This window comes from Hevea brasiliensis, chromosome 10, assembly GCF_030052815.1.
Source record: "Hevea brasiliensis isolate MT/VB/25A 57/8 chromosome 10, ASM3005281v1, whole genome shotgun sequence".
Lineage (NCBI taxonomy): Eukaryota > Viridiplantae > Streptophyta > Magnoliopsida > Malpighiales > Euphorbiaceae > Hevea > Hevea brasiliensis.
Window position 1 is genome coordinate 71,921,825 of NC_079502.1, and position 144,179 is coordinate 72,066,003.

A 144,179-nucleotide genomic window follows, 5' to 3' on the forward strand; every position below is an offset into this window, starting at 1 on the left:
AATTCGAGCTTCTTCTTTTTGTTTTCTTGCTTATACTCTTTGATGAGTATCTCTTGGTATTTCATCTTTTCCTGAAGCTTACTATTCTGCACTTTTGTTTCTTTGGTCTCAGCTTGAAGAAAGTCTTTTTCCTTTTCCCACTGCACCTCTTGCTCCTCGAATCCCATCCTTTCGGCCCTTACCTCTTCCTTAAGTCTTCTTACTCTCCTTTTAAGTTTCTGCTGTTGGCCCTTCAGCTGTTTTATTTGTTCCTGCAGTTGTGAGTTCTCAGTATTAGCCTCTCGTAGTGAGTCATCCAGATGGCCATTCGTTTCTTCTAATGGGACATCTCGGAGCGGGTTACTGTCTTCGAATTTCACAGTTGAATGTTCTCGGTCCCTGTCAGCTCTCCATTTAAGATAATCGCCCGAGGTGCTTGGGCCCTTAGGCGATCTCTCCATCAGAGTGACGTTCTCCCACGACTTGCGAGCCTTTTTTAACCCTTCTTCTCCTTTGAGTTCGTGGTAGAAGCGACCTTGGTGGTATTCTTCAATGTTGATCACAGACTGTGTTGAGCCGAACTGCTTCATTACCAATGCCGGAGTGTAACTTGTGTATCCGGTTACTCCGATCAGGGAAACCGACTGAATACCCCTTCGCATCGATCAAACGGGTTGGCTTGACGTCCACAGCTTCCTCCAACAGTAATCATGGCTATTGAAACTCAAAATCCGTTCCCACCATTGTTTTTCATTCTTCGGGCTGATCACTAACCGGATCATCTTCTCAATGGGAGGCTGGTCAAGGTACCAAGTCAATCCTTTTGTCTCCACAGGACACATGTGACTGATAATCCAGAGGTATAACAGTTGAGAACAACACTTAAGGGATCCTCTGCCCTGTTGTCTGCAGTAGGTAAGGGTTAATAAAGTCTCCGCAAGGATTGCAGGTATTGGATTAATCGCCTTTCCACCGCCCGAACACTTCCACCGCGTTGCAAGTTATGATTCCCAATGGTCCCGAATGTAATCGCACCGTAGATTCCCAAAGCGAGCCATCAAGCCCGATCCCACTGTTTCTCTTGGAGGCATTGATCTAAACATTTCTGGAGATATGTCCAATACCAACCATGTGTTTTTCCCTTGGCAGTTTCTTTGGACTTTACTTCCTCTGGGGGAGAACCCAACATATGAGCCAACCGTTTCCAGGTTTGCCTATGCTCGAGGTGTAAGTAGATCCGGTTCTGTAATGAGTATGGGATCCCCAGCAATGCCTGATATTCTTCCATAGTGGGGACCGTATCAATGTCATTGAAAGAGAATACCCCATATTTAGGATTCCAAACCGACAACATGGCTTTTAATGCCGGGATTCGGACCTTGACTTGCATTAAGGTTGCAATCTTCCCGTACTTCTCTTCAAAACGTACCTTGGCCTGATCGGGAAGCTACCTCCATCCGTTAGACATACCCTCTAGGCTGTTCATTCTGACCTCTATTTTATTCAGATCTAGCGAAGGTAGCGAGCTAGCAGATGCCTCGGAAGCATCATTTTGTGAGGGTACCGGACTATGAGCTGATTTGGACCAAAGTTTAGCATTCTGAACCTTTTCTGCCGACTGACTCGAGGATGCCATGATAAAAATGATGCCTATCCTTTTACAGACTCTTGGCTTGGTAATGCCTGCAAGAAAATTCGTTAGTAAGACAAATTAGGGTAACTTTGAATCATACTGTTGACAGAGTGACACGTACACATTTATCAAAGTAGAAAAATATGTAGGTGTTCTAGTAGGATTCAAGATTACCCTCAAAAGAAATGAACAAAAGGAAATTAAAGCAGAATAGGGTAAGAGAAAGTATGCCCCTTTTGTCCTATAGTAGGGAGACTCCTAACACCGGGTGAGCGCTACCTACCTGGATAGTTCTATCTTATGAGGTAGTTACGGCCTTCAAGTATTGTGATAGTTTAGCTCAGGAGCTAATTTTCTAAAAGCCACAGGTTCCCAAATTGCCCCCATCAGAAACAAGAGAGCCCCATTCTACCCCCATGATGTTATCGGAAAATTCCACGAATATCACAAAGGATAGAGCGAGTTTCAATTTGAGCGAAGCCTTCACGGATACTAACGGGTAAAACCCACTGCACCGCTACATGACTCCTCCTACTTTCCTAAAAGGGTAAGAAAGCCCTGTTAGGACCATAGTGTGTGACGACATTGTGTAAGAGTTCAGTGTGTGAAGGGAAACCTTAACCTCATCCCAATTTAGGGGGATTTTATTTTTCCATTTTTTTCCATATTTTCCTTTTGAAATGAAGAGCACTGTAAGAGATAGAACAGGCAAAACAAAATAGTTAGCAGTAATAATAATTAACATATAAGACATCGCCGAGTGAACCCATCTAACTATAATTTGATCAGACAAGATTAAATCTACTTTTGGACCACTAGACCGGGTATGTCCCCAGCCGAGTCGCCAAGCTGTCGCAATGGATTTTGCGGTCGCCTGGACGATCACTCACCGAAGTGGGAAAGAGTGAGGAGTCGCCACCTTAGTTTTGAGGGAAACTAAAGAAAACCATTTGAGAAGTTAAATTAAAAATGAAACCACTTCAAAACAGAGATTCTAAGTTCGGGTCCGTAACGGGTGGGGAAGGTGTTAGGCACCCCACCTCGTCCCTTAATAAGGGTAAGTAGATTTAATTGCAAGGCCTTTATAAATTAGTTAGGGAGGCTTAGACGGCAATGTTAATCCTTTTGGTAGAAGGAATATTTGATTTTTCACTAAATTTGGATCACCCAGATACATAAGTAAATGAGACAACCTTAGTGAACGGGTGTGAGAATCGGATAAGAACCCTCCTCCGATCTCTTTTAAGTTATTTATTAAAATTTTGAGGGGAGACCGGATAAGAACCCTCCTCCGATCTCCTTTAGAGTTATTTATTAAAATTTTGGGGGGAGACCAGATAAGAACCCTCCTCCGATCTCCTTTAGAGTTATTTATTAAAATTTTGGGGGGAGACCAGATAAGAACCCTCCTCCGATCTCCTTTAGAGTTATTTATTAAAATTTTGGGGGGAGACCGGATAAGAACCCTCCTCCGATCTCTTTTAAGTTATTTATTAAAATTTTGAGGGGAGACCGGATAAGAACCCTCCTCCGATCTCCTTTAGAGTTATTTATTAATGTTTTGAGTTGAGACCGGATAAGAACTCTCCTCCGATCCCTATTTAATGTTTATTAAAATTTTGAAGGGAGACCGGATAAGAACACTCCTCCGATCTCCTTTAAGAGTTGATTTAAAACTTTTAGGCAAGGATAGGATAAGGACTCTTCCGAATTTCTTCTATTTTGACGGGACTCTGACAAAGACTTTTCCGACCTTTAAAAATTTAACTACGCCTGAGTCCTAAGAACCTAAAACTAAGAATTCTGACATTCAAAAATGCCGGGGATAAGGTTCCTGGATATCCTGTGGCTGAACGGGGAACACTAGACTTGATTCACTGACCTTTTCATGTAGTCATTTTACCAATATCTATTAACATCCGATCTATTCTGTTATGTTTACTTTGGTTCTATTTCGCTTTATGACATCTTGCCGAATTGTCGCTGTTACGCCACCTAATAGTTTGGCTATCTTCCCGACGTGTTATTCATGTTCTCTCTTTAAAAGAGACCCTAAGTTGCAGCTTACTCACGTTTACCCAACCACTTACATACTACTAGGAGTTAGAAAACTTACTTTCAAAAAGGATGAAGATTAATAAAAATGAACTGATCACTAAATAGATGATTTGAGAGTGTCATTCTTTGGGGATCGTTGGTGCAAACGTAGAAAGTCACAGATGTGAGAAGAACAAAGAAAATGCAGAAAGTAAATGTAGACACTCGATAAAATAGTGATATGAGCTCTTACAGTAACATTCTTTGGGGATCGTTTGTGCAAAAGTAGAAAGTCACAGATGTGAGAAGAACAAAGAAAATACAGAAAGTAAATGTAAGCATTTAATAAAACAGTAGTATGAGCTCTTACCTGTGAGGAGCCAAAGCTACTAAAATAACTATGGGGTGCCAAATAGTGATAAGACAAGGATTGATTGGCCTGAGGGTGGTGTTCTCGTGAACTGGAGGGTGATTAGCTAAAATGCAATCAGATCAAGATGAAAAGAACCGAATAGAATGAAGTTGAGCTTGGACAGAAATGATAAAAGGCAGAAAGTGAGAGTGTGACCAGATAATGAACAAACTGGAAATGTAGAGTTCCAAAGATTCGAATCTTTTCAAGAAAAACACTTCAGAAAACTTGTTTCTAAAGTCTTTTTGATTGACACTTCTAAGTAGCAGAGTAGTAAACTAAATGAAATTTCAGAGTTCCTCTGCTATAATAACAGCCTCTTGTCTATTTTTCTTGCCCGTCCTTTGAACAGTTTTTATGCAGGTATTTATAGGAATCGGGTGCTCTTCGTGAAGGGTCAGGATTTATTTTGAGGGAGATGGAGGGTCAAGATTTCGAAGGACATGATCGGAGGTTCAGGAATTAAAGAGAATCAAAATGAATGGTTGAGATCACTCTTCATAATATTTGTCCTTTTCTTCTTTCCATCTGACGGTCCCAAATTTCCTTGTCCGGAACGATCCGAGGGTTAAGAGCGAAAGACGCTGGTATTGTCGTCTTCTCTCTTGATATAAGGGTTCCGGGTTTGTCCTTACAAGTGGGATCAACGGTGGAGATTAGGATGTACAGGATCACCATGACATACCACGACATTTGTCAAAGATTATGGCGATTCTTAGGCGCGGTGAGATCTCGCTCGCAACGCCTTAACTACCTCTACCGATTCTCGACGATGGTTATTGGAATTTGTCTTATTCTTTTTGCTACCGATCCCTCCTCTTTCTGATCTCTTTCACATGTTCTTTCCGACCTTTCATGCTGGTCTCCCACCTTCCGATCTATTATTCCGATCTCTCCTTTCTCTCGTCCGTTCGGTCATAGCATTAATTGTCCTCGATTCCCAAGCGCCCGCTGTCGCTTAGCAATAAATGCTCATTTTCCCTATATATACCCCGTCGACGAGACATTTTCTTCATCCGACTTTCCTCTCTTCCTTTCTTACTTAACCTGCTTTCTAGCCGCTCCTGGAAGTTCGCTATAATCGTGGCTTTGATCTTTTCCGATGGGCTCCTTTACTCACCGATCAAAATTTACGATCCTTGATCGCATGACCTTAACTTACGATGGTGAGAGAACTGGATTTGACCGATCTGTATTGCGGACCTCGGTTGTACCGATCTCGAGTCGCTCAACTGAGTTCATTCGGCTTCTCATCACATTGGGTGTTCCGACAGTGTCTTTCCTCCACATTGGGTGTTCCGACAGCGGGTCGGTTTCGGGTGGTAACATCGGTGACGATGTCTCTCATCTTCATGGGAGTCATAGTCACCCCATCTAAGCTGCACATCTATCCGATGTCAACAGCCGGTCTCCTGGTCAAACACGTCTTTTGATTCAGCCACGAGACTAGGCTTTGACATAGGCCTTTTAGATAGGATGTTGCACCAGTTTCTAGAGATCGCCCAAATGATGTAATCCTTCAATGTAATCAGATCTCTAGAGATCGCCCAAATGATGTAATTAGACCTTTATCATAATCCGATCCCTAGAGATCGCCCAAATGATGTATTTTATTTTCAATGCAATCCGATCTCTAGAGATCACAGAAATGATGTGATCCAATGTTAGTGTAATCCGATCCCAAGAGATCGCCCAAATGATGTATTCCGATCTTTTGAAAATAAAGACTTTATTTTATCGGTTATCATCTTATTATTTTTGCATTGATTATTTTTTCGATCTCTAATGTGGTTATCCGATCTGGTTCTTTACCTGAATGACACTTAACTGATCTTATTATGCCGATCTCCGATTAACCGATCTCTGAACATCCGGATATTTGAGAGAAGTGTCAGAACAGCTGTCGAGTCCCACCAATCGATGCGCTGCCTAGAACCTCGCGAGCATTAAATGCTCGGACTAGTATAAATAGGGGTGGGAGGGTTAGCCAGTTGTTCTCTCATTCCATTTTCAATCCCCTGCTCACAAGTTCTCTCGCTTTCTCAAGTTCTTCCGACGCCGATCAGACTCCGGTAAGGGCTTTGATCCTTTTTTAGTTTAAATTGCTTTCTTTTGAAAATGAGCGTGCCGAAGGTCGAGAGCGGCGAGCCCCCTTCCATTCAGTTCTCATGGTCTTCCGATGAAGAAGAGGTAGTCGGGCCAAGCACGCAACCTAAACCCCTAGGTCTCTCGCTCCAGTCGGGCGGGTCATACCATCAAGGCTTGCACCTACTTCAAGGAGAGAGACCTTCCTATAGACGAAGCTTCCGTCGGTTCTTCCGTAATCCGATCTGCAATCATTTGTTCAAGAATACAATATTTGTCCCGATTCATATGAGTCGATCAAGTGCCATGGCGATCTTCGTGTCGATCATTCTTTTGAAGAGGATGACATGGTTATGGTGTACGAGGAACGCTAAAAGCCGGCCCGAGGTTCCTCTAGACGATTTCTATAAGGAGGTCCTAAAACTTCACCGAGCATCCATTGTTCAAATTCACCCCAACTCGTGGCGATCTTGGTAGCTTTCCGAGGTCTATGCCGAGCTAAGGGAATCAGACCTACGGCTAAGGTGTTCGCCGAGCTGCATGCACTAACTCACCGAAAGGATGATTTAACATCGGTTCTTTCAGCGAAGCCTCATTATGGCTCTTTTCCGACCGCCTCATCCCTTAAGAATTGGAAGAACCGGTTCTTCATTCCGAGGAGTAAAACTGAGCCGCTTTGAGGACTTTCCTCAGAGCCGGTGGTACCAGGGCCCTCGCTCAAGCACATTACCCGAGTCAAGAGGAAAGCTTAATAGTGATGGAGTCAAGAGTCAGCCGCCACTCTAAAATATTCTGTCCCAAATGCGGTGATCGCGAATCGCACCATTGACCATGCAATAATCACCGGCCGAGATCGCGAACTTCCGCTCTCGACTCGGCATTGGTATTTTCTATATCTCGCTCGTGACCTTAGCGATCTCACTAACCTCTTTTCTGCAGGTGTATGGCGGGTGGTGAAGGTTCTAGGAAACGAAGGAAAGAAAGAGAGATCTCCTAAGATAAAGGAGATGAAGCGTTCGAACGACTTCAAACACCCTGGCCACGAACACGGGGAGATACAAAGAGACCCACCTCAACATTTGATCTCGCGATCAAGCCGTCCGATCACCTCCTAGATCGGAAGAGCAGCCTCCACCTCTCCCAATTGTTCCAAGTACGTAAGGGTCCTTCTCAATCTTCTCGAGGACCTCTTCTCGTGGCGCCAAATACCGATCGACTCCTTGAAGAATAACCGATCGTTAGGGAGAACCCCGATTTTGCCAAAGTCCCGGGTCTACCATCTTCTTTCAGAGGATCGGACAGTTATCCCGAATGGTCTCGATGATATCTTGACTCGATCCATGAGCTTGAATGTGGAGTGTCCGTGAACCGGACCATGGTTCGGGAAAAGATTCAGCTGCCGGGTAAGGAGATCGGAAGAAAATCAGAATTGGCTTCCTTCCGATCCCAACTCTCATCCGCCGGATTATATATCTCAAGTCGAGGGACGGGCGAAGTACCATGAAGACAGGCTGGCCGAACATAATCATATTTTGGCTGAGAGGGAACGTGCTCTTGGGGAAGTCCAGGCACTTCATGCCAACGGTCGCCAGTCGCCCAACTCATCGAAGAGCTTAAGGAGAAAGACGAGGAGCTTAAGGCGAAGGATGTGGAGCTTAAGGAGAAAGATGAAGAGATGGTGACAGGGATAGCCGGAGCCTATGTGAATGCTCACAAGGACCTCTTGGCCGAACTCCAAAAGCGCTACCCTGAAGAGGACTTCTCCTGGATGGACGACCTGGCTCCCGAGGGCGACGGCGAAGATAGTGAGGAGGAAGCTGAACCAGAGGGAGAGAGAGTGAGTGAGCCAAATGTAGATCAGGCTGGGGGTGATCCCCCAGCCGAATAACTTGTACAAATTATGATATAAAATGAAATGCCTCTTTGTTCAATGAATGGTTGTGATCGGAAAATTTTAAACCATTGATTGTCTGAGTATTTGATTGTATGAGCACAGCAAATCGAAAACTAAATGCGATTATTATTCTAAGTATAAGAGATCGGAAAGTACTTTAAGCACGAGATCGGTAGGGAAGAAATGCTGAACGGAACTTGATTGAAAATTTAACTCGAACACTTAAGACCTGAATCCTCATTAAATCGAACCAAAACTTTAGCTCTTAAACATTTGGAAAGGAGGTCGGTAATAAAACAGGTAGGAAAAGATCTATTGTCAGTTCATTTTATCAACAGAGATCAGGAATATACTCGACAGGTCCGGAAATTCGACAACGGGTTTGAGAGGTCGGTAAATGATTTGAGAGATCGACGAGGCTTTAATGAATGTGAGGACTTAGCATTGATTCAATTCTTTGTGAGGAGAGATCGGAAATGTGACCGCCTATCAAAGAGGGATCGGAAACGTGATTAGCTGTTCAAAGAAGAATTTTTATTGATTCTAGGGGTCGGCCAAAATATGGTATCGACAGAAGTGTTGTTGATTGAATATTGTAGTAATGAGGAGGAGAAGGAACATCAAATTGGGAGTGTATGCGCTTTGTCCAGGTTGTGTATTGGAGGCAGCACCTAATTTAGGCCATAAGTGCCAAACTATGAACCTAATTGGTATGAGGCCAATATAGGGTGAAACTAGACACCAAATAGGCCAACTTTCATGTAGAAATGTTGCCAAAATTCTGCCTAGAAACTGACCTTAAAAAGTGACCAAATCGGGATTAGTGCATTTAAGGCCTGAAAAATGACCATTTGGCAGGTAGTTAGTTTTTAGGCCATAACTCACTCAAAACAGGTCCAATTGACCTGAAATTTTGACCATGAATAGTTAAGACCTATATCTATAAGTCTTATGAAGACACCAAAGCCCAGAAATGACCAGAACCAAGTCAAATGGCTTGCACAAGTTCGGGCACAAAAACTGCCGAACCAAAAGTGACCCAAAAATTGACCAAATTGTGCACTAAAAGTGCAATCTGTCCAGCTTTAGCAAATTGACCATATCTTGGTCTACACAACTCGGAATGACCTGAAATTTTGCCCCGCGTGCAATAAGACATAGAGCTACAATTTTGCTTCTTTGACCAGAAGCTAAAAACCAAGGGAAATACGACTTTAAGCTAGACTAATCTAGCCCACAAAAATTGAGAATTTGACATTTTGCATACAATGATGCTTGAAGTATTTTGGCAATGAATGCCAACTTGTAAAAATGGTAAATTGCACTATATTGGCAGCATATTGAGATATAAATTGTAACATATTGATGCTAGAAACAACTTATCCATATTACCTAAAAAGGTCAACATATGCATTGACTTGTGAATTATATAATAGTTAGTAAACTCCAAAAATTGAAGAATTAAACAATTAATTTATAATGTGCCCTAGTTTTCCTAGTTGACTAGTATGGATAGGTTGTCATGCCAATAGGATTCTGACGGCTGTTCTGTAAATGGCTTTATGCCATACTGTGTTTTTACGACTTATTATGTCAGATCAGGATTTTAACTTTCTACGGCTATACATATTGTGTATTTATTTTTGGCTTATCACCAGATTGACTATATGGCTTTTTAGCCACGCTATTTGCACATCGGGAGACACTTCGTGACCGATGGTGTGACGGCCTGAGGTACTAGGTACCCAGTGCCAGTATATCCGTTTATCCAGTCTGGTCAGTATATAGGCTACACGGGTAGTAATTCAAGTACTCTTAAATTCAAATACATAAATCCAGTATACTGACATACAGCACCACCAAAAATTCGTAAACACTTTATTTACTTTATTTTAGTGTATATTTCTTTATATTTGGAACCACTAAGCAAAATTGCTTAGCGCGTTGCTTTTGTAACGCGTAGGTATTGGAGATACAGCTGGGGAGCCCAGTAGACCTACGACCGGGTGAGACATCAGATCTGCACAGGAGTCCAAAGTCATCTGCACTGCATTGCATACACGGTAGGACTTAGGATATCTTGTATTTTGTACTTTTGTTATATATTTGAAATTCGGCCCTGTATTTTGTAATGTTATGAAAGCTCTAAAGTTTGTAATATTTTGTACATATTAAATAACATGTAGATTTTCTGTATATATTTAAATTATTATGGACTGTATTATGGACCTGTTTAATGACTATAAAAGTCTATTGACTTTACTGAGAAATAGAGACTGTGAAATATTTGAGATTTTGATATCATCATATTAAACTGTTTTCAACAGGTTTGGAAGGACAGTTTGTCCTAAATATAGACAGCATCTTGCCAAATTTTTATTACCAGTCTTGAAACACTGATTTTATCAAAGTATGAAAATAGTATCAGCATGATATGAGTATTACATAAAAGACTTCTTAAAATCAAATTGAGTTCAGTAAATAAAATAATCACAGACTAGGTGTTCTGGCACGCCGTGTAGTACGCCTTGCTCGGTTATTCTGTAGACGGGTGAGGGGTGTTACACTAAGGACCGCAGCGTTACATTTTACGGTTCGAAATTTGAGTTTAAATCGACTTCGCAGTCGTTCCTGAGGAGGTCACCCATCGCTGTGACTCTCAGCTCGTTTAACTTCTTATATTCTGTTTTTCTTATTTATACTTAACTAATTGGCAATTACTAATTATTTGTGTTTATAGCTTCTCTAGTTGTCTTAAGTGTGGTTCTAATCCCCTTAATTGTCCGGACCGACACCGGTCACCGGAATAGTAAAATATACCAGGCTATACAAATGGGGGTGTTACAATTCTCCCCCCCTTAAATAAATTTCGTCTCCAAATTTTACCTAGTATCAATCTCTGAACAGCTGTGGGTGTTGTCTCCTCATGTCCTCCTCTCGTTCCCAAGTAGCCTCTTGGCCTGAATGATGGTTCCACAACACTTTGACCAACGGTATCTGCTTGTTCCGTAGCTGCTTCACCTCATAAGCCAGAATTTGTATGGGTTCTTCTTCATATGTGAGGTCTGGATTCACTTCAATTTCCTCTACTGGTAGTACATGAGATGGGTCTGATCGATACCTCCTCAACATAGACACATGGAAGACATTATGTATCTTCTCCAACTCTGGAGGTAGTGCCAAACGATATGCCAAAGGACCCACTCTTTCCAAAACCTCATATGGCCCAATAAAACGAGGACTCAGTTTCCCCTTCCTGCTGAATCTCATAACTCTCTTCCAAGGAGAAACTTTGAGGAAAACTTTCTCACCCACTGCATACTCAATATCCCTTCTTTTTAAATCAATGTAGGACTTCTGACGATCTGATGCAGTCTTAAGTCGATCTCGGATCACCCTGATTTTCTCTTCAGTTTGCTGAACAATTTCGGGTCCAATCATCTTTCTTTCACCCACGTCATCCCAACACAACGGGGTTCTACATTTTCTGCCATACAAAGCTTCATATGGAGGCATTCCAATGCTTGATTGGTAGCTGTTGTTGTAAGGAAACTCAATCAAAGGCAAGTGTGTATCCCAACTGCCTTCAAATTCAATCACACAAACCCGTAGCATGTCCTCCAAGATCTGAATTACCCTCTCGCATCGCCATCCGTCTGCGTGGGTGGAATGCGATCAAGTTTAATCTAGTTCCTAAGGCTCTCTGAAGACTACCCTAGAATCTAGAAGTGAACCTAGGATCTCTGTCTGATATGATGGATACTGGCACTCCATGCAGTCTCACAACCTCATTAATGTACAACTTGGCCAATCTTTCTAAACCGTAGTCCATCCGAACTGGTAAAAAATGAGCAGACTTGGTTAGTCTGTCAACAATGACCCAAACTGCATCATGACTCTTCTGTGTCCTCGGAAGTCCCATTACAAAATCCATCGCTATTCTTTCCCATTTCCATTCTGGTACTGGTAGTGGATGTAACAACCCAGTGGGTACTTGATGCTCTGCCTTTACTTGCTGACAAGTTAGGCATTTGGAAACAAACTCTGCTACATCTCTTTTCATACCCATCCACCAGTAATGCTCCTTTAGCCCTTTATACATTTTTGTGCCACCAGGATGCATGGCAAAAGTAGACTCATGTGCTTCCTTCAAAATGATCTTCCTCAATTCAACATCATTAAGAACACACATTCTACCCTGGTATAGCAATAGACCATCATCTCTTATTGAGAATTCTAGTTTCTTGCCCTACCGGACTTCTTCCAATAGCTTCTGATACCTTTCATCATTCTAAGCAGCCATTCTGATCTGATCAATCAACACTGGCTGTACATGCCATGCAACTGCTGTCTACCCCTCATCATTAATCTCTAAGCTGGCATGCAATGTTTTTAACTCATGTACCAAAGACAAAGGAGTAACTCGTTGACTTGCCATAGTCTTGTGACTTAAGGGGTCAGCCACCACATTAGCTTTCCCTGGCTGATAGTCTATCAGACAATCATAGTCTTTTATCAACTCTAACCATCTCCTTTGTCTTAAATTCAACTCTTTCTGGGTACCCAAATACTTCAAACTCTTATGATCTGTGTAGATATAACACTTTTCCCCATACAAATAGTGTCTCCAGATCTTAAGAGCAAACACTATAGCTGCAAGCTCCAAGTCATGCATTGGATAATTCCTCTTATGCGGTTTCAGCTGGCGTGATGCATAGGCAATGACATTTCGACCTTGCATCAATACACAGCCTAACCCATTGTGAGAAGCATCACTGTAAACGGTGTATTCTTTACCCGGTGTAGGTAAAGTCAGGACTGGAGCTTCAGTCAAACATTTCTTCAATTCATCAAAACTCTATTGGCATTTATCCGTCCACTGAAATTTCACATCTTTTCTAAGCAGCTTGGTCAATGGAGATGCCAACATGGAGAATCCCTTCACAAATCTACGGTAGTATCCAGCTAAACCTAGAAAACTGCGAATCTCTGTGACATTTCTGGGTGGCCTCCAATTAAGGACAGCTTCAATCTTACTTAGATCTACCTTAATGCCCTCTTTTGATACTATATGCCCCAAGAAAGATATTTCCTTCAGCGAAAATTCACACTTCGATAATTTGGCATATAGCTGTTTCTCTCTCAGAGTTTGTAGTACAATCCGCAGATGTCTATTATGCTCTTCTGCATTCCTCGAATAGACCAATATATCATCTATAAATACCACAATAAACTGGTCGAGGTATGGTCTGAAGATAGTGTTCATCAGATCCATAAAAGCAGCCGGAGCATTAGTTAACCAGAATGGCATAACCAAAAACTCATAATGGCCATAGCGGGTTCTAAAGGCAGTTTTAGGAATACTCTGCTCTTGTACTTTTAGCTGATAATAACCTGATCTCAGGTCAATTTTGGTGAACACAATTGCACCCCTTAACTGATCAAACAAGTCATCAATGCGGGGCAATGGATATCTATTCTTTATAGTCACCTTAATCAACTGTCGATAATCAATACACAAGCGGAGAGTCCCATCCTTCTTCTTAACAAACAACACTGGTGCTCCCCAAGGTGACACACTAGGGTGAATAAAGCCCTTGTCAAGCAATTCTTGCAACTGCACTTTCAACTCTTTCAATTCTGCAGGTGCCATTCTATATGGCATTATGGTTATTGGGTCTACACCAGTTATAACATCAATCTCAAACTGCACCTCTCTTTCTGGAGGTAATCCTGGCAATTCATCAGGAAATACATCCAGAAAGTCACATACAGTAGGGATGTCCCTTAATGCTGGGCTCCCCACTTGGGTGTCTATCACATGTGCCAAGTATGCTTCACACCCCTTTCTTATCATTCTTCTGGCAAGTGCAGTCGAAATGATGTTTGATGGAAGTAAATGCCTCTCCCCGTGTATTACCACATCACCGTACAGAGGGAGACCAAAAGTGACTGTCTTCAATCTACAGTCAATCATGGCGTGATGCCTGGCTAACCAATCCATGCCCAAGATAATATCATACTCTCCGAAGGGCATTTCAATCAAGTCTGACAGGAAAACATGTCCTTGGATCACCAAAGGACAGTCTCTATAAATTCTGTTGATCCGAACCTCTTGTCCTAACGGACTAGTTACTAGCACTTCAAAACCCATTTGCACACATGGAACAGCAAGTGAACTGACTATGCTAGCACTAATATATGGATGGGTTGAACCCGGATCAAACAACACAAATACATCTTGCTCAGAGATAGAGAATGTCCCAGCTACAACATCAGAAGTCTCAGCCTCTTCTCGCTGTCTCATTAAATAAACCCTGACTGAAGCACTCCCTTGTGCCGATTGACCAATCGTGCTCGATCGTGGCAAAGGTTTCTACCTCTGCCTCTTCCTCTGCCAACAGACTATTAACCTCTGGGAGCAGGACTCTGAATAGATCCCTCGGCAGTAGTAGGAGCTGGACCATATCTCGAAGATGGAGCACTAGTGCAGTCTCTTGCTAAATGACCCTTGCCTCCGCAGTTAAAATAGGCTCCAGTAGCCCAATAGCATTCCCCCCCATGAATCTTGCCGCAAGTCTCACAGGGTTGGGCAGAATGTGAACCCCTGCTCGACTGCTGACTAGACCTAGGGGGTCTCTGTCCAGAAAATCGGCCCCTACCAATTCTTCCACCTCGACCCCTGCTGGGTCCACTAAACTTCTTTTTTCTTTCCAGAGGTACTACCAGAACTCGGCTCTACTTACTTTTCCCCCTTGTCTTTTTTTGATTTCTCAGCTTTTTCTGATTTTTCTTTCACTGGGGTTGCTTCTAATTCAATTCTCTCCAGTTCAAGTGCTTGAGACATAAGCTCTGAGAAGTTGTTGTGTCGAAATCCCATAACTTACATCCTTATGCTAGGCTTCAAACCCATATCAAATCTCTTGCACCTAGCCTTGCTGGTAGTAAGGAGACTTCCCGCATAGTGACTCAGGCGGGAGAACTCCCTCTCATTCTCTGCCACTGATCGGTTCCCTTGTTTTAGACTCAGAAACTCTTGTAACTTCTGATCAACATATGCATCTGGGATGTATTTCTGTCTGAACTCTCTGAGGAAGTCATCCCAGGTTAGCACTGGTGGTTCAGCTAAGCTATGGGGGATGGTCTTCCACCAATCATATGCATCCCCTTGCAGTAGCGACACAGAATACTCAAACTTTAGTTCATCTTGGCAGTGCAGCTTCTTAAATACTATGTCCATTCTTTCAAGCCATTGCTCTACCTCTAAAGGGTCCACTGTACCCTTAAATTCAGTAGCCCTATACTTCAATAATTTATCATACTGTCTGCCTGGAGGCAGTGGTTGTGCCACAGGTGGTTGGGTGGAGCTTGAACAGCCATACCCCAGCCATTTGTTGAAACATTGCCGCCATCTGCTGTGCGAACTGTGCAGGAAATTGCGGCATTTGCGGGGCTAGTGCTACAGATCCACTGACATTTGGTAAAGCTGGGGCTTCCCCTTGTGCCTCAGCTTCAACAGACTGCTCAACTGAGCGATCCCCTTCTTCCATTTCAGTCTGAAATTAGGGTATCTCCTAAACAAGTAACACATGGAGATTTCCCTCCGTTAGTTCATATTCATGATGTAATGCACTGTATGTAACAAATATGGACATTGAGCAGTTGTACTTAACAAGGAAAGACATAAATTCTTAAGTTAAAACATACTTCAAAAAAATTTGCTCTGATACCACTAAAATATGTCACACCTTACCCCTCTGTAAGGCATAACATGATCCCGTAGAATACCTAATGAACTACCGAACTTCACCTACCGATAATTCATTAAGTACCCTACAAGGGATTTTAAAACAATTTTCTTACTTTTGATAAGTGTTGAGCATTTTCTAATAAGTACTTAAAACATTTAGTTAAAATTAAAACTAATTAATATTTTTGGCCCATTTTATTTTTACGCAAATTTTATAAAAATTTTGACAGAGTTCACTCTGTATTTTGAGAAAACAGTTCTTCAAATACCTGTAAAAAGCACTTCTAAAAATTTTTCTCAACAACTGCTTCAATTTCATACTCAATCTCAATCAATTTCTCAACACATTTATCAACTTTCAAATTTCAAATCCACTATCCAATGATCATCAAAATACTAGCAATCCATTTCATTCAAATTAAATAAAATAGTTCCATTCATAATTCATTAGAAACAAAACAATTTAGATACATCATTATAAAATTTACATTAAGAGAATTTCAAACTACAATATATATTATAACTTTATACAAATTTTATACAAACTGCTCAAGACCCATTTTTACATGTCCATACATTTATGTGCAATATATACATCAAAAGAAATATTTACAATTAGGGTATAAATTATACCCGATAACTTCAAGCAGAATGATCTTTAATCCTTAGCAGCTCAGCCTGCTACTCTTCTAGTCTCTGTATCTGCGACAGCAATAAAAGCTATCGCTGAGTACTAGGACTCAGTGGTGCACAACATACTAAATTAATCTTTATGCAAAACTTAAATCACATTTATTCAAAATTTGAACTGAGCATGCGAGTTAAATACAAAACATAATTTATGAGGTTTTAATCCCAAACAATTTCATTTTGAAGTATCAAATCACATTTCATAAAACCCACAGTTAGATCATGCCATTCGAAACAAATAGAATCTCAATAGCCAGAGGCTAAAAAGATATCACATCACAAGGCTAGCTAGCTCAAATATATGGATATCCATTCACATCCTCTTCTACTAGCACACCTCAACACTTCTCCAGAGAAGGAATCAAAATTCGAAACTAATTACCCCCACTAGTCGTGCTAGTGAGGTGTTCAAATGTATGGTCATGACACTGTGGTGTCAAAACTTATCTTATCAATTTGCTAAACATTGTCATTTCAAATATACACAATAACTTTCACAATTTAAATCAAACATCATAAGAATGCCATAATTCAATATTTCACATTATTCAAAACAGTATGCAGAAGATGATTATAAAAAGTATACGTTGTGCACAAACCTCAAACGAGTCGCCTGTTGGCCTTGATTCGACTCCTTGGGTTCTATCCCGGTATTCTTTTCCACTGAAACACACAATTTTACAGTGTTTCAGTACCATAACTTAGCATAAATCCAATAATAAATTTAACTTCACTTTTACTTAGCTCTAACGTGCTAAATTCGATGTTCTTGAAATTTTTGTGTTTCGGGTTACTATTCACTGTACTATTCAAGTCAAATTATTGACTTTCTAAGGCTTAATAGGTATGGGAACTCCAACTTCACTCACATACCACATTTTGGTCACCAAACTTGTTGGTTTTGGTCACTTTCTCAAAACTTAGGTCTTTTAGACAAAATTGCCAAATTTTTAATTTTGGTGTCCCTAATTGTACTGTTTCATTGGTCAGTTTACTGTTGGAATTCAGCAAAACTTTCTTCATAGAAAATGTTCCTTATTGTCTTAAGTTTATTCTTCTTTTTGAATCACTCCAATTGGAGCTTTGTAGCTCAAGTTATAAGCAAATTACGTTTACTGTTCATGCTGCAGAATTTTGGTTCTGCAGATTTGTTGATCCAACTTCATTCAGTAATTTGATCAAGTTAGGTCCATAATTTGTTCTAATTTTCTTCATATGAAATGTTTTACTATGTCTTAGGTTTCCATCGGTTCAAGAATCGCCTAAATCGGAGTTTTCTAGAGAGAGTTATAGCTATTGAAACTTTACTGTTCATATGGCAATCTGCAATTCTGCAGATTCAGGTCACCAACTTTGCTTAGTAATTTGATTGGGTTAATGGCATAATTTGGGTTGGTGTTCTTCATGAAAATTTTAGGTCTATATCTCATCTAACCACTGGTAAAATTTCAGGTCATTTAGACCTTCCTAGCTCGAGTTATGACCAAATGAATAAATATTGTTCATTTGGTCAGTTTATGCAGTGGCAGCCTGCGATTTCTTAACTTCGGTCACTTTGTTCACTAGGTTTTAGTCACTTTTTGGGCAGGCTTCCTAAATGAAAATTGTGTCATTTAGTGCCTATTTTCATCCTCAATTGGTCCCATATCCATTGGATTTGTAAAATTTCATTTTTGGTCCCTCAAAGGGAATTTTGGTCATCTCACAAAGACATGACCTTATCCAATCCGAATTGGCTTTTAATTCCAACACTTCTAACACACCTCATTTGGTCACAAATGACCATTTTTCACTTCACATTAGGTCAAAGATACCATTTAAAAGTTTTTCACATTTTTGGTCTCTAACCCTAACTGTCCCAAAACCCTAACTTACTAACTTGTTGCATTTAACTAATTCAAAACATTTAATCATGATCATTCAACACCAATAAGCTCACATACACCTTTAAATTCACTAAGTTCATGCATACACATCCTCAAACCCTAGTTGAATAAAATTTAGGTTTGGTCCTTCAACAATTTATTTCATTTCATATTTCCACAATTTCTAGTGTAATTCAACTACTTAATTATGAATTTAAACATTATATTAAAAACTAACCACTAACCTCTTTTGTTGAATTTCTCCCTCTTCAAATCTTCTTTCTTTCCTCTTCTTTTTACTGTCAAGATGCTTGTCAAAGTCCAAGAACAAGATTTACTTAAAGGAGTTAGGGAGTTTATAAATTAAAATCAAGCTTTTGAAAGCTTGAGATGGGTGTTAATGGAGGAAAGAAAATGAGAGAAATGAGAGAGAAAGGGGTGACGGGAATGGAGGAGAAGTAATTAATTTTTTTTTTCCTTTTCTTTTCTTTTAAGTATTTTGTCTTTAGGAAGACCATAAATCCAATTTAATTAATTATATTAATTATGACTTTTGGCATCATGCATGATATCATGCATGATGTCATCTTCCTACACCTTTTTAACTTTTTAATTTTCTCTTCTTCTTTTTTTCTATTAGTTCTTTAATTTAATTTTTGATTCCAAGATTTTCTTTTTTCCGATTTTATTTGACAGTTAGGTCAGGAGTCAGCTCTTGGGGTCAATTGACCAAATTGCCCCTCGTCGGTTTAACCCGGTTTGCAAATAATTCAATATTTCTTTTGGCTCCCTGACCTAATTATTTGACTGGTTTAACAGTTCGTTTTCGTGATTTTCTCTTTTCCACTGTGTTCGTAAGGGTCCTAAGGACCGCAGCGTCACATTTTAAGGTTCGAAATTTGAGTTTAAATCGACTTCGCAGTCATTTCCGAGAAGGTCACCCATTGCTGTGACTCTCGGCTCGTTTAACTTCTTATGTTCTGTTTTTCTTATTTATACTTAACTAATTGGCAATTACTAATTATTTGTGTTTATAGCTTCTCTAGTTGTCTTAAGTGTGATTCTAATCCCCTTAATTATCCGGACCGACACCGATCACCGGAATAGTAAAATATACCAGGCTATACAAATGGGGGTGTTACATTAAGAGTTGATATCATGTCTTATTGCCAATTAGTGATGAGCCTAGTAAGTCACACACATACATAAGTAATTTCCAAATTAAATATGATTTAATAAATTAATTAAAGATAGGGATCATTTTATACATGTTATGTATGTTATTCATTCTAAGTATATTGTAAATTATTTGTATATTCTGTACTTGACAAACTTATGTAATTTAGTTGACAAATTATATAAGCTAATGAAATATAAGAATTCTGATATTTGAGTTGATTGTCTAATCATAATGATTCTGAATGAGATTGAGTTTGAGAAATTTTGATACTGAATCTGAGTTTGAGAAAATGTTGAGAATGCTTTGAGATAATCTGAGTTATGAATTTGAGTATATATTGAATTTTTTTTTTAGCAGGTTCAGAAGAACTGTTAGTCCAAATTACAGCCAGCACTCTGCTGGATTGTCATTAAAATTTTTGAAATTTCCAAATTTGTCAGATTTTGATAAACAGTAAAAATAGCCTAAACCTCAGATAAAGTTTTTAAACAATTAAATCAAGAACTATAATGAAATCAGATAAGATTAGGTGCTCCGGCACTCCGTGTGACACACCTTGCTTGGCTATACTGTAGACGAGTAAGGGGTGTTACATTTAGTGGTATCAGAGTATGATTTAGGCATTCCTAGGCAAAGATAAGTAGAAAGACAGTGTGCATATATGCATTGCATTCATATAGTTGAGGTGACACTATGCAGATCTATTTATTTTTGATTATTCAAAGTTAAGATATGGACTCAGAGTCGCAGAGGGCATTAGAAAAAGAAGTAGAAAACCTAGTTCATGAGGTTATAACATAGTGACTATGTAATGTTCTCGATGTTTGTATTGTAAGTTGTAGATTATAGTACCGACATGGGATTATTATGTAGAGCTACGTGTTTCCTCATGGTACAATAAACTAAGAATATTTGTAAGTAATCTATAATTTGATATAGTTACGCCCGAATAGAGTACTATTACGAGAAATAAATGTGAAATATTTGGTCAGAAATTTAAAACTTCAAAACTAGCCTATCAAAAAACTACACTTCTAAGGTAGCTAGAGTCAGTGACTCGGTTACATTAATGTGAACTACCTATACCATAGTAATTGATATAAGCTTAGAGATATCAGTATGACTTATCATCCTCAGACGGATAGATAGTCAAAACGAGTAGTTTAGGTAAATTCTGAAACTCATTGAGTTCCTATAAATAATGAAATGAAATGATAATAATAACCTGTAATATATGATAAGCCCTCAAGAATATACTGAGAACTTGTGCCATTGAATTCGAGGGGAGATGGGATAGATACCTCCCACTAACAGAATTTGTATACAATAATAAGTGCCAAGCTAGCATACAAACGGCACCTTAAGAAACACTGTAAGGGAAAAAGTGCAGAACACCAGTACGTTGAACTGAGTTGGGAAAAGATATCTAGACATTGATATAGAGTCTTATAATTATTTTGATATTTTTGTCAAAAAAGAATGATTTATGTATGTAACACCCTAGGCAAATCCCACATCGGCAAAACACGGGAGAGATGCTGGGTTTATAAGTTGGTGGTTCGTAACTCCTAGTGACGCGTTTTAAAACCGTGAGGGTTTCGGCCCAGAGCGGACAATATCACTAGTGGGCCGGGCCATTACATTAATAAATTAGCTTTTTCATATGTAATTAATCAAATGTAATGGCTCGGCCCACTAGTGATATTGTCCGCTCTAGGTCGAAGCCCTCACGGTTTTAAAACGCGTCACTAGGGGTTACGAACCACCAACTTATAAACCCAGCATCTCTCCCGTGTTTTGTCGATGTGGAATTTGCCTAGGGTGTTACAATGTATTTGAAAATATATTTAGAAGTTGTAGTGCTACTCCCTCTGGAAGCAAGAATTGATACCTTCCATTGATGGAGTTTGTGTATAGTGATATTTATTAAATAAGCAAGATGATATCAAGATATAACTTTTGTAGGAGGTAAATGCAGAATACCTAGACAATGGCAAGTTAACAGAATTAGAATTGATAAAAGAGACTGAAGGACTAGTAAAGAATCCCAGTATGAGAAATCAAGAAACTAATGAATAATAGAATTTCATGAGTACGAATACTAAAGGCAGAGGAAAACAATAATTGGAAAGTGAATAGAATTATGAGATAACGATAAGCTCAGTTGTTTAAATTCGATGAATTTCGAGGATGAAATTCCTTTTTAGAGGGGAAGAGTTGTAACACCCTCATTTTCGTAGTCCATACATCCTACTGTTTCGATAGCTAATGTCTGCCCTGGAAAGTCAGAATGTCTGGAACTACACTATAATGACAATGAGAAAGTATAAAATAATGAAATATGTGATGAGAAAAATTAAGAAAAAATAAAAGAGATAAAATGTGACTAAGTTAAACGAGCTGAACCTGTAGCAATGGGTGATCGCACCGGAAAGTTACAGCGATGACCGTTGACTAGCCCTGGACTGCGGGGAACCCTGAGAAATATTTTCAGGACATAATTAAAGGTTTATTGAGGTGTAATTGATATTGGAAATGTCAATGAAAAATTAGTAAGTCAGTATAAATAAAAACGAAAATTTAAGAATATCTGCGAGACAATGATTAAATCAGTGTTACCGAAAAAGTCTGAATTTGACTCGAAGAGGGGCATTTTAGTCATTTGACACCTAGAGTTGACTTTTGACCTAAATTTCCATCAAAAATAAGTGGTATTATATTTTGAAAATTTAATGAAAAATGAAATTCAAGATAACGTGTAATTTAAGGAAATTAGAGGGCATAATTGTAATTAAAGGAAATCTTGAATTAATCTAATTTTTAATTGTGATTAGTGGCGCATTAGTGGAGTATATAAGGACCACTAGGACAGATTTTTCCACTAAAAGATTCATCTTCTTCTTCATTCTTCTTCTTTGCCAAATTGAAAATCCTCCAAGCTTCATCCATGGCCGCCCCATATACAAGCCTTCATCTACCCATCTTCAAGCCTTTATTTTCATAAGTTCCTTCATTAAACTTAGTCTATAAATCATGGGCAGTATATTGGAAGCGAAAATAAGAGGATTTGATAAAGTTTTGGTCAAGATCAAAAAAGGTTAGAGCTAGTTTTTCATTCCTTGCTTCATAAAAGTTTGTATTAAGGTGGAGATGAGTTGAATGGTGAAGAAATTTGAAGGTTTTGATGAGTTATTGATGTGTACAATTTTTGGCAGCCATGGGAGCTCATGTTCTTTGAATTTTTCTTACATTAAATTGATGGGAATTAGTGTTGATGGAGTTAAATTGAAGTGCTAGCCAATTAATTCCCATGTGTGTGTAAGTAAGTATTGAATTTAGGGGTTTTGAAAAGAAATTTGGAGACCTTAGCAAACTGCCATTTTTGGGAGCCTTGAAGTGCATGGATTGATGCTTAATTTCATGAATTAAATTGATGAATTATGGTAATTATGGTTTAAGGGCAATATATGTGAAGTAGTGGTGGAATTGTATGTAGTAAAAATTAAGTGAATACATGTATATATTGTGTTGAATTTTATTTTGAGAATTAGGGTAGTAATATGTGTATTAAACACTTGTGTATTTTGCCCAAATTGACCAACTTGAGACTTGATGAATGAGATTAGAAGTATTATGAATATGGTATTGTAGTTTGGGAGAAGGATGATTAAACATTGGAAGTGCAATTTGTGTGCAGGTTGTGTGATTGATGAAGGCAGTGTATATATTAGGCCATAACTGACCTTGTGTAACCCCAATTGGTATGAGGCCAATTGGAGGTAAAACTAGACCTAAATTGGACCAACTTTCATGTGGAAGCCTTACCAAAAATCTGTCCAGAAAGTGACTCAAAAAGTGACCTAATCCAGAATAGGTAACTTGGCAAATCCAGAATTTAACCATATGAACAGTAGTCAGTATTTTGGCCATAACTCAATCAAAACAAGTTCAAATGACCTGCAATTTATACCATTAGAAAACTTAGACATAGAGCTACAACTTTGGTGAAGATCACAGAACCCAGAAATGTAATTTGCTAAGTCAAATTGCTTGCACAAGTGGAGGTATCAAAACTGTCCAGAACCATTGCAACTCAGAATTTGACCATATGAATAATAGCCAGTATTTTAGCCATAACTCACTCAAAACAAGTCCAAATGACCTGCAATTTATACCGTTGAAAAGCTTAGACATAGAGCTACAACTTTGGTGAAGATCACAGAACCCAGAAATATCATTTACTAAGTCAAATTGCTTGCATAATTTGAGGTATCAAAACTGTCCAGAACCATTGCAACCCAGAATTTGACTATATGAACAGTAGTCAGTATTTTGGCCATAACTCACTCAAAACAAGTCCAAATGACCTGGAATTTATACCGTTGGAAAGCTTAGACATAGAGCTACAACTTTGGTGAAGATCATAGAACCCAGAAATGTCATTTACTAAGTCAAATTGCTTGCACAATTGGAGGTATCAAAACTGTCCAAAACCATTGTAACCCAGAATTTGACCATATGAACAGTAGCCAGTGTTTTGGCCATAAATCACTCAAAACAAGTCCAAATGACCTGAAATTTATACCGTTGGAAAGCTTAGACATAGAGCTACAACTTTGGTGAAGATCACAGAACCCATAAATGTCATTTACTAAGTCAAATTGCTTGCACAATTTGAGGTATCAAAACTGTCAGAACCATTATAACCCAGAATTAGACCATATGAACAGTAGTCACTAAAATGACCATAACTCACTCAAAACAAGTCCAAATGACCTAAAATTTATACCATTGAAATCTTAGACATAGAGCTACAATTCTTATGAAGACACCAAAGCCCAGAAATGACCAGAACCAAGTCAAATCGCTTGTCCAAGTTGGGGTATCAAAACTGTCAGAACTGAATTTGACCTAAAATTGATCAAATTTTGCACTAAAGATGTAATCTGTCCAGCTTTAGTAAATTGACCATATCTTGGTCTATACAACTTAGAATGACCTGAAATCTGTGCCAAAAGTTCAATAAGACATAGAGCTACAAATTTACTTCTTTGACCAAAAGCTAAAAACCAATGAGAACATAATATTTAGCTAGATCAATCTGGCACACTAAAACTGAAAAATTAACAATAATATACAATGAAGCCTAGAAATAATTTGGCAATAAATGCCAACTTGTAACACCCTCTCGGTAGCAACTCCGTACATTCTACTGTTCCCGTGACCGGTGTCGGTCCGGACAGTTAGAACGTTCGGAAAAATATTTAAATTAAAGTGAGGGACCATAATTAACTCAAATATTAATAAGAAAAATTTAGTAAAAATTTTAGAAATAAAATACAACCAAGTTAAATGAGCCGGTGCCCAAGCGATGGGTAACCCAGAGGGAAGTTGCGGTTCTCGCAACTAGGAGCCCTAGACCTGAGAGAAAATTCATAAAATAATTTTTGGGACTCCAGAGAAGGGTCATTGAGGTTCCTATGGCATTAGAATGCCAAGAAAATATTTAGAAAAAATTTTCAATCGGTACAGACAATTTTGACCCGTTAAGCCAAACGGAGGGCATTTTGGTCATTTCGCCTTCAGAGGTGATTTTTGACCTACTTGTCCAGTTGAGTAAATAATTAATATGACATAAAATATGAATAAACATTACTAGAAATTAAATTGAAAATGAGTAGTGAAGAAAAGAAAAGAAAATGAGGAAAAAGGCTTATTTATGACATTATGATGATGTCATTTAAAAGCTATAACCAATCATATTTAAACAATCTATTAACTAACAAATAAAAGAGATAAACAAGACCAAAAAAAAAGACCAAAAGCTAGCAGCCTTCTTCCTCCCCAAAAACCAGCCGAAACCCTTGCATGCCCAAAACCTCCATTGACAACTTCAAGCAAGCTCCATTTCCCTCTTCATTTCACCATAAACCCTAGACACCTTTCACTAAAATTTATCCTTGCACCTTGCATAACCTTTTGGCAGCCAAGAAAAGGAAAGGAAGTGAATTTTGAGCTTGGGAAAAATCTGCCTACAAGAGGTTAGTGCATCTATCTACTTAAAACTTTTAATTTCCATGTTAGTAACTTGAATTGAGTAAGAATTTGTAACTTAAATGAACAAAAATTATGTGTATACATACCATGGATTTCGGCAGCCCTATTGAAGGAATAGGAATGAGTATTTTTGATGAACTTGGAGTGAACTAGAATCATGTTTGAAGTTTATAAACATAAGAATAATGAATTAGTAGCTAACTAAGGTAAATTGTGTAAACCATGAATTTGAACTAGGGTTTTGGGAGTAAAATGTGGACTTGGCTTATGAAATGGTTAAATAACATTCTAATGGTCAATTAGTGACCATTTGAGGTAAGTTAACCATAAATTGGACTGAAATATGGCATGGCAAAGTGGAATGGTAGGCTGCCTAGGGACAGCAGTAATGGTGGCTGTGATTCTAGCCCACTTAGACAGCCATAACCTTGGCTGTGTTGGTCCAATTGGTGTTTGGCAAATTGGACATGAAACTAGGCTTATAATGGCACATTTTTGCTGAAGAAACCATGCCCAAAAGACCAAAGCAAGTGGACCAAAAGTTAGCCCCAATCCATATACCCTGCAACAGCACCTGCAGAAATGACCAAATGAACAGAAACTGTTTATTTGGCTATAACTCACTGTAGAAATGGTCAATTGACCTAAAATTTTTACAGCAACAATTTAAGACATAGACAAACAACTTTTATGAAGAAACCTACCCTAAATTATGACCAGAACCTAACCAAAATGGCAGTCACAGTCACTGTTCATGGTACTGTAGATTTGGTAATATTGCAGTTTTGGCAATCCGGCCAGCTGTGGTTTTTGGACCATATCTGGACCTACAAAACTCCAAATGGAGTGATTCAAAAAAGGAAATTCAACTAGACAAAATAAGGAAAAACTTTCATGTTTACCATTTCCTCAAATTCCCACTGCAACAGGGCCCAATGGAACAGTAAATTTGGGTCACAAAAATTGAAAATTCTGCTCTCTAGGTTTTAGGTTTGGAAATGGATTTAGGGGTTAATTCCAACAAGTTTTAAATGCAAAATGTGATATGTTGGGAGTGTCAAAACCAATATACCTATTTTCTATCCAAAAGTCAACATTTTTGTTGACCAATGGGGTGAATAGTGACACCAAAACTTGAAATTCACAAATTGAAGAATTTAAAAGTTTCAAATGCCCTAGTATACCTAACAAGATTGGTTTGGATAGTTTGGCATGCCAATAGGGTTCAGTTAGCAGTACTGCGCATGGCAATAAACCATTATGTGATTTTATGGCTTTTAGCCATTCTGACCTTGCATTGAGATTTGGCCTTGTATCTGATATTATTTACAGCTTGTTAGCTGTTCTGTTGCACACCGGGAGATGCATATGTGACCGATGGTGTGACGGCCCGAGGTACTTGATACCCAGTGCCAGTTTACCCGTTTATCCAGTCCAGTCGTCTAGTGTAGGTTACTTGGGCAACCAAATGAATGAAAGTGGACAAAGTTAATGATATACAAATTCAAAACAAATGAAACATATACATTCACTACATATTTATTTTCTTGCTATTTCTTTTATTTTATTATTGCACCACTAAGCATTATTGCTTAGCGCGTTGCTTTTTCTACGCGTAGGTTCTAGAGATACAGATCGTGAGCTCAGTAGACCGCAGACTGAGTGAGTCTATCCTGCAGTTCTGCACAGTGTCCGTGTCACCTCAACTTCTGTAGTGCATTGGTAGGGCACTAGGTGTCATTTTGTCATTTTGTAACTAAATTTTTATTTTCTCATATGTAGTTGAACTTATGAAATGTATTTTGATGATCATGTAAATAATAAGAATTGTGTTTGTGAATGGAAAAGAGAATGTTTATTTGTGATTTATACTTGATTATCACATGTGATGGATGATTGAGAACTTAAATTGAAAATTGTTGAGATTATGATATTGAAGTTTGAGAATGATTGAATATGAATATTGGAAGTGTTTTTCACAGGTTCCGAAGAACTGTTTTCTCCATTTTTAGCCGGTACTCTGCCGGATTTTCTACAAAATTTTCAGAACCTCAAATAAATAATAATTTTGATAAATGGCTTAAATAAACTAAATTTCATAAATTATATTCAAATTACGACAAAAAAAAATAATTAAGGTAAAATAGAGTGTGCCGGTACACCGTGTGATATATCTTACCCGGATATACTGTAGACGGGTAAGGGGTGTCACATTTAGTGGTATCAGAGCACGGTTTAGGCGTTTCTGGGCCTAGATTGAGTCCATACCATGCATTGCATTTGTAAGAGTCGAGGTGATACTAATGCAGATCTGTTTGTCTTTCTTATTTTGAATAGGATATGGACCCTTCATCACAGAGAGCAGTCGAGGAGGAAGTGGAGAGTCATGCTCCACCTGCAGCAGCTGAGACTGGGGGTAGGGGAGAACCTACTCCACCAGCTCAAGCAGAGCTCGCCACCTCCACAGCCATGTTCCAAAGAAATGGCCGACTTCTTTAGACAAATGGCCGGGGTAATGCCAGCACCACCACCACCACCACCAGCTCCACAGCAGAAATCACACCTGGAAAGGCTAAGAAAGTTTGGAGCAGTGGATTTCTTTGGCAAGAGAGAAGATGATTCTGTTGCAGCCGAAAATTGGTTGAACAGAACAGGCAGAGTTTTAAAACAACTCCACTGCACTCCTGAACAAAACCTAGAGGCTGCCATATCTCTATTGTAAGATGATGCCTATGAATGGTGGGACACGGTATCCAGTGAAGTGCAGCCAGAAGCTATAACTTGGGACTTCTTTCTCTCAGAATTCAAGAAGAAATATGTGGGTACTGTATACCTGGAAGAGAGAAGAAGAGAGTTTATTAATCTGAGGCAGAGACAGTTGTCAGTGGCCGAGTATGAGAAGGAATTCGTCCGATTAAGCCGCTACGGAAGGGAGATAGTCCCTAATGAAGCTGAAAGGTGTAAGAGATTTGAAGAGGGACTAAATGACAACATAAAGATCCAGCTCACTGCCTTGGGAATCACAGAATTTACCAAGTTAGTGGAAGCTGCAATAAAGGTTGAAAAAGTAAGAATCAGTGAGCAGACCAGAAGGGATAGACAGCAGAAGAGGGGCCTAGGTCAGTCTAGTTCATCTCCTGCACCTGGGAAGAGGTTCAAGGGTCTACACGCATGCAGTTCCAGTCACCACACGATCGTGGTCACCTCGAGGGCCAGAGCCACGCTTACCCCTAGGAGAGGCCAGTCCACACCATCAGTGGGTAGCTCTCCAGGGATGGGGTTCAGGGGACCAGCCCCAGCATCTTCTGCATGTCCACACTGTTTGAAATGGCACAAGGGGGAGTGTTGGAGAGTAACTGGTGCCTGCTTAAGGTGTGGGTCGACAGAGCATCAGTTGAAGAACTGTCCACGCAGAACTACTACAGCTGCTCCAACACAAGCAGACAGACCTACTCCTGCACCATAGAGGGGTAGAAAATCTGGCAAATCTGAGGCTGTGGGACCATCACAGAGGCCTGCGTCTGAGCCAGCAGAGAGGCCTGACAGCAGACCACCTGCAAGAGCTTATACTATTAGAGCTCAGGAGGAGCAAGATGCCCCGGATGTCATCAGGGGTACGTTCTCCCTCTACAATACACCTGTGCATGCATTGGTGGATCCAGGATCCATTCATTCATGCATCTGCATGAACCTACCCGTAGAAAGGGGGATACTAGTAGGGGAGAGTGACCAAGACATTCTGGTCACTAATCCATTGGGCCACAGTGTGGTAGTGAATAAAGTATACAAGGGTTGCCCATTAAGGATTCAGGGGTATGAATTCATGGCAGACCTGATTGAGTTGCCCTTCCATGAATTTGATGTGATTTTGTGAATGGACTGGTTGTCACGTCATCAGGCAATAGTTGATTGCAAATTGAAGAGAATTTCTCTGAAAACTTCTGAGGGTAATGAGATCACAGTTGTGGGGGAAAGGACAGATTTCTTGTCCAATGTCATCTCAGCCACAGTTGCAAGAAGAATGATGAGAAAAGGCTGTGAAGCCTACCTAGCACATGTGGTGGATACTAGGCAGGCTAAGCCAAACCTGAGTGATATACCCACAGTAAGAGACTTCCCAGATGTATTTCCTGAAGAGTTGCCTGGTTTACCACCAGAAAGGGAAGTTGAATTTGCTATTGAGACATCGCTGCACAAAGACCCATTTCCATTGCTCCTTATAGGATGGCACCCACGGAATTGAGGAGTTGAAAACTTCGATTGCAAGAGTTACTTGATAAGGGGTTCATACGCCCGATGTGTCACCATGGGGAGCTCCAAGGTCGTTTGTGAAAAAGAAGGATGGGACTTTGAGGCTATGCATTGCTGACCTGCAGTTGAATAAACTGCCTATGAAGATCAAATCTCCGTTGCCTAGAATTGATGATCTGTTTGATCAGTTGAAGGGAGCAGGAGTATTTTCTAAGATTGATCTCGGATCGTGGTATCATCGATTGACGGTGAAGGATGCGAGATGTGCCAAAGCGCATTCAGGACCCGATATGGGCATTATGAGTTCCTAGTGATGCCCTTTGGCCTAACAAATGCACCAGCGCATTCATGGACCTTATGAACCGTATCTTCCATCCATACCTAGATCGGTTTGTAGTGGTCTTTATTGATGATATTCGGTGTATTCCAAGACCAGGAAGAACATGATGAGCATTTGAGGATTGTTACGCAAACCACGAGAGAAAAAGAAGTCTGTATGCTAAGTTGTCCAAGTGTGACTTTTGGTTGAATGAGATTGCATTCCTTGGACACATAGTGTCGGTGATGGGATTAGGTGGATCCCAAGAAAATAGAAGCGATGATGGAATGGAAGCCTCCCGAAATACAACCGAGGTCGAAGCTTCTTGGGGCTAGCTTGGGTATTACAGAGATTTGTGAAGGATTTTCTTTAATAGTTGCTCCAATGACCAAGTTGTTACACAAGAATGTCAGATTTGATTGGAATGATAAATGTCAGACCAGTTTTGAGAAGTTGAAGGCTATGTTGACAGAGGCACCGGTGTTAACACAGCCAGTGTCAGGAAAGGACTTCGTGGTCTCTGATGATGCCTCTCATAATGGGTTAGGGTGTGTATTGATGCAAGAGGGAAGGTGGTCGCTTATGCTTCCAGCACTAAGGCCACATGAGCAATTACCCTACCCATGATCTAGAGCTTGCAGCAATTATCTTTGCTTGAAGATATGGAGGCATTACTTGTATGGTGAAAAGTGCTACATTTACACAGCACCACAAAAGCACGAAATATTTGCCAACTCGAAGGAGCTCAACCTTAGACAGAGGCGATGGATTGAGTTCCTGAAGGACTATGATTGTATAATTGACTACCATCCTGGGAAGGCAAATGTAGTTGCTGATGCTTTGAGCAGAAAGTCCATCACAGCTTTGAGATCATTGAATGCCCGTCTAACTTTGATTCGAGATGGAGCTATTTTGGCTGAGTTGCAAGTGAGGCCAAACCTGCTACAGCAGATTTTAGATGGGCAAAAGGCAGATGAGAAGCTAATGGCTATTATGAGCAAAATCTCAGAGGGAAAAGCAACTGACTATGAGGTGAAAGCCGATGGGTGTCTGTATTACAAAGGAAGACTGTGTGTACCAGATGATGGGGAATTGAAGGCTAGTATTCTAAAAGAGGCACACACCAGTGTACATGCTATGCACCCAGGAAGTACAAAGATGTATCATGATCTGAAGCTTCAGTATGGGTGGCCTGGTATGAAGAAGGACATAGCTGACTATGTGACCAAATGCTTGACATGTCAGCAAGTTAAGGCAGAACATCAAGTCCCATCAGGTTTGCTACAGTCGATACGCATACCTGAATGGAAATGGGATCGGGTCACCATGGATTTTGTAAGTGGTCTACCTCTCACCCGGAAGAAACATGATGCAGTATGGGTGATAGTTGATAGATTGACTAAGTCAGCACACTTTCTGCCAGTTAGGACTGACTACTCACTGGAAAAGTTAGCAGAATTATATATCAGTGAGATAGTTAGACTGCATGGAATCCCACTTTCCATCATATCTGATCGAGACCCAAGGTTCACATCGAGATTTTGGAAGAAGTTGCATGAATCGTTGGGTACACAACTCCACTTCAGCACAGCTTTCCATCCTCAGACGGATGGGCAATCAGAAAGAGTAATCCAGGTAAACAATTGAAACCAATGGAATTGATACAAATATTGAACTGAAATGATAATAATAACATGAAATATATGTTAGGTCCTTGAGGATATGCTGAGGAGTTGTATCATTGAGTTTGAGGGAAGTTGGGATAGATACCTCCCACTGGCAGAATTTGCATACAACAATAGCTACCAAGCTAGCATCCAAATGGCCCCATATGAAGCACTGTATGGGAGGAAATGTAGAACTCGGTGTCTTTGGGTGAATTGGCGAAGACAAGCGGGTGGGGCAGGCTGGTGCAACAGACTAAGGAGAAAGTGAAACTAATCAAAGCCAATCTGAAGGTTGCCTCAGACAGACAGAAATCTTATGCCGACCTGAAGAGAAAAGAAATAGAATATGCGGTTGGCAATAAAGTGTTCCTCAAGGTGTCACAGTGGAAGAAGGTATTGAGGTTTGGAAAAAAAGGTAAGTTAAGCCCTAGGTTCATTGGCCCATATGAAGTCATTGAGCGTGTGGGTCCAGTGGCCTATAGGCTAGCTTTACCACCTGAGCTGGACAAGATCCACAATGTGTTCCACGTGTCTATGCTAAGGAGATACCGCTCAGATCCTTCACATGTCATCTCCAAGGAAGAAATTGAAATACAGCCGGATTTGACATATGAAGAAGAACCTCTACGGATCCTGGCTCGGGAAGTAAAAGAATTGAGGAACAAGCAGATTCCACTGGTGAAAGTGCTTTGGAGGCACCACAACACCGAAGAGGCAACTTGGGAAAGTGAAGAGACAATGAGGCAACAGTTCCCTCAACTGTTTGCATCAGGTAAATTTCGAGGATGAAATTTAAATTAGAGGGGAAGAGTTGTAACACCCTCCCGGTAGCAACTCCGTACATTCTACTGTTCCCGTGACCGATGTCGGTCCGGACAGTTAGAACGTTCGAAAAAATATTTAAATTAAAGTGAGAGACCATAATTAACTCAAATATTAATAAGAAAAATTTAGTAAAAATTTTAGAAATAAAATACAACCAAGTTAAATGAGCCGGTGCCCAAGCGATGGGTAACCCAGAGGGAAGTTGCGGTTCTCGCAACTAGGAGCCCTAGACCCGAGAGAAAATTCATAAAATAATTATTGGGACTCCAGAGAAGGGTCATTGAGGTTCCTATGGCATTAGAATGCCAAGAAAATATTTAGAAAAAATTTTCAATCGGTACAAACAGTTTTGACCCGTTAAGCCAAACGGAGGGCATTTTGGTCATTTCGCCTTCAGAGGTGATTTTTGACCGACTTGTCCAGTTGAGTAAATAATTAATATGACATAAAATATGAATAAACATTACTAGAAATTAAATTAAAAATGAGTAGTGAAGAAAAGAAAAGAAAATAAGGAAAAAGGCTTATTTATGACATCATGATGATGTCATTTAAAAGCTATAACCAATCATATTTAAACAACCTATTAACTAACAAATAAAAGAGATAAACAAGACCAAAAAAAAGACCAAAAGCTAGCAGCCTTCTTCCTCCCCAAAAACCAGCCGAAACCCTTGCATGCCCAAAACCTCCATTGACAACTTCAAGCAAGCTCCATTTCCCTCTTCATTTCACCATAAACCCTAGGCACCTTTCACTAAAATTTATCCTTGCACCTTGCATAACCTTTTGGCAGCCAAGAAAAGGAAAGGAAGTGAAGTTTTGAGCTTGGGAAAAATCTGCCTACAAGAGGTTAGTGCACCTATCTACTTAAAACTTTTAATTTCCATGTTAGTAACTTGAATTGAGTAAGAATTTGTAACTTAAATGAACAAAAATTATGTGTATACATACTATGGATTTCGGCAGCCCTATTGAAGGAATAGGAATGAGTATTTTTGATGAACTTGGAGTGAACTAGAAATCATGTTTGAAGTTTATAAACATAAGAATAATGAATTAGTAGCTAACTAAGGTAAATTGTGTAAACCATGAATTTGAACTAGGGTTTTGGGAGTAAAATGTGGACTTGGCTTATGAAATGGTTAAAGAACATTCTAATGGTCAATTAGTGACCATTTGAGGTAAGTTAACCATAAATTGGACTGAAATATGCCATGGCAAAGTGGAATGGTAGGCTGCCTAGGGACAGCAGTAATGGTGGCTATGATTCTAGCCCACTTAGACAGCCATAACCTTGGTTGTGTTGGTCCAACTGGTGTTTGGCCAATTGGACATGAAACTAGGCTTATAATAGCACATTTTTTCTGAAGAAACCATGCCCAAAAGACCAAAGAAAGTGGACCAAAAGTTGGCCCCAATCCGTATACCCTGCAACAGCACCTGCAAAAATGGCCAAATGAACAGTAACTGTTCATTTGGCCATAACTCACTGTAGAAATGGTCAATTGACCTGAAATATTTACAGCAACAAGTTAAGACATAGAAAAACAACTTTCATGAAGAAACCTACCCTAAATTATGACCATAACCTAACCAAAATGGCAGTCACAGTCACTGTTCATGGTACTGTAGATTTGGTAATTCTGTAGTTTTGGCAATCCGGCCAGCTGTGGTTTTTGGACCATATCTGGACCTACAAAACTCCAAATGGAGTGATTCAAAAAAGGAAATTCAACTAGACAAAATAAGGAACAACTTTCATGTTTACCATTTCCTCAAATTCCCACTGCAACAGGGCCCAATGGAACAGTAAATTTGGGTCACAAAAACTGAAAATTCTGCTCTCTAGGTTTTAGGTTTGGAAATGGATTTAGGGGTTAATTCCAACAAGTTTTAAATGCAAAATGTGGTATGTTGGGAGTGTCAAAACCAATATACCTATTTTCTATCCAAAAGTCAACATTTTTGTTGACCAATGGGGTGAATAGTGACACCAAAACTTGAAATTCACAAATTGAAGAATTTAAAAGTTTCAAATGCCCTAGTATACCTAACAAGATTGGTTTGGATAGTTTGGCATGCCAATAGGGTTCAGTTAGCAGTACTGCGCATGGCAATAAACCATTCTGTACTTTTATGGCTTTTAGCCATTCTGACCTTGCATTGAGATTTGGCCTTGTATCTGATATTATTTACAGCTTGTTAGTTACATTGCACACCGGAGATGCATATGTGACCGATGGTGTGACGGCCCGAGGTACTTGATACCCAGTGCCAGTTTACCCGTTTATCCAGTCCAGTCGTCTAGTGTAGGTTACTTGGGCAACCAAATGAATGAAAGTGGACAAAGTTAATGATATACAAATTCAAAACAAATGAAACATATACATTCACTACATATTTATTTTCTTGCTATTTCTTTTATTTTATTATTGCACCACTAAGCATTATTGCTTAGCGCGTTGCTTTTGCCACGCGTAGGTTCTGGAGATACAGATCGTGAGCCCAGTAGATCGCAGACTGGGTGAGTCCATCCTGCAGTTCTGCACAGTGTCCGTGTCACCTCAACTTCTACAGTGCATTGGTAGGGCACTAGGTGTCATTTTGTCATTTTGTAACTAAATTTTTATTTTCTCATATGTAGTTGAACTTATGAAATGTATTTTGATGATCATGTAAATAATAAGAATTATGTTTGTGAATGGAAAAGAGAATGTTTATTTGTGATTTATACTTGATTATCACATGTGATGGATGATTGAGAACTTAAATTGAAAATTGTTGAGATTATGATATTGAAGTTTGAGAATGATTGAATATGAATATTGGAAGTGTTTTTCACAGGTTCCGAAGAACTGTTTTCTCCATTTTTAGCCGGTACTCTGCCGGATTTTCTACAAAATTTTCAGAACCTCAAATAAATAATAATTTTGATAAATGGCTTAAATAAACTATATTTCATAAATTATATTCAAATTACGACAAAAAAAAAATAATTAAGGTAAAATAGAGTGTGCCGGTACACCGTGTGACATATCTTACCCGGATATACTGTAGACGAGTAAGGGGTGTCACACAACTTGTTAGAATTGTAAATTGCACTATACTGGCAGCATATTGAAATGCGAATTGTGACATATTGATACTAGAATCAACTTATCCATGATGTGTAAAAAGGTCAACATTTTCATTGACCAGTGAATTGTATAATGACCAATAAACCCTAAAAATAAAAAAATAAATATTTAATCTTGTAATATGCTCTAGTTTGCCTAGTTGACTAGTTTGAATAGGTTGGCATGCCAATAGGATTCTAACAGCTTTTCTGTAAATGGCTCTACGCCATATTATGTTTTCTGGCTTATTATGCCATACTATGATTTTAATAGCCTATGGCTATATGGATTGTGTTATTATATTTGACTTAATGCCTGATTAAGTATATGGCTTTTTAGCCACACTGTTTGCATACCGGGAGATACTTTGTGACCGATGGTGTGATGGCACGAGATACTAGGTACCCAATGCTAGTATATACGTTTATCCAGTCTAGTCAGTATATAAGCTACAAGGGTAGTCAATTAAAACATTATTCAATTCAGGCATTTAAGTTAAGTATGCAGAAATTTCAGTACAATTAAATTAAGCATTGAATGAAATGAGTAAAAGAGATTAGCAATAGAAACATAACAAAAATATAATCAACAGAACCATATAGACTTAAAATACAATACAGTTAGAATAATTGATTCCTGGATATCCAAATTATGATTTATTTCTTTCTTTATTTGTATATATTATTTCTTATTATATTATTGCACTATTAAGCAGAAATGCTTAGTGTGATGGAATTGTTTCCTCGCGCAGATACTGAAGGTAAAACCAGTAGACTGTCTACTAAGATTTTTGGAGTCTTAGATCTGCAGAAGTGTTAAAAGAGTACAAGGTTTTCACCTCCTCAGCAATGCATGTAGATAGGGCTCATTTTATACATGTTTTGTATTTTGTTCATTCTAAGTATATTGTAAATTATTTGTATATCCTGTACTTGACAAACTTATGTAATTTAGTTGACAAATTATATAAGTTAACGAAATATAAGAATTCTGATATTTGAGTTGATTATCTAATCATAATGATTCTGAATGAGATTGAGTTTGAGAAATTTTAATACTGAATCTGAGTTTGAGAAAATATTGAGAACGCTTTGAGATAATCTGAGTTATGAATTTGAGTATATATTGAATTTGGTTTTAGCAACTTCAGAAGAACTGTTAGTCTAAATTACAGTCGGTACTCTACTGGATTGTCATTAAAATTTTTGAAATTTCCAAATTTTTCAGATTTTGATAAACAGTAAAAATAGCCTAAACCTCAAATAAAGTTTTTGAACAAGTAAATCAAGAACTATAATGAAATCAGATAAGATTAGGTGCTCTGACACTTCGTGTAACACGCCTTGCTCGGCTACACTGTAGACGGGTAAGGGGTGTTACAGATATAATTTTGTTAGAAAATTATTACAATAACTAAATTATCATATATCACTACAAAAAATAATCAGTGTTGTAATCTTTTTTTGCAACCAACTAAAATTAGATACTATTAGTAATCAGTTTTGCAACTGATTTGTGATTTTGGTTTTCTTTTTAGTAAAATGATTAATTTTTAAAAATTTAATAATCAATTCAAGAATCGGTTGCTATTAGCAACAGATTTATAATTAGTTGCTAAAATCGATTATTACTGGCAATCGATTTATAATTGGTTGCTAATCAATATTAATAAAAAATTAAATATGCGATTAGCAACAAATTTCAAAATCAGTTGATAAAATAAAGAATTATTTTAATTTGCTTCAAAGTTAGCGACCGATTGCAATCGGTTGCAAAAATCGATTGCTAATAAAAATCGATTTGTAATCAGTTGCTAAAATCGATTGTTATTTACAATCGATTTTTTGTCGGTTGCTATTAGCAATTGATTTTTGCAACCAATTGCAAATCTATTGCTAAATTTTTCTCCTAAAAAATTTTCACCTAATTTTTGTTTTCTTTTTTTATTTGCAATTAATTTGCAAATCGGTTGCTAACAGCAACCGATTTTTTCCCCCCAAAAAAATTCTAGTCCAATTTTTTATTTTCTTTTTTTATTTGCAACCAATTTTTTCTCTCTAAAAATTTTCGCCCATTTTTTTTATTTTGATTTGCAATCGATTGTGAATCGATCGTAAGATTTTTTTTTTTCCCCCAAATATTCCTACTTAATTTTTAAAAGAGATCAGCAACCGACAATCGGTTGCTAATTCACTTATATAATCCATTACTCATTTTATTTTCCCACTAATATTTTTTTTTCTTTCTTTATTCTCTTTTCTCTCATTTTTTATCATATTTTTCATTATCATTTATTTTATTCATCATCCTTTCCTTTCTAGACACATTTTCTTCATCATCTTTTTCTTTCTCATCTATTTTCTTCTTCATCTCTTCTTTCTCATCTTTTTTCTTCTTCATCATCTTTTTCTTTCTTATTTTTTTATTTTATTTATTTTTCTTTCATATAAAATTAAAATTTTTGTACAAATATATTTTTTGTCGGTAAATTATTTGTAATATTAATTTTTAGTATTTTTTTTTGTTATAATATATATATGTGTGGTAATTTTTTTTAGTAATTTGTCTTATAAATATCTTTTTATATTTAATTTTTTATTAATATTTTTTATAATAGTATTATTAGTACTAATTTTTCATTAATACTTTATTATTTTAGTAATTTTTTGAAAAGTTTATTTATTCAAATTTTTATTTGTTATTTGGAAAATTTAATATTTTTTGTAATTTTTTTTTAAATTAGCAACCAACTTTTAAGTTGCTAAATTAATTGCAAACAGTAATTGATTTATAAAATGATTACAAAATTATAAAATTAAGAAATCAAATTTTTTGCAACTGATTATATTTCGGTTGCTAAATCGATTGCAACTAACAATCAATAGTTTTTTACCAAAAATTTTATATTTTAAAATTTAATTAATTTAGTAACCAATTTGATTATCAGTTACTATTTGCAACTAGTCTCATTGCAATTTACTGAATCAATTGCTAATATATTAATTTTACTTTTATGATAAAAAAATTAATTAACTATTTCTTATATTACACTTACAAATAGTCTGCTTATAAAATTTATTTTATTTTAATAGAAATTTATATTTTCTACTAGAATTATCTATTATATGTTAAATAACATATTTAATTTAATTTTGATTGAACCTTAAAGTCCTTACCCTCTATCTATTTAAAGATCAAATGGAGTCTTTTGAATATTGATGCCTTCTTATATCTAAATTTTGGCCAGCTGTTAAGATTGGAAAAATTTTTACATTTGAAGTATGGTAGCAATGATGGAGGTTTCAAGACTCATTGTATGAACTCCAAAATTTCCCTTCTATTGTTCCCACATACGAAGAACCAATTCTCGTGGATGCTTCATGACTGGTTGGGGAGGAGTCTAGTGAATTTGCTGCTGCTTGAGTAAGTGATGGAGCACCTAAAATAAAACATGCCAAATTTAATGAGTAACGAGTTGGGCTTCATTTGCATTGGGTATCGTGCCTTTGCCTCTTATTCATTGGGCTATATTTTTTAGTATATGTTTTTGAAAAGGCGAGGCCTACAAGCCCATTTCAATGAGATGAGGTAGTGTTTTACAAAATTGAAATTTTCATGGCCAAATTTTAGCACTAGAGAATGGAGAATAAAATAAGATTTTTTAAAGTGAAATTTTTCATAATTTTAAATTTTTTATAATTTTTTATTATTTAAAAAAATAAAGATTTATTTAAACAATTTAAAGGTTTTAAAGAGAATTTTTTTTAATTTGTCAATTTAGTGAATTTGAAAATAGAGATTTTCAAAAACTTATTAGTTTTTGTACAGTATTTTACATAGAATTATTAATTTTGTGAAAAATATAATATAAACAATAATAAAAATTTAATATATATATATAACACCTCGAACCTCCGAGTTATGAATAGTACTATTTTTGGTCCGTGACTAGTACTATTCAAAGACACCTTGAAGACAAAAAATAAATAGAAAATTAATTGAGATAGACACAATAAAAATTCAAGTGACCCAAAAATATAAAGATTCACCAGGTATATTGTAAAAGAGAGATTATGATCCGATAAGGGGCATTTTGGTCAATTCACTTTAAGAGTTAATTTTTTTTTTACCAAAAGGTCAATTTAATTAAATAAAAATAAATTATTGAATTATGAAGAAATATTGAGGAAAATTTGGTGTAAATATAAAAAGAAAAGAAAGAAAATAAAATTGTAAGTTTTGTGACATTTTTGACACAATTAAAATTTGTAATTGAAATAAACTAATTTTTTGAATAAATATATATAAAAGATAAGACAAATTAAAAAGTCATTTCTTCCCTTTCTTTCCCATTTAGTTACCACCCTCTCTCTCCTTCTCTCTTTCTTTCTTTCTTCTTCTTCCTTCTTTCTCCATTGACACCCATTCTCAAAACTTAATTCCTTGCTTTTCCTCCATGGGTTTTCCATCTAATTGGTAGAGAGAATCAAATTAATCTTTGATTTAGAAATTAAAAACAAGGGAAAACAAGAGATTAGAAGAAAATTGAAGATTTTGGGAGTTTGAAGGAAGTCATCAAGAGGTGAGTTCTTTAATGCTCATTTAGTTATACAAACCTTAAATTAAGTTAGATTATGATGAAATTTCATAAAAAAAAAAATGAAAGGAAACATGCATGGAACCTAAACTAGGGTTTTAGCCAAATTGGAGAAAAATTAGGGTTTGATGTATTTCAATGAAAATGATGATGAAATTAAGCTTAGTTGAAGTAGTATGTATGATTAGAGTAAAGAAATTGCATGAAATGTGTATAAATGTAATTATGGGAGGTTAGGGTTCATGGGAAAATTGGAGCTTTGGTGCTAGAGAGTGAAATTGGAGTGTGTAGTGTTAAATTATGATCATTTGAGGTTTATTTAGTTTGAATTGACATTGGGTTGATGAATAGAGGTAATGAAATAATAGGATTAGGAAAAATTACAAACTTTAGTGTTTGAAAATTGTGGGGTTTATGCTAGGAAGTTCCATTGATGTGTCAATGCTAAATTATAGTCATTTTGGGTGAATTAAAAGTGAATTGAGGTTGGTTAATGGAAGTAATTGAAGAAATGAAAAATTTGAACCTAGGGCAGAATTTGCACACTGAGTTCAGTGTGTTCGACAGCCCATAAATTGAGCTACACAACTCCAATTTGTGTGAAACCAATTGAAAATGAAACTTAAGATATAGGGCTAGAATTTTTGTGAAGATATCCTGCCCTGAAAATGACCTTAAGCTATCTGAAATGTGCTTTGAAGTTAGAGACAAAATTCTGGAACCTGCAAAATTTGACCATATGAACTGTAAATTTTGCATGGCCATAACTCTCTAGAAAACTCCAATTTAGGAAATTATTGAACCCATGGAAATCTAAGACATAGTAGAACATTTCATATGAAGAACTTGAGGCCAAATTATGGACTTAACCCAATCAAATTGCTGAGCAAAGTTGAATCACTGAATCTACAAAATTGCAGATTTACTATATGAACAGTAAATTTTGCATGGCCATAACTCTCACTAGAAAACTCCGATTTAGGCGATTCTTAAACTAATGGAAACCTAAGACATAGTAGAACATTTCGTATGAAGAACATTAGACCAAATCATAGACTTAACTTGATCAAATTGTTGAATGAAGTTGGATCGATAAATTTGCCAAAACTGAATCTGCATGATGAACAGTAACATGAACAGTAACCGTATTTTGGTCATAACTTGAGTTACACAGCTCTGAATTAGCCGATTCAAAAAGGAAATAAAGTTAAGACCTAAATGAACAATTTTCGTGAAGAACACCTCATCAAATTATGATCGAAACTAGGTAAAAATTGGGTTGAAAAATTGGGGCACCAAGCTATCCTAAAACCAAAATATTCTAAAATTTTCAAAGCTAACTTGGGATGCGTTAGACATGCATGTAATGAGTTCTTGGCAGAAATTGAGATTGGTATTGAGGTATTCTATTTGTGTATTTTCAGTAGAAAAAGAAGTTAGAATGGACAAGGAGAAGTAGGTAACAAGGAAGGAGAATTATTAAAGATTTGTGCACAACTAACTTTTTCTTCGTTTTTAAACTTGTAAATTGCTTGGAATGTGTTAAATTGAATGAGTTTTCTTTGAACAAGTTTACTTTGACTGAAACATGGTTTTTCTCTTACATTTAAGAAATTTGGGTGTTGCCACCTTTATATGGATATTATGATAAATTTAAATGTGTTTATTGGTTTATAAATGTGATTGTTGAGTGAGAAATTTTTGGAAACTATTTTGAAACCACAGTTAGCATGATAGTCCCTTTCGAAACTCCCTAGTAGTAACGGCTACTTGGGGTTGATAATTGATATTGATTATGTCTCCCATTAATAACGGTTAGTGGGGTAAGACTACATGAGTACTCATTAGCTAGCTAGCCCTTCCCTCATTAATAACGGTTAGTGAGGTTGAGATTGCTTTGTCGTGGTGTATAACACGGCACTGATCATGAAATTTTGTGTCATGGCCTAAACTGTGTGTTGATGTTGGCAACACTAATGCTTTGTGAATTGTGATTTATAAAGTGTGATTTCTCTTTTGAAAGGTTATTCTAATAAATGGCTCTTATGGACTTAGAACTATTGTGAAGTTTTCATGCTTAAGAAAAATTTGATTTATTATGCTTTGAGAAATTGTGTTTTACCTTAAGTTTTAAAGCTTTTAGTTGTGCACCACTGAGTGATATGCTCAGCAATAGCTTCTTTATGCTATCGTAGGAAAGGGAAAGGAGAAGGCTGCCGAGTGAGAGACTTAAAGGCAGCATTTTGGTATTGATTGTGGGTATTTACGTTAGGTATACCCTTGTGATTCCTTTAGATGTATTTTGTACCTATATGTATGAATATATGGACTTTGAGCAGTTTGTATTAAAAAGTACTGCATTACTAGTGTATTTTGAGTTTGTATTTAAAAGCATTGCATTGCTATCACATTTTGAGTTTGTAACTATTTTGTATTTTACTTTGAGACTTATGAAAATGTAACTTTTGCAATATTAAGTCTATCATTTTTTCCAATGAATGTTTACATAGAATTTTAACTATTCTCATGTAGTTTTCCGCGAAAGAATTGATAAGTTAAAAAGCTATGGTTTGTTTTAAAATCCTTTGTAGCATAACTAATGGGTTATCGGTAGATGGAATTCGGTAATTCATTAGGTATGCTACGGGAACATGTCGTGGGATAAGGTGTGACATGTTTTAGTGGTATTAGAGCTTTGGTTTTTATACAAGTTTTGAAATTGCATGTTTGAAAATTTTTTATAAGTATAACTGCTCAACTGTCATTAATTGATACATATAGTGCATTACATCATAAATATGGACTAATGGAGGGAAATCTCCTTTTGTTGGTTGTCCAGGGAGTAGAATTCTTTATGATTCAGTATGGAAGAGGGGGATCACACAATAAAGAAATCAGTAGCAGTTGAGGTACAGGGGGAAGCCCTAGCTCCTCATAATGCCAGTGAATCTGCTGCACCCGTCCCACCCATGCAGTTTCCTGCTCAGTTCGCTCAGCAGATAGCTGCACTATTTCAGCAAATAGCTGGCAATATACCAGTCCAAGCTCCTGTGCAAGCACCTCCATTGCAACCACCATCCCCAGCCAGACAATATGACAAGTTAATGAAGTATGGGGCAACAGAGTTCAAGGGTACAGTGGACCCATTGGAAGCTGAGCAATGGTTAGAACGGATGGAGAGAGTATTCAAGAAACTGCATTGCATCGATGATTTGAAGTTTGAATACTCGGTCTCTCTACTGCATGGAGATGCATATGAGTGGTGGAAGACCATTCCTCACAGTTTGGTTTAGCCCCCTGTATTGACATGGGATGACTTTCTCAGAGAATTTAGACAGAAGTATGTTCCCGACACATACGTAGATATGAAGCTACAGGAGTTTCTCAGTTTGAAGCAAGGGAACAGGACTGTAGCTGAGTATGAGAGAGACTTTTTCCGCCTCAGCCACTATGCTGGAAGCCTATTCACTACCAGTAGAGACAGATGCAAACAGTTTGAGGCCAGTTTGAGGCCTAGTTTGAGATTACAAGTGGTTGGGTTTTGACATGACAACTTCTCTGGGTTGATATACAGGCCCTTGAATTGGAAAGGATAGAACTGGAAGGGGCATCTGAGAAGGTAACCACTGAAAAAGAGAAGAGCAGTAAGCCTACAGGTCAGAGTCCAAGTAACAATTCAGGTAAGAGGAAGAGCTTTGGGGGACTAAGTAACAGAGGATCTAGTAGGGGAATATTCTCAGGGCAGAGGCCACCTAGATCCGGACAGCAGACATCTAGGGGTTCCTTTCCTACCCATGCTTGTGAGACTTGTGGCAGGACTCATGGAGGAGTATGTTATAAGGCCATAGGAGCCTGTTACAACTGTGGTGGAAGTGGGCATTTTGATAAAGATTGCACTAGTGCCCGCAGATCTGGGCCCCCTACTACCACTGAGGGATCTGTTCAAGGTTCTTCTTCTAGAGGACAATAGACAACTAGTAGAGGCAGAGGCAGGGGTAGAGGTAACACTTTTGGCAGCCGAGCACGATGAGCCAACGAGGCAGTGATGCACGGTCGAGTGTACACCATGCACCAGAGGGATGAAGCTGAGACATCAGATGTTGTGGCTGGTACTTTCTCCATCTTTGATAGAGATGTATATGTGCTGTTTGACCTTTGTTCTACACATTCTTATGCTAGTGCCAGTATTGCATATTCTGTTGCCATTCCTTGCTTGAAAATGGATTATGATGTGCTAGTGACTAGTCCCTTAAGGCAAGAGGTTAGGGTGAACAAATTGTATAACGATTGTCCTTTAGTGATCCAAGGACATACATTACTGTCAGACTTAATTGACATGGCCTTCCGAGATTATGATATTATCTTGGGCATGGATTGGTTAGCCAGGCATCACGCCATGATCAACTGTAGACTAAAGACAGTCACTTTTGGTCTTCCCGAGTATGTAGATATAGTGATACACGGGGAGAGGCAGTTATTGCCATCCCACATCATTTCAGCTGCACTTGCTAGAAAGATGATTAGAAAGGGATGTGAAGCTTATATGGCTCATGTGATAGACACCCAGGTGGGGAGTCTAGATCTTAAAAAATATTCCTATGGTATGAGATTTTTCGGATGTCTTTCGAGAAGAATTACCGGGATTGCCTCTGAAAAGAGAGGTGCAGTTTGAAATTGAGACTATGCCTGCTATGGAGCCAATCTCCATCACTCCTTATAGGATGGCACCTGCTGAGTTGAAAGAGTTGAAGGTGCAGTTGCAGGAATTGTTAGATAAGAGTTTCAGCCATCCTAGCGTGTTACCTTGGGGAGCACCAGTATTATTTGTGAAGAGAAGGATGGTACTCTCCTCCTATGCATAGACTACAGATAGTTGAATAAGGTGACCATAAAGAATAGATATCCTCTGCCACGAATCGATGATTTGTTTTATCAGTTGAAGGATGCAATTGTATTTTCCAAAATTGACTTGAGATCGGGCTACTACCAGTTGAGGGTGCAAGAGCAAAGTATTCCTAAAATTGCTTTTAGGACTCGGTATGGCCAATATGAGTTTTTGGTAATGCCATTCGGGTTGACTAATACTCCAGCTGCTTTTATGGGCCTAATGAACACTATCTTCGGGCCATATTTGGACTAGTTTGTTGTGGTGTTCATTAATGATATTTTGGTGTACTCAAAGAATGCAAAGGAACACGATCAACATTTGAGGATCGTATTACAGACTTTAAGGGAGAAGCAGTTGTATGCCAAACTATCGAAATGTGAGTTTGGGCTAAAGGAGATTACATTTTTGGGGAATATTGTATCTACAGAAGGTGTCCAGGTGGATCCTAGCAAAGTAGAAGCCATTCTTAATTGGAAGCCATCTAGAAATGTCACAGAAGTTCAGAGTTTCCTTGGTTTAGCCGGGTATTACTGAAGGTTTGTGAAGGGATTCTCGATGCTAGCATCTCCACTGACCAAGCTACTTAGGAAGGATGTAAAATTTCAGTGGACTGATCGGTGCCTGGAAAGTTTTGATGAGTTAAAGAGGCATTTAACTGAAGCTCCAGTCTTAAACTTACCCACTTTGGGTAAGGAGTATACCATATACAATGATGCTTTTCATAACGGATTGAGCTGTGTGTTGATGCAAGATAGGAATGTCATTGCCTATGCTTCACGCCAGCTTAAACCGCATAAGAGGAATTATCCTACGCATGACTTGGAGCTAGCAGCCATTGTCTTTGCCTTGAAGATCTGGAGACATTACTTGTATGGGGAGAGATGTTATATATACACAGATCATAAAAGTTTGAAGTACTTGGGCACATAAAAGGAGTTAAATTTGAGGCAGAGGCGATGGTTAGAGCTGATAAAAGATTATGATTGTTTGATAGACTATCAGCCTGGAAAAGCTAATGTTGTAGCTGATGCTTTAAGTCACAAGACTATGGCTGGTTTAAGGGTTTCTCCACTATCCATGGTGCATGAGTTAAGGGCATTGCATGCTAATTTGGAGATTAATGAAGATGGGCAGATGGCAGCTACTTAGCAAGTGAAGCCAATGCTGGCAGAACAAATTAAAGCAGTTGCACAGAAGGATGATAAGTATGTTAAGTTAATTGAAGAGGCTCGGGATGGCAAAAAACTAAAATTATCAGTAAATGATGAGGGCTTGTTGTTATATAAGGGCAGAATGTGCATTCCTGAGAATGTTGAACTGAGGCAGACCATTTTAAAGGAAGTACATGATTCACCTTTTACAATGCACCCTGGTGGAATCAAAATGTACAGAAGTGTGAAAGAGCACTATTGGTGGAGAGGAATGAAGAAAGACATTGCAGAATATGTTGCCAAATGCCTAACTTGTCAGCAAGTAAAGGCAGAACACCAAGTGCCTGTAGGGTTGCTACAGCCATTGCCAATTCATGAATGGAAATGGGAAAGAATCTCTATGGACTTCGTGACAAGACTTCCACGTACTCAAAAGAATCATGATGCATTTTGGGTTATTGTTGATAGATTGACCAAGTCTGCACACTTCTTGCCAGTGAGGATGGATTACAGCCTGGAAAGATTGGCCAAACTGTACATTGATGATGTGATGAGGTTATATGGAGTGCCAGTGTCTATTGTGTCGAACAAAGACCCAAAGATCACTTCTAGATTCTAGGGTAGTCTCCAAAAAGCCCTAGAAACTAGATTGAATATCAGTACAGCATTCCATCCCAGACAGACGGCCTATCTGAAAGGATCATTCAGATTTTGGAGGATATGCTTCGGGCTTGTGTGATTGAGTTTGAAGGTAGTTGGTACACACACTTGCCTTTAATTGAATTTGCCTACAACAACAGTTATCAGTCAAGCATCGGGATGCCTCCATACGAAGCACTTTATGGCAGAAAGTGTAGAACTCCCTTGTGTTGGGATGAAGTGGGTGAGAGGAAGTTGATTGGCCCATAATTAGTGCAGCAGACAAAAGAAAAGGTTAAGCTCATTAGAGACAGACTCAAAGTTGCAACGGATAGATAGAAGTCCTACATTGACCTAAAGAGAAGAGATATTCGGTACAGTGTGGGTGACAAGGTGTTCTTGAAAGTTTCCCCATGGAAGAGGATCATGAGGTTTGGTAGAAAGGGGAAACTAAGTCCTTGCTTCATTAGGTCGTATGAGGTTCTGAAAAGAGTGGGTCCATTGGCATATAAACTTGCATTGCCTCCAGAGTTGGAAAAGATTCACAATGTCTTCCATGTCTCCATGTTGAGGAGGTACAGATCAGACCCCTCTCACATTTTGTCAGTAGAGGAGATTGAGGTGAATCCAAACCTGACATATGATGAAGAGCCCATAAAGATCTTGGCACATGAGGTGAAGCAGCTGAGGAATAAATAAATACCTCTAGTGAAAGCGCTGTGGAACCATCATTCAGGCTAGGAGGCTACATGGAAGCGTGAGGAGGACATGAGGAGACAGCACCCACAGCTATTCAGAGACTGAGACCAGGTAAATTTCGAGGACGAAATTATTTTTAAGGAGGGGAGAATTGTAACACCCCTAACCTCCGAGTTATGAATAGTACCTTTTTTGGTCCGTGACTAGTACTATTCAAAGACACCTTGAGGACTAAAAATAAATAGAAAATTAATTGAGATAGACACAACAAAAATTCAAGTGACCCAAAAATATAAGGATTCACCAGGTATATTGTAAAAGAGGGATTATGACCTGATAAGGGGCATTTTGGCCAATTCACTTTAAGAGTTGATTTTTTTTACCAAAAGGTCAATTTAATTAAATAAAAATAAATTATTGAATTTGTAACATCCCCATTGTACGTGTTTTGTACGTTCTGTTGCTCCAGTGGCCAAATATCAGTCCAGGCAAGTCAAGATGTCTAGAACTACACTTTGGTGATAGTGAACAGACATATAATGATGAAATAAATAAAAAGACAATACAAGAAAAATCAAAGAAAAATGAAAGAGAGAAGGTGACCGCACCTGAAAGGCCATTGCTGACCCCAGGACCGCAGGGAACCCTCGAAATTTAATTTTGAGACATAAATAAAGGTTTATTGAAATGTAATTAACACCAGAAATATCAAAGAAAAATTAATAAATTAGTACAAAGAAAAACGAAAAATCGAGAAACAGACAAAAATCAGTGTTACCAAAAAATCGGGAATATAACCCAAAGTGGGGCATTTTGGTCATTTGACACCAAGAGCTGCCTTTTGACCTCAATGTCCATTAAGAATAAATGATATTGCACTTAGGAAATGTCATGAAAATTTAAAATAGGATACAATGTATAAATAGTAAAAGAATGGAGCTAAATGAGCAAATAAGGAAACTTTAACTAATTAAACATTAAAATGAACTTAGTGCTCCACTAACTTGAATATTGAGACACTAAAATAAGCTTTGGGATAGCAGATTGCACTCATTATTATCTTCATCTTCAATCTTTAAAGCTTTGGCCAAATTGAACCTCCATGAAAGTCCACCATGGCCAAACTCCCTCCATCACCATGCACCATTGATCAAGCCATCCTTTCCACTTGATTCCTTTATTAAAGCTTGCCTACTCACCTTGGGGAAGATATTGGCAACAAGAAAAACAAGATTTGGTGAAGTTTTAACAAGCTTCAAAAGTGGTAAGTGTCAAAATCTTCTCCCTCGCTTTAGTAAAAGTTGTGTTTAGGTTGAGATGAGTAGTTTGGTGAAGAGAAATGAAAGAAATAGTGAGATATGGACTTGTCCATTTTCGGCAGCCATGAACCTTTGTTGAGCTTGAGTTATTTTTACTTCTAATGAATGAAAATGAAGGTTGATTAATTCAAATGAAAGTTGTATTAAGTTTATATCTAAGTATGTGCATGCTAATGCTTGAATTAAGAGTTTGAAATGGGATTTTGACGCTTTGGGCAAACTGCCATGTTTGGCAGCCTATTAAATCATGAATTTGTGTGTGAATATGTAGTTTATTAATGAAATATGCTAGTGTTAAATTGTGGGCAGTATGTGTAAGTGATATTGAAGTATGATTATGTAAAAGTGTATGAGAATATTGACATTGAGATATATTGAATTTTGGTGGAAGTGAATGTTGAACTTAATGGTGAATTGTGTGCATTGAGCATTTGAATATTCTGCCCAAAATTGTTGTTGGAATTGTGTACCATATATATATGGAAGTGTTATTGATTGAATATTGAAGTAATGAGGAGGAGAAGGAATATCAAATTGGAAGCGTATGTGCTTTGTGCAGGTTGTACATTGAAGGTAGCACCTAAATTAGGTCATAAGTGCAATATTGTGAACCCAATTGGTATGAGGCCAATGGGGAGTGAAACTAGACACCAAATAGGTTAACTTTCATGTAGAAATGTTGTCAAAATTCTGCCCAGAAACTGACCTTAAAAATTACCAAATCCGGAATAGCAACAAATTAATCTTTGATTTAGAGATTAAAAGCAAAGTGAAACAAGAGATTAGAATAAAATTGAAGATTTGGGGAGTTGGAAGGAAGTCATCAAGAAGTGAGTTCTTTAATGCTCATTTAGTTATACAAACCTTAAATTAAGTTAGATTATGATGAAATTTCATAAAAAAATGAAAGGAAACATGCATGGAACCTAAACTAGGGTTTTGGCCAAATTGGAGAAAAATTAGGGTTTGATGTATTTCAATGAAAATGATGATGAAATCAAGCTTAGTTGAAGTAGTATGCATGATTAGAGTAAAGAAATTGTAAGAAATGTATATAAATTTATTTATGGGAGGTTAGGGTTCATGGGAAAATTGGAGCTTTGGTGCTAGAGATTGAAATTGGGGTGTGTAGCGTTAAATTATGATCATTTGAGGTTTATTTAGTTTGAATTGACATTGGGTTGATGAATGGAGATAATGAAATAATAGGATTAGGGAAAATTGCAAACTTTGGTGTTTGAAAATTGTGGGGTTTATGCTAGGAAGCGCCATTAATGTGTCAATGTTAAATTATATTCATTTTGAATTAAATGTGAATTGAGGTTGGTTAATGGAAGTAATTGAAGAAATGAAAAATTTAAATCTATGGCAGAATTTGCACACTGAGTTCAGTGTGTTTGACAGCCCATAAATTGAGCTACACAACTTCAATTGGTGTGAAACCAATTGGAAATGAAACTTAAGACATAGGGCTAGAATTTTTGTGAAGATACCCTGCCCCAAAAATGACCTTAAGCTATCCGAAATGAGCCTTGAACTTAAAGACAAAATTCTAGAACCTGTAGAATTTGACCATATGAATAGTAAATTTGTATGGCCATAACTCTCTCTAGAAACCTTCGATTTAGGCGATTCTTGAACAAATAGAAACCTAAGACATAGTATAACATTTCATATGAAGAACTTGAGGCCAAATTATGGACTTAACCCAATCAAATGTTGAGCAAATTTGAATCACTGAATCTGCAGAATTACAGATTTACCATATGAACAGTAAACTTTGCATGGCCATAACTCTCTCTAGAAAACTCTGATTTAGGCGATTCTTGAACAAATAGAAACCTAAGACATAGTATAACATTTCATATGAAGAACTTGAGGCCAAATTATGGACTTAACCCAATCAAATGTTGAGCAAATTTGAATCACTGAATCTGCAGAATTATAGATTTACCATATGAACAGTAAACTTTGCATGGCCATAACTCTCTCTAGAAAACTCTGATTTAGGCGATTCTTAAACTGATGGAAACCTAAGAAATAGTAGAACATTTCTTATGAAGAACACTAGACCAAATTATGGACTTAACTTGATCAAATTGCAGAATGAAGTTGGATCGATAAATCTGCTAGAACTGAATCTGCATGATGAACAGTAACGTGAACAGTAACAGAATTTTAGTCATAACTTGAGCTACATAGCTCCAAATTAGGCGATGCAAAAAGAAAAACAAAGTTAAGACCTAAATGAACAATTTTCATGAAGAACACTTCACCAAATTATGATCGAAACTAGGTAAAAATTGGGTTCAAAGATTGGGGCACCAAGCTGTCCCAAAACCAAAATATTCTAAAATTTTCAAAGCTAACTTAGGATGCATTAGACATGCATGTAACGAGTTCTTGGCAGCAATTGAGATTGGTATTAAGGTATTCTATTTGTGTATTTTCAGTAGAAAAAGAAGGTTGAACGGACAAGGAGAAGTAGGTAACAAGGAAGGAGAATTATTGAAGCTTTGTGCATAACTAACCTTTTCTTCGTTTTTAAACTTGTAAATTGCTTGGAATGTGTTAAATTGAATGAGTTTTCTTTGAACAAGTTTACTTTGACTGAAACATGGTTTTTCTCTTGCATTTAAGAAATTTGGGTGTTGCCACCTTTATATGGATATTATGATGAATTTAAATGTGTTTATTAGTTTATAAATGTGATTGTTGAGTGAGAAAATTTTGGAAACTGTTTTGCAACCACAATTAGCATGACAATCCCTTTCAGAACTCTCCAGTAGTAATGGCTACTTGGGGTTGATAATTGATATTGATTATGTCTCCCATTAATAACGGTTAGTGGGGTAAGACTACATGAGTACTCATTAGCTAGCTAGCCCTTCCCTCATTAATAACGGTTAGTAAGGTTGAGATTGCTTTGTCGTGGTGTACAACATGGCACTGATCGTGAAATTTTGTATCATGGCCTAAATTGTGTGTTCATGTTGGCAACACTAATGTTTTGTGAATTATGATTTATGAAGTATGATTTCTCTTTTGAAAAGTTATTCCAATAAATGGCTCTTATGGACTTAGAACTTGTGACACCCCTTACCCGTCTACAGTTTAGCCGAGCAAGTTATGCCACTCAGTGTACCGGAGCACCAATTCGTGTTTCTATTACAATTTATCCCTTTTAATTCATTTATTTTCAATTTTTGATAAATCTAGATTTTTTCGTAAATTTTATAGAAAATCCGGCAGAGTGCCGGCTATAAATTAGAAAAACAGTTCTTTTGAACCTGTTTAAAAACACTTCCAATATAATTTCCAAATCCAAACTCCATTATACACATTTCAAATCAATATCAAAATTTCAATCTCAAATCATAATACTATTTTCAAAACTTTTCTGTTCACTTCATCACTTGAAGCATATTCATAAATATTTCTCAACATTTCATTTATCAACATACATTATGCAGAAAATTTCAATAATATGAAAATTCATAAATTTACATTAATACATAATTACAAGAGTTTATAGTTACAATCCAAACTCATACAAAATGCCAACATACAAAATGCTCCCAAAATCCTAAGTCCTACCATATGCACTGCAGGTGTGAGGTGACTCGGGACTCCAGATGCAAATCTGAAGGCTCACCCAGTCTGATGTCTGCTGGGCTCACCAGCTAGGTCTCCAGTACCTGTGCGTGGCAAAAGCGACGCGCTAAGCAATTCTACTTAGTGGTGACAATATAAAATAAAATAAAATAAAATAAATATGCAGAATGTGTGTTTACATTTTTGGTAGACTTACTTCTGATATTATTTGCAATATTATTCAATTAAAATTTAGTAAGATTTATTGTCATTGCCCAAGTAACCCATACTAGTCCACTGGACTGGATAAATGGGTAAACTGGCACTGGATACTAAGTACCTCGGACCATCACACCATCAGTCACATTGTGTCTCCCGATGTGCAACAGAACAGCTAATAAGTTGTAATAATTGTCAGGGTTAAAACCCAAGTATATCAACTCAAATGACATAGCCAAAGGCTATTATGTCACAAAATGGCATGGGAAGCCTGAAACACAGAATGGCATGAAGCCATATGCAGTACTGCTAACAGAACCCTATTGGCATGCCAAGCTATTCAAACCAATCTTGTTAGGTATACTAGGGCATTTTACACTTTTAAGTTTCATAATTTTTGAAATTTAAGTTTTAGTGTTACTATTCCATTCATTGATCAACAAACATGTTGACTTTTGTATAGGCAATAGGTACATTGGTTCCAATATCATCAACATATCACATTTTGCATTCAAAATTTGTTGGTATTGGTTGCCAATACCATTTCTAAGCTTAATGTTAGTTGGGTAGAATTTTCAGTTTTTATGCTTTGTCTTTACTGTTCCATTGGTCAATTTTGCAGTGGGAATTTGATAAACTGATCAACATGAAAGTTGTTCCTTATTTTGTCTAGTTGCATTTCCTTTTTTGAATCACTCCATTTTAAGTTTTGTAACTCAAGTTATGGTCCAAAAACCACAACTGGCCGGATTAAAATTTTGTCCAAAATTTCTGGACTGACCATATCTACAGTGTAATGAACAGTAACTACAACTCGCCTTTTGAATATGTTCTGGTTATAATTTGGGTTAGGTTTCTTCATGAAAGTTGTTGGTCTATATATCAGCTTGTTTCTGGTAAAATTTCAGGTCAATTGGACCTTTCTACGCTGATTTATAGCCAAATGACCAAATACTATTCATTTAGTTATTTTGCCCAAGCAGACTGCAGGTCACCCGAATTAGGGTAAGCTTTTGGTCTACTTGGTTTGGTTTTATGGGCATGGTTTCTTCACCAAAGTTGTGCCATTATATGTCTAGTTTCATGTCTAATTGGCCATGCACCAATTGAACCTCTACAATTCATGTTATGGCTGCCCAAACCTGCTGGACTCATATCCAATTCTGCAGGTCACCTAGGGCAGCCACACCAAACCCAAATCCCATCACTCAACACACTTCATTTTTGGTTTAAACAGAACTAAATGGTCACTAATTGACAATTAATACCTATTTTCATCATCACATGGTCAAAGTCCCATTTCTCCACCCCAAACCCTAACTCACACATTACTATTCATGCATTTTCATTGCATTTCTTCAATCCACTTACAAGATGCACAATAAGGGCAGCCATAATAACCTTTTAACTTCATTAAACTCATCACAAACAAACCCTAACCATGGCTGCTAAAAATTTAGGGTTTACATACAAATGGTACTCCATCAATTTCCTTATTTTTTTGCACTCATTCATAAGTATTAAACATGAATTTAAAGTGAAATTTAAGTTTAAGTCACAAACCTCTTAGGGAGCTAATCCAAAGCTTATAAGAACTCTTTCTTTTTAATTCTTTTTGCTCCCAAAAGCTTCACCAAGATGAAAGAGCAAGTTTTTATGTTGACAATTAGGGTTTTTGGTGGAAGAAAGCTAAGGAAAATCAAGCTTGAAAAAGCTTGTTCATGGTGGCCATGGAGGAATGGTTGACGTCAAGGAGAAGAAGAAAGAAGAGGTTCTGATTTTTTTTTCATTTTCAGCTCATTTAGTCTCTTTTACGTAAAGTTATGCCATGTGTCAAGACAAGATTGGTTGGGAGATTTTTAATGACATCATTATGATGTCATAAGTCCATTTTCCTTTATTTACTCTTCATTTCTTGTCTATTTAATTGCAATTAAATTTTTAACAATATTTATTCATATTTTATGTTATATAAATTATTTATTTAATTGGACAAGTTGGCCAAAAATCATCTCTGAAGACGAATTGACCAAAATGCCCTATGTTTGGCTTAACGGGCCAAAATTGTCTGTACCGATTGAAAATTTTTTTTTAAGTATTTTCTTGGCATTCTAATGCCATAAGAACCTCAATGACCCTTCTCTGGAGTCCCAGAAATTATTTTATAATTTTTCCCCTGAGTCCAGGGCTCCTAGTTGCGAGAACCGCAACTTCTCACTAGGTTACCCATCGCTAGGGCACCGGCTCAATTAACTTGGTTGTATTTTATTTCTAAAATTTTTCCTAAATTTTTCTTATTAATATTTGAGTTAATTTTGGTTCCTCACTTTAGTTTAAATATTTTTTCGAGCGTTCTAGCTGTCCGGACTGACATTGGTCATCGGAACAGTAGACTGTACGGACTAGCTAAAGTGAGGATCTTACAACTCTTCCCCTCTAAGAAAAAATTTCGTCCTCGAAATTTACCTGATGCAAATAGTTGAGGGAACTGTTGCCTCATCGTCTCTTCACTTTCCCAAGTTGCCTCTACAGTGTTGTGGTGCCTCCAAAGCACTTTCACTAGTGGAATTTGTTTATTTCTCAGTTCCTTCACTTCCCGAGCTAGGATCCGTATAGGTTCTTCTGTATATGTCAAGTCCAATTGGATTTCAATCTCTTCCATGGAAATGACATGTGAAGGGTCTGAGCGATATCTTCTCAACATAGAAACATGGAATACATTGTGTATTTTATCCTGTTCTTGTGGTAAAGCTAGCCAATAGGCCACTGGTCCCACACGTTCAGTGACTTCATATGGGCCAATGAATCTAGGGCTTAACTTACCCTTTCTCCCAAATCTCAGTACTTTCTTTCACAGTGAGACTTTGAGAAACACTTTATCATCAACTGCAAACTCTATCTCCTTTCTCTTCAAGTCGGAATATGATTTTTGTCTATTTGAGGTAACCTTCAGGTTAGCTTTGATTATCTTCACTTTCTCCTCAGTCTGTTTCACCAGGTTTGGTCCTACCAGCTTATCTTTGCCCAATTCAGTCCAACACACTGGGGTTCTACATTTCCTCTCATACAGTGCTTCATACGGGGCCATTTGGATACTAGCTTGGTAGCTATTATTGTATGCGAATTCTGCCAGTGGGAAGTATCTATCCCAACTCCCCTCAAACTCAATGACACAACTCCTTAGCATATCCTCTAGAATCTATCACATAATTTACATTGTTACTATCATTTCAATTTATTAACTATGAAAATTTAATTAGTTCTTAGGTTTACCTGGATTACTCGTTCTGACTATCCATCTGTCTGAGGATGAAAAGCCGTGCTAAAGTGGAGCTGTGTGCCCAAGGCTTCTTGCAAATTTTTCCACAATCTCAATGTAAACCTTGGGTCTCGGTCAGATATGATGGAAAGTGGGATTCCATGTAATCTAACTATCTCACTGATATACAATTCTGCTAGCTTCTCCAGTGAGTAGTCAGTCCTAACTAGCAGAAATGTGCTAACTTTGTCAATCTATCCACTATCACCCATACTGCATCATGTTTTCTTTGGGTGAGAGGTAGACCACTAACAAAATCCATAGTGACCCGGTCCCATTTCCATTCAGGTATGCTTATAGGCTGTAGCAATCCTGATGGAACTTGATGTTCTGCTTTAACTTGCTGACATGTCAAACACTTAGTCACATAGTCAGCTATATCCCTCTTCATACTAGGCCACCAATAATGAGGCTTCAAATCATTATACATTTTTGTGCTTCCCGGGTGCATAGCATAAACACTAGTGTGTGCTTCTTTCAGAATACTAGTCTTCAGTTTCCCATCATCTGGTACACACACTCTTCCTCCGTAGTACAGACACCTATCTACTTTTAACTCATATTCAATTTCCTTTCCCTCTAGAATTTTACCCACAATGGCTATTAATTTTTCATCTACCCTCTGCCCATCTTGTATCTGCTGTAGCAGGTTTGGCCTCATTTGCAACTCAGCCAAAATAGCTCCATCTTGAGCTAAGGACAGACAAGCATTTAATAATCTTAAAGCTGTGATGGACTTCCTGCTTAAAGCATCAGCAACCACATTTGCCTTCCCAGGATGATAATCTATCACACAATCATAGTCCTTTAGGAAGTCAATCCATCGCCTCTGTCTAAGATTGAGCTCCTTCTGGGTTGGCAAATATTTTAAACTCTTGTGGTCTGTATATATGTAACATTTTTCACCATATAAATAATGCCTCCATATCTTCAGTGCGAAGATAATTGCTGCTAACTCCAGATCATGAGTAGGGTAGTTTTGTTCATGTGGCCTTAACTGCCTAGAAGCATAAGCGACCACTTTCCCCTCTTGCATCAATACACACCCTAGCCCATTATGTGAGGCATCACCGTAGACCACAAAGTCTTTTCTCGACACTGGCTGTGTTAACACTAGTGCTTCTGTCAACATAGCCTTTAGCCTCTCAAAACTGGCTTGGCACTTGTCGTTCCAGCCAAATTTCACATTCTTGTGCAACAACTTGGTCATTGGAGTAGCTATAAGAGATAACCCCTTCACAAATCTTCTGTAATACCCAGCTAGCCCCAAGAAACTTCTGACCTCAATTGTATTTCTGGGAGGCTTCCATTCCATCACTGCTTCTATCTTTTTGGGATCCACTCTATTCCCTTCTGCTGATACTATGTGTCCAAGAAAGGAGATTTAACTCATCCAGAAGTCATACTTGGACAGCTTAGCATACAGCTTCTTTTCTCGTAGGGTTTACAGAACAATCCTCAAATGTTCATCATGTTCTTCCCTGGTCTTGGAATACACCAGAATATCATCAATAAAGACCACTACAAATCGATCTAGATATGGATGAAAGATACGGTTCATAAGGTCCATAAATGCTGCTGGTGCATTTGTTAACCCAAACGGCATCACTGGAAATTCATAATGCCCATACCGGGTTCTGAATGTAGTTTTTGACACATCTGCATCCTTTACCCTCAACTGATGATACCCTGATCTGATATCAATTTTTGAAAATACACCGGCTCCCTTCAACTGATCAAACAGATCGTCAATTCTGGGCAATGGATACTTATTCTTCATAGTTATCTTGTTCAACTACTGGTAATCAATACACAATCTCAAGGTTCCATCCTTCTTCTTCACAAACAGCACCGGAGCTCCCTATGGTGACACACTGGGGCGTATGAACCCCTTATCGAGTAACTCCTGCAACTGAATTTTTAACTCCTTCAATTCAATGGGTGCCATCCTATAAGGAGCAATAGAAATGGGTATTGTACCCGGCATTACCTCTATAGCAAACTCAACTTCCCTTTCTGGTGATAAACCAGGTAACTCTTCAGGAAATACATCTGGGAAGTCTCTTATTGTGGGTATATCACATAAGTTTAGCTTAGCCTGCCTAGTATCAACCACATGTGCTAGGTAAGCTTCACAGCCTTTTCTCATCAATCTTCTTGCAACTGTGGCTGAGATAACATTGGACAGGAAATCTATCCTTTCACCCACAACAGTAATCTCATTACCCTCAGAAGTTTTCAGAGAAATCCTCTTCAATTTGTAATCAACTATTGCCTGATGACGTGACAACCAGTCCATTCCCAAAATCACATCAAACTCGTGGAAGGGCAATTCAATTAGGTCTGCCGAGAATTCATACCCCTGAATCCTCAACGGGCAACCTTTATACACCTTATTCACTACCACACTGTGGCCTAGTGGATTTGTGACCAGAATGTCTTGATCACTCTCCTCTACTGGAACTTCCCTCTCTATGAGTAGTTTGATGCAAATGTAGGAATGAGTGGATCCTGGATCCACCAATGCATGCACAGAAGTGCTATAGAGGGAAAACATACCCCTGATGACATCCGGGGCATCTTGCTCCTCCTGAGCTCTGATGGCATAGGCCCTGGCAGGTACTCTAGTGTCTAGCCTCTCAGCTGACTCAGATGCAGACCTTAGTGATGGACCAGCTGCCTCAGATTTACCGGGCTTCCTACCCCTTTGTGGTGCAGGAGCAGGTCTGTCAGCTTGTGTTGGAGCAACTGTAGTAGTCCTCTTCGAACAATTCTTGATCTGATGTTCTGTAGATCCACACCGTAAGCAAGCACCGGTCACTCCCCAACAATCTCCCTTATGCCACTTCTGACAGTACTGATAGGCAAAAGATGCTGGGGTTGGTCCCCTAAACACTGTCCCTGGAGAGCTGCCCACTGATGGTGTGGACTGGCCTCTCCTAGGTGTGAACTGTGGTCTAGGCCCCTGAAACTAACCCTGACCCTATGGTGGTCCTGAACTCTTAACAGGAGGACCCTTGCTCTTCTTACTGGGAGCAGAAAATGTACTGGATTGACCCGGACCCCTCTTCTGCTGTCTTTCCCTTCTATTTTGTTCATTTATTCGGACCTTTTCCACTTTTGATGCAGCATCAACTAGCTTAGCAAAATCTGTAATCTCCAATGTTGTGATCATGACTTTGATATTATCATTGAGCCTTTCTTCGAACCTTCTGCACCTCTCTGCCTCTGTAGGGACTATCTCCCTCCCATATCGGCTCAGTCTGACAAACTCACGCTCATACTCAACCACTGACAATTGTCTCTGTCTCATACTGATAAATTCTCTTCTTCGCTCTTCTAAATACACTTTGCTAACATATTTCTTCCTGAACTCTGTGAGGAAGAATTCCCAGGTGATCTTTTATGATTGCACCTCACTGGTTACTGTGTCCCACTACTGATATGCATCATCCTGAAGTAGGGATACAGCACCCTCCAGGTTCTGCTCGGGGGTGCAATTAAGCTGTTTCAGCACTCTGATGGTTCTGTCTAACCAGTTTTCTACGGTCATGGGATCATCCTCCCTCTTTTCAAAGAAATCCACAGCCTCATGTTTTCGCAATTTCTCTAGATTGGACTTCTGTGGTGCTGGTGGAGGTTGTGACTGTGGTTGTGGTGGTGGAATTGCCCCCATTATTTGTCGATAGAATTCGGTCATTTGCTGAAATAGCGCAAACTAAGGTTGGGTAGGCACCTCAGTTGCTGGTGGAGCAGATTCTCCTCTGCCCCCATATTCAGCCCTTGGGGGAGCACGACTCTCCACCTCTTCATTAACTGCTCTTTGCGAAGCAGGATCCATATCCTATTCAAAATAAGAAAACAAACAGATCTGCATCAGTGTCACCTCAACACTTACAAATGCAATGCAATGGTATGCACTCTATCTAGGCTCAGAAACGCTTAAACCGATGCTCTGATACCACTAAATGTGACACCCCTTACCCGTCTACAGTGTAGCCAAGCAAGTTATGCCACTCAATGTGCTGGAGCACTAATTCATATTTTAATTACAATTTATCCCTTTTAATTCATTTATTTTTAATTTTTGATAAATCTAAATTTTTTTGAAATTTTTATAGAAAATCCGGCAGAGTGCCGGCTGTAAATTGGAAAAATAGTTCTTCTGAACCTGTTTAAAAACACTTCCAATATAATTTCCAAATCCAGACTCCATTATACATACATATCTCAACTCAATCTCAAAATCTCAATATTATTTTCAGAAATTTTTCTTTTCTGTTCACATCATCATTGGAAGCTCATTCATAAATATTTCTCAACATTTCATTTATCAACATACATTATACAGAAAATTTCAATAACATGAAATTTCATATATTTACATCATCAAATAATTTCAAGAGTTTATAGTTACAATCCAAAACTAATACAAAATACAAAATGCTACCCCAAAATCCTAATGTCCTACCATGTGCACTGCAGATGTGAGGTGACTCTAGACTCCGGATGCAGATTTGAAGGCTCACCCGATCTGATGTCTGCTGGGCTCCCCAGCTAGGTCTCCAGTACCTGCGGGTCGCAAAAGCGATGTGCTAAGCAATTCTACTTAGTGGTGACAATATAAAATAAAATAAAATAAAATAAAAATAAGTATGCAGAATGTATGTTTACATTTTTTGATAGACTTAATTTCTGATATTATTTGCAGTATTATTCGATTAAAATTTGATAAGGTTTATTATCATTGCCCGAGTAACCCATACTAGTCTACTGGACTGGATAAACAGGTAAACTGGCACTGGGTACTAAGTACCTAGGACCATCACACCATCAGTCACATTGTGTCCCCCGGTGTGCAACATAACAGCTAATAAGCTGTAATAATTATCAGGGTTAAAAGCCAATTATATCAACTCAAATAACATAGCCAAAGGCTATTATGTCACAAAATGGCATGGAAAGCCATGAAACACAGAATGGAATGAAGCCATATGCAGTACTGCTAACAGAACCCTATTGGTATGCCAACCTATCCAAACCAATCACATTAGGCCTACTAGGGCATTTAACACTTTTAAATTTGACAATTCTTGAAATTCAATTTTTAGTATTACTATTCAATTCATTAGTCAACCAAAATATTGACTTTTATATAGACAATAGGTACATTGGTTTTAATACTCCCAACATACCACATTTTACATTCTAAAAATGTTGGTATTGATTGCCAATACCATTTCTAAACTTAATGTTAATTAGACAGAATTTTCAGTTTTCATGCTTTGTATTTACTATTCCATTAGTCATTTTTGCATTAGGAATTTGGCAAAATGATCAACATGAAAGTTGTTCGTTATTTTGTCTAGTTGCATTTCCTTTTTTGAATCACTCCATCTGAAGTTTTGTAGCTCAAGTTATGGCTCAAAAACCACAATTGGCCGGATTATGATTTTTCCAGAATTTCTGGACTGACCAAATCTACAGTGTTAGGAGCAGTGACTTTAGGTCACTTTTTGAATATGTTATGGTCATAATTTGGGTTAGGTTTCTTCATAAAAGTTGTTGGTCTATATCTCAGCTTGTTTCTGGTAAAATTTCAGGTCAATTGGACATTTCTACACTGAGCTTTGGCCAAATGACTAAATAATGTTCATTTAATCATTTTGCCCAGGCAGAATGCAGGTCACCCGGATTAGGGCAATCTTTTGGTCAAGTTGGTTTGGTTTTCTGGGAATGGTTTCTTCACTAAAGTTGTGCCATTATATGTCTAGTTTCATGTCCAATTGGCCTTGCACCAATTGAACCTCTACAATTCCAGTTATTGCTGCCTAAACCTGCTGGACTCATGCCCAGTCCTGCAGGTCACCAAGGGCAGCCACACCAAACTCCAATCCCACTACACAATTCACTTCATTTTTTATTTAAACAGAACCAAATAGTCACTAATTGACCATTAAAACCTACTTTCATCATCATATGATCAAAGTCTCATTTTTCACCCCAAACCCTAACTCAAACATTACAAACCATGCATTATCATTGCATTTCATCAATCCACTTAAGAGATACATATTGTGGGCAGCCATACTACCATTTTAACTCCATAAAACTCATTACAATCATACCCCAACCAAGGCTGCCAAAATTTAGGGATGGCATACAAATGATATTTCATCAATTTCTTTGTCATTTGCACTCATTTATAGTCCATAAACATGAATTTGAAGTGAAAACCAAGGTTAGGTCACAAACCTTTAATGGAGTGAGATTTCCCACTTGCTAGGATTCCTCTTTTTCCTTTCTTTTTGCTCCCAAAAGACTCTCCAAGGTGTAAGAACACTTTTTTGTATTGGGAGTATAGGGTTTAGTGGGACAAAAGCTAGGGAAATCAAGCTTTGAAAAGCTTGTTCTTGGGTGGCTATGGAGGAGGGGTGACGGCAAGAAGAAGAAAGGAGAAGGTGTTCTAATTTTTTTTCATTTTTTCAGCCCATTTAGCCTCTTTTAAATAAGCTTATGCCATGTGTCAACATTGGATTGGTTGGGAGAATTTTAATGACATCATTATGATGTCATAATTCCATTTTCTTTCATTTTCTCTCCTTTTCTTGTCTATTTAATTTCAATTAAATTTTTAACAATATTTATTCATATTTTATGTTATATAAATTATTTATTAACTGTACAAGTTGGCCAAAAATCATCTTTGAAGACGAAATGACCAAAATGCCCTCCGTTTGGCTTAACGAGCTAAAATTGTATGTACCGATAGAAAAAATTTTCTAAACATTTTCTTGGCATTCTAATGCCATAAGAATCTCAATGACCCTTCTCTAGAGTCCCAATAATTATTTTATAATTTTTCTCCCGGGTCTAGGGTTGCTAACGGCCTTCACCGTCACTTCCCCTTCGGGTTACTCATCCCTAGTGTTTCGGCTCGTTTAACCTTAATGTATTTCGTTTCTAAAAATTTTTCCTTGATTTTTATGAGCATTATTTAGTTTCTTTATAACTCCTCACTCTAGTCTATTTATAATTTCAAACATTCTAGCTGCTCGGACTGACATTGGTCATCGGAACAGTAAACTGTACGGACTAGCTAAAGTGAGGATGTTACATATGAAACCCTTGTCCAAAAGCTCCTGTAGTTGCTCCTTTAACTCTTTCAATTCTGCTAGTGCCATCCTATAAGGCGGCATTGATATGGGGTTTGTACTCGGAACAACATCAATGCAGAACTCTATTTCTCTTCCTGGAAGGTCCTCAGGGAAGACATCCATGAATTCTCTGACAATAGGAACATTTTCCATGTTAACACCTTCTACAGATGTATCTCTCACCAATGCCAAATACCCTTGACATCCACGCCTCAACATACTAATTGCTGACACTAAATTATATGGAGCCACGCTTCAGTCACTATCAAAGCTAAACTCTTCCACACCAGGTATGTGGAAATACACCTTTTTGTTCCTGCAGTCTAAAGTGGCATAATGAGTTGCTAACCAATCTATTCCCAAAATTACATCGAAATCCATTACTGGTAGAGGAACCAAGTCTGCTGGGAGGATTATTCCATCCACTACTACTGGGCTGCCCAGAAAAACCATATCTACATCTATGTTGTCACTAAGTGGGGTAGCTACAGATAAAGGGTATTCTAAAGTTGTAGGGTTTCTACCCAAACTCATGGCAAACACTGGGAAGATAAAGGAGTGCGTAGCACCCAGATCTATCAAAACACGAGCCTCATAGGAACAAACTAGAAGAATACCTGCCACAACTACATTGGAAGCCTGAGCATCCTAGTGGGTTAGGGTGAAAACCCAAGCTTGACCCCTACCTGGGTTGCAGAACCCTGATACTGACTTCTACCTCCTGATCTGCCTCCAAATCCATGTTCCCCTTGTCCTCAGCCCTATTGACCACTGAACTGACTGACTGCCTGCCATGCTGGAAGCACTAGGATACAACTGACGAGGAACATTAGCAACAGAACCCTGTGACCCCATCTGTGGCTCGCTGAACATGGGGCATTCCCTAGCAAAGTGACTTGGTTGGCCACACTTGAAGCATACTCCTGAACCCATCATACAAGGTCCTGAATGTCCTCTTCCACACTGTGCACAAGATGCAAAGGAGGATCCTAAACTAGACCCAGAATTGCTATACCCCGAACTGTGACCACTGCTGGATCCGTACCCTGGTTTGAATCCTCGAGATTTTGTCTAAAATCACTCTTCTTGTTCCTACTTCTTCCTCTGTAATTACTTTGGCCTCTGCTATCCGTAGTACCCATGTGGGGAACACCTAAAGAACCCTCTGCTCTATTTTTCTTTACCTTTCCACTGTCATCTTCTGTATAGCTAATCTCAATCTGTCGGGCTCGATCAACTACCATATCAAAAGACTGATCAGACATGATGGCTAGGTTTGCATATCTCTTGTCCAGCCCCTTCAGGAACCTTTTCACTTTCATACTTTCTGTAGCCACTACTGTAGGGGCATATCTGCTCAGTTCCAGAAATTCTATAGCATATTCATCTACAGACCTACCATTCTGTCTTAAGACCTCAAAGACCCATTGCTTTTGATCTCTGAAACTTTTTGGCACAAACCTGTTGATAAACAGCTCCATAAACTGGGTCCATGACAAACCTTCCATCCTAGGTAATATGTAGTCATTCATCCATTGTCTAGGCATAGGCCCAATAACATGCTGCACACACTCTATAAATCTCCTGTCAGTCAACTGCAACTCCATCCCTGCCTGTCTGCAAGAATCTAAAAATCGATAAGCATCATCTGACACATCATAAGTACCCGACACCAACTTCTTGAAATTTATTATTTGTTTATAAGGTTCCCCTCTTGGTGCGGTGGACTATTACTGTTGAGGAGGGTGGACCATATACTGTGCCATCATATCGATGGTTCTTTGCAAACTAGCTAGAGTAGCTGCCATTGGGTCCATGGGAGCCGGGGCCACAAAAGACTGATCCTGAACTGGTGGCAGCTGCTCTTCTACTTGAGTAACTCTAGGCCTCCTAACCCGCCTCCTTTAGGCAGGCGCCTCATCCTGTGCCGACACCTCGTCAGGCACATATGGTTTTGGTTTAGTGGCATAACTCTCCTGCTTCTATGCATTTCCTGAAATTCAGTAGCATTAGCCCACAAAATTCAAAACGGCATGTTACACAATTCTATAGACTTATATTTAAATACAATTATATAAAGCAGAAACTAGAAGCAAATATGACAATGCAAGACGAATGTGGACCCTATTCTCCGCATGTGACTCCTATTAGACTCTTCCCAATACTTTAGACAATTTTTCCCTATGAATCTGAAGCCTAAGCTCTGATACCACATTTGTCATGACCCAACCTATGGGCCGGACCGGCACTAGAACCTGGGCCAGCCTAAAGCCCCTGAGGCCCGTAGTAAGCCTAACTATTCCTCAACCTAACTCTAAGGTCCATTTGGGCCCAATTTCAAGAATTCAACCGGACAAAGTCCGGCCATAAAATGGACCTTTTAACGGGGAATTTTTTACTCACCCAACCTGTAAACACAATATATAATCAATTGAGGAGCTTAGCTCACCCTCTACATACTCATAATAACATAAGGTCAAATGGGAGCTTAGCTCCCTCATTCATTCATCAAATAAATATTTCTAACACATGCAGAAATTCTAGGAGTTAACAAAATTATACAAACACTACAGACTTTAATAGACGACCTACAAGAGAGAGGTAGGTTAGAACTCAATAAGAAATCTCCTGTAGTCTAGAAAAATAATGAACAGAAGTGAGCGTTCGACTCAGAGAGTAAAATATCAATTTTAACCATAATCTCTATAGCTATCTAAAGCTAATGCACCCTGTGGAGTGAAATGCAACATCATCATAAATTTCATACAAATCACATCAAAAAGGCAAATTGGAGCACTCACATACCCAACACTGTCAAACAATACATATATGGGAGCCGATCCCCTATACAGCCCTCTTAATCCAACCTCTGCCACTGAAGATCTCAAGCCGAACTTTCACTTAATAAACCAATACGGGGTCCCAGCAAAGAACTCAAGCCGTGTCTACCCCGAAGGACCAGGTCCCACCGAAGATCTCAAGCAGTGTCTACCTGTCCTGTCCATATCCAACACTATACCACACGCACGCCAACGCACACACACTGCTCCAAATTACCACAAACAACATCCATGGTACTTCAACATTTATAAATGTAATGTAAAACGTGCCTATTGTTTAACTACATAGATACATACATATAAGTGATGCATGGACATGCTTGAACATATAATAATATCGAAATTACAATTAAAGTTAATATTTTACTCACAGACTTAACCGCAGTCACTGTGGCAACTAGGTGAAGGAGGAAGGCTATCCCGGCTCACCTGACAATTTTTATTACAATTATTTAGTACGTTTGACTCAATACAAGCTAAGAAAAAGACCAAAGATTTCCTAAGTCGTGCCGAAAATCTGGCAGAGTCTCCCCTATACCTAGGACCTATCCAACTTGTAAAAGGGCTTAAAACGCACTTCTATATCCACAAACTATACACCCACAATTCAATCACATCACACAGCCTCTCCTGGGCCCATCCAAACAGTCATCAATCACAATATGTAAAATTACAGTTTAGTCCTCATAAGTTAACCCTTTTGTAAAAACTACCCAAATGAGTTCTAAAAATTCTAAAACTTTGCCCCACGGTCCTTTGCATCATTACTAAGCTAATGCAAAAGGAATTATAATTTTCTGAACTACCACGAATATTTTATGAATTTTTAATCCAATTCAAGCACTAGAAAATTATGAAAAAGTAAGGTTCGGGTTTACTTATGCCTATTCCGACTTTGGGGACGCTCTCGGGACGTCTGACAATGGTGGGGTAGCCAAAATCTCGATCCAATTCCAAGACTTTTTCGATAGTCTATCTATTTGGCCGGAAATTTTTAAACCTGAGCAACTGTCGAATTTCTGTGAATTGAAGGTACCTACACGAAGCCCATAACACGGGGGTTAGTACAAAATTTTGACAGAATTTTCTAAGCTCATTTAGTGCTCAGAAAAATACTATGAAGTTTCATGGGATCCACTAAAAAACGATGTCAGAAAATTTTGAAATTTATATTGTCGCAAAACTCTAGACGAGTGGAGCACTCTGGTACTCTCGGTTTTCTCGTGGGGTTCACAGTTTGCGAGAAATCTAGCCCAAAAGTTGAAATGGGCTAAAACTTTTCGGATAAAAATTGGGCAAACCACCTGATGGATTTTGGTGTTCTTGGTGTTTATGGAAAGCTCTCGAGGTGGAGAAGAGGTTTGACACAAGACCCGGCCCAAACGACGGCCGGATCGATCGAATTTTGGCCGGGAAGCCGAAACGGCGCGCGCGAGAAGGGGGTGCTTTACATGTCGTTTCTAGCCACCTGGAGTGTCGGCCGGCGGCAGGGAAGGGCTGGGGTGGCGCGTTGGTGAGGTGGGGTGGCGCGTTGGTGAGGTGGAGGCGGCGCGGCCTGGAGAGGAGGGAGGAGAGAGAAAATGGGAGAGAGAGAAAGGGCGATGGGAATGTGCAGGGGAGAAGAAAAAGGAGAAGAAGGCAGGTCCGATTCGGTTCGATTCAGTCAGTCCGATTCAAGATATAAAATTTTAAATTTTTACTCTACCTTAGGATCGAAAACAAGGCCCAAAAATTCTGAAAAAATTCTAGAAAACTCAGAAAAATTCGTAGAGTCCAAATATATTTTTAGTTTTGCCACGTGGTCTTTAAATTAATTTTTAAAAATCATCAAAGTTTTATAATTTCGAAAAATTGAACCCGATTTCAAAAATTCGAAAAATTTCAAATAATTTCCTAAAATTTAAATAAAATAAAATATTAATATTTTCACACGAAATAATAAATTTAAAAATTAGGAGTGTTATAAAATAAAAATAATTATTCACATTATCACTATTTCAAATTGTCTACATCAATATGTTATTGTAAATGGATATATATTTTTTTAATACAAAGAAGGGTGTACACCCAAAAAATCAAACACTATTTGAAACTAATCTTGGCCAAGTAACACCTTGGATATCATATTGTAGGAACTGCACAACTTCAACCGGAACTGAATTAAGCTAGTGAAACCTTTCTTCACTTTGAAGAGCCAAGTTAGCCGGAACATCAGCCACCATATTGGCCTATCAATAGTAGTCGAGAAACTCAACCTCCCAAAGTAATTAAAGCACTTGTCGACATTGAGAAACAAGAGCAGGAAGACGCAAATAAATACTGCTCCTACCCAACATAAAATCAATGGTCAATTGTGAATCAATTTCAACTACAAGCTTACGAACACCAAAACTCCTAGCCAAACGAAGATCACACCAAAGAGCATTCACCTCAGCATGTCGGGTGAACAAATACCCAATCTAACTTCAAATTGGCAATTGATTATTAGAATGATTTTATTACATAAAATTTTAAATTTTAATGATTTTATATTATATTTTTAAGTTGAGCAACATCTTTATTATAATTTCTAAAATTCAATACTAACTCTTAAAATTTATCCAATACAATACTAAAAAATAAAAGTAGCTCTCTCATCATCAATAAAATAAATAAAAAGATGTCATGAGATGTAACACCTCTATTTGCAGAGCCTGGTATATTTCACTATTTCGGTGACAAGCGCTGGTCCAGATAATTAAGGGGATTAGTACCATGTCTAAGGCAACTAGATAATCCCTGAACACAAATAACTAGTAATTGTCAATTAGTTAAGTATAAATAAAAAAAAACAGAACATAAGAGGTTAAATGAGCAGAAAGTCACAGCGATGGGTGACCTTCTCGGGAAGGACTGCGAGGTCGATTTAAACTCGAATTTTGAACCGTAAAATGTGACGCCGCGGTCCTTAGGACTATTGTGAACACAGTGGAAAAGAGAAAATCACAAAAAAAAAATTGTTAAGCCAGTCAAATAATTAGGTCAGGGATCCAAAAGAAATATTGAATTATTTGCAAATAGGGTCGAACCGGAGAGGGGCAATTTGGTCAATTGACCCCTAGAGCTGACTCGTGACCTAACTGTCAAATAAAATCAGAGAAAAGAAAACTTTGGGATCAAGAATCAAATTAAAAAACTAAAGAAAAATAAATGAAAAAGGAAAAAAGAAAAAAGTTGAAAAAGTGAAAAAGTTTATTACATCATGCATGACATCATGCATGATGCAATAAACTTAATAATTAAAAATTTGAAATTATTGGATAATTGTGAATTAAATTAGATTAAAAACACATGAAATAAAATAAAAATATTGTTGTCTTCATCCCTAACCCCAAGCCGGCTCTCTCTCTCTCAAAGTCCCCTCACTAGTCCTCCATGAAAGCTCATTTTTGAGCTTGAAAAAAACCACAAATTCAGCCATAGAAGTGTAACCTCCTTAGTTAAACCTTGTTATCCTCACTTGAGAAGAAGATTGATCAAGAAAAAAAAAGAAGAAAAGAAGAGGAAAATTGAAGACTGAACATCAAAGTGAGGTTAGTTCTTTTAATTGAAATTTTAGTTTAATACATGTGTTCTTAGTTCAAGTAACCTAGAAATTAACTTACAATCAAAACAAAACAAGTTGGGGGACCAAAGGGAAATTCGGCTAGGCTATGTGGGAGTATGATTTGCATGAGTTTGATTGAATTAAAGGTGAACATGAACTTGAATGAGTTGAGTGATTATGTTTATATGCTTTGATTTAGTAAAATGTAACAAATTGTGAGTTAGGGTTTTAGACCTAGGGTTTAGGAGATAAAATTTTGAGAATTGGTCAAATAGTGTATTTGACCTTGTTTGAGCTGAAAAATGGTCATATATGACCAATTGTGGTGTGTTGGAAGTGTTGGAACTAAATGGAAATTTGGATTGGTTATGGACATTCTGTAGGCAACATGACCAACGTCCCTTTCAGGGACCAAAACTAAAAGTTTACCAACCCAATTGGTGTGAGGCCAATTGGAAATGAAACTAGACACAAAATGGCACATTTTTCATCCGAGAATCATGCCCAGATAGTGACCATAGCATAGTGAACAAATTGGCAAAATCCGGATTAGGCAATTTGACCTGTACAAAAATGACCAAATGAACAGTGTTTGTTCATTTGGCCATAACTTGGGCTAGGCAGGTCCAAATAACCTGAAATTTTACTAGTAGAAATTTGAGACATAGCCCTACAACTTTCATGAAGAACACAAGTCCAAATTATGTCCTTAACCAAGTCATTTAGCCACCCAAATTTAGTGACCTAAAACTGCCAAAACCAAGTTGGTGCCCAAAAAATCTGGGATAGGCCAATCCAGCCAACCATGTTCAAATGGCTATAACATGAGTTACAAAACTCCAAATGGAGTGATTCAAAAAGGGAAATAAAGTTAAGACAATAAGAAACAATTTCTATGAAGAAAAATTAGCCAAATTCTACCAGCAACATGACCAATGGAACAGTGCAATACAAGACACCAAAACTGAAAATTTACAATTTTGCAGACTTAAAATTTGAGAAAACAACCAAAACCAACAAATTAGGTAACCAAAATGTGGTATGTGAGTGAAATTGGAATTTCCATACCAATTAAGCATTAGAAAGTCAATAAATTGACTTGAATAGTATCGTGAATAATAACCCCGAAATACAAATTTTAAAGAACGTCAAGTTTAGTATATTAAAGCTAGGTATAAGTAGATTTTAATTTATTTTTGGAGTTATGATAAATTGTGATATTGAAACACTGTGAAACTGTGTGTTTCAATGGAAAGAAATACCGGGAAAGAACCCGAGGCATCGAGTCAAGGCCAAGAGGCGACTCGCTTAAGGTTTGTGCACAACATAGAATTTCTGTAAATTTTCTTCTGCAAATTATTTTTGAATGAATTGAGATATTAAATTGTGACACAATTGGATTGAAATGTTTATTATGCTTTTGATTTAAATCGTTGAAAGATTAATTGTTTGTGTTTAAAATGGCAATAAATGTTTAGTAAATTGTTAAGATAGTTTTGAAATCACAGTGTCATAACCATATATTTGAATACCTCATTAGCATGACTAGTGGGGGAAATTAGTTTCGAATTTTAATTCTTTCTCTGGCTGAAGTGTTGAGGTATGTGACAGTAGAAGAAGAAAAAGAATGGGTTCCCATATATTTGAGCTAGCTAGCCTTGTGATGTGACTTCTCATAAGCCTTTGGCTATTGAGATGATTATTGTTTCGAATGGCATGATATAACTGTATATTTTTATGAAATTTGTTTTGAGACATTTGAAATGAAATTGTTTGGATTAAAATTTTATAAGTCATGTTTTGAATTTATATCTCATGTTCAGTTTAATTTTTGAATAAATATGATTTAAATTCTGCATAAATATTATTTTAGTATGTTGTGCACCACTGAGTCATAGTACTCAGCGATGGCTGTTATTGTTGTCGCAGATATAGAGACTAGAGGAGCAGCTGAGTGAGCTGCTAAGGATTGTGGAGCCACCTTCCCTGAAGTTTTATCAGGTATATTTTATACCCTGATTGTAAAAATTATATTGATGTATATAAATGTAGAAAATGGTCATGAGCAGTTGTATAAAGTTTATAATATTATTAGTTTGGATTTTTCTAATGTAAATTTTGGATGAATGTAATTTGTTTTAATTTTAATGAAGTATGAATGAAAGTATTTTGTTTTAATTTGAATGAAATTACTTAGTATTATTTTGGATGTTATTTGAATTGGAAATTACTGATTTGAATTTTTGGAATTTGAGAAATGGTGTTGAAATTGGTTGTGATGGAGGTTGATTTGATGAAGTTGATGAGATAAATCATTGGAAGTGTTTTTCACAAGTATTTGAAGAACTGTTTTATTAAAATACAGACGGCACTCTACCGAAATTTTTCTAAAATTTGCAAAAAAATAAAAAGGGAGAAAAATTTTAACTAGTTTACAAACTTTAATTAAATGTTTTAATACCTATTAGAAAATGCTCACCACTTCAAAAAGTAAGAAAATTGTTTTCAAATCCCTAGTAGGGTACTTAATGAGTTATCGATAGGTGAAGTTCGATAGTTCATTAGGTATTCTACGAGATCATATTATGCCTTACAGAGGAGTAAGGTGTGACATGTTTTAGTGGTATCAGAGCAAACTTTTAAAGTATGTTTTAACTTGTGAATTTGTGTCTTTTCTTTGCTAAGTACAACTACTCAATGTCTTTATTTGTTACATACAGTGCATTACATCATAAATATGAACTAACGGAGGAAAATGTCCTTGTGTTATTTGTTCAGGAGATATCCTACTCTAAACTGTTATGGAAGAAGGGGATCGCTCAGTTGAGCAATCTGTTGAAGCTGAGGCGCAAAGGGAAGCCCCAGCTCTACTAAATGTCAGTGGGTCAGTGGCACCAGCCCCACCAATGCCCTAATTTTCGGCACAATTCGCCCAGCAGATGGCTGCAATGTTTCAACAAATGGCTGGGGGTATGCCTACTCAAGCTCCACCCCAGACTACTGTGGTGCAACCTCAAGCTCCAGTTAGACAGTATGACAAGCTGTTGAAGTATGGGGCTACAGAATTTAAGGGTACAGTAGACCCACTAGAGGCAGAGCAATGGCTAGAAAGAATGGACAGAGTGTTCAAGAAGCTGCACTGCCAAGATGAACTAAAATTCGAGTACTCAGTATCGCTACTGCAAGGGGATGCGTATGATTGGTGGAAGACCATCCCCCACAACTTGGCTAAACCTCCAGTATTGACCTGGGATGACTTCATCAGAGAGTTCAGACAGAAATACATCCCAGATGCATATGTTGATAAGAAATTACAAGAATTTCTGAGTTTAAAGTAAGGTAATAGAATAGTGGCAGAATATGAGAGGGAGTTCACCCGCTTAAGCCATTATGCTGGGAGTCTCCTTTCTACCAGCAAGGAAAGGTGCAAGAAATTTGAGATGGGTTTGAAGCCCAGCCTACGGATGCAAGTAGTGGGATTCAGACATAGTAATTTCTCAGAGCTCATCTCTCAGGCACTTGAGTTGGAAAGAATTGAATCAGAAGCGACCCTAGCAAAAGAAAAATCAGAGAAGACTGAGAAATCAGAGAAAGATAAAGGGGAAAAATCAGTTGAACAAAGTCCTGGTGGTACCTCTGGAAAGAAGAAGAAATTTAGGGGACCTAGCAGAGGTCGAGGTAGAAGGTTTGAAAGGGGCAGATTCTCTGGACAGAGACCCCCTAGGTCTAGTCAACAGTCAAGTAGGGGTTCATAACCTCCCTGCCCCTGTGAGACTTATGGCAAGATTCATGGGGGAGAATGCTATTGGGCAACAGGAGCCTGCTTTAACTGTGGAGGCAAGGCCCATCTTACTAAAGACTGCACAAGTGCCCCTAGATTTGGTCCAGCTCCTACTACTGTGGAAGGATCTATTCAGAGTCCTGTTCCCAGAGGTTCACAACCGGTTGGCAGAGGAAGAGGCAGAGGTAAAGGTAATGCTTTGGGCAGTCAGGGTACTGTTAGTCAGTCAGCACAAGGAAGTGCTTCAGCCAGGGTTTATACAATGAGATAGCGAGAAGAGGCTGAGACTTCCAATGTTATAGCTGGTACATTCTCTATCTCTGATCATGATGTATTTGTACTGTTTGATCTGGATTCAACCCACTCGTATATTAGTACTAGCATAGTCAGTTCACTTGCTATGCCTGGTGTGGACCCAATCTCCATAACACCATATAGAATGGCTCCAGCAGAATTAAAAGAGTTGAAAGTGCAGTTACAAGAACTGCTTAACAAGGGCTTTATCCGCCCTAGTGTGTCACCTTGGGGGGCGCTAGTGTTGTTTGTTAATAAGAAAGATGGCACTCTCCGCTTATGTATTGACTATCAGCAGTTGAATGAGGTGACAATAAAGAATAGATATTCATTGCCCCGCATTGATGACTTATTTGATCAGTTGAGGGGTGCAACTATGTTCTCCAAAATTGACCTGAAATCAGTTTATTATCAGCTGAAAGTACAAGAGCAGAGTATTCCTAAAACTGCCTTCAGAACCGACTATGGCCATTATGAGTTCTTGGTCATGCCATTCGGGTTGACTAATGCTCCGGCTGCTTTTATGGATCTGATAAACACTATCTTCAGATCATACCTCGACCAGTTTGTTGTGGTATTCATAGATGATATATTGGTCTATTCGAGGAGTGCAGAAGAGCATGATCGACATCTGCAAATTGTACTACAGACTTTGAGGGAGAAACAGCTATGCGCGAAATTATCGAAGTGTAAATTTTGGCTGAAGGAAATATCTTTCTTGGGGCATCTAGTATCGGTAGAGGGAATCAAGGTAGATCCAAGTAAGATAGAAGCTGTCCTTAATTGGAGGCCACCCAGAAATATCACGGAGATTCCCAGTTTTCTGGGTTGAGCTGGATACTACCGTCGATTTGTAAAGGAATTTTCTATGTTGGCATCTCCATTGACTAAGTTACTTCGAAAAGAAGTGAAATTTCAGTGGACAGATAAATGTCAATAGAGTTTTGATGAATTAAAGAGATGTTTGACTAAGGCTCCAGTCCTGACTTTACCTACTCCGGATAAAGAATACACAGTTTACAGTGATGCTTCTCACAATGGGTTAGGCTGTGTATTGATGCAAGATCGAAATGTCATTGCCTATGCATCATGCCAGCTGAAACTGCATGAGAGGAATTATCCAACACATGACTTGGAGCTTGCAGCTATTATGTTCTCTCTTAAGATCTGGAGACACTATTTGTATGGGGAGAAGTGCTACATCTATACAGATTGTAAGAGTTTGAAGTATCTAAGCACTCAGAAGGAGTTGAATTTGAGACAAAGGAGATGGTTAGAGTTGATAAAAGACTATGATTATATGATAGACTATCAGCCAGGGAAACTAATGTGGTGGCTGACTCCTTAATTTGCAAGACTATGGTAAGTCTACGAGTTACTCCTTTGTCTATGGTACATGAATTGAGATCATTATATGCCAGCTTAGAGTGTAACACCCCTATTTTTGGTAATGCATTCTACTATTCCGGTGACTAGCGTCTGTCCAGACAGCTAGGATGCCTAGAACTACGTTTAAATGTTAGTGAGGAGAGTAGAGTATTCCAAAAACTGCTTTCAGAACTCGATATGGCCACTATGAGTTTCTAGTAATGCCATTCGGGTTAACTAATGCTCCAACTGCTTTTATGGATCTGATGAACACTATTTTCAGAACATATCTCAACCAGTTTGTGGTGGTATTTATTGATGATATTTTGATATATTCGAGGAATGCAGAGGAGCATGACAGACATCTGCAGATTGTACTACTGCAGACTTTAAGGGAGAAATAGCTATACACCAAATTATCGAAATATGAATTTTCGCTAAAAGAAATCTCTTTCTTGGGACATGTTATGTCAGCTGAAGGGATCAAGGTAGATTCCAGCAAGGTAGAAGCTATCCTTAATTGGAATCCATCCAGGAATATCACAGAAATTCGCAGTTTTCTGGGTTTAGCTGGATGTTACCGCCGATTTGTGAAAGGGTTTTCTATGTTAGCTTCTCCACTGACCAAACTGCTTTGGAAAGATGTAGAATTTTAGTGGACAGATAAATGCCAGCAGAGTTTTGATGAGTTGAAGAGGTGTTTGACTGAAGCTCCAGTCCTTACTTTACCTACCCCGGGTAAAGAATACACAGTTTATAGTGATGCTTCTCATAATGGGTTAGGCTGTGTACTGATGCAAGATCGGAATGTCATTGCTTATGCATGAGAGGAACTACCCAACATATGACTTGGAGCTTGCAGCAATTGTTTTTATTCTAAAGATCTGGAGACACTATTTGTATGGAGAGAAATGCTACATTTACACAGATCACAAGAGCTTGAAGTACTTGGGCACCCAAAAGGAACTGAATTTGAGGCAGAGGAGATGGTTAGAACTGATTAAAGACTATGATTGGTTAATAGACTATCAGCCAGGGAAAGCAAATATGGTGGCTGACGCCTTAAGTCGCAAGAGTATGGCAAGTCTCAGAGTTTCTCTTTTGTCCATGGTACATGAGTTAAAAGCACAGCATGCCAGTTTGGAGATTGATGATGAGGGACAGACAGTAGTTGCATGGCATGTATAGCCAATGCTGATTGATTAGATCAAAATAGCTGCTTAGAATGATGAAAAATATCAGAAGCTACTAAAAGAAGTCCAGCAGGGCAAGAAACTTGAATTCTTTATGAGAGAGGATGGTTTATTGCTACATCAGGGCAGAATGTGCATTCCTAATGATGTTGACTTGAGACAGATCATTATGAAGGAAGCACATGAGTCTCCTTTTGCTATGCACCCTGGTGAAATTAAAATGTATAGAGGGCTGAAAGAGCATTACTAGTGGATGGGTATGAAGAGGGATGTAGCTAATTTTGTTTCCAAATGCCTAACTTGTCAGCAAGTGAAGGCAGAACATCAAGTACCAGCAGGTTTGTTACATCCATTGTCAGTACCAGAGTGGAAATGGGAATGGATAACTATGGATTTTGTGATGGGACTTCTGAGGACACATAATAGTTATGATGTAGTATGGGTTACAGCTGATAGACTGACTAAGTCTGCTCACTTTTTGCCAGTTCGGATGGACTATAGTTTGGAGAGATTGGCCAGATTGTACATAAATGAGATTGTAAAACTACATGGAGTGCCAGTATCGATTGTATCAGACAGAGATCCTAAGTTCACCTCTAAATTCTGGGGTAGTCTTCAGAGAGCCCTAGGAACTAGATTGAACTTCAGCACAGCATTTCACCCACAGACAGATGGCCAGTCTGAGAGGATAATTTAGATATTGGAGGATATGCTAGGGGCTTGTGTGATTGAGTTTGAAGGTAGTTGGGATACACACTTGCCTTTGATTGAGTTTGCTTATAACAACAGCTATCAATCAAGCATTGGGATGCCTCCATATGAAGCTTTGTATGGCAAAAAGTGCAGAACTCTCCTATGTTGGGATGAAGTAGGTGAAAGAAAGATGATTGGGCTAGAAATTGTTCAGCAAACAGAGGAAAAGATCAGATTTATCAGAGATCGACTCAAGGCTGCATCAGACTGTCAGAAGTCCTATGTTGATCTGAAGAGAAGAGATATTGAATGTGCAGTGGGTGATAACGTATTCCTCAAAGTTTCTCCTTGGAAGAGGATTATGAGATTTGGTAGAAAGGGGAAAGCAAGTCCTCGCTTTATCGGACCATATGAGGTTCTGGAAAGAATGGGTCCTTTGGCATATCGGTTGGCATTACCTCCAGAGCTAGAAAGGATACACAGTGTCTTCCATGTATCCATGTTAAGGAGGTACAGATCTGACCCATCTCATGTACTATCAGTTGAAGAGATTGAGGTAAATCCAGACCTCTCATATGAGGAAGAACCCATAGAAATTCTAGCATATGAGGTGAAGCAGCTAAGGAAAAAACAGATACACCTGGTTAAAGTGCTGTGCAACCATCATTCAGGCCAGGAAGCTACTTGGGAACATGAAGAGGACATGAGGAGACAACACTCACAGCTATTCAGAAACTTATGCCAGGTAAAATTTCGAAACAGAATTTATTTTAAGGGGGGGGGGGGGGGGAGAATTGTAACACCCCTATGTTCGGTAGTGCGCTCTACTATTCCAGTGACCAATGTCTGTCCGGACAGCTAGGATGCCTAGAACTACATTTAAATGTTAGTGAGGAGACATAAAATAATGAAATACAAGAAAGAAAAATACAAGAAAAACAAAGGGAAAATAATAGCAATGAAATGTAACTAAGTTAAATGAGCCGAAAACCGTAGCGATGGGTGACTGCACGGGGAAGTTACGGCACAGGCAATAACGGACCCCAGGACTGCAAGGAACCCTCGGAATTTAGTTTCAAGACATAATTAAAGACTTATTAAGGTAAAAATGTCATTATAAATATCAAAGAAAAATTAATTAATTAGTATAAAGAAAAATGAGAAATCGAGAAAATGACAAAACTCGGTGTTACCGAAAAATCGGGAATGCAATCCGAATAGGGGCATTGTGGTCATTTGACACCCCGAGATGGCTTTTGACCTAAATTTCCATTAAAAATAAATGATATTAAACCTTGAAAATATCATAAAAATTAAAATGGTGGTACATAAATTAAATAGTAAAAGAAATGAGAAAAATGTGGGAATTTAGAAACTTTGGAATAAATAACCAATATATTACATTAGTGCTCCACTAAAATTGTATTTGGGACTCCTAAAGACTGAAGTGGGACAGGTGTAGGACCATTTGCCTTCTTCTTCCTCATCACCTTCACTTGGCCAAATTCCTTCTCCCATGAAATCCTCCATTGCCGTCCACCATCAAGCTTAAGTCCACCATGATTTAGCCATAAAAAAAAAAAAAAACCTTAAGTTCCTTCATTAATCTTTGCCTACACACCTTGGGCAGCAATAAGGGAGCAAGAAAGATAAGTTTTGGTGGACTTTTGAAGAAGTCCAAAAGAGGTAAGTGGTTATTTTCAATTCTTGTTTCATTAAAAGTATAGCTAAGGTTGTGGTTGTTTGATTTATGGAAGAAGTTTTGAGGTTTGATGAATTATTGGTGATGGAGCATTTCGACAGCCATGGAACTTCACCATTTACAACTTATTTTTGCATGTAAATGGTAGTTTGGGATGTTGATTTAAATGTTTAATTGTATTGAAGTTGAATTCCATGTGCAAAGTTTGAATGGTAAGCTTGAAAAGTGAAAATGGAAGTTGATGTGTATGTGTAAATTTTTGGCAGCCTCATGATGAAGATTGAAGTGTTTAAGTTCATGAAATGTTGTTGAAATATTGTACAAAAAATGGCAGCATATATGTGTGTGGAATAGTAGTGATAAGGTATGTAAATTGATAATGGAAGTATATGTGATAATTAGAAGTATTTATGTGTATATATTGTTAGGTTTGAACTTTGTGAATTGTGACTGCAATTGGTGTATTTTGAAGTGGTTATATTCTGTCCAAGTTGACCTATAATGTAGAGAATTGAATGGTTTTGGCTAGTGCCAAATGCAGAATGGTATAGAGAAGTAAGGAGATAGTTGGTGAATGTGTGTTAGTTTGGTGTTTGAAAGGCATGTAGAGAGCAGTATGCAAATGGGCCTATAACCCTAACTGTGTGACTCCAATTGGTATGAGGCCAATTGGAGGTGAAACTAGGCACAAAATGTGCCAACTTTCATGGAAAAAGCCTACCTAAATTTTGTCTAGAAGGTAACTTGAGAAATACATACAATGATGCTTGAAATAATTTGGCAATGAATGCCAACTTGTAAAAATGCTAAATTGTACTATTTGGTAGCATATTAAAATGCAAAATGTGAAATATTGGTAATATTAAACCTAATTCATCTAGATTGTATCGAGGGTCAACATTATAGGTTGACTAAGGAAAATAATAGAATTAAATAAATTAATTATTAAACCTTAGTATTAGAGACAGTTTAAATGAGTACTGAAATACTTCAAATTGTGTGTTTCAGTTAGCAAAGACTTAGGAAAGGGGAAGGAAATACTGAGTCACGGCCAAGAGGTTACACTTCAGAGGTTTGTGCACAACAGTTATTTCTTTTGAATTTTCAATTGAAATAAATTATGACAATTTGTCTGTTATTGTTTAAATTGTGAAAATTTATTTGAATGATATTTGATGGATACTTATTGCTTGAAAAACATTGTAAATGGTTTGAAACTACAGCTATCATATATATTTGATTGAATTCCTCACTAGCTTATCTAGTGGGACGAATTGACTTTGAATTCCCTCTCTGGCTGAATTGTTGAGGTGTATGCCTGTTGAGGACGAATAGGATGAGTACTCATATTATTGCTAGCTAGCTATGTTATTCCTCACTAGCCATCGACTTTTGGGATGAATTGGACTATGGAATCATGATTAAGCTGTGTGTGTGATTTATTGATATTTATTGTGATATTGTGAAATGGAGTTTAATTCTTTATGACATTCATTGTCTTTTGAATTTAACCATGATTTTAAGTATCCACAATTCATATGATTTATAGTTATGGTTTTAAATTGTATTTTCTTAATGTTGTGCACCATTGAGACATTGGCTCAACGATAGCTTTTTCATTGCTGTCGCAGGTAGACAAACGGACAGAGCAGCAGAGTAGGCTGCTTGTGCCACATTTTGAGATTTTGCTGAATATATCGAGTATACCATATTTTGTAGTTTTTGTTGTAATGTATGTGCATTGTATGTATATATTATACTTGGTCTTGAGCAGTTGTAAACTAAAATTATAAATTATTTTGGCTTGTAAAAATATTATGATATATTTATCTTATTTCAGCTTTTGAAAACACTGAAAAATTGATTGTTGAACTGAGTTGATAATGTTGAGAAATTTATTGTGTTGAACAAATTTATTGGAGTTTGGGATTGTAGAACTATATTGGAAGTGCTTTTTACAGGTTTTTGAAGAACTGTTTTATTAAAAATACAGATGGCACTCTACCAAAATTTTTACAGAAATCACTGATACTCAGATTTGTTGTTTGTTTTCACTTCAGTTAAAAATTTTTAATACCTGTCAAAAGTGCTCACCACTGTAAAAAGAAATAAGAAAAGGTTTTAAAATCCCTTATAGTGTATTTAATGAGCTATCAGTAGGCGAAGTTTGGTAATTCATTAGGTATACTACGGGATCATGTTATGCCTTATGGAGGGGTAGGGTGTGACATAGAGATTAATGATGAGGGGCAGACAGCAGTTGCATGGCATGTACAGCCAGTGTTTATTGATCAAATCAAAATGGCTGCTCAGAATGATCAGAAGTATCAGAAGCTATTGGAAGAAGTTCGACAGGGTAAGAAGCCAGAATTCTCAATTAGAGATGATGGTCTACTGCTGCACCAGGGTAGCATGTGTTTTCCTAATGATGTTGATTTGAGATAGATCATTTTAAAGGAAGCACATGAGTCTCCTTTTGCCATGCATCCTGGTGGCACAAAAATATATAGAGGGCTGAAAGAACACTACTGGTAGATGGGTATGAAAAGAGATGTGGCAGAATTTATTTCCAAATGCCTAACTTCTCAGCAAGTGAAGGCAGAGTATCGAGTACCAGCTGGGTTGTTACATCCACTACCAGTATCGGAATGGAAATGGGAGAGAATAACTATGGATTTTGTTATGGGACTTCCAAGGACACAGAAGAGTCATGATGCAGTATAGTTTGCTCATTTTCTGCCTGTCTGGATGGACTAAAGTTTGGAAAGATTGGCCAAGTTGTACATTGATGAGATAGTAAGACTGCATGGAGTGCCAGTATCCATCGTATCAGACAGAGATCCTAGGTTCACTTCTAGATTCTAGGGTAGTCTTCAGAGAACCCTATGAACTAGATTGAACTTCAGTACGGCATTCCACCCACAGACAGATGGCCAGTCTGAGAGGGTAATTCAGATCTTGGAGGACATGCTGCGGGCTTGTGTGATTGAGTTTGAGGGCATTTGAGACACACACTTGCCTTTAATTGAGTTTGCTTACAACAACAGCTACCAATCAAGCATCGGGATGCCTCCATATGAAGCTTTGTACAGCAAAAAATGCAGAACTCCCCTGTGTTGGGATGAAGTAGGTAAAAGGAAGATGATTGAGCTCAAAATTGTTCAACAAAATGAAGAGAAGAACAGGTTGATCAGAGATCGACTTAAAACTGCATTAGACATTCAGAAGTCCTATATTGATCTGAAGAGAAGGGATATTGAGTATGCAGTGGGTGACAAAGTATTCCTCAAGGTTTCCCCTTGAAAGAGGATTATGAGATTCGGCAGAAAGGGGAACTAAATCCTCGTTTTATTGGGCCATATGAGGTTCTGAAAAGAGTGGGTCCTTTGACATATCGTTTGGCACTACCTCTAGAGTTAGAGAAGATACATAATGTCTTTCATGTGTCCATGTTGAGGAGGTATCGATCAGACCCATCTCATGTACTATCGGTAGAAGAAATTGAAGTGAATCTAGACCCTACATATGAGGAAGAGCCCATAGAGATTCTGGCTTATGAGGTGAAGCAGCTACAGAACAAACAGATACCGTTAGTGAAAGTGTTGTGGAGTCATCATTCGGGCCAGGAAACTCATAATGCCCATATCGTGTCCTGAATGCAGTCTTGGGCACATCTACATCCTTCACCCTCAACTGATGATACCCTGATCTGAGATCAATCTTAGAAAATACTCCTGCTCCCTTCAGCTAATCAAACAGATCATCAATTCTAGGCAACGGATATTTGTTCTTCACTGTCACTTTATTCAACTGCCGGTAATCAATGCATAGCCTCAAAGTCCCATCCTTCTTTTTCACAAACAGCACTGGAGCTCCCCATGGTGACACACTGGGGCGTATGAACCCCTTATCAAGCAACTCTTGCAACTGAGTTTTCAACTCCCTCAATTCAATGGGTGCCATCCTATAAGGAGCAATGGAAATAGGTGTTGTACCCGGCAGTGTCTCAATAGCAAATTCAACTTCCCTTTCTGGTGGCAAACCAAGCAATTCTTCAGGAAATACCTCTGGGAAGTCTCTCACTGTGGGTATATTACTCAGGTTTGGCTTAGCCTGCCTAGTATCCACCACATGTGCTAGGTAGGCTTCACAGCCTTTTCTCATTATTCTTCTTGCAACTGTGGCTGAGATGACATTGGACAAGAAATCTGTCCTTTCACCCACAACTATAATCTCATTACCCTCAGGAGTTTTCAGAGAAATTCTCTTCAATTTGCAATCAACTATTGCCTGATGACGTGACAACCATTCCATTCCCAAAATCACGTTAAACTCATGGAAGGGCAACTCAATCAGGTCTGCCAAGAATTCATACCCCTGAATCCTTAACGGGCAACCCTTGTATACCTTGTTCACCACTATACTGTGACCCAATGGATTAGTGACCAGAATGTCTTGGTCACTCTCCCCTATTAGTATCCCCCTTTCTACGGGTAAGTTGATGCAAATGTAGGAATGAGTGGATCCTGGATCCACCAATGCATGCACAGGAGTATTGTAGAGGAGAACGCACCCGATGACGCCCGGGCATCTTGCTCCTCCCGAGCTCTCGGGCATAATTTCCGTAGGTGGTCTATTATCTAGCCTCTCTGCTGGCTCAGATGCAGGCCTCTGTGATGGTCCCACTGTGTCAGACTTACCAGATTTTCTACCTCTCTGTGGTGCAGGAGCAGGTCTGTCTGCTTGTGTTGGAGTAGCTGTAGTAGTTCTACGTGGGCAGTTCCTCAGCTGATGCTCTGTCGACCCACATCTTAAACAGGCACTAGTTACTCTCCAACACTCTCCCTTGTGCCATTTCAGACAGTGTGGACATGCAGAAGATGTTGGGGCTGGTCCCCTGAACCCCATCCCTGGAGAGCTGCCCACAGATGGTGTGGACTGACCTCTCCTAGGGGTGAACTGTGGCCTGGGCCCCTGAGACTGACCCTGACCATGTGGCTGACCTGAACTCTGTGCAGGTGGACCTTTGAACCTCTTCCCAGATGCAGGAGCTAAACTAGACTGACCTGGGCCCCTCTTCTGTTGTCTATCCCTTCTGGTCTGCTCACTGATTCTCACTTTTTCAACCCTTATTGCAGCTTCCACTAACTTGCTAAAATCTGTGATTCCCAAGGCAGTGAGCTGGATCTTGATGTTGTCATTTAGTCCCTCTTCAAATCTCTTACATCTTTCAGCTTCATTAGGGACTATCTCCCTTCCATAGCGGCTCAATCTTACGAATTCCTTCTCATACTCAGCCACTGACAACTGTCTCTGCCTCAGGTTAATGAATTCCCTTCTTCTCTCTTCTAGGTATACAGTACCCACATATTTCTTCTTGAATTCGGAGAGAAAGAAGTCCCAAGTTACAGCTTCTGGCTGCATTTCACTGGACACAGTGTCCCACCACTCGTAGGCATCATCTTGCAACAAGGATACTGCAGCTTCTAGATTTTGCTCTGAGGTGCAGTGGAGTTGTTTTAAGACTCTGCCCGTTCTGTTCAACCAATTCTCGGCTGCAACAGAGTCATCTTCTCTCTTACCGAAAAAGTCCATTGCTCCAAACTTTCTTAGCCTTTCCAGGTGTGATTTCTGCTGTGGAGCTGGTGGTGGTGGTGGTGCTGGCATTACTCCCGCCATTTGTCTAAAGAAGTCGGCCATTTGTTGGAACATGGCCTGTGGAGGCTGAGCAGGCTCGGCTTGAGCTGGCGGAGCAGGTTCTCCCATGCCCCCAGTCTCCGCTGCTGCAGGTGGAGCATGACCCTCCACTTCCTCCTCAACTGCTCTTTGAGATGAAAGGTCCATATCCTATTCAAAATAAGAAAGAAAAACAGATCTGCATTAGTGTCACCTCGACTCTTACAAATGCAATGCATGGTATGGACTCAATCTAGGCCCAGAAACGCCTAAACCTGGCTCTGATACCACTAAATGTGACACCCCTTACCCGTGTACAGTATACCCGAATAAGTAATGCCACACGGTGTACCGGCACACTCTAATATACCTTAATTAATTTATATCATGCTTTTGAATATGATTTATGAAATATAATTTATTTAAGCCATTTATCGAAATTATTATTTATTTGAGGTTCCGAAAATTTTAAAGAAAATCCGGCAGAGTACCGGCTAAAAATGGAGAAAACAATTCTTCGGAACCTGTTAAAAACACTTCCAGTATTTGTATTCAATCATATCAAACTCCAATATCCAAAAATCTCAACAATTTTCAATTTCGGTTCTCAACAACCTTTTCGTTTCTCAAACATCCATTTCTCGTAATACTCATATACAAAAATAAATAAATGCTCAAATTTTGCATTCATAACCATAACTTTCATTATTTGCATGAACATCAAAATACATTACATAAGTTCAAATACATATGAGGAAGTAAAAATTAGCTACAAAATATCAAAATGACACCTAGTGTCCTACCAATGCACTGCAGGTGGTGAGGTGACACGGACACTGTGCAGAACTACAGGATGGACTCACCCAGTCTGTGGTCTACTGGGCTCACGATCTATATCTCCAGTACCTACGCGTGGCAAAAGCAACGCGCTAAGCAATAATGCTTAGTGGTGCAATAATATAATAAAAGAAAATAGCAGAAAATAAATATGTATAGAATGTGTATGATTTGTTTGTTTAGTATTGGTATATCCATCATTTCCTTAACTTTGTTCACCTTCATTCATTTGGTTGCCCAAGTAACCTACACTAGACGACTGGACTGGATAAACGGGTAAACTGGCACTGGGTATCGAGTACCTCGGGCCGTCACACCATCGGTCACATATGCATCTCCCAGGCAATGTAGCAGCTAACAATGTCAGAATAATATCGTGCACAAGGCCAAGTCTCAATGCAAGGTCGAATGGCTAAAAGCCATAAAATCACGTAATGGAATATTGCCATGTGCGATCGCTAATCGAACCCTATTGGCATGCCAAACTATCCAAACCAATCTTGTTAGGTATACTAGGGCATTTGAAACTTTTAAATTCTTCAATTTGATAATTTCATGTTTTGGTGTTACTATTCACCTCATTGGTCAACAAAAATGTTGACTTTTGGATAGAAAATATGTACATTGACTTTGGCACTCCCAAAATACCACATTTTGTATTTAAAACTTGTTGGCATTAAGCGTTAATATCATTTCTAAGCATTAAACCAAAGGAGCAGATTTTTCAGATTTTGTACCATAACTTTACTGTTCCATTAGGAACTATTACAGTGGAAATTTGAGGAATTGGTAAACATAAAAGTTGTTCCTTATTTTGTCTAGTTTAATTTCCTTTTTTGAATCACTCCATTTGGAGTTTTGTAGCTCCAGATATGGTCCAAAAACCACAGTTGGCTGGATTTCCATTCTGCAGAAATTACCATATCTACAGTAACATGAATAGTGACTGTGACTGCATATTTGAATAGGTTCTGGCCATAATTTGGGGTAGGTTTCTTCATGAAAGTTGTTTGTATATGTCTTGACTTGTTGCTGTAAAAATTTCAGGTCAATTGACCAAATCTACAGTGAGTTATGGCCAAATGAACAGTTACTGTTCATTTGGTCATTTCTGCAGGTGCTGTTGCAGGGGATCCGGATTGGGGCCAACTTTTGGTCCTCTTGCTTTGGTCTTTTGGGCATGGTTTCTTCAGCAAAAATGTGCCATTATAAGCCTAGTTTCATGTCCAATTGGCCAAACACCAATTGGACCTACACAGCCAAAGTTATGGCTGTCTAAGTGGACTGCAATTCCAGCCACCCTACTGCACTCACAAGGCAGCCTACCATTTCAGTTTGTAACACTTTAATGCACCTCAAATTATGGTCAACACATCTCAAATGGTCACTAATTGACCATTAGAATGTTCTTTAACCATTTCATAAGCCAAATCAAATTTTTCACTCCCAAACCCTAGCCCAAGTTCAAGTTTCACCCATATTACCTTAGTTAGCATACCAATTCATTATACTTGTGTATATGTACCTTAAACATCATTTCTAATCCACTCTAAGTCCAACAAAACACTCATTTCTATTTCTTCAATAGGGCAGCCGAAATTTATGGTATGTATACACATAATTATTGTTCATTTTAGTTACAAATTCTTACTCAATTCAAGTTACTAATCATGAAAATAAAGAGTTTTAGGTATCTAATGCACTAACCTTTAAGTGGCACTTTTTTCCCAAGTTTAATCTTCACTTTTCTTGTACTCTCTTGGCTGCCAAACACTTCCTCTAGGTCCAAGGATTCATTTTAGTGTTGGGGTCTTGAGGAAATATGGTGAGGAAGCATGAGAATGAAAGCTTGCAAAGAATGGCTATGGTGAAAACCCTATCTTCTCTCTCTCTACGTTTTGGCTGGTTTTGGGGAAGGAGGTGGCTGCTGTATTTTTGGTTAATTTGGTCTTCATTTAGTCTCTTTTATTAGTTAATAATATGGTTGTTTAATTATAATTGGTGGAGACTTTCAAATGACATCATAATGATGTCATATTTGGCATTTTTATGGATTTTTCTTTTCTTTTCATCACTACTCAATTTCAATTTAATTTTTAGTAATGTTTCTTCATATTTTATGTCATATTAATTATTTACTTAACTGGACAAGTCGGCCAAAAATCACCTCTGAAGGCGAAATGACCAAAATGCCCTCCGTTTGGCTTAACGGGTCAAAATTGGCTATATCGATTGAAAAATTTTTCTAAATATTTTCTTGGCATTCTAATGCCATAGGAACCTCAATGACCTTCTCTGGAGTCCCAATAATTATTTTATAATTTTTCCCCCGGGTCTAGGGCTCCTAGTTGCTAGGACCGCAACTTCCCTCCGGTTACCCATCGCTTGGGCACCGGCTCGTTGAACTTGTTTGTATTTTATTTCTAAAATTTTTCCTAAATTTTTCTTATTAATATTTGAGTTAATTATGGTTTCTGACTATAGTTTAAATATTTTTCCGGACGTTCTAGCTGTCCGGACCGACACCGGTCACCGGAACAGTAAAATGTACGGAGTTGCTACTGGGAGGGTGTTACACAGTGGGAAAGAGAAAATCACAAAAAAGAATTGTTAAGCTAGTTAAATAATTAGGTTAGGGATCCGAAAGAAATATTGAATTATTTGCAAACTAGGTCGAACCGGCGAGGGGCAATTTGGTCAATTGACACCTAGAGCTGACTCCTGACCTAACTGTCAAATAAAATCGGAGAAAAGAAAATTTTTAGATCAAGAATTAAATTAAAGAACTAAAGAAAAATAAATGTAAAAGTAAAAAAAGAAAAAAAAAGTTGAAAAAGTGAAAAAGTTTATTACATCATGCATGACATCATGCATGATGCAATAAACTTAATAATTAAAAATTTGAAATTATTGGATAATTGTTAATTAAATTAGATTAAAAACACATAAAAGAAAAAAAATATATTGTTATCTTCATCCCTAACCCCAAGCCGGCTCTCTCTCTCTCAAAGTCCCCTCACTAGTCCTCCATGAAAGCTCATTTTTTAGCTTGAAAAAAACCACAAATTCAGTCATAGAAGTGTAACCTCCTTAGTTAAACCTTGTTAACCTCACTTGAGAAAAAGATTGATCAAGAAAAAAAAAAGAAGAAAAGAAGAGGAAAATTGACGATTGAACATCAAAGTGAGGTTAGTTCTTTTAATTGAAATTTTAGTTTAATACATGTGTTCTTAGTTTAAGTAACCTAGAATGTGACACCCCTTACCCGTCTACAGTGTAGCCGAGCAAATTATGCCACTCAGTGTACCGAAGCACCAATTTATGTTTCTATTACAATTTATCCCTTTTAATTCATTTATTTTCAATTTTGATAAATCTAAATTTTTTCGCAAATTTTATAGAAAATTCGGCAGAGTGTCGGCTGTAAATTGGAAAAACAGTTCTTCTGAACCTGTTTAAAAACACTTCCAATAGAATTTCCAAATCCAAACTCCATTATACACATTTCAAGTTAATCTCAAAATCTCAATCTCAAATCACAATACTATTTTCAAAACTTTTCTGTTCACTTCATTACTTGAAGCATATTCATAAATATTTCTCAACATTTCATTTATCAACATACATTATGCAGAAAATTTCAATAATATGAAATTCCATATATTTACATTAATACATAATTACAAGAGTTTATAGTTACAAACCAAACTAATACAAAATGCAAAATACAAAAGGGCTTAATGTCCTACTATATGCAGTGCAAATGTGAGGTGACTCTGGACCCCGAATGCAGCTCTGAAGGCTCACCCCGTCTGATGTCTGTTGGGCTCCCCAGCTAAGTCTCCAGTACCTGCGCATGGCAAAAGCGACGCGCTAAGCAATTATGCTTAGTGGTGACAATATAAAATAAAATAAAATATAATAAAAATAAGTATGCAGAATGTATGTTTACATTTTTTAGTAGACTTAATTTCTGATATTATTTGCAGTATTATTCGTTTAAAATTTTGTAAGGTTTATTATCATTACCCGAGTAACCTATATTAGTCGATTGGACTGGATAAATGGGTAAATTGACACTGGGTACTAAGTACCTCGGACCATCACACCATCGGTCACATTGTGTCTCCCGGTGTGCAACAGAACAGCTAATAAGCTGTAATAATCATCAGGGTGAAAACCCAAGTATATCAACTCAAATAACATAGCCAAAGGCTATTATGTCACAGAATGGCATGGGAAGCCATGAAACACAGAATGGCATGAAGCCATATACAGTACTGCTAACAGAACCCTATTGGCATGCCAAGCTATCGAAACCAATCTTGTTAGGTATACTAGGGCATTTTACACTTTTAATTTATGTAATTCTTTGAAATTGAAATTTTATGGTTACTATTCATTTCATTAGTCAACTAAAAGGTTGACTTTTGCATTGACAATAGGTACATTGGTTTAAATATCATCAACATACCACATTTTGCATTTTAACCTTGTTGGTATTGGTTGCCAATACCATTTCTAAGCTCAATGCTAATTGGACAGAATTTTCAGTTTTCATGCTTTGTCTTTACTGTTCCATTAGTCATTTTTGCAGTGGAAATTTGACAAATTGATCAACATGAAAGTTGTTCCTTATTTTGTCTAGTTGCATTTCCTTTTTTGAATCACTCCATTTGGAGTCCTGAAATTTTACCAGTAGAAATTTGAGACATATCCCTATAACTTTCATGAAGAACACAAGTCCAAATTATGCCCTTAACCAAGTCATTTAGCAACCCAAAATTAGTGACCTAAACTGCTAGAACCAAGTTGGTGCCCAGAAAATCTAGGTTAGGCCAATCCAGCCAGCCATATTCAAATGGCTATAACTTGAGCTACAAAACTCCAAATGGAGTGATTCAAAAAGGGAAATAAATTTTAGACAATAAGGAACAATTTCTATGAAGAAAACTTAGCCAAATTCTAACAGCAACATGACCAATGGAGTAGTGCAAAATAAGACACTAAAACTGAAAATTTGCAATTTTGCTTAAAAGACTTGAAATTTGAGAAAACAATCAAAACCAACAAATTAGGTAACCAAAATGTGGTATGTGAGTGAAATTGGAATTTTCATACCTATTAAGCATTAGAAAGTCAACAAATTGACTTAAATAATATCATGAATAGTAACCCTGAAATACAAATTTTAAAGAACGTCAAGTTTAGCATATTAAAGCTAGGTATAAGTAGATTTGAATTTATTTTTGGAGTTATAATAAATTATAATACTGAAACACAGTGAAACTATGTGTTTCAGTGGAAAGGAATACCGGAAAAGAACCCGAGTCAAGGCCAAGAAGCGACTCGCTTAAAGTTTGTGCACAACATAGAATTTCTATAAATTTTCTTCTGCAAATTATTTTTGAATGAATTGAGATATTAAATTGTGACACTTTTGGATTGAAATGTTTATTACGCTTTTGATTTAAATCATTGAAAGATTAATTGTTTGTGTTTAAAATGGCAATAAATGTTTAGTAAATTGTTAAGATAGTTTTGAAACCACAGTGTCATGACCATATATTTGGATACCTCACTAGCATGACTAGTGGGGGAAATCAGTTTCGAATTTTGATTCCTTCTCTAACTGAAGTGTTAAGGTGTGTGACAGTATAAGAAGAAAAAGAATGGGTTCCCATATATTTGAGCTAGCTAGCCTTGTGATGTGACTTCTCATAAGCCTCTGGCTATTGAGATGATTATTGTTTCGAATGGCATGATATAACTGTGTGTTTTTATGAAATTTGTTTTGAGACTTTCGAAATGAAATTGTTTGGATTAAAATTTTATAAGTCATGTTTTGAATTTATATCTCATGTTCAGTTTAATTTTTGAATAATATATGATTTAAATTCTGCATAAATATTATTTTAGTATGTTGTGCACCACTGAGTCATAGTACTCAGTGATGACTGTTATTGCTATCGTAGATATAGAAACTAGAGGAACAGCAGAGTGAGCTGCTAAGGATTGTGGAGTCACATTCCCTGAAGTTTTATCGGGTATATTTTATATCCTGATTGTAAAAATTATGTTGATGTATGTAAATGTATGTAAATGTAGAAAAATGGTCATCAGCAGTTGTATAAAGTTTGTAATAATATTAGTTTGGATTTTTCTAATGTAAAATTTGGATAAATGTAATTTGTTTTAATTTTAATGAAGTATGAATGAAAGTATTTTGTTTTAATTTGTATGAAATTACTTAGTATTATTTTGGATGTTATTTGAATTGGAAATAGCTGATTTGAATTTTTGAAATTTGAGAAATAGTGTTAAAATTGGTTGTGATGGAGGTTGATTTTGATGAAGTTGATGAGATAAATTATTAAAAGTGCTTTTCACAGATATTTGAAGAACTGTTTTATCAAAATACAGACGTCACTCTACCAAAATTTTTCTAAAATTTGCAAAAAAATAAAAAGGGACAAAAATTTTAACTAGTTTACAAACTTTAATTAAATATTTTAATACCTATTAGAAAATGTTCACCACTTCAAAAAGTAAGAAAATTATTTTAAAATCTCTAGTAGGGTACTTAATGAGTTATCGATAGGTGAAATTCGGTAGTTCATTAGGTATTCTACGGGATTATGTTATGCCTTACAGAGGGGTAAGATGTGACATGAGATATCTATTTTGACCCAACATTATATCCCATGAAGAATAATGACACGTCCACTAAAGAACAACCAACAATATGCAACCTTTAATTTTTTAAACACCAATTTATAATTTCTTTTTTAAAATGTTTATTAATTAATTACTCCTCACCTCATACCATTAATCTAATGCACATATAAAACCCACCCCACCAACGCATAATGCTTTGAAAAAAGAATGAGAACAACAAAAAGGGAAAAAATAATAAATAGAAAGAAAGAAAAGTAAAGGACCTCATTCAAGTGCTTGGAGAACTATCCTTTCCCAACTTTTTATGTGCTTATTGCAACCACTCCCTTGCCCTTTTGAGGACACAAAAAGCCCACTGCAAGAAAAAACCAAGCATTGGGTATTATTTTAAGGTGTAATTAAGGTGTTTTTAATTGTTCTTAATGAATCTTAGATTTAGTTTTATAAAAGGGAAGTCTGTTCTATGAGGGGGCCAATGTTTCCATTTCCATATATTGGATCATAGTTTCCGTCTGGTTTCGAGTATGAAATTATTGGTTTGGTTGTTTTTATGGTTGGGATTGGTTTTAGTTCAAAACTGTTTTGTTTCATTACGATTTTGGTTCGAAATGATTCAATATAATCTTAATCCAATTTCAGTTTGACTCATAATTTGACTTAGTTTTAATGTAAAAAAATTAAAGGGATTGAACATAAATTTTTTTTAAAAAAAATTATAAATTGAGCTAATTCCAATTCAAATTCAAGGAAGGGAATCGGAATCAGCCCCCGTACTCCAATTTTGGATCGGTTCATGAACTAGAATCAATGATTCGTTTTAATTTCAAGTTTGACTCAGACTAATTTCAATCCGATTTATGATTAGAATCAATCCATGACCGGGCCTACCGTAGAGGTCAAACTCAAGCCTGTGTGTATCTCTTTTTTAACAGATTTCTTTTGGGATTGCGATTCCAATCCCTCTCACTCCTTTCTGTAATCAAACAAATTTTAATTGAAGGAAAAGGAGAGAGTGTGAGCCTTAAAATATATATATATATATATATAACAATAGGCAACAAATAAAAGCAAACCCATTTCAGCAATTGCGGCACTTTGTCTCTCTGTCTTATTCTAAATATACTTAAAATTTCTTTTTTTGTTTATTTGCTTCTTCCTCCCTGACTTATAAAAGCATACAAAGTCCACTTTATAGTCAAATTTTTTTTATCTTGCTTTCTTCCTTTGGCTTTGAGTTTTCAATTCCTTGCATTGCAATGCCAGCTCAAAAGTTTGCTTAAGATATTAATATACTCTTCTTTAATATAATTTCATTATATTTAAAATAAAGAATTTAATTTTTTTAATTTAAAAAATTAAAAAATATATTCTAAAAAAAGAAATTAAAAACATTTCTTGAGAAATTAATTAAATTTTTTTCTTACAAATAATTTATTTCAAAATAAATCAAAATATTGTCTAATAAAAAATATATTTAAATTAATTTATTATAAACTCAAGATAAAAAAAATAATTTTATTTATTTTTCAGTTAAATTCACACACTATATATTTTTAAAATTTACGATAAATTAAGTTTAAATAAGTATTTTTTATTATTATTTTTTTATCTTATGATATAAAAAATTAAATTTTAAATCTTAACTTTTGTTATTATTATTATTATTATTATTTAGAAATGTAGTTTAACAATTAACGAGCTAATTTTTAATATGTAAAATTGGGATTTAAATTTTTTATTATTATTATTATTATTATTATTATTATTATTATTATTATTATTATTATTATTATTATTGTAAAAAACCATGTAAAAGAAAAGAAAGAATGGTGCATCCCTCTTAGGCTCACAAATCCTTTTGGGTTTGTTGCTTACTCATACATGAAAAGAAAACAAAAATGGAATCCCAATAAGAAAGCAATGAACCCTTAGCAAACTACTCTTTGACCTTCCATCTAAAAAGGTGGGAAATAAAACAATTGTGGTTGTGCTTTTTAATGTGATCATTTCAAATTTAGTTTCATTGCTTCACCTGATATAACATATGATAACTTGATTTCATGTATGCCACTGCTTATGAAAGCGAATTTGAGTTTTAGTGGAAAAGAAAAAAAAAATTGTAAATTATAGAATATATTCGATGTATTAAAATTACTATATTTAATAGTTATAAAAAAAATTAAATTTCAGTTAAAAAAAATTAAACTCCACATTCCTGAGTGAAAGTGTATATATATATATATATATATATATATATATATATATATATATATATATATATATATATATATATATATATATATATATATATATATATATAAAAGAGATACTCAATAATTTATTAAAAAAATAAATTGTAAATAAAAATAATAACAATAATAATTAAGTTTTAATTTTAAATTAATGGAATTGAATATATGATTTTTTTAAATTAATTTTAAATAAATTAATTTTGTATTGATTTATATTTTAGTCTAATTTTTTTTTTTTATTTTTAGTTGCTGAAAAAGGAAAAAGCATAAACATTAAAGAAAAAAAAGCTAAAAATTGAAAGAAAAAAAAAACAAATTGTTTATCCTATTCAAAATCATACGAATTGAATTTGATTTGATTCTCTCTTGTATTAACAAAACAAAAAATTTTTCCTTTTGGATTTACAATGCGATTCTCTACTCTTTCTCTCTCTCCCTCTCTCAATTTCTTGCACCAAAAAGAGAGAAACAGAGAAAAAGAAAAAAAAGAAAAGGTTAACATTTAGCACATATCCCATCCAATGACGTTTCGAATCAAAACGGCATAATATGTGTAGTCTTAGTATCATAACTGGAAAGGCATGACTTTGAATTCACCCTGAAAATCTTCAACAAATCCCCCGCCATCTGCCTCACCGTCGGCGAGCAATTACTCTGCATAAGCAACAAAATCTTCGTCAGCCCGTTACTGTTCGTCACCGCCTCTCGAGCATTCACGTCCCTAGACAAATAACAGATGCTCCACAATATCGTCACCGCATGCTCCGTCGCCTCTACCGATACTTTGAACACCTTCTGAACCACTGCTTCTATGCACGCCATGTCACTGCACATCTCTACTCTCCCTTCCTTGCAGGACGACACCGTTTCAAGCAGCTTCAACGCCTTCTCGGTGATTAAGTTTGAAACTCCCGTGTTTGGGTCTGCCGTTAGTATGTTTCTCAATTCTGGAATTGTTTTGAGATGTACTAGCTTAACTTTGACACGTCTCGCCTTTGAAATCGCGATTAAACATGACAAGCTCGCTTCAATCAAGCTCGGATAGTTTTCTAGGCCGATTGATTTTACTAATTCGGGTAATAATCCATCCTTTTCGGCGATCAACAAATTCGATTCTCCATCCATGGCGATTGATTCTACAATTCTCACCGATCCAATTCTTGAGTGTATGCTTCTTCCTCGTTGAAAAACGAGAAGGAGCGAGGACAAGCAATCGATATTTTTGTTCTTCAATAGTAATGTCATTAACTCCTTATAATCTCCGATTTTGATTAAGATCAAATCTAGAACCCTAATTACTTGCTCAATGAAGTCAATGCTTTTATTATCGGCCAGAAAATCAAGAAGCATTGGCACGAATCCGTCCATTTTTGCTAGAAATTCCTGGTTCTCCACGGATCCTTCGGCGAAACACTGAATTTTTGATAAAGCGTCGAAACAACAGTGATCTAGTTCTTTTTTCGTTTCAATGTCCTTAACTATGCACTTGACCTCATCCTGTGAGGAAACTGGGTTAGTTGCCGAGTTGACACGGTGGCTACGGTGGTGCTGCACCGAGTCGTACCAGATCTGGATGAGGCGTTGTAAGGTGCTGTTGGGGACCAACTCTTTGCTCTTGAGGACCTGCATGGTTGCAGGGCAAGTGTTATTGCCGCTGTCGAGCCACCGTTGGATGCTAGTGCGGTCGTAGGTGACTCCGGTGCACAGACTAACAGGGGATTTCATCACGTCCAGTGATATCGGGCAGCGGAAAAAACTAGGCACTTTTATGCACAAATCATCCCTCACCATTGTTTTGTTTGGCAAGAGGGAAAATTCGTCGAGAAAATAAGAGAAACCAGAGAATGAAAAGACAGAAAGTGCAGATAGTAGAGGAGGTGGAGGAACAGAGAGGGGTTGGGGGGGTGAATTTAAAGAAGAGAGATAAGGAGTCAAAGGTATGATGACATCACCATTTTACTAATGTTATATTTTAGTAATATTCGTGTTGGGCTTTAGTCTTTGGTCAAAGGAAGGTTTGTTTCTTTAGTTGGAGGGAATCTTTTTTCTATGTCATTGCGCGTGTAGTGTGTGGACTGTATCACATTAAAGTATAACCGTTGGATCATGAGAAAAAGTGTGATTCTGAATGATGGAGCGATGAGATTGGTGTAGAAGGTACACGGATGGAGGAGTGCAGACAGAGTGTATTAAATAAATGCGTATGATTAGGAGGGGAACGTGGGCGTGGTGGGGTCCCAGCGAGCAAATGAAGGATTTGTGAGTGACCAAGAAGGTTAGGTTGGTCCGTTCGATTGCAGCGTTTGTACGTTGAGTAGACCAAGAAGAGAGAGAAAGAGACAGTTTTCTTGCTTCCGCCTCATTTTAAAGTTGGAAAAATTATTATGTAATTTTTATATTTTAATAAAATTAATTATTTAATTATTTTATTTTAAAAAATATATTGTTAAATTCTTTTATTGAATTTTTCTTCTCATTTTAAAGCAAAAGTCCATTAATTATTTATTATGTATTTATATTTATTTTTTTAACTGATTCAATTTACATAAAAAATAATGAGAGGATTAAATAATATATAGGTTAAAAATAAAAATTTTTATAATATATTTTTTATAATAGGGATATTAAATAATTAATTTTAAAAAAATAAAATTAAAAAATAATTTTCCTAATTAGAAAAAATTTTTAATATTATTTTTATAATTATTTTTTAATAAAAAATTAAGAAATTAAAGATTTAAATTTAATTCTCTAAAATAAATAATATGTATTTTATCATTAAATCAAACCAATTAGACTTATCTTCCTTTTTTTTATAAAACTTATAAATATTAAATTAATTACCCATTTGTTTTTAAATTTTTTATATACCTCCCTTTCACTTTTATCATTACTTTCAAAACTATTATTGAAATTTTTGGATTACTTTCAAAAAATAGCCATAAAATTTTCATAATTTATAACTGTAATTATATTTTAAAATTAATAATTTCGATATTTATAATTAATTAATTAATTAATTAATAATTTTATACTTAATTTTATAATCAAATTCTAAATTTTGATTGTCTTTAAAAATTTTAATAAAAAATCTGTTTGAATTGATTACAATGTACCAGCTTATTTTTTAAAATAATCCCATTCCAAATAATGTAATAATTTAAGCAAGAATTCTAGCTATATTATTTTTTTATATATATGACTTGCTTGAAATTAATGATTTAGAATTCACTAAGGAAGAGTTTTAGATTTATTAAATTGTATTAATAATAATACGCATTCCGTTATTATCTCAATATGTGTTGAACATTTACAAGGGTAAAAAATTTAAAATAAAAAAATGAAGAAAAAAAAAAAATCCATCCGATCCAAGACATCCTCCCGTAGACCAAGAAATGGATATGAAGACGTGTCGAAGGGGAGACGACGTCCGAGGAGAGATCTCATCATACAATAATAACCTCACGGTAAGCGCTATGATTGCAATGGCAATACCACCGAAAGTGTTACCCTACCCATAATAATAATCTTCGAAAAAAAAAAAACCTGTTGTAGTAGTACTAATAATAATAATAATAGTAATTATTATTATTATTATTATTATTGGTGTTTTTAGTGTTTTGTAATTTAACTTTAAAAAATTTAATAAAAATTATAATTTAATCTATTTATTTTTTATGAGAAAAAAATTATTGTCCCTGAAATATATTTCTATTAACAAAATAGTTATTTCATTAAACTTCACTATTAATTAACTATAATGAAGCAACTAACTCAATTTTAAGGGATTAAATTATTACAAAAAGTGAAATGTGATAATTAAACTATAACTATTTTCAATAAATTAACCGTAAATTTTAATAAAAAAACTATTTTGTTAATAGAAATATACCTTAAAGATTATAAAATTATCCATGGTGAGAATCTAACCTTTCAGCATAGGATAGTAGTTTTTTATGTAAAGATTGAGAGTGAAGTGAGGAAGCAAAATAGAAATATGCAACCTAGAACTTGTTAGGCGAAACCTAAAAGGCACAAACTACATAACTTTTAAAGAGAAACTATGGAAAGAAACGGTATAGATTGTAGGTGATAACATTGATACCGCATGGAGTGTGATGGCAAATTGTATTATGAAACTAGCACTAGATATACTAGGTGAATCCAAAGTTAGAGGGCAATGCCCATAAGAGTATTGGTGGTGAAGTTAGGAGGTTCAAAAGGCTATTAAAATAAAAAGAGAATGGTACAAAAAGTTACCAATGACAAAAATGGGAAGGCCTTTGAGAAATATAAGATGGCAATGAGAGTAGTTAAGGAAAGCGATTAGTGATGCTTGTAATAAATTTCTAACCAATTTGTACAAAAAGTTAGGGACACGAGAGCGAGAGAAGGAGACATACAAGTTAGTGCAACTTAAGGAAAATAGGAGTTAAAATTTAAATCACGTGTAAGGATAATGGGAGAAGACAAAGATAAGTTTCCCATAATAGTGGGCTTACATCAGGGATTAGCTTTAAGTCTATTCCTATTTACCTTAATCATTGATGAGTTAACTATGTTCAAGATGATATCTCAGAGTGTATGTTATGCAGATGATATTGTTGTAGTTAATGAAACTAGTAGAGGAGTTAATCAAAAGTTGGAGTTACAGAGAAAGACTTCTGAGAGTAAGGATTTTAAACTAAGAAGAAGTAAGATTAAAAACATGCAGTGTGAGTTTAGCTTTCATAGAAGGAATAGAGGTGAGATTTGTTTGGATGGAGTTTTGGTGTCTAAATACAATGAGTTCAAATATTTAGGTTTTGTTATACCAAAGAACGAAATTTTAGATGAGGATGCAACCCATAGGGTCAATAAAAGATAGATGAAAATAGAGGAGTGATTGTAATATTTTTAAAGAAGTGAAACATAAGTTCTATATGATTGTGGTCAAACCAATTATATTTTTATGGGAGCGAATGTTGGGCTTTTAAAATATAATATCTATAAGATAAGTGTGGCAAAAATATGAATTAAGATATATGTTTAGTAACACGATAATGAATAAGATTAGAAATGATTACATCCATCAGAAAATGCATATAACAAATATTAGAGAGAAAATTAGAAGGGTCAATTATGGTTTGGTTTTATTCAATGTAGAGTATCAAATACTCCAATACCAAAATGCGATAAATTAGTCGGAAAGTTGAAAGAAATGAGAAGGAAAGGGAGAACCTAAAATAATATGAAGAGAAATAGCATCAATGATTTCCAAATTTTAGATATTAATACAGATTTGATGTCTAATAAAACTAAATGGTAAAAAAGTTCCATATATATACTCAATTTCATTTAATTTTTAGAATTAAATTAAAACTTAATTATTATTGTTTTTATCTGTGCAATTAAGTTAACCATCATTTTTTCACGTATTACACAATCATGTCATTTCAATTAAATCCTTATCCCACGTTAAAAGGACAATGTTAATTTGCTTTCTACGTTACAAGGATTAGGAAAAGACCGATCTACCTAGCTAGTTATCCCACTTCAACTTGTTTCCGCTCATTTAGAGGTGGCAATATATTAGATGAAATTATGGCATACGTCTGGCACAGTGTGTGCTTTAACAAAAAATGCGAACTCTGTATGGTGGAACTCACGATGAGGTCTACCTTTCTGCTAGACATGTGTCGAGCGAGTGTAAAATTCCTCATATATTAGATTTGGAATCACTTTATGTTGAAGATTTCATATCAAATTAAGTCCATTCATGAGTTGAAGATTTTCTTTTAACAAAATATTAATTTTTAAAGAAAATTTAATTTTGCTAGTTAATTTTCTAATTGAAATTTAAATTAATCAAATAAAATAAATTAGTTTTATGCAGAGTTAAAAAAATTATCAGTTAATCTTTAATTGTTCGAATCACTTTTAAGTTAATTTTTTTTATTAAATTCATTTAATAAAATTAAAACAAAATTCATAATTTATCAATTAAATTAATAAAATTTGAAAATAAAAAACCTAAATTTTATTACATATTAATTTGACTAGCTATTTTTTTTTCATTATTTTTTTTTTCTAACAAATGACTTCAAGACACTAACTAACAAGCTGTTATTTAAATTTGTAAGATTTTACCAACCATAATAAGAGTCATTATAAAGAATATTTTTTTTTAAAATAAATCTATCTGTGCAAGTATTCTAAGTTTTGGTTTTAAGATAAGTGTAGGGTGTTTCTTGATATGTACAAATGTAAAAAGCACAATAATCCTTACCGGATATATGGTCAACTTATCTATACATCTGTTTTTAGTATCATAAATAATTTTTTTAATTATAAGTATCCTTTTCAAGTCTTATATATATATATATATATTCAAATAAATTCAAAATTAAGTTTTAGGAAAAATAAGCTCCTATTCTTTCTAAAAAATCAAAGAAGTATACATCTAATAAAATATTATTTTCTCTTAATTTTAAATATTAAAAATTATTTACTTTTTTAATTAAAATAAAATTTAAAAGAAATAAATTGAAAAATATAGTGAACAAAAACAGTTTAATATTAAAACTATTATTTTTAATATTTATTATTAAAAACCATAAAATTAATATTTTATTATTAAACAAATATTTTATTAGATATAAATTTATTTGACGTGTAGAAATTTATTTAATCTTTTTTCCATATATATCATTCAATCATAATTTGAAATGGAACCTTAGCGAAAGAATCTAACGTTATATGAGTGGGTATATTTGATAGCGTACATACGATATTGTGATTTTAGGGATTGAAAATTATCCTCGTAATCATGAACTACATGTACACCAAATAGGGGATTATATGGTGGGGAGGAAGCAACTAATTATATCTAATAAAATTATAAAAGCAGTGTGTTTTAATTTTGCCTCCTATTATTGCATGATAAGAATAGCAGCAATGATGGCAATTATATTCTTAATAGCAATGATGCCACATGCCCGTGTCCGCAGGTGAAATTATAGCTTTCATTTAGCACCTACTGTCTCCCCATTTCTTGCTTCCCTATTATTGTGAAAATAAATAAATACATAAATAAATAAATAAAATGGTGGATTTTCATGATCATGGAAGCTTATCGTGGTGAATAACAGCTAGGTAATCAGTTTCGTATTTATTCTCATCTATAAAATTATTTGTTTTAAAATTTAGCAAGTAAATAATTGAATTAAGTGGGATATATAAAATATGAATAAATTAATTTATTAAATAAATAAATAAATTATATCATATCATATGTTTAATAGAGCTAGTGATACGATTACTAATCATATATACAGTGTTCGGATTGTGTTTTGTAGTATTTATATCAAAAGTAATGCAAACTCTTTTAGACAGTTAAATATGAATTATCAAACCTAATTCAAACCATCATATTTTTATTTTTTAAATATTAAGAAAGTTTTACTTTTAAGTGTTAGTCACATAATTTAAATTTTCTTAATCATATGTGGAGGTAATAGATATGTAATTTTTTTTCTATCAGAAATGTAAAACAATGGAGTAATTTTTACTATTCATCCCTCAATTCTGCTTCACTTTCATCCCTCATTTTTGTTTTATTACCATAAAATTCCTAAATTTCAAAAATATTACACTAAAAGCTCTAAAGTTTAAAAATGTTACACTAAAATCTCTCTTGTCATGATCTGGTCAGATTTCCAATCACATGTCAAAATGTAATTGTAATACTCCTATTTGTATAGCCTAGCATATTTCACTATTCTGGTGACCGGTGTCGGTCTAGACAAGTAAGGGGATTAGAACTACACTTAAGACAGCTAGATAAGCCCTGAACATAAATAATTAACAATTGTCAATTAGTTAAGTATAAATAAAAAAAACATAACATAAGAAGTTAAACGAGCCGAGAGTCACAGCGATGGGTGACCTTCTCGGGAAGGATTGCGAAGTCGATTTAAACTCAAATTTTGAACCGTAAAATGTGACACTGCGATCCTTAGGACTATTGCAAACACAGTAGAAAAGAGAAAATCACAAAAAAGAATTGTTAAGCCAGTCAAATAATTTGGTCAGGGATCCGGAAGAAATATTGAATTATTTGTAAATCGGATCGAACTGGCGAGGGGCAATTTAGTCAATTGACCTCGAGAGTTGACTCCTGACCTGACTGTCAAATAAAATCGGAGAAAAGAAAATTTCAGAATCGGAAATTAAATTAAAGAACTAATAGAAAAATAAAAAAAAAAAGAAAAAAAAAAGAGAAAAGTAAAAAGTGATGACATCATGTATAACCTAATGTGTAACACCCGTACATTCTACTGTTTCGGTGACCGGTGTCGGTCCGAATAGCTAGAACGTCCGGAAAAATATTTAAACTAAAGTCAGGAGCCATAATCAACTCAAATATTGATAAGAAAAATTTAGTAAAAATTTTAGAATTAAAATACAAACAAATTAAACGAGCCGGTGCCCTAGCGATGGGTAACCCAGAGGGAAGTTGCGGTTCTCGCAACTAGGAGCCCTAGACCCGGGAGAAAAATGATAAAATAATTTTTGGGACTCCAGAGAAGGGTTATTGAGGTTCTCATGGCATTAGAATGCCAAGAAAATACCTAGAAAAATTTTTCAATCGGTACAGACAATTTTGACCCGTTAAGCCAAACGGAGGGCATTTTGATCATTTCGCCTTCAGAGGTGATTTTTGGCCGACTTGTCCAGTTGAGTAAATAATTAATATGACATAAAATATGAATAAACATTACTAGAAATTAAATTGAAAATGTGTAGTGAAGGAAAGAAAAGAAAATGAGAAAAAAAGGCTTAATTATGACATAAGGTGATGTCATTAAAAGCCACCACCAATTGCAATCAAACAACTAATTCATTAACTAATAAAAGAGATAAATGAAGACAAAAAAAAAGACCAAAAATACAGCAGCCATCCTTCTCCCTCTTACCAGCCGAAACCTCTCCTTCTTCTTCCTCCATTGATGTTCAACCAAAAGCTCCCTTTCTCCCTTTGTTACACCACTAAACCCTAAACCCCTTTCATTAAAATTTGTCCACTCATCTTGGGAGAGTGTTTGGCAGCCTAGAAAAGGAAAGAAAGTGAAGATTTAACTTGGGAAAAATCTGCCTACAAGAGGTTAGTGCATCTATACACCTAAAACTCCTTACTTTCATGATTAAGGACTTGAATTTAGTAAGAAATTGTAATTTAAATGGACAAAAACTCATGTGTATGTGTACATGGATTTCGGCAGCCCTATTGAAGGAATAGGAATGAGTGTTTTGATGGACTTAAAGTGGATTATAGATCAAGTTAAAACCATGTATGCATGTGATTAGTGAATGAGTTAGTAATTAAGGTGTGTTGTGAAAACCTATAATGGGAACTAGGGTTTTAAGAGTGAAAATTGGACTTGGTATTTGAATTGATTAATGGACATTCTAATGGTCAATTAGTGACCATTTAAGGCAAGTTAATCATAATTTGAAGTGAGTTAATGCATGGCAAAACTAAAATGGAAGGCTGCCTAAAGACAGCAGAACTGAGGCTGAGATTCCAGCCCACTTAGACAGCCATAACTTTGGCTGTGTAGGTCCAATTGGTGTTTGGCCAATTGGACATGAAACTAGACTTATAATGGCACATTTTTGCTGGAGGAACCATGCCCAAAAGACCAAAGCAAGAGGACCAAAAGTTGGCCCCAATCCGGATACCCTGCAAACTGATTCTGCAGAATGACCAAATGTACAGTGGCCATAACTCACTGTAGATATGGTCAATTGACCTGAAATTTTTACAGCAACAAGTTAAGACATAGAAAAACAACTTTCATGAAGAAACCTACCCCAAATTATGACCAGAACCTAACCCAAATGACAGTCATATTCACTGTTCATGGTACTGTAGATTTGGTAATTCTGCAGTTTTTCTAATCCGGCCAGCTGTGGTTTTTGGATCATATCTAGAGCTACAAAACTCCAAATGGAGTGATTCAAAAAAGAAAATTCAACTAGACAAAATAAGGAACAACTTTCATGTTTTCCATTTCTTCAAATTCCCACTGTAACAGTACTTAATGGAACAGTAAACTTAGGCTTCAAAAACTGAAATTTCTGCCCTCTTGGTTTTAAGTTAGAAATGGTAATGGTGACCAATTCCAACAAGTTTTAAATGCAAAATGTGGTATGTTGGGAGTGCCAAAACCAATGTACCTAATTTCGACCTAAAAGTCAACATTTTAGTTGATCAAAGAGGTGAATAGTGACACCGAAACTTGAAATTTAAAGATTGAAGAATTTTAAAGTATCAAATGCCCTAGTATACCTAACAAGATTGGTTTGGATAGTTTGGCATGCCAATAGGGTTTAGTTAGCAGTACTGCATATGGCAATATGCCATTCTGTGATTTTATGGCTTTTAGCCATTTTGACCTTGTATTGAAATTTGGCCTTGTGCCTGATGTATTCTGACTAGTTAGGCTCATTACACCGGGAGATGCATATGTGACCGATGGTGTGACGGCCCAAGGTACTAGATACCCAGTGCCAGTTTACCCATTTATCCAGTCCAGTCGTCTAGTGTAGGTTACTTGGGGCAACCAAATGAATAAAAGTGGACAAAGTTAATGATATATAAATTCAAAACAAATAAAACATATACATTCACTACATATTTATTTTCTTGCTATTTCTTTTATTTTATTATTGCACCACTAAGCATTATTGCTTAACGCGTTGCTTTTGCCACGCGTAGGTACTGGAGATACAGATCGTGAGCCCAGTAGACCGCAGACTGGGTGAGTCCATCCTGCAGTTCTGCACAGTGTCCGTGTCACCTCAACTTCTGCAGTGCATTGGTAGGACACTAGGTGTCATTTTGTCATTTTGCAACTAAATTTTTATTTTCTCATATGTATTTGGATTTATGTAATGTATTGTGATGTTCATGTAATTAATGAAAGTTATGGTTATGAATGCAAAATTTGAGCATTTATTTATTGTTTGTATATGAGTATTATGAGAAATGAATGTTTGAGAAATGAAAAAGTTGTTGAGAATCATATTGAGATTTGAATATTGGAGTTTGAGATGATTGAATACAATTATTGGAAGTATTTTTCACAGGTTCCGAAGAACTGTTTTCTCCATTTTTAGCCGGTACTCTGCCGGATTTTCTTTAAAATTTTCGGAACCTCAAATAAATTTCAATTTCAATAAATGACTTAAATGAACCATATTTCACAAGTTATATTCAAAACTATGATAAAAATTAATTAAGGTATATTAGAGTGTGCTTGGTGCAGTGTGACATTGCTTACTCGGGTATACTGTACACGGGTAAGGGGTGTCACATTTAGTGGTATCAGAGCACGGTTTAGGCGTTTCTGGGCCTAGATTGAGTCCATACCATGCATTGCATTTGTAAGAGTCGAGGTGACACTAATGCAGATCTGTTTGTCTTTCTTATTTTGAATAGGATATGGACCCTTCATCACAGAGAGTAGTCGAGGAGGAAGTGGAGAGTCATGCTCCACCTCTGACGTGAGGCCGGGGTAGGGGAGAACCTACTCCACCAGCTCAAGTAGAGCCTGCTTAGCCTCCACAGGCCATGTTCCAGCAAATGGCCGATTTCTTTAGACAAATGGCCGGAGTAATGCCAGCACCACCACCACCTCCACCTCCACAGCAGAAATCACACCTGGAAAGGCTAAGAAAGTTTGGAGCAGTGGACTTTTGGTAGAGAGAAGATGACTGGTTCTTGCCGAGAATTGGTTGAAACAGGCAGAGTTCTAAAACAACTCCACTGCACCCCAGAGCAAAACCTAGAAGCTGCCATATCCCTGTTGCAAGATGATGCCTACGAATGGTGGGATACTGTGTCCAGTGAAGTGCAGCCAGAAGCTATAACTTGGGACTTCTTTCTCTCCGAATTCAAGAAGAAATATGTGGGTACTGTATACCTGGAAGAGTGAAGAAGAGAGTTTATTAACCTAAGGCAGAGACAGTTGTCAGTGACCGAGTATGAGAAGGAATTCGTCCGATTAAGCCGCTATGGAAGGGAGATAGTCCCTAATGAAGCTGAAAGATGTAAGAGATTTGAAGAGGGACTAAATGACAACATAAAGATCCAGCTCACTGCCTTGGAAATCACAGAATTTAGCAAGTTAGTGGAAGATGCAATAAGGGTTGAAAAGGTTAGAATCAGTGAGCAGACCAGAAGGGATAGACAGCAGAAGAGGGGCCCGGGTCAGTCTAGCTCATCTCCTGCACCTGGGAAGAAGTTCAGAGGTCCATCTGCACAGAGTTCGGCCGCCTACAAGGTCGAGTCGGTCCTCAGGGGCCCAGGCCACAGTTTACCCCTAGGAGAGGTCAGTCCACACCATCAGTGGGCAACTCTCCAGGGATGGGGTTCAGGGGACCAGCCCCAACATCTTCTGCATGTCCACACTGTCTGAAATGGCACAAGGGGGAATGTTGGAGAGTAACTGGTGTCTGCTTAAGATGTGGGTCGACAGAGCATCAGCTGAGGAACTGCCCACACAGAACTACTACAGCTGCTCCAACACAAGCGCATGCACTGCTCCGCACTACGCAGAGGTAGAAAATCTGGTAAATCTGAGGCTGTTGGACCATCACAGAGGCCTGGATCTGAGCCAGCAGAGAGGCCTGACAGCAGACCACCAGCAAGAGCTTATGTTATTGGAGCTCAGGAGGAGCAAGATGCCCCGGACGTCATCAGGGGTACGTTTTCCCTCTACACTATACCTGTGCATGCATTGGTGGATCCAGGATCCACTCATTCATATATCTGCATCAACCTACCCGTAGAAAGGGGGATACTAGTAGGGGAGAGTGACCAAGACATTCTGGTCACAAATCCATTGGGCCACAGTGTAGTGGTGAACAAAGTATATAAGGGTTGCCCGTTAAGGATTCAGGGGTATGAATTCTTGGCGCACTGATTGAGTTGCCCTTCCACGAGTTTGACGTGATTTTGGGAATGGACCGGTTGTCACGTCATCGTGCAATAGTTGATTGCAAATTGAAGAGAATTTCTAAAAACTTGAGGGTAATGAGATCACGCTTGTGGGGAAAGGATGATTTCTTGTCCAATGTCATCTCACCATTGCAAGAAGAATGATGAGAAAAGGTCGTGAAGCCTACCTAGGAGATGTGGTGGATACTAGGCGAGCTAAGCCAAACCTGAATGATATACCCACAGTAAGAGACTTCCCAAAGGTATTTCCTGAAGAATTGCCTGGTTTGCCACCAGAAAGGGAAGTTGAATTTGCTATTGAGACACTGCCGGGTACAGCACCCATTTCTATTGCTCCTTATAGGATGGCACCCACTGAATTGAGGGAGTTGAAAACTCAGTTGCAAGAGTTGCTAGATAAGGGGTTTATACGCCCCAGTGTGTCACCATGGGGAGCTCCAGTGCTGTTTGTGAAAAAGAAGGATGGGACTTTGAGGCTATGCATTGATTACCGGCAGTTGAATAAAGTGACTGTGAAGAACAAATATCCGTTGCCTAGAATTGATGATCTGTTTGATCAGTTGAAGGGAGCAGGAGTATTTTCTAAAATTGATCTCAGATCAGGGTATCATCAGTTGAGGGTGAAGGATGTAGATGTGCCTAAGACTGCATTTAGGACCCGGTATGGGCATTATGAGTTTCTGGTAATGCCCTTTGGCCTAACAAATGCACCAGCTGCATTCATGGACCTTATGAATCGTATCTTCCATCCACACTTAGATCGATTCGTAGTGGTCTTTATTGATGATATTTTGGTGTATTCCAAGGCCAGGGAAGAACATGATGAGCATTTGAGGATTGTTCTGCAAACCCTGAGAGAAAAGAAGCTGTATGCTAAGTTGTCCAAGTGTGACTTCTGGTTGAATGAGATTGCATTCCTTGGACACATAGTGTCAGCTGATGGGATTAGGGTGGATCCTAAGAAAATAGAAGCAGTGATGGAATGAAAGCCTCCCAGGAATACAACTGAGGTCAGAAGCTTCTTGGGGCTAGCTGGGTATTACAGGAGATTTGTGAAGGGATTTTCCTTAATAGCTGCTCCAATGACCAAGTTGTTACACAAGAATGTCAGATTTGACTGGAATGACAAGTGTCAGACCAGTTTTGAGAAGTTGAAGGCTATGTTGACAGAGGCACCAGTGTTAACACAGCCAGTGTCAGGAAAGGACTTTGTGGTCTACAGTGATGCCTCACATAATAGGCTAGGGTGTGTATTGATGCAAGAGGGGAAAGTGATCGCCTATGCTTCCAGGCAGTTAAGGCCACATAAACAAAATTACCCTACCCATGATCTAGAGCTTGCAGCAATTATCTTCGCACTAAAGATATGGAGGCATTACTTGTATGGTGAAAAGTGCTACATTTACACGGACCACAAAAGCCTAAAATACTTGCCAACCTAGAAGGAGCTCAACCTTAGACAGAGGTGATGGATTGAGTTCCTGAAAGACTATGATTGTGTAATTGACTACCGTCCTGGGAAGGCAAATGTAGTTGCTGATGCTTTGAGCAGAAAGTCCATCACAGCTTTGAGATCAATGAATGCCCGTGTGACACCCCTTACCCGACTACAGTGTAGCTGAGCAAGTTATGTCACTCAGTGTGCCGAGCACTCTATTTTATCTTAATTCATTTTTATCATAGTTTTGAAAATAACTTGTGAAATATAATTCATTTATTGAAATTGTAATTTATTTGAGGTTATGAAAATTTTATAGAAAATCCGGCAAGGTACAGGCTAAAAATGGAGAAAACCGTTCTTCGGAACCTGTGAAAAACACTTCCTATATTCTTATTCATTCATCTCAACTCCATTTATCAAAATCTCAATATTTTTCAGTTCACATTCATTTCTCAATCATTCATCTCATTTGTTAATTATGTACAAGTCATAAATAGACATTCACTCTTCCATTCACAAATACAATTTTCATTATTTACATGAACATCAAAATATATTACATAGATCCAAATACATATGAGAAGATAAAAATTTAGTTACAAAATATCAAAATGACACCTAGTGTCCTACCAATGCACTGCAGGTGACGAGGTGACACGGACACTATGCAGAACTGTGAACTGCCTTACCGAATCTGTGGTCTACTGGGCCCTCTGTCCAAATCTTCAGTACCTACGCGTTGCAAAAGCGACGCGCTAAGCATAAAGCTTAGTGGTGCCAATAATACAAGAAAATATAATATGCAAATAAAAATAATAATTTCCTTGCTACTGTGTTCATAAGAAATGAATAATTACTAACTTATTGTTTAGTCGAGGGCTAATCATGTTTTATGGTATTAACTTCTTCATGCATTTCGTTAATTATTTTCTTCATGATCTTGAGCTTCTTTGTATTTTTTGTAATCATTCCTGATACTTAATTTTCGTATTTTCTTTAATAATCAGTTCAATCACAGTTATACTTTTCCATGCCCAAGTAACCTATACTGGACGATCGATCGATAACGGGTCGTTGGCACTGGACACCGCGGTGCCTCGGGCCGTCATACCATGGGACGCAGAACGTCAACCACGTATGCAGTCAGTATGGCTAAAAAGCCATGATATCACATGATCGGGCATAAAAGCCATGAATACTGGCATAAAAGCCATGAATACGGGCATAAAGCCATGAATACAGGCATAAAGCCTTTCGCAGTACTGCTAAAACAATACCCTATTGGCATGCCAACCTATCCAAACCAATCACATTAGGCCTACTAGGGCATTTTGCACTTTTAAGTTTCACAATTTTTGAATTTCAAGTCTTGGTGTCACTATTCACTTCATTGGTCAACAAAAAGTTGACTTTTGCATAGAAAATAGTTGCATTGGTTTTAACACTTCCAATGTACCACATTTTGAATTTAAAACTTGTTGGCATTAAGCATTAATACCATTTCTAAGCTTAAACCAAGAGAAGCAAAATTTTCAATTTTTGTAACTCAACTTTACTATTCCATTGGGCACTGTTGCAGTAAGAATTTGAGGAAATGGTAAACATGAAAGTTGTTCCTTGTTTTGTCTAGTTGAATTTCCTTTTTTGAATCACTCCATTTGGAGTTTTGTAGCTCAAGTTATGGCCAAAATAAATTTACTGTTCACGTGCACTGTTCATGCTGAGATTTTGGGTATGGCAGATTTTTGGTCCAACTTTGTTCAGTAATTTGGTCAAGTTAAGTTCATAATTTGGTCTAACTTTCTTCATATGAAATGTTGTACCATACCTTAGTTTCCATCGGTTCAAGAATCGCCTAAATCCGAGTTTTCTAGAGAGAGTTATAGCCATCCAAACATTACTGCTCAAGTGAAAATCTGCAGAGTTGCAGGTTTGATAACTTAACTTTGCCCAATAATTTGAATGGGTTAATGGCATAATTTGGGGTAGGTTTCTTCATGAAAGTTGTTTGTCTATATCATATCTTGTTACTGTAAAAATTTCAGGTCAATTGACCAACTCTACAGTGAGTTATGGCTACTGTTCATTTGGTCATTTCTGCAGGTGCTGTTGCAGGGTATCCGGATTGGGGCCAACTTTTACTCCACTTGCTTTGGTCTTTTGGGCATGGTTTCTTCAGTAAAAATGTGTCATTATAAGCCTAGTTTCATGTCCAATTGGCCAAACACCAATTGAACCAACACAGCCCAAGATATAGCAGTCCAAGTGGACTGAAATTTCAGTCACCCTGCTGCACTTACAAGGCAGCCTACTCATTCCCTTTGCCATGCTATATTTCAGTCCAAATTATGGTCAACTTACCTCAAATGGTCACTAATTGACCCTTATAATGTTCTTTCACAATTTCATAAGCTAAATCCAAGTTTCACTCCCAAACCCTAGTTCATATTCAAGGTTTACTCCCATTTACCTTAGTTAGCACACCAATTCATTATACATGTATATATGTACCTTAAATATCATCTTTAGTCCACTCTAATTCCATCAAAACAGTCATCCTTATCCCTTCCTTAGGGCTGCCGAAATTTCAAGGAGTATATACACATGAGTTTAGTCCATTTAATTTATCATTTCTTAGCAATTTCAAGTTCCTAACATGAAATAAAAGAAACACTTGCATAAATAAGCACTAACCTCTTTAATGGTAGAATTTTCCAAGATTAAACTTCACTTTCCTTCACTTTCTACGCTGCCAAACACTTCCCCAAGAGGTATGGACAAGTTTTAATGAAAGGTGTCTAGGGTTTAGTAGTGAAAATTCATGGGAAATGGAGGAAATGAAAGAAAATTTTCATGGAGGGAGGAAGAAGAGAAACTCACGTTTTTGGCTGAAGAGAAGGCAGCTGGTATTTTAATTCCTTTGGCCATGTTTATCTCTTTTATGTGTTAATTAATAGGTTATTTAAATATGATTGGTTAGAACTTTTAAATGACATCATAAAGATGTCATAATGGGCCTTTTTCCTCATTTTCTTTTCCTTTCTTCACTACTCATTTTCAATTTAATTTCTAGTAATGTTTATTCATATTTTATGTCATATTAATTATTTACTCAACTGGACAAGTCGGCCAAAAATCACCTCTGAAAGGCGAAATGACCAAAATGCCCTCCGTTTGGCTTAACGGGTCAAAATTGTCTGTACCGATTGAAAAATTTTTCTAATTATTTTCTTGGCATTCTAATGCCATAGGAATCTCAATGACCCTTCTCTGGAATTCCAATAATTATTTTATGAATTTTTCCCCGGGTCTAGGGCTCCTCGTTGCGAGAACCGCAACTTCCCTCTGGTTACCCATCGCTTGGGCACCGACTCATTTAACTTGGTTGTATTTTATTTTTAAAATTTTTACTAAATTTTTCTTATTAATATTTGAGTTAATTATGGTTCATGACTTTAGTTTAAATATTTTTTCTGGATGTTCTAGCTGTCCGGACCTACACCGGTCATTGGAACAGTAGAATGTACGGAGTTGCTACCGGGAGGGTGTTACAACTCTTCCCCTCTTATTTAAATTTCGTCCTCGAAATTTACCTGACTTAAGTAATCAGGGAGTTGCTACCTTCTTGTTTCTTCACTTTCTTGTATCGCCTCATCGATTATGCAGGTTTGGCTCTTCCCGAGCTTCCATAGCATATACTTGTGGTGCCACCACGACTGGCTTTTCAACCGTCTCGAAACAATCTTACGTGTAATGTCACCGCCGCTTCTACCCGATCTTTTACCCCTTTGAACTATAGGGAAAGGTCTATCAACTTGTACCGGAGCTATTGAACCACTCCTCTGAGGGCAATCTCTTATGAAATGATCCGTAGCCCCACACTTGAAACACTCCCCAGTTAACAGTCGACACTCCCCTCTGTGTCTTCTACCACAATGCATACATTCAGGCACTGGGGTTGATCCCCTTGTTATTGTGCCCGGAGAACTAGCTATAGATATTCCAATCTGGCCTCTGTGGCCCTGTGTCTGATCTTGTGAACTAGAACCCTTCAACTTCTTACTATCAGTTGGTATACTTGACTGTCCTGGTCCAAATTCCCTCTTACGCTGCCTATCTTTCCTATTTTGTTCATTTATTCTCACTTTCTCCACTTTTAATGCAGCTTCCACTAACTTGGCAAAGTCTGTGATCCCCAAGGCAGTGATCATGATCTTTATATTATCATTTAATCCCTCTTCAAATCTCTTACACCTTTCAGCTTCATTAGGGACTATCTCCCTTCCATAGCGGCTCAATCTTACGAATTCCTTCTCATACTCGGCCACTGACAACTGCCTCTCGCCTCGAGTTAATAAACTCTCTTCTTCTCTCTTCTAGGTATACAGTACCCACATATTTCTTCTTAAATTCGGAGAGAAAGAAGTCCCATGTCACTATTTCTGGCTGCACTTCACTGGACACAATGTCCCACCATTCATATGCATAGTCTTGCAAAGAGATTCCAAGTTTTGCTCGGAGTGCAATGGAGTTGTTTTAGAATTCTGCCTGTTCAACCAATTTTCGACTGCAACAGAATCATCTTCTCTCTTACCATAGAAGTCCACTGCTCCAAACTTTCTTAGCCTTTCCAGGTGTGATTTCTGCTGTGGAGCTAGTGGTGGTGGTGCTAGCATTACTCCGGCCATTTGTCTAAAGAAATCGGCCATTTGCTGGAACATGGCCTGTGGAGGCCGAAAGGTGCTCGCTTGAGCCGGTGGAGTAGGTTCTCCCCTACCCCGCCTCACTGCACAGTGGAGCATGACTCTCCACTTCCTCCTCTACTGCTCTCTGTGATGAAGGGTCCATATCCTATTCAAAATAAGAAAGACAAACAGATCTGCATTAGTGTCACCTCGACTCTTATAAATGCAATGCATGGTATGGACTCAATCTAGGCCCAGAAACGCCTAAACCGTGCTCTGATACCACTAAATGTGACACCCTTTACCCGACTACAGTGTAGCCGAGCAAGTTATGCCACTCAGTGTGCCAAGCACTCTATTTTATCTTAATTCATTTTTATCATAGTTTTGAAAATAACTTGCGAAATATAATTCATTTATTGAAATTGTAATTTATTTGAGGTTCTGAAAATTTTATAGAAAATTCGGTAAGGTACTGGCTAAAAATGGAGAAAACCGTTCTTCGGAACCTGTGAAAAACACTTCCTATATTCTTATTCATTCATCTCAACTCCATTTATCAAAATCTCAATATTTTTCAGTTCACATTCATTTCTCAATCATTCATCTCATTTGTTAATCATGTACAAGTCATAAATAGACATTCACTCTTCCATTCACAAATACAATTTTCATTATTTACATGAACATCAAAATATATTACCTAGATCCAAATACATATGAGAAGATAAAAATTTAGTTACAAAATATCAAAATGACACCTAGTGTCCAACCAATGCACTGCAGGTGACGAGGTGACACGGACACTATGCAGAACTGTGAACTGCCTTACCAAATCTGTGGCCTACTGGGCCCTCTGTCCAAATCTTGATCGCACTACGTTGCAAAAGCGACGCGCTAAGCATAAAGCTTAGTGGTGCCAATAATACAAGAAAATATAATATGCAAATAAAAATAATAATTTCCTTGCTACTGTGTTCATAAGAAATGAATAATTACTAACTTATTGTTTAGTCGAGGGCTAATCATGTTTTATGGTATTAACTTCTTCATGCATTTCGTTAATTATTTTCTTCATGATCTTGAGCTTCTTTGTATTTTTTGTAATCATTCCTGATACTTAATTTTCGTATTTTCTTTAATAATCAGTTCAATCACAGTTATACTTTTCCATGCCCAAGTAACCTATATTGGACGACTGGACTGGATAACGGGTCGTTGGCACTGGACACCGCGGTGCCTCGGGCCGTCATACCATGGGACGCAGAACGTCAACCACGTATGCAGTCAGTATGGCTAAAAAGCCATGATATCACATGATCGGGCATAAAAGCCATGAATACTGGCATAAAAGCCATGAATACGGGCATAAAGCCATGAATACAGGCATAAAGCCTTTCGCAGTACTGCTAAAACAATACCCTATTGGCATGCCAACCTATCCAAACCAATCACATTAGGCCTACTAGGGCATTTTGCACTTTTAAGTTTCACAATTTTTGAATTTCAAGTCTGGGTGTCACTATTCACTTCATTGATCAACAAAAAGTTGACTTTTGCATAGAAAATAGTTGCATTGGTTTTAACACTTCCAATGTACCACATTTTGCATTTAAAACTTGTTGGCATTAAGCATTAATACCATTTCTAAGCTTAAACCAAGAGAAGCAAAATTTTCAATTTTTGTAACTCAACTTTACTATTCCATTGGGCACTGTTGCAGTAAGAATTTGAGGAAATGGTAAACATGAAAGTTATTCCTTATTTTGTCTAGTTGAATTTCCTTTTTTGAATCACTCCATTTGGAGTTTTGTAGCTCAAGTTATGGCCAAAATAAATTTATCGCTCACGCAATCGCTCATGCTGAGATTTTGGGTATGGTAGATTTTTTGTCCAACTTTGTTCAGTAATTTGGTCAAGTTAAGTTCATAATTTGGTCTAACTTTCTTCATATGAAATGTTGTACCATACCTTAGGTTTCCATCGGTTCAAGAATCGCCTAAATCCAAGTTTTCTAGAGAGAGTTATAGCCATCCAAACATTACTGCTCAAGTGAAAATCTGCAGAGTTGCAGGTTTGATAACTTAACTTTGCCCAATAATTTGAATGGGTTAATGGCATAATTTGGGGTAGGTTTCTTCATGAAAGTTGTTTTTCTATATCATATCTTGTTACTGTAAAAATTTCAGGTCAATTGACCAACTCTACAGTGAGTTATGGCTACTGTTCATTTGGTCATTTCTGCAGGTGCTGTTGCAGGGTATCCGGATTGGGGCTAACTTTTGCTCCACTTGCTTTGGTCTTTTGGGCATGGTTTCTTCAACAAAAATGTGTCATTATAAGCCTAGTTTCATGTCCAATTGGCCAAACACCAATTGGACCAACACAGCCCAAGATATAGCAGTCCAAGTGGACTAAAATTTCAGTCACCCTGCTGCACTTAGAAGGCAGCCTACTCATTCCCTTTGCCATGCTACATTTCAGTCCAAATTATGGTCAACTGACCTCAAATGGTCACTAATTGACCCTTATAATGTTCTTTCACAATTTCATAAGCTAAATCCAAGTTTCACTCCCAAACCCTAGTTCATATTCAAGGTTTACTCCCATTTACCTTAGTTAGCACACCAATTCATTATACATGTATATATGTACCTTAAATATCATCTTTAGTCCACTCTAAGTCCATCAAAACAGTCACCCTTATCCCTTCCTTAGGGCTGCCGAAATTTTAAGGAGTATATACACATGAGTTTAGTCCATTTAATTTATCATTTCTTAGCAATTTCAAGTTCCTAACATGAAATAAAAGAAACACTTGCATAAATAAGCACTAACCTCTTTAATGGCAGAATTTTCCAAGATTAAACTTCACTTTTTTTCACTTTCTAGGCTGCCAAACACTTCCCCAAGAGGTATGGACAAGTTTTAATGAAAGGTGTCTAGGGTTTAGTAGTGAAAATTCATGGGAAATTGAGGAAATGAAAGAAAATTTTCATGGAGGGAGGAAGAAGAGAAACTCACGTTTTTGGCTGAAGAGAAGGCAGCTGGTATTTAATTCCTTTGGCCATGTTTATCTCTTTTATGTGTTAATTAATAGGTTGTTTAAATATGATTGGTTAGAACTTTTAAATGACATCATAAAGATGTCATAATGGGCCTTTTTCCTCATTTTCTTTTCCTTTCTTCACTACTCATTTTCAATTTAATTTCTAGTAATGTTTATTCATATTTTGTGTCATATTAATTATTTACTCAACTGGACAAGTCGGCCAAAAATCACCTCTGAAGCCGAAATGACCAAAATGCCCTCCGTTTGGCTTAACGGGTCAAAATTGTCTGTACCGATTGAAAAATTTTTCTAATTATTTTCTTGGCATTCTAATGCCATAGGAACCTCAATGACCCTTCTCTGGAGTCCCAATAATTATTTTATGAATTTTTCCTCGGGTCTAGGGCTCCTCGTTGCGAGAACCGCAACTTCCCTCTGGTTACCCATCGCTTGGGCACCGGCTCGTTTAACTTGGTTGTATTTTATTTTTAAAATTTTTACTAAATTTTTCTTATTAATATTTGAGTTAATTATGGTTCCTGACTTTAGTTTAAATATTTTTCCTGATGTTCTAGCTGTCCGGACAGACACCGGTCATTGGAACAGTAGAATGTACGGAGTTGCTACCGGGAGGGTGTTACAGCCCGTCTAACTTTGATTCGAGATGGAGCTATTTTGGCTGAGTTGCAAGTGAGGCCAAACCTGCTACAGCAGATTTTAGATGGGCAAAAGGCAGATGAGAAGCTAATGGCTATTATGAGTAAAATCTTAGAGGGAAAAGTAACTGACTATGAGGTGAAAGCAGATGGGTGTCTGTACTACAAAGGAAGACTGTGTGTACCAGATAATGGGGAATTGAAGGCCAGTATTTTGAATGAGGCACACACGAGTGTATATGCTATGCACCCAGAAAGTACAAAGATGTATCATGATCTGAAGCTTCAGTATTGGTGGCCTGGTATGAAGAAGGACATAGCTGACTATGTGACTAAATGCTTGACATGTCAGCAAGTCAAGGTAGAACATCAAGTTCCATCGGGTTTGCTACAGCCTATACGCATACCTGAATGGAAATGGGATCGGGTCACCATGGATTTTGTAAGTGGTCTACCTCTCACCCAGAAGAAACATGATGCAGTATGGGTGATAGTAGATAGATTGACGAAGTCAGCACACTTTCTGCCGATTAGACCGACTACTCACTGGAGAAGTTAGCAGAATTGTATATCAGTGAGATAGTTAGACTGCATGGAATTCCACTTTCCATCATATCTGATCGAGACCCAAGGTTTACATCGAGATTTTGGAAGAAGTTCCATGAATCCTTGGGTACACAACTCCACTTCAAAGATGACTTTCCATCCTCGCACGAATGGGCAATCGTAAAGAGTAATCCGTAAACAATTGAAACCAATTAGATAAATACACATATTGAATGAAATGATAATAATAACATGAAATATATGTCAGTCCTTGAGGATATCTTGAGGAGTTGTGTCATTGAGTTTGAGGAAGTTGGGATAGGTACCTCCCATCGCGTAATTTGCATACAACAATAGCTACCAAGCTAGCATTCAAATGGCCCCATATGAAGCCTTTGTATGGGAGAAAATGTAGAACTCAGCAGTGTCTTTGGACTGAATTGGGCGAAGACAAACTAGTAGGGCCAGACCTGGTGAAACAGACTGAGGAGAAAGTGAAATTAATCAAAGCCAATCTGAAGGTTGCCTCAGACAGACAGAAATCCTATGCCGACTTGAAGAGAAAGAAATAGAATACACAGTTGGCGACAAAGTGTTCCTCAAGGTGTCACCGTGGAAGAAGGTATTGAGGTTTGGAAGAAAAGGTAAGTTAAGCCCTAGGTTCATTGGCCCATATGAAGACATTGAACGTGTGGGTCTAGTGGCCTATAGGCTAGCTTTACCACCAGAGCTGAACAAGATCCACAATGTATTCCACGTGTCCATGCTCAGAAGATACCGCTCAGATCCTTCACATGTCATCTCCAGGGAAGAAATTGAAATACAACTGGATTTGACATATGAAGAAGAACCTCTACGGATCCTGGCTCGGGAAGTGAAAGAATTGAGAAATAAGCAGATTCCACTGGTGAAAGTGCTTTGGAGGCACCACAACACCGAGGAGGCAACTTGGGAAAGTGAAGAGACGATGAGGCAGCAGTTCCCTCAACTGTTTGCATCAGGTAATTTTCGAGGACGAAATTTAAATTAGAGGGGAAGAGTTGTAACACCCTCCCTGTAGCAACTCCATACATTCTACTGTTCCGGTGACCGGTGTCAGTCCGGACAGCTAGAACGTCCGGAAAAATATCTAAACTAAAGTCAGGAACCATAATCAACTCAAATATTGATAAGAAAAATTTAGTAAAAATTTTAGAATTAAAATACAACCAAATTAAATGAGCCGGTGCCCTAGCGATGGGTAACCCAGAGGGAAGTTGCGGTTCTCGCAACTAGGAGCCCTAGACCCGGGGGAAAAATTATAAAATAATTTTTGGGACTCCAGAGAAGGGTTATTGAGGTTCTCATGGCATTAGAATGCCAAGAAAATACCTAGAAAAATTTTTCAATCGGTACAGACAATTTTGACCCGTTAAGCCAAACGGAGGGCATTTTGGTCATTTCGCCTTCAGAGGTGATTTTTGGCTGACTTGTCCAGTTGAGTAAATAATTAATATGACATAAAATATGAATAAACATTACTAGAAATTAAATTGAAAATGAGTAGTGAAGGAAAGAAAAGAAAATGAGAAAAAAAAGGCTTAATTATGACATAAGGTGATGTCATTAAAAGCCACCACCAATTGCAATCAAACAACTAATTCATTAACTAATAAAAGAGATAAATGAAGACCAAAAAAAAAGACCAAAAATACAGCAGCCATCCTTCTCCCTCTTACCAGCCGAAACCTCTCCTTCTTCTTCCTCCATTGATGTTCAACCAAAAGCTCCCTTTCTCCCTTTGTTACACCACTAAACCCTAAACCCCTTTCATTAAAATTTGTCCACTCATCTTGGGAGAGTGTTTGGCAGCCTAGAAAAGGAAAGAAAGTGAAGATTTAACTTGGGAAAAATCTGCCTACAAGAGGTTAGTGCATCTATACACCTAAAACTCCTTACTTTCATGATTAAGGACTTGAATTTAGTAAGAAATTGTAATTTAAATGGACAAAAACTCATGTGTATGTGTACATGGATTTCAGCAGCCCTATTGAAGGAATAGGAATGAGTGTTTTGATGGACTTAAAGTGGATTATAGATCAAGTTTAAACCATGTATGCATGTGATTAGTGAATGAGTTAGTAATTAAGGTGTGTTGTGAAAACCTATAATGGGAACTAGGGTTTTAAGAGTGAAAATTGGACTTGGTATTTGAATTGATTAATGGACATTCTAATGGTCAATTAGTGACCATTTAAGGCAAGTTAATCATAATTTGAAGTGAGTTAATGCATGGCAAAACTGAAATGGAAGGCTGCCTAAAGACAGCAGAACTGAGGCTGAGATTCTAGCCCACTTAGACAGCCATAACTTTGGTTGTGTAGGTCCAATTGGTGTTTGGCTAATTGGACATGAAACTAGACTTAAAATGGCACAGTTTTGCTGAAGAAACCATGCCCAAAAGACCAAAGCAAGAGGACCAAAAGTTGGCCCCAATCCGGATACCCTGCAAACTGATTCTGCAGAATGACCAAATGAATAGTAACTGTTCATTTGGCCATAACTCACTGTAGATATGGTCAATTGACCTGAAATTTTTACAGCAACATGTTAAGACATAGGCAAACAACTTTCATGAAGATACCTACCCCAAATTATGACCAGAACCTAACCCAAATGGCAGTCATAGTCACTGTTCATGGTACTGTAGATTTGGTAATTCTGTAGTTTTTCCAATCCGGCCAGCTGTGGTTTTTGGACCATATCTGGAGCTACAAAACTCCAAATGGAGTGATTCAAAAAAGAAAATTCAACTAGACACAATAAGGAACAACTTTCATGTTTTCCATTTCTTCAAATTCCCACTGTAACAGTGCTTAATGGAACAGTAAACTTAGGCTTCAAAAACTGAAATTTCTGCCCTCTTGGTTTTAAGTTAGAAATGGTAATGGTGACCAATTCCAACAAGTTTTAAATGCAAAATGTGGTATGTTGGGAGTGCCAAAACCAATGTACCTAATTTCTACCTAAAAGTCAACATTTTAGTTGACCAAAGAGGTGAATAGTGACACCGAAACTTGAAATTTAAAGATTGAAGAATTTTAAAGTATCAAATGCCCTAGTATACCTAACAAGATTGGTTTGGATAGTTTGGCATGCCAATAGGGTTCAGTTAGCAGTACTGCATATGGCAATATGCCATTCTGTGATTTTATGGCTTTTAGCCATTCTGACCTTGTATTGAAATTTGGCCTTGTGCCTGATCTATTTACAGCTAGTTAGCTGTTACATTTGCCTACCGGAGATGCATATGTGACCGATGGTGTGACGGCGAGGTACTAGATACCCGGTGCGGTTACCCGTTTATCCAGTCCAGTCGTCTAGTGTAGGTTACTTGGGGCAACCAAATGAATAAAAGTGGACAAAGTTAATGATATATAAATTCAAAACAAATAAAACATATACATTCACCACATATTTATTTTCTTGCTATTTCTTTTATTTTATTATTGCACCACTAAGCATTATTGCTTAGCGCGATGCTTTTGCCACGCGTAGGTACTGGAGATACAGATCGTGAGCCCAGTAGACTGCAGACTGGGTGAGTCCATCCTGCAGTTCTGCACAGTGTCCGTGTCACCTCAACTTCTGCAGTGCATTGGTAGGACACTAGGTGTCATTTTGTCATTTTGTAACTAAATTTTTATTTTCTCATATGTATTTGGATTTATGTAATGTATTGTGATGTTCATGTAATTAATGAAAGTTATGGTTATGAATGCAAAATTTGAGCATTTATTTATTGTTTGTATATGAGTATTATGAGAAATGAATGTTTGAGAAATGAAAAAGTTGTTGAGAATCATATTGAGATTTGAATATTGGAGTTTGAGATGATTGAATACAATTATTGGAAGTGTTTTTCATAGGTTCCGAAGAACTGTTTTCTCCATTTTTAGCCGGTACTCTGCCGGATTTTCTTTAAAATTTTCGGAACCTCAAATAAATTTCAATTTCAATAAATGACTTAAATGAACCATATTTCACAAGTTATATTCAAAACTATGATAAAAATTAATTAAGGTATATTAGAGTGTGCCGGTACACCGTGTGACATTGCTTACTCGGGTATACTGTACACGGGTAAGGGGTGTCACATAATGCATGATGCAATAATTATTATAACTAAAATTTATTTTATTTAAATTTTGGTCTTCCTAAGGGATAAACTAATAAAAGAAAAAGAAAAAAAAATAGAAAACACTCATCTTCTATTCCTTGCCGTCTCTCTCTCTCCCAAGCTCTCTCTTTCAAAATCCTCCATGAAAGCTTAAATTCAAGCTTTCAAACCTTCAAAGTAACCATAGATTTCCCCAATTTTATTACTTAAAACTTGTTTTGGCAACTTGAAAAGAAGTTTGAGCAAGAAAGAAAGAAGAAAAGAAGAAGGGAGTTAAAGATTGAAAATCAAAGGTTGAGGTTAGTGAGCAAACCTCCATTTCTTAGTTTAATTTCTATGTTTTTTGTTCAAGTAGCTTAGATTTTAACTTAAAATTAAAAGAAAATAATTGTTGGAGGACTAGAGGAAAATTTAGCCAGCTAGGGTTTGTGTTGATAATATATGAATTTAATTGAATAAATAGTGTAGGTAAGTTTGAATGAGTTAAGGAAGCATGTGTATATGTGTTTAACTAGTTAAATGCAACAAATAGGTGAATTAGGGTTTGACACCTAGGGTTTGGAAGACAAAAAATGTGAGAATGTGTTAAATGGTGTGTTGGACTTGGTTTGAGGTAAGAAATGGTCATTTGTGACCAATTGGAGTATGTTAGAAGTCTTGGAACCAAATGCAAATTCGAATTTCTTAGGGTCATGCTATAGGCAGCAGGACCAAGGTCCCTTTTAGGGATCGAAACTGAAAATTTACAAGTCCAATTGATGTGAGGTCAATTGGGAATGAAAATAGACAGAAAATGGAACACTTTTCATTTAGGAATCATGTCTAAAAAGTGACCAAAACCTAGTGAACAAATTGACCAAATCCGAAATTGGCAATCTGACCTATACCAAAAATGACTCATTTGGCCATAACTTGAGCTAGGCAGGTCTAAATGACCTAAAATTTTACCAGTAGAAATTTGAGATATAGACCTAAAACTTTCATGAAGAACACAAACCCAAATTATGCCCTTAACTAAGTCATTTGGCCACCCAAATTTGTTGACCTAAAACTGCCAAAACCAGTTTGGTGCCCAGAAATCTGGGTTAAGTCCAATCCGGTAGCCATGACTCAAATGGCTATAACTTGAGATACAAGACTCTAATTGGAGTGATTAAAAAAGGAGAATAAAGTTAAGACAATAGGGAACATTTTCTATGAAGAAAATTTTATCAAATTCTAACAATAAAATGACCAATGGAAGAGTGCAACTTAAGACACAAAAACTGAAAATTTACAAATTTGCGTATAAACAACTAAAACCAACAAATTTAGTAACCAAAATGTGGTATGTGGGTGAAGTTGGAATTCCCATACCTATTAAGCCTTAGAAAGTCAACAAATTGACTTGAATAGTATCGTAAATAGTAACCCCAAAAACACAAATTTTAAAGAACATTAAGTTTAGCACATTAGAGCTAGGTAAAAGTGAATTTAAATTTATTTTTGGATTTATGCTAAGTTATGATACTGAAACACTATGAAACTATGTGTTTCAGTGGAAAAGAACACCGGGAAAGAACCCGAGGTATCGAGTCAAGGCCAAAAGGCGACTCATATAAGGTTTGTGCATAACGTAGAATTTCTGTAAATTTTCTTCTGCATATTGTTTTGAATAATTTGAAATATTGAATTGTGACATCATTGTGATGAAATATTTATTATGCTTTTGATTTAAATTGTTGAAAGTTATTTGTGTATATTTGAGATGGCATAAATGTTTAGTAAATTGTTAAGATAAGTTTTGAAACCATAATTTCATGACCATATACTTGAACGCCTCACTAGCATGACTAGTGGGGGTAATCAGTTTCGAATTTTGATTCCTTCTCTGGCTGAAGTGTTGAGGTGTGTGCCGGTAGAAGAAGAAAAAGAATGGGTTCTCATATATTTGAGTTAGCTAGCCTTGTGATGTGACTTCTCCTTAGCCTTTGGCTATTGAGATTATATTTATTTCGAATGGCATGATATAGCTGTGGGTTTTATGAAATTGGTTTTGACACTTCGAAATGAAATTGTTTGGATTAAAATCTCATAATTCATGTTTTGTATTTAATTCTCATGTTCAGTCTAATTTTTGAATAAATATGATTTAAATTCTGCATAAAGATTATTTTAATATATTGTGCACCACTGAGTCCTAGTACTCAGCAATGGCTATTATTGCTGTTGTAAAAATAGAGACTAGAAGAGCAGCAGAGTGAGCTGCTGAGGACAAAGGAGCTACCTACTCTGAAGTCTATCGAGTATATTTTATACCCTGATTGTAAAAATTTATTTTAATGTATGTAATGTATGTAAAGGTATGGACATGTAAAACTGGTCTTGAGCAGTTTGTATAAAGTTTGTAATAAATTTCAGTTTAGATTTTTCCTAATGTAAATTTTTAGTATGATGTATATAAATTGTTTTACATTTAATTACATGTGAATGGAAGTATTTTATTTTAATTTGAATGAAAGTAATTAGTAATATTTTGGATGATATTTGAATTGAAAATTGTGGATTTGAATTTTTGAAAATTGAGAAATGATGTAGAAATTGGTTGAGAGGATTGTTGTGGAATTGATAAATAATTGGAAGTGCTTTTTATAGGTATTTGAAGAACTGTTTTCTTAAAATACAGACGGCACTCTACCGAAATTTTTATAAAATTTGTGGAAAAATAAAATGGGCCAAAAATTTTAACTAGTTTTCAACTTTAATTAAATGTTTTAATACCTATTAGAAAATGCTCACCACTTATAAAAGTAAGAAAATTATTTTAAAATCCCTTGTAGAGTACTTAATGAGTTATCCGTAGGTGAAGTTCAGTAGTTCATTAAGTATTCTACGGGATCATGTTATGCCTTATAGAGGGGTAAGGTGTGACACGTTTTAGTGGTATCAGAGTAAAATTTTTGAAGTACGTTTTAACTTATGAATTTGTGTCTTTTCTTTGCTAAGTACAACTGCTCAATGTGCTTATTTTTTACATACAGTGCATTACATCATAAATATGAACTAACAGAGGGAAATCCCCTTGTGTTATTTGTTCAGGAGATACCCTAACTTCAGACTGAAATGGAAGAAGGGGATCGCTCAGTTGAGCAATTTATTGAAGCTGAGGCACAAGGGGAAGCCCCAGCTCTACAAAATGTCAGTGGGTCAATGGCACCAGCCCCACAAATGCCGCAGTTTCCTGCACAGTTCGCACAGCAGATGGCTGTGATATTCCAACAAATGGCTGGGGGTATGCCTGCTCAAGCTCCACCCTAGACTGTTGTGGTGCAACCTCAAGCTTTAGTTAGACAGTATGATAAGCTGTTGAAGTATGGGGCTACAGAATTTAAGGGTACAGTAGACCCTTTAGAGGCAGAGCAGTGGCTAGAGAGAATGGACAGAGTGTTCAAGAAGCTGCACTGCTAAAATGAGTTGAAATTTGAATACTCCGTGTCACTACTGTAAGGGGATGCATATGATTGGTGGAAGACCATCCCCCACAGCTTTGCTGAACCACTAGTACTGACCTAGGAAGATTGCATAAGAGAATTCAGACAAAAATATGTCCCAGATGCATATGTGGATCAAAAGTTATAAAAATTTTTGAGTTTGAAGCAAGCCAATAGAACAGTGGTAGAATATGAGAGGGAGTTCTCTTGTTTAAGCCACTATGCTGGGAGTCTCCTCTCTACCAGCAAGGAAAGGTGCAAGAGATTTGAGAAAGGTTTGAAGCCCAGCCTACGGATGCAAGTAGTGGGATTCGGGCACAGTAATTTTTCAAAACTCATTTCTCAAGCATTTGAGTTGGAGAGAATTGAAACAGAAGTGACCCCAGTAAAGGAAAAATCAGAGAAAGCTGAGAAATCAGAAAAAGATAAGGGGGAAAAGTCAGTAGAGCCAAGTTTTGGTAGTACTTCTGGGAAGAGGAAGAAATTTGGTGGACCTAGCAGAGGTCGAGGTGAAAGGTTTGGAAGGGGTAGATTTTCTGGATAGAGACCCCCTAGGTCTGGTCAACAGTCAAGCAGGGGTTCACAACCTCCCCGCCTCTGTGAGACTTATGGCAAGATTCATGGGGGAGAATGCTATTGGGCAACATGAGCCTGTTTTAACTGTGGAGGCAAGGACCATCTTGCTAAAGACTGTATTAGTGCTCCTAGATTCGGTCTAGCTCCTACGACTGTAGAAGGATCTATTCAGAGTCCTGCTCTTAAAGGTTCACAACTAGTTGGCAGAGGAAGAAGCAGAGGTAGAGGCACTGCTTCTAGTAGTTGGGCACTATTGGTCAGTCAGCACAAGGAAGTGCTTTAGCCAGGGTTTATAAAATGAGACAGCGAGAAGAGGCTGGGACTTCTGATGTTGTAGCTAGTACATTCTCTATCTTTGATCAAGAAGTATTTGTGTTGTTTGATCCGGGTTTAACCCACTCATATGTTAGTGCTAGCATAGTCAGTTCACTTGCTATTCCGTGTGTCAAGATGGGTTTTGAAGTGCTAGTAACTAGTCCATTAGGACAAGAGGTTCGGGTCAACAGAATTTGTAGAGACTGTCCTTTGGTGATCCAAGGACATGTTTTTCTGTTAGATTTGATTGAAAATGCCCTTCAGAGATTATGACATCATCTTGGGCATGGATTGGTTAGCCAAACATCATGCCATGATTGACTGTAGACTGAAGACAGTCACTTTTGGTCTCTCTCTGTAACACCCCTATTTGCATAGCCTAGTATATTTCACTGTTCCAGTGACCGGAGCCGGTCCAGACAATTAAGGGGATTAGAACCACACTTAAGACAACTAGATAAGCCATAAACACAAATAATTAGTAATTGTCAATTAGTTAAGTATAAATAAGAAAAACAGAACATAAGAAGTTAAATAAGCCGAGAGTCACAGCGATGGGTGACCTTCTCGGGAAGGACTGCGAAGTCGATTTAAACTCAAATTTCGAACCATAAAATATGACGCTGCGGTCCTTAAGACTATTATAAACATAGTGGAGAAGAGAAAATCACGAAAAAAGGTTGTTAAGCCAGTCAAATAATTAGGTCAGAGAACCGGAAGAAATATTGAATTATTTATAAACCGGGTTGAACTGGCGAGGGGCAGTTTGGTCAATTGACCTCGAGAGCTAACTCCTGACCTAACTGTCAAATAAAATTGGAGAAAAGAAAATTTTAGATTTGGGAATTAAATTAAAGAAGCAAGAAAAAATAAATGGAAAAGAAAAAGAAAAGAAAAGCCTTTAATGACATCATGCCTACCTCATATTATGACATCATAAGTCCAATTTAATTTTTCATACACATTTTGACCAAGTCAAGATTTATTATTAGATAAAATATGAAAATGAAAAAAAAAAGAGTCAAATTTGTCTTCTTCCCATTTTGGTTGCCGTCTCTCTCTCCCAAATTCTCTCTCAAACCTCCATTGTCATCCCAAACTCCAAGCTTGAAATTGTTTCCTCTCTCCATAAATCTTTCCCTAAACTAGTAGAAAATCTTAATTTAAGTCATTATTTGGAGAGTGGACGGAAGAAAGACAAGAAGGAGAAGAAAGGAAGAAAGAATTTCAAGCCTTGAAAAGCATCACATAAGGTTAGTGAGGTTCTTCCCATACCTCTCTTTACATGCATGCTTAAGCACTTCAAATAAATTAGAAATTTATTTACAATCAAAAGAAAACATTTGTGGAGGACCAAAGGGAATTTCGGCCAGCCTATGAAGGGGGATGAATTGCATGACTTTGATTGCATTAAACTTGTTAGAATGCTTGAATGAGATGTAAGAGTATGTTAAGATGTGTTGAATCAATCAAATGTAACAATTAGTGTGAATTAGGGTTTTGCACTTAGGATTCAGGAGACAAAATTTGGAGAAATGGTGAAATGATGTGTTTGACCTAGTTTGAAGTGAGAAATGGTCATTTGTGACCAAATGAAGTGTGTTGGAAGTGTTTGAATTGTGGTTAAATTCAGATTCAATGTGGTCATGCTGCAGGCAGCAGGACCAAGGTCCCTTTGAGGGATCAAAACTGAAAATTTACAAGTCCAATTGGTATGAGACTAATTGGGAATGAAAATAGACACAAAATGACACAATTTTCATTCAGGAATCATGCTCAAAAAGTGACTAAAACCTAGGGAACAAATTGACCAAATCCGAAAATTCTCAGTCTGACCTGTACAAATTGACCAAATGAACAGTGTTTGTTCATTTGGACATAACTTGAGCTAGGTAGGTCTAAATGACCTGAAATTTTACCAGTGGAAAGATGAGATATAGACCTAAAACTTTTATGAAGAACACAAACCCAAATTATGCCATTAACCAATTCATTTGGCCACCCAAATTTGGTGATTTAAAACTGCCAGAACTAGAATTTGCCCAGAAATCTGGGTTAAGTCTAATCGGGCAGCCATAGTTCAAATGGCTATAACTTGAGCTAAAAAACTCTAACTGGAGTGATTCAAAAAGGAGAATAAAGTTAAGATAATAGGGAACATTTTCTATGAAGAAAGGTTTGCCAAATTCTAATAGTAAAATGACCAATGGAACAGTGCAACCTAAGACACCAAAACTGAAAATTTGCAATTTTGCCTAAAAGACCTAAGTTTTGAGAAAATGACCAAAATCAACAAATTTAGTGACCAAAATGTGGTATGTGGGTGAAGTTGGAACTCCCATACCTATTAAGCCTTAGAAAGTCAACAAATTGACTTGAATAGTATAGTGAATAGTAACCCTGAAACACAAATTTTAAAGAACGTCAAGTTTAGTAGATATAAGCTAGATAAAAGTGAATTTGAATTTATTTTTGGTTTTATGCTAAGTTATGGTACTAAAATACTGTGAAACTGTGTGTTTCAGCTGAAAAAGGCTCAAAAAGTCTAATAGACTGAGTCAAGGCCTAGAGGCGACTCACGTCAGGTTTGTACATAATAAACCTTATTTGAGCATTTTGTCATTGAAAAAAAAATTGATTTAGTATGATTTATGAAAATTTTGTGTTAATCATGAATTGTGTTGCCACTTTGTGAATGAAACTATGACTTTGGAAATCTATCGGATTTCTCATGAATTATTTGAATAAAATGTTTGAAATAGATTTTTTATTCACACTTAGCATGACAGTGCCTTATTATTCCTCCTCCATTTATGGGGTGAGATCGATTATTTTTCCTCCCTCTCTGGTTTACCAGTTGAGGTTGTAGATCGAATGAGTACTCATTAGCTAGCTAGCCACTCCCTCATTGATTTCGATTAGTGGGGTTGTATATTGCTTTGTCGTGGTGTACAACACGGCATTGATCGGAAATTTTGTGTCATTGCTTAAGTTGTGTATGATTTGGCAACACTGTGTTTATTAAATTATTTGACCAAATTGTGTTATTATGAGTTTTGATAATTTGTGAAATGTGATTGAGAAATATTTAAATTGTGTTTTGTCAATGAATGATTTGTGTATTGTATTTTAAATTTGTATTGTGCATCACTGAGTATTTTTATACTCAGCGATAGCTTATTTTGCTGTCGTAGATAAGAGCAAGGAGAAAGCAGCAGAGTGAGCTGCTATTGCAATTGAGGACTACACTGATCTTTTTGTACGGGTATTATTTTATACTCTTATAGTTATTTTGATGTAAATATTGTAATGTTTTATGTATCAATGTAAAGTTGAGCAGTTGTATAACAAATTGTAATATTATTTTTAGATTTTCTTTTTATAAATTAAGATTTGTATTTGTGAATTTCATACTATATGCATTGTAAATGAAGTTATGAAATATTTTGTAAGGCATAACATGATCCCGTAGTATACCTAATGAATTACCAACTCCGTCTACTGATAACCCATTAAATACACTACAAGGGATTTTAAAAACTTTTCTTACTTCTTTTACAGTGGTGAGCACTATTTACAGGTGTTAAAAACCTTTTTGAACTGAAGTGATAGAACTAATACATTTGAATTAATTGGAATTTCTGTAAAAATTTTGGCAGAGTGCCATCTGTATTTTGGATAAAACAGTTCTTCAGAAAACCTGTAAAAAGCACTTCAATATATTTCCAAATCTCAACTCCAACATATTGCTTAACACAACATATTTCTCAACTCAAATCCACAGTGATTTTTCAAAGACTGAGATAAAAGAAATATAATACAATTTTTACAAGTCAAAATAACTCATAATTTACTTTACAACTTCAATGTACAATTTTAATTTACAACTGCTCAAACCAAGAACAAAATATACATACAGTGAATATACATTACAGTACAAAATGCAAAATGTGGTATACTCATTATACCCGAAAATCTCTCGTTGGATGTACTAGCAGCCTAATCTGCTGCCCTGTCCGTCTGTCTACCTGCGACAGCAATGAAAAGCTATCGCTGAGACAATGTCTCAGTGGTGCACAACATTAACCAAATACAACTTTAAATCACGAATCATAAATCATTTAAATAGTGGATACTTAAAACCATAGTTAAATTCAAGACAATGAATGTCATAAAGAATTTAACACAATATCACAATAAATTTCAGTAATCAAAAAATAGTTAACTTCAGAAGACAGTGAATGTCAATAAGAATTTAATTTCATTTCACAATCTCACAATACATATCAATAAATCACACACAGCTTAATCATGCTCCAAAGTTCAATTTGTCCCAAAAGCTGATGGCTAGTGAGGTATTCAATTCATCCCAAAAGTCGATGACTAATGAGGAATAACATAGCTAGCTAGCAAAAATATGAGTACTCATTCGATTCGTCCTCAACAGGCACACACCTCAACACTTCAGCCAGAGAGGGAATTCAATTCGTCCCACTAGACAAGCTAGTGAGGAATACAATCAATATACATGATAGCCGTGGTTTCAAACCATTTCCAATGCTTTTCAATCAATAAGTATCCATCAATATCATTCAAACAATTTCTCACAATTTCAAACCATTTACAGTACTTTTCAAGCGATAAATATCCATTCAAACACATTTCCACAATTTAAAACAATAATGTACAAATAGTCATAATTCATTTCAATTGAAAAATTCAAAAGAAATAGTTGTTGTGCACAAACCTCTGATAATCGTCTCTGATGCGGACTCGGTGTTTCCTTCCCTTTTCTATAACACCCTCCCAGTAGCAACTCAAATGCAGTCTCTTATTCGGTGACGGTGTCGGTCCGGACAGCTAGAACGTCCAGAAAAATATTTAAACTAAAGTCAGGGACCATAATTAACTCAAATATTAATAAGAAAAATTTAGTAAAAATTTTAGAAATAAAATGCAACTAAGTCAAATGAGCCGGTGCCCAAGCGATGGGTAACCAGAGGGAAGTTGCGGTTCTCGCAACGAGGAGCCCTAGACCCGGGGGAAAAATTTTAAAATAATTTTTGGGACTCCAGAGAAGGGTTATTGAGGTCCCTATGGCATTAGAATGCCAAGAAAATATTTAGAAAAATTTTACAATCGGTACAGACAATTTTGACCCGTTAAGCCAAACGGAGGGCATTTTGGTCATTTCGCCTTCAGAGGTGATTTTTGGCCGACTTGTCCAGTTGAGTAAATAATTATTATGACATAAAATATGAATTAATGTTGATGAAAAATTAATTTAAAGCTAGTAGAAGAGAAAAGAAAAGAAAAATCCATAAAAATCAATTTATGACATCTTTATGATGTCATTTACAAGTCCCCACCAATTGCATTCAAACAACCATTTAAATTAACTACTAAAGAGACAATAGAGACCAAGGAAATTTAAAAAACAAGCAGCCATCTTCTTCTTCAAAACGTGATCCTCTCCTCCATAACCCTCCATGGAAGTTTTCTTTAATTACTTCCATTTTCCCATGAATTTCCACTATAAAACCCTAAGTCACCTTCACTAAAACTTGTCCATACCTCTTGGGGAAGTGTTTGGCAGCCTAGAAAGTGAAGGAAAGTGAAGTTTTAGCTTGGAGAAATCTGCCCTACAAGAGGTTAGTGCACCTATCTACTTAAAACTCTTATTTTCCATGTTAGGGACTTGAAATCAACATGAATTTGTGAATTAAATGAACCAAATTTGTGTGTATGCTTACCTTGAATTTCGGCAGCCCTAAGGAAGGAATAATGATGGAGTGTTTTTGATGGTTTTAATGGACTTAGAATGAATTAGAGATTATGTTTAAGGTGTATATACATATATATAATGAATGGAAGTGCTTAATTAGGTGTATGTGTGAATCATAAGGGAAAACTAGGGTTTTGAGAAGTGAAAAATTGACTTGGCTTAGGAAATTGTTAGAGAACATTTTAATGGTCAATTAGTGACCATTTTAGGTAAGTTGACCACAATTTGGACTGAAATATAGCATGGCAAAGTAAATGTGTAGGCTGCCTAAGGATAGCAGCAGAGTGACTGAAATTTCAGTCCACTTGGACTGCCATAACTTTGGCTGTGTAGGTTCAATTGGTGTTTGGCCAATTGGAAATGAAACTAGGCTTGTAATGGCACATTTTTGCTGAAGAAACCATGCCCAAAAGACCAAAGCAAGAGGACCAAAAGTTGGCCCCATTCCGGATACCCTTCAACCAGCACCTGCAGAAATGACCAAATGTAACTGTTCATTTGGCCATAACTCACTGTAGATATGGTCAATTGACCTGAAATTTTTACAGCAACAAGATAGGATATAGACAAACAACTTTCATGACGAACATCACCCCAAATTATGCCATTAACCCATTCAAATTATTGGGCAAAGTTGAGTTATCAAACCTGCAACTCTGCAGATTTTCATTTGAGCAGTAATGTTTGGAGGACTATAACTCTCTCTAGAAAACTCGGATTTAGGCGATTCTTGAACCGATGGAAACCTAAGGCATGGTAGAACATTTCATATGAAGAAAGTTAGACCAAATTATGAACTTAACTTGATCAAACTACTGACCAAAGTTGGACCAAAATCTGCCAAAACCCAAAATTGCAGCATGAACAGTACACGTGAACAGTAAACTTATTTTAGTCATAACTTGAGCTACAAAACTCCAAATGGAGTGATTCAAAAAAGAAAATTCAACTAGACAAAATAAGGAACAACTTTCATGTTTACCATTTCCTCAAATTCCCATTGTAACAGTGCTTAATGGAATAGTAAAGTTAAGCTTCAAAAACTGAAAATTTTGTTTCCCTTGGTTTAAGCCTAGAAATGGTAATGGTGATCACTTCCAACAAGTTTTAAATGAAAAATGTGGTATGTTTGAAGTGCCAAAGCCAATGTACCTACTTTCTATGCAAAAGTCAACTTTTTGTTTGACTAATGAAGTGAATAGTGACACCAAAACTTGAAATTCAAAAATGTGAAACTTAAAAATGCAAAATGCCCTAGTAGGCCTAATGTGATTGGTTTGGATAGTTTGGCATGCCAATAGGGTATTGTTTTAGCAGTACTGCGAAAGGCTTTATGCCTGTGTTCATGGCTTTATGCCCGTATTCATGGCTTTTATGCCCGTATTCATGGCTTTTATGCCCGATTATGTGATATCATGGCTTTTTAGCCATACTGACTGCATACATGGTTGACGTTCTGCGTCCCATGGTATGACGGCCCGAGGCACCGCGGTGTCTAGTGCCAACGACCCGTTATCCAGTCCAGTCGTCCAGTATAGGTTACTTGGGCATGGAAAAGTATAACTGTGATTGAACTGATTATTAAAGAAAATACGAAAATTAAGTATCAGGAATGATTACAAAAATACAAAGAAGCTCAAGATCATGAAGAAAATAATTAACGAAATGCATGAAGAAGTTAATATCATAAAACATGATTAGCCATCGACTAAACAATAAGTTAGTAATTATTCATTTCTTATGAACACAATAGCAAGGAAATTATTATTTTTATTTGCATATTATATTTTCTTGTATTATTTGCACCACTAAGCTTTATGCTTAGCGTGTCGCTTTTACCAGCGTAGTGCGAAGATTTGGACAGAGGGCCCAGTAGACCACAGATTCGGTAAGGCAGTTCACAGTTCTGCATAGTGTCCGTGTCACCTCGTCACCTGCAGTGCATTGGTAGGACACTAGGTGTCATTTTGATATTTTTTTAACTAAATTTTTATCTTCTCATATGTATTTGGATCTATGTAACATATTTTGATGTTCATGTAAATAATGAAAATTGTATTTGTGAATGGAAGAGTGAATGTCTATTTATGACTTGTACATGATTAACAAATGAGATGAATGATTGAGAAATGAATGTGAACTGAAAAATATTGAGATTTTGATAAATGGAGTTGAGATGAATGAATAAGAATATAGGAAGTGTTTTTCACAGGTTCCGAAGAACAGTTTTCTCCATTTTTAGCCAGTACCTTGCCGGATTTTATAAAAAATTTTCGGAACCTCAAATAAATTACAATTTCAATAAATGAATTATATTTCACAAGTTATTTTCAAAACTATGATAAAAATGAATTAAGATAAAATAGAGTGCTCGGCACACTGAGTGGCATAACTTGCTCGGCTACACTGTAGTCGGGCAAGGGGTGTCACATTTCCTGAGTCTTTGCTAACTGAGAAACACAATTTGAAGTGTTTCAGTATTCACTTAAACTGTCTCTAACAATAATACTTGATAAGTAATTCATTGAATTCTAATATTTGCTTAGTCAACCTAATATGTCGACCCTCGATGCATTCTAGGTAAATTAGGTTTTAATGTTATTAATATGTCACATTTGATAGTATTTTAGGGTTAATACATGTTACCAAGTTCATTTCCGTGTATACTGCATTTTCTTGCAATTTGCTGGATTCCGGGATACTAGTTTGACCTAGCCGGACGACCTAGTTTCCTCGGTTTTCGGGTTTTGATAAAAACTACAAACTTGTAGATCTATGTCTTATGGAATGAGGGGCAAATTTCAGGTCATTCTGAGTTATGTAGACCAAGTTATGGTCATTTTACTATTGCTGGTCAACTTGCACTAAAATTGGTCACTTTAGGTCATTTTAGGTTCGGCCAGTTTTTGGACCCGAACTTATGCAAGCTGTTTGACTTGCTTATGGTCATTTCTGGGCTTTGGTGTCTTCATATGACTTGTAGATATATGTCTTAACTATTCATGGTCAAAATGTCAGGTCAATTGGATCTGTTTTGAGTGAGTTATGGCCAAAATACTAACTGCTGCCCAAATGGTAAATTTTCAGGCCTTAAATGCACTAATCCGGATTTGGTCACTTTTGAAGTCACCTTACAAGCAGAATTTTGGTATGCTCCCTTCATGAAAGTGGCACATTTTGTGCCTAGTTTCACCTCCAATTGGTCTCATACCAATTGGAGCCACACACTTAAAGTTATAGGCCTAAAACACAAACTGCCTTATTGCATTTCTTTCGTACACATCAAGCATCACTTTTAACACTTACTAAACTTAACATTCACGCCAATTCTGGTTGTACCATGACCTAAATATAATTCACAGCACGTTATAGGTTATTTTGGCAGCTTACAATTACGTTCAATATGCACCATAAAGTGCAGAATTTATCAACTCATTTACAACAATTTAAGCATCTAACCATAACACTTTTACATGTCCAACTTCACACCATCATACATACACTCAAACTGCCATAACCACTATTACAATTCCACATTATTATTCCATAAACCAAGCATGAATTCCAGCATTCTTCAAGAATTAACAAACTGCCGCAATGGTACCTTTACATTCCATTAATTTCCAAGCTTCAAATTTCAATTTTACATTTACATATACTAAGTATACATCACCGAAACAATTTCCTACACAATATACATTTAATCAATCATTTAATTCACCATTTACAAGCAAAAATAAACTGTCTTTAAAGTGTTTCCATGGCTGCCAAAAGTACACATCCCCATTCAACATCAAACCTCAAAAATTTCTCCATAAATCAAACACCCATAACATCCTTACAAACTTTAACAAAGCAACCATCAAAAACTCAAAGTTACCACTTTGGAAATTCTTCAAAACTCCACAAAAACTTTCATTTCTTACTGCCTATCTACTGCCCATGGTGTGAGGATCATTTTTCATGAAGACACTTGCAAGAAATCAAGGCTTGATCATAGAGAACTTGAGCTCCATGCATGGTGCGGCCATGGGAGAGGTTTGAGAGCTTTTATTCTTCCAAATGAATTTTTAAAGTGGAGAAGATGAATTGCAGAATGTTAGTGGACATTTCTGTCCACTTAGGGTATTATATGGTATATAATAATTTACTCAGTGCTCCACTAACATATGTTAATAATAAATAATGTTAAACTTTCCATATTCCCACATTAAGTCCCTAATTTTTGCTAATTGAATTAGGTACTACTAATTTAATTTTTCATGAAATTTTACAAATATAATATCATGTATTTTTAATGGAAATTTAGGTCAAAAGACAACTCAGGGTGTCAAATGACCATAATGCTCCTGTTTGGATTGCATTCCCGATTTTTTAATAACACCGGGTTTTGTCCGTTTTTCGATTTCTCACTTTTCTTTATACTAATTATTTAATTTTTCTTTGATATTTCTAATGATATTTATACTTCAATAGGTGTCTATTTAAGTCCTAAAAATATTTTCCAGGGTTTCTCGCGGTCCAGAGCTAGTCAATGGTCCACGCCGTAACTTCCCGGTGCGGTCAGCCATCGCTAGGGTTCTCGGCTCGCTTAACTTGATTGCATTTCTTTACTATTATTTTTCCTTTGTTTTTCTTGTATTTTCTTTTCTTGTATTTCATTATTTTATGTCTCCTCACTCATATTGAAGTGTAGTTCAAGGCATCCTAGCTGTCCGGACAACACTGGTCACCGGAACAGTAGAACGCACTACCGAACTTAGGGGTGTTACAATTCTCCCCCCCTTAAAATAAATTTCGTCCATGAAATTTTACCCAATAGCCATCTTACAATAGTCATACGTTTATTTCTCTTTTCTATATGATCGTATAATCTTCTTTTCCTCAAATTTGTATAAGACTTTTAACAATCTAATACAACGTTTAATTTGTTTGGATAACACCAATCTCCTCTTACTATTGTGTTGTCTAATATTTCGGTTTATGTTCCTTCTTGAATGACCCTTGAGGTCATGTTAGAATCATTTATCTAGTCATTGGTCCTCTGACCATTCTAGTCCATAGTCTTCCTCACATTCGTAACACTTTTTTGTTATATCTGAACCAACTGTTCGAATTTTTACTTCCATAACTCTTTTTATCTGTCACTATTCTATAACTTACTTCCTTTTGTACTGAACTATAACCTTTCGATATTCTAACTTTTGAGTTTTAGATCCCTAAGTAGGATTTTCAAACTTATTCCTAATAATTAAATTCTGTCCTGGCATAACTATACCAAAACAGATGCCATTGGCAACTATTCTCATCTAGGTGTACTATCGGGTAGTATGTAGCTTTACACAATAATCTCAAGTTAGTACTGTAATTTGCAGCTTACAGTATAAACATCAAGAACATTGCATAGTTACTACGATACATTCCAATAGATCAAACTTTCCTATCTTTTATCCTTTTCGAATTCACTGATATCTGAACTTATTCTGATTACAATATCCATTAGCAATTACTAACAGTAACATCCTTGCCCTCATCTAGGGCAATTCCATTACTGCATCTTACTTTTACGTCCTCTTGCCTTACATTAAGTAGGCTCGCCAATTAGCTTTATAATTTATGGTGTGTCAGAAAATACTTTTCGCCGATAAACTCTTCCAAAACTAATTTCACTTATTATCACAATCCTTATCCTAAAGGACTAATCACTAATGCATCAAAATTTATTTCCCTGTAAAGGAATAACAACATAACATATAATTCTAATACTAACATAAAAGCATTCAGACTCTGGGTCAAACAATACATAAACAAAGAGTGCTATCTTTCTTCTTAACAAACAATACTGGCGCTTCCCAAGGTGACACACTAGGGCGGATGAAGCCCTTTTTAAGTAATTCTTGCAATTGTATCTTCAACTCCTTCAACTCTGTTAGTGCCATTCTGTATGGCATTATGGAGATTGGATCCACACCAGGCATAACATTAATTTTAAACTGCACTTCTCTTTCTGGAGGTAGTCCTGGCAATTCATCAGAAAACACATCTGGAAAGTTATATACTGTAGGGATGTCCCTCAATGCTGGACTCCCCACTTGGGTGTCTACCACATGTGCCAAGTATGCTTCACACCCTTTTCTAATCATTTTTTTGGCTAGTGTAGTCGAAATGATGTTTGATGGCAATAACTGCCTCTCCCCATGTATTACCACATCGCTGTACTGAGGGAGACCAAAAGTGACTGTCTTCAGCCTACAGTCAATCATGGCATGATGCCTGGCTAACCAATCCATGCCCAAGATGATATCTTAATCTCTGAAGGGCATTTCAATGAAATTAGATAGAAAAGTGTGTCCTTGGATCACTAAAGGACAATCTCTATACATTCTATTAACCCTGACTTCCTATCCTAACGGACTTGTTACTCCACCTCAAAGTCCATTTTTGAACATGGAACAGCAATACAATCAATGATGCTAGCACTCACATAAGAATGGGTAGAACCCAGATCAAATAACACAAACACATCTTGATTAAAAGTTGAGAAGGTACCAGCCACAACATCAGATGTCTCGGCCTCTTCTCTCTGTCTCAATGCATAGACTCTGACTGGAGCACTGTCTTACTCTGACTGTTTCATTGTGCTTTGGCTGCCTACTGGGCTACCTCTACCCCTGCCTCTACCTCTGCTGGGTGGTTGTGAACTTTTGGTGACAAGGCTCTGAACTGACCCTTCTGCAGTAGTAGGAGGTGGTCTAACTCTGCGACTACTGGTGCAGTCCTTGGCAAAGTGTCCTGTGCCTCCACAGTTATAATAGGCTCCAATAGCCTTGTAGCATATCCCACCATGATTTCTTCCACAAGTTTCACATTAGCGGGGAGGGTAGGAACCTCTAGTACTCTGCTGACCAGATAGAGGAGGCTTCTGTCCTGAATATCTTCCCCTACCAGACTTCTTGCCACCTCTGCCATGTCCCCCATAGTTCTTCCTCTTTCCAGTAGGACCACTAGAACTCTGTTCTACAGATTTTCCCTCTTTCTCTGTCTTCTCTGATTTCTTTTTCTCAGAAGCAGCTTCAAACTCAATTCTTTCCAACTCTAGGGCTTGAGAAACAAGTTCAGAGAAGTTAGTGTGTTTGAACCCGACTACTTATAATCTGATACTGGGCTTCAAGCCAGTTTCAAACCTCTTGCATCTCTCCCTACTGGTAACAAGTAAACTTACTGCATAATGGCTCAGGCGGGAAAATTCTCTTTCATACTCAGCCACTAATCTGCTCCCCTATTTCAGACTTAGGAACTCTTGTGGCTTCTGGTCTACATAAGCATCAGGGACATATTTTTGTCTGAATTCCCTGAGAAAGTCATTCCATGTTAACACTGCAGGTTCTACGGTGTGGGAATGGTTTTCCACGATCATAAGCATCCCCACAGCAAAGATACTGAGTATTCAAATCTGAGCTCCTCTGTGTAGTGCAGTTTCTTGAATACCCTATCCATCCTCTCTAACCACTGTTCAGCCTCTAGAGGATCTACTGTCCCCTTGAACTCTGTAGCCCCATACTTCATCAATTTGTCATACTACCTAGCAGGAGACTGTGGTTGTACCACTAGTGTCTGTATTGGGACTTGAGTAGGCACATTACCAGCCATTTGTTGGAACATTGCAGCCATCTGCTGAGCGAACTGAGTAGGAAACTGCGGTACTGCAGGGGCTAGTGCTGCTGAACCACTGGCATTGTGTAGGGCTGGGGCATCCCCTTACACCTCAGCCTCAATAGATTGATCGACTGAACGATCACTCTTTTCCATAGTCAATGCGAGGATTTAGATCTCCTGAACAAATAACACAAGGAGATTTCCTCCCGTTAGTGCATATTTATAATGTAATGTACTGTATGTATCAAACAATGATATTGAGTAGTTGTACTATGAAGAAAGAATATTCAAGTAATAGGTGAAAACAGAATTTAAAAACTTTGCTCTGATACCACTAAAACATGTCACACCCTACCCCTCTGTAAGGCATAACATGATCCCGTAGTATACCTAATGAATTACCAACTCCGTCTACTGATAACCCATTAAATACACTACAAGGGATTTTAAAAACTTTTCTTACTTCTTTTACAGTGGTGAGCACTATTTACAGGTGTTAAAAACCTTTTTAAACTGAAGTGATAGAACTAATACATTTGAATTAATTGGAATTTCTGTAAAAATTTTGGCAGAGTGCCATCTGTATTTTAGATAAAACAGCTCTTCAGAAAACCTGTAAAAAGCACTTCAATATATTTCCAAATCTTAACTCCAACATATTTCTCAACACAACATATTTTTCAACTCAAATCCACAGTGATTTTTCAAAGACTGAGATAAAAGAAATATAATACAATTTTTACAAGTCAAAATAACTCATAATTTACTTTACAACTTCAATGTACAATTTTAATTTACAACTGCTCAAACCAAGAACAAAATATACATACAGTGAATATACATTACAGTACAAAATGCAAAATGTGATATAGTCATTATACCCGAAAATCTCTCGCTGGATGTACTAGCAGCCTAATCTGCTGCCCTGTCCGTCTGTCTACCTACGACAGCAATGAAAAGCTATCGCTGAGATAATGTCTCAGTGGTGCACAACATTAACCAAATACAACTTTAAATCATGAATCATAAATCATTTAAATAGTGGATACTTAAAACCATAGTTAAATTCAAGACAATGAATGTCATAAAGAATTTATTACAATATCACAATAAATTTCAGTAATCATAACATAGTTAACTTCAGAAGACAGTGAATGTGAATAAGAATTTAATTTCATTTCACAATCTCACAATACATATCAATAAATCACACAAAGCTTAATCATGTTCCAAAGTTCAATTCGTCCCAAAAGCCGATGGTAATGAGGTATTCAATTCGTCCCAAAAGTCGATGACTAATGAGGAATAACATAGCTAGCTAGCAAAAATATGAGTACTCATTCGATTCGTCCTCAACAGGCACACATCTCAACACGTCAGCCAGAGAGGGAATTCAATTCGTCCCACTAGACAAGCTAGTGAGGAATACAATCAATATACATGATAGCTGTGGTTTCAAACCATTTCCAACGCTTTTCAATCAATAAGTATCCATCAATATCATTCAAACAATTTCTCACAATTTCAAACCATTTACAGTACTTTTCAAGCGATAAATATCCATTCAAACACATTTCCACAATTTAAAACAATAATGTACAAATAGTCATAATTCATTTCAATTGAAAAATTCAAAAGAAATAGTTGTTGTGCACAAACCTCTGATAACTGTCTCCTGGTCTGGACTCAGTGTTTCCTTCCCTTTTCCTGAGTCTTTGCTAACTGAGAAACACAATTTGAAGTGTTTCAGTATTCACTTAAACTGTCTCTAACGATAATGCTTGATAAGTAATTCACTGAATTCTAATCTTTGCTTAGCCAACCTAATATGTCGACCCTCGATGCATTCTAGGTAAATTAGGTTTTAATGTTATTAATATGTCACATTCGATAGTATTTTAGGGTTGATACATGTTACCAAGTTCATTTCCGTGTATACTGCATTTTCTTGCAATTTGCTGGATTCCGAGATACTAGTTTGACCTAGCCGGACGACCTAGTTTCCTCAGTTTTTGGGTTTTGGTCAAAACTACAAACTTGTAGATCTATGTCTTATGGAATGCGGGGCAAATTTTCAGGTCATTCTGAGTTATGTAGACCAAGTTATGGTCATTTTACTATTGCTGGTCAACTTGCACTAAAATTGGTCACTTTAGGTCATTTTAGGTTCGGCCAGTTTTTGGACCCGAACTTGTGCAAGCTGTTTGACTTGCTTATGGTCATTTTTGCGCTTTGGTGTCTTCCTAAGACTTGTAGATACGGGTCTTAACTATTGATGGTTAAAATTTCAGGTCAATTGGACCTGTTTTGAGTGAGTTATGGCCTAAACACTAACTGCTGCCCAAATGGTCAATTTTCAAGCCTCATTTGCACTTAATCCGGATTTGGTCATTTTTCAAGCTACCTTGCAAGCAGAATTTTGGTATGCTCCCTCCATGAAAGTTGGCACATTTTGTGCCTAGTTTCACCTCCAATTGGTCTCATACCAATTGGAGCCACACACTTAAAGTTATAGGCCTAAAACACAAACTGCCTTATTGCATTTCTTTCATACACATCAAGCATCACTTTTAACACTTACCAAACTTAACATTCACGCCAATTCTGGTTGTACCATGACCTAAACATAATTCACAACACATTATAGGTCATTTTAACAGTTTACAATTACATTCAATATGCACCATAAAGTGCATAATTTATCAACTCATTTACAACAATTTAAGCATCTAACCATAACACTTTTACATGTCCAACTTCATACCATCATACATACACTCAAACTGCCATAACCACTATTAGAATTCCACATTATTATTCCATAAACCAAGCATGAATTCCAGCATTCTTCAAGAATTAACAAACTGCCGCAATGGTACCTTTACATTCTATTAATTTCCAAGCTTCAAATTTCAATTTTACATTTACATATACTAAGTATACATCACCCAAACAATTTCCTACACAATATACATTTAATCAATCATTTAATTCACCATTTACAAGCAAAAATAAACTGTCTTTAAAGTGTTTCCATAGCTGCCAAAAGTACACATCCCATTCAACATCAAACCTCAAAAATTTCTCCATAAATCAAACACCCATAACATCCTTACAAACTTTAACAAAGCAACCATCAAAAACTCAAAGTTACCACTTTGAAAATTCTTCAAAACTCCACAAAAACTTTCATTTCTTGCTGCCTATCTACTGCCCATGGTGTGAGGATCATTTTTGATGAAGACACTTGCAAGAAATCGAGGCTTGATCATGGAGAACTTGAGCTCCATGCATGGTGCGGCCATGGGAGAGGTTTGAGAGCTTTTATTCTTCCAAATGAATTTTTAAAGTGGAGAAGATGAATTGCAGAATGTTAGTGGACATTTCTGTCCACTTAGGGTATTACATGGTATATAATAATTTACTTAGTGCTCCACTAACATAGGTTAATAATAAATAATGTTAAACTTTCCATATTCCCACATTAAGTCCCTAATTTTTGCTAATTGAATTAGGTACCACTAATTTAATTTTTCTTGACATTTTATAAATATAATATCATGTATTTTTAATGGAAATTTAGGTCAAAAGACAACTCAGGGTGTCAAATGACCACAATGCCCCTGTTTGGGTTGCATTCCCGATTTTTCGGTAACACCGGGTTTTGTCCGTTTTTCGATTTCTCACTTTTTTTTGTACTAATTATTTAATTTTTCTTTGATATTTCTAATGATATTTATACTTCAATAGGTGTCTATTTAAGTCCTAAAAATATTTTCTAGGGTTCCCCGTGGTCCAGGGCTAGTCAACGGTCCACGCTGTACTTCCCGGTGCGGTCACCCATCGCTAGGGTTCTCGGCTCGCTTAACTTGATTGCATTTCTTTACTATTATTTTTCCTTTGTTTTTCTTGTATTTTATTTTCTTGTATTTCATTATTTTATGTCTCCTCACTCATATTAAAGTGTAGTTCTAGGCATCCTAGCTGTCCGGACAACACTGGTCACCGGAACAGTAGAACGCACTACCGAACTTAGGGGTGTTACATATTTTAAGTTGATAAATTTTTGGTTGAATTATGGAATGAATTGAATTGTGTTGACTTGAGATTATTTGGAGGTTGGGAGTTATGGAAAATTTATCGGAAGTGTTTTTCTCAGGTATTTGAAGAACTGTTTTCTGAAAATACAGACGGCACTCTGTCGAAATTTTTATAAAATTTGCAGAAAAATAAAAATGGACAAAAATTTTTACTAGTTTTAAACTTTGAATAAATGATTTTAATTCCTACCAAAACGCTCACCACTTCCAAAATGTAAGAAATGGTTTTAAAATCCCTTATAGGATACTTAATGAGTTATCAGTAGGTGAAGTTCGGTAGTTCATTAGGTATTCTACGGGATCATGTCATGTCTTACAGAGGGGTGAGGTGTGACACCCTCTGTACGGTGATGTGGTAATACAAGGGAAGAGGTAGTTACTGCCATCAAACATCATTTCGGCTGCACTAGCCAAAAGGATGATTAGAAAGGGGTGTGAAGCATACTTGGCACATGTGATAGACACCCAAGTGGGGAGTCCAGCACTG

The 144,179-nt window shown here is 36.9% G+C and overlaps 1 protein-coding gene across 1 annotated transcript; it reads right to left on the bottom strand.

The window, feature by feature from the left end:
• Positions 1-94,589: 94,589 nt before the first annotated feature.
• Positions 94,590-96,144, bottom strand: LOC110671989 (U-box domain-containing protein 27). The gene has a single exon (XM_021834641.2). The coding sequence runs from the start codon at positions 96,034-96,036 to the stop codon at positions 94,780-94,782; it is 1,257 nt and encodes a 418-aa protein (XP_021690333.2). The 5' UTR covers positions 96,037-96,144; the 3' UTR covers positions 94,590-94,779.
• Between the last annotated feature and the right edge of the window lie 48,035 nt (positions 96,145-144,179).

What these genes read in the sequence shown, in the direction of transcription:
- LOC110671989 (XM_021834641.2), bottom strand. Translation starts at nt 96,036, where the DNA reads ATGGTGAGGGATGATTTGTGCATAAAAGTGCCTAGTTTTTTCCGCTGC.